Genomic DNA, 144,179 nt, shown 5'->3' with positions numbered 1-144,179 from the left:
ACCGTCCCCGCCATGATCACCAGCTGAAAATAGAGCATGGTGGTTAAAGGTTGGCCTGAGAGCATTTACCGGTCCACAGTGCTGAGGCAGAAGAGTGCGGGCGTGTTCATTCCTGCTCCTGCTCCTGCTCCTCCTCTCTCTGATCTCGGCTCGGTGTTTGCCCGTGTCCGTGCATCAGGCTGGAGTACGGCTGTGAGCTCGGAGCCATTGCACTCCGAGCAATGAGTCGAGCACGCGCTCTGTGCCGGGCTGTGAGCTTCGCTCGCGCTGAGCGGAGGATGACGACGGAGAATGACGTGAGTGCGGCGCCGCGCGTGTGTCTCACGCACTCTGCAACCTGTACGCGCGAGCTGCTCTCTCTCTCTCTCTCTCTCTCTCTTGTGATTAATCATCACACGTCTGCTTCTTATCCCTACAGATCTCAATGACACACCACTAAACCAGCGGTGTCCAGCTGCGTCCAGCTGCGCTCTAGAGGGAAAAATTGTACTTTACTAAACCTTGTGCCCAGCTGAGTGATGTGCTAGAGCACGGGTTCTCAACCCTGACCCTGGAGAACCCCCTGTCCCCCTGCTTTAACACACCCAATTCAACTCAGCATGGGCTAAAATATGCAGGACTCGCGGTACTCCTGGACCAGGGCTGGGAACCTGTGTATTAAAGGCTTGAGAACACCGAACTGTGCAAAAGTCCAGACACTGATGCACTAAACCAGTAGGCATGGGAGACCAAGAACCATGAGAACCAGGACTTGGAACTGGGACACTCAGCACTACATATCAAACATATACTTAGTTAAATCCAAAGGGGCTTTATCTGATAAACTTCTGAGCATTCATTCAGGACCTGAGCTTGCAATCATTAGGTTATGTGTCTGAGGTAGCATTGTGACTGGATCTAATGATGCAGCATGATTGAAAATGATTGCATTGTTCTTTAGATTAATGCAATCATCTTCAGTAGCTGCTTTATCCTGGTCAGGCTGCAGTGGATCTGGAGCCTATCCTGGGAATACTGCGTGTGAGGCAAGGACACGCTGGATAGGACGTCATTCTATTGCACAATGCAATGACTTTGAGTAAATGTTGTAGGTATAGTGACAGTTATGCAGTTGTTGGAGTGAGTATTTCAACAAAGGTCAGTTAATCCCTTGAACGCCTGGTGTATTATTCATTAATCATAAAGCATATTGCTCAGTAATGGCAATGAACTAATCAGTAACTACTAATACTAATACTAATGAGAAATGTATGCGCATGTAGTTAAGCGTGTAGGGTGAATGTAAGTCTGGAGCCAGCTGGGTCCTGTGAGTTTAAGGGGTTAAGTTTGAGTTTAAGTGTGATCTCATTGCTTACCAATCCAGGTGACAGAACGCGCCGCCAAAGATTAAAACGAGTTTGGTGTAGATAGTGTAAAAAAACTTTTAAAAGTATCCATGGTAAGGTAAATAACCCATTGTAAAACTAAAATACACCCACTTGTGTACAGTTAGCTCCAGGGGTGGAAAGTAACAAATTACACGTATTCTAGTTACAGTACTTGAGACAGGACATGGTTCACTGTAACAGTACATTCTTGAGTATATACTTCAGTCATCAAATGCTTTAGTCTGCAGTAGCAATGTCTGAGACAGTGGGGACAGATAATCATCCCTGGCACAAACTATCAGGTATCTTCAGTTTTAAATGCTTCTAAGGAACAGCGTGAATGATTTGCAAATTATGCAAGCCAAAACCCATGGAGATATTGGCATTTCACAGCTCAACATCCAACCTGCGGAAACATTTAGTAGAAAGCCATTACCCACCCGAGGGAGCTGGACTAGCTAGCCAGATCTTTTGATGTTTTAGTATAAAAGCTCTGTATTAAATGTAAAATGTCATTTTGATGTTCAGTGGTGAATGCTTGCTATGTTAAATAGATCTACGTGCTGCTACAGCCTATAGGTAATGCTCAGGATAATATGTAAGGGGTGTCTTTGCTGGATAGCTAAGTGTGTAACTAGAAACATGTATGCATTAACATGAGCTAGTTAGAATCTGTCCAAGTTAGCTAGCCAGTAAGCATTACCTTTATATAATGTTACTCTTTATACAGTTGAGGTCAAAAGTTTACATCCCCCTTTCAGAATCTGCAAAATGTTAATTATTTTACAAGAGAAAATAATAGTTGAATTTATAAAAATGACCCCGTTCAAAAGTTTACATCCACTTGATTCTTAATACTGTGTTGTTACCTGAATGATCCACAGCTGTGTTTTTTTGTTTAGTGATAGTTGTTCATGAGTCCCTTGTTTGTCCTGAAGAAAAATCCTTCAGGTCCCACAAATTCTTTGGTTTTCAAGCATTTTTTGTGTATTTGAACCCTTTCCAACAATGACTGTATGATTTTGAGATCCATCTTTTCACACTGAGGACAACTGAGAGACTCATATGCAACTATTACATAAGGTTCAAACGCTCACTGATGCTCCAGAAGGAAAAAACACGCATTAAGAGCTGGGGGGTGAAAACTTTTGAACAGAATGGAGATGTGTACATTTTTCTTATTTTGCCTAAATATCATATTTTTTTCATTTAGTACTTGCCCTTCAGTACATGTTTCCCAGAACATAAAATATGTTAAATTTACCCTGATCTTCAAATTCTAAAAGTTTTCACCCCCCGGCTCTTAATGCATGTTATATGGTTTGAACGGGGTCATTTTTATAAATTCAACTATTATTTTCTACTGTGGACTATACGTAAACGTCTTTTATGTAAAATATCTTAATCAGGTCAGCACTAAATAAACAATAACATCCATTTTGTATGATCCCTCTTATTTTGGTAAAATAATTAACATTTTGCAGATTCTGAAAGGGGGATGTAAACTTTTGACCTCAACTGTATAATGCTGATAGTTGAGATGGTGTTCACTTCAGCATAGCTTACTTGGTTAGTTCAAAATGTATTACTCTATTACTCAGTTCTGAGTAATGTTACTCAGATCATTACTCAATCATTCAAAAATGTATTTCTCAGATATACTGTAGAACACTTTCAAATTAGTTGCATCAACTGTAGAAATGTGAAAAGTAATTACTCGGGTAGTTTTTCACCAGACAATTTATTTACTCTTACTTAATTTTCTTGATCATTACTACAGTAGCAGTATTTTACTCAGGTCAGTGTGTTTTGTACTCTTTCCTCTACTGGTTAGTTCTATCCCTTTGTATTTTAATAATCTTTCTTTTTAAAATACTGACCAGGTTTAGTTAGTTTGTACTATAAGAGACAAACCTGAATGATCTTTGTTGATTGTTGTGTATACCTATATCCAATATTATAGTATGGCTGTGCTAAAGGTGTTTATAGGGGCGTTTCTCTGCTCAGAATCATTCATAAAGCTAAAAAATACCATGTCCCACGCACTGATGTTCACATTAACCCAGTAGAGAGTCATTAACTGAGCAAGCATAATGTATAATGAAGTGATGATTTAGTGTAGACGAAGTGTACTAAGTGTGGAGGTTCACATCTGCTCTGCTCACAAAGCTAATCATGGTAATTGGGCATCTGTTATTTATATCACTTTGTCTCAGTGTGGGTACAGCAGAGTTGGAATCTGCAACTGTGAAAGTATTTGTGAATTAAATGTGAATTCAGAAAAATACTGTGAATTAAATATGATTTAAAAAAAAAATAATAATAATAAACATAATTGACATTTTCCCCATCACACAAAATGTTGCTGTTTGTGGACCTATACATTTTCAAGATTTTAAGTATTTCATGATTTGAGATGATTTATGTTTTTTACTACTTAGAATCTGGCTTTTGTTGAGAAAAAAACCCTATGTTCTTCCTATGTTATAACCCTATACGGTATATACATAAATAAAAAGTTTACTTTATACTAACAAGTCACGCACATGCAATATGGATGACAACAAAATGCTAAAGTACAGGAACAATCCTAAATTCCACACTATCATCCTAAACTCCACACTATCAAGAGGGAAAACAATAAAAGCCAAAGAGAGAATAGTGCATTTACATTTTCAAACAATCCACTGCTTGGATTTGACTTTTGGTTCCTCTGGCACTAGAACTCTAGTGAAGTTATCACTAGAAGTTATTTTCTACCGATATCACATGGTACTGATTCATTCATTCATTCATTCATTCATTCATTCATATGTCTTCAGTTCCTGGTCTGTGTCACGGTGGATCCAGAGTCTACCCCAATAACACTGCATTCCCACCTTGTGCACAGAGACATTCACACACTCATCTAGGGGCAACTGAGAGTATCCAATCCACCTACATGATTTTGGGAGGTGGAAGGAAAATGGAGAACCGGGAGGAAACTCACATGTGCAGAGGGAGAACATGTGAAACTCCACACAGAGCTCAGGAACAAACTAGATACATCAATACTACATCATGCAATACTCTGTGAGATACTTTTAGATCTGTGGTTCTCAATCTTTTACAACTTATGGCCCAGCAGAGACTGACAGCAGCTCTGCAAAATCTGGGGCTTCATCCAGTTAGAATAAGGATGTTTAAGCTTGGGCATGAAACACACACTAGTTAACCAGCTCTTAACTGAAAACTGGCGGTTTGGTTCATGTTAACTATCCCTAACTAACTTGCTAGCTACATTATTTACAGAAAAACAGGCCCTTTGTTGTCAAAGGCAAGCCTTTGTTATCCAGGCTAAGGTCTGTAAGACTGCAGCTGAATAATACTGGCTCCCAAAGCCCTTTAAAATGCAGTTATAACACAATAATCAACATCTGTAATCAAACGAATTAAAGAAAAGGAGCTACCCAATAAGCTCGTTACAAAAAGAAGCCTTTTCAGTTTCGCCTGATCTCCACACGACTGTGCTAAACAACCAAGCCACGGCTGTAGAGACCTTAAAGACAGGTCTCTTTCTGTATGTGGCATTTCATTTCCATATGTAAATAAAGAGCGCTTATTAAAAGGCAGAACAACAGAGAGAAACTTAAAAGTGGCACACTTCAAGTGTCGATGGCTTTCCATGTGAGCCATACTTCATAAGAAATTTATGCCCTGTCTTCAGAGAGATTTGAAGGGATCCTGTGTATTTTTCTTTAATGAAAATGTTTGTGAAAGTCTGAGAAATACTGAAGCGTAGATGGTAGGCAGAGGAGGAGAGCTGTCCATAATCAGTGCTGCAGCATCAAGCTCAGCTTTCACAGCATGGTGCAAGTCAAGAGAGTCGCAGGATTTTCTGTTCATGTTTTTTTCTTTCGAAAAAACTTTAATGCAAACACTTCACTATATTTACACGCAATGGTTTTTGTCAGTCCCAGCGAATTCATCCGAGCTGTTGATATGCACTCCAAGCGCATCAACCTGTTGAAAATCTCCATTTCCCTGTAGGCTAAATGTATTTAGTGTTTACATTACTATAACAATAAAAGGCTTGTCTCCTATCAGAGTGTAACAAGTTACAAGCATGTTAGCGAATATCATTCTGCTTTGACATATCAGTTGGATGCCCATCCCACCCTGCAACTGACGTTACAATTATTTTTAAAAAGTTGCCCATGTTGGAATCTCAATTCAGATTTTTTTTTTTTTTTTGCTCATATGCAATCTTTCTGCCTCAATAGTTTGTCTCTGTTTTTTAAGCAACTCCTATCTGTCACTAATGTGAACAGACTTTTGCCCTTAAACAATCCTCATGTGCACATTTTTAAGTCTTGTTCGACAACAATTAATGTCATACTTATAAGACAATCCATTATTGCAATGGTGATCAAATGGATGAACCGACAGCAAAAGCCTTCATAACAAAGACGATCTGCTCTGGAGATCAACTGCAGCTCATCACCTCATCAGGTGAGCAGACGAAAAAAGACCCAATGTTTAACTTTTGCAGCTATTGCTGGCACATCTGTGCTGAGAGATGTGTGGGTGATGGTGAGGAGCCAACAGTGATATGTGCCTGCGCAGTGAAGTGTAACGTAAAAAAAACTCTGACTGTTCATATCATGGTGGCATGGCCACGCTTGAAAGCTGCATATATCCAACAAAATCAGGTCTGGGTTACATACTGGCTAAAATAAGAATTGAGACATGTCAACTGTGTAATGTAAATATACCCTAAAAATATTGAGGTAGATATGTTTATGCTAATTAAAACAATATTTATACTACAAAAAATAAGCTTGGTCACTGATTCACCTATGTGAGGCCAGTATATAGACATTGTGCATGATGAATAAGATACTATGAAAATTTGACTGGATTCATTCTATTAATCCCACCTGAGATTCTTTTAAAAGACTCATAGACTTTGTTTAAAACACACACACGACTTTAATTACATACTTTATTTATCTCAATGAGCCATTCACATTACGGTTCATTCTTTTTTGTGGCTAAGTTAACTTAAGTTAATTCAAGATTAATGAAGGCTTCCAAGGCATAAAATAAGGAGAGACTTAAAGTAGCCCTATTGTACTACATGTATTGCCAAGCTGGTCTCTTTAGGATTTTTTTGAGCATTCCACTTTAAGTTCTTCAGTTGTTCTGTATGTCACAACTAAGGACAGAAGCTCACAAAGAGGCCTCATTATCTGAGAACATTCTGGGATTGAAAAACAGACACCTCTTCACTTTACCTGTGAAAGTCTACAGTATTTACCTCTTGCAAGGTCACAGAGAGATGCGAGAAAAGCTGGAGAACTAAATGTGATCATTAAAATCTCCACATTGCATATGTACACTTCCTGCCATCCATAAGACCGCATCTAGTATGCAGTAGCTCAAACTTGTTTTTAATCTATTTCATCAAATCATTTAACAATTTAACTAGAGAAGATGTACCAAAACAAGTGTTATGGGTGGTAATCCATCCTGCTGTCCTTGCAATTTCCTCAGGTTGAATATTGTTGGCTGATCTGTAGAGGCAGGTGAGGCAGATCTCATTCACATCTTCATACATTTTAAGTTACACTGAAGTACTCATTACCTCTTTTGTGTGACCAACAATATTTGAAGAACGTTGCAGTTTGACAGATATTTATCAACGTTCCATTGATTTGCTCATCTTGCTAGATGTTTTGTAATTGTGGGGCACTTAATAACTCAGAGTTATTATTGCCTAGTGGTCAAAAATGGGAAATGCAAGTGCTAACAGAGGCCCACTGGGGCAGGAATCAGGCTGCCCCATGCTCGAAGCAAGAGCAGCAGACAGTTCACTGTAGGTTGCTATGGTCGTAATTTTAAGCCAAAAATATTCGGTGGCCACCAAGATCTTGTTTAACACCAGATAATCTATAAAAGCTAAGTGCTGTAACTGCATACAGTGCATACAATCTGTACATACAGCGTGTCTATGATGTAGAGAACCATTTCTATTGTAGAATAGAAGATGCGTGTAAGTCGCAGTGACTTTGTTTCTCATGCAAAGCATTTTGCTAAACCCCAGCAACCCTGGTTAATGATATTAGCTTTGCTGTGTGCACTTTGACAGGAACACACCTTTTGTATCCAAGATAGCTGGACAACGGTATGTCTAAATTCGAGCTGCTAGACTGTATGCTGGATGAGTGTAGGTTTTTGACCCTCAACTGCCTATTACAGAGTTACTCCAAATATTTACTACATAGTTGCCTATAGCATAAGTCAAGTGTGATAGCCTCTTGACTTAATTTTGTTTAAGGCATTATCACGTCATTATTAACGTCCTGGCCCACTAATATATGGTTTCAAGCTGCTGCTGAACATATTCCAAACTGACATCTTGTTGTTTGGCTTGCTTTGCAGAGAGGACTGTACACCTATACTAATGAATTATTAAATTTCATTAAATTTGGAATCACTGAGTTTTTCTTTAGAGATTTAATCAGGGCTTGTGTGTACATAGTTTGAAAACATAAGAACATGTGCAAAATGTTAATGCAGCCCTCCACTGAATTTTAAATTCTGTCTACAGCCACTAATGAAGGTCTGCCAATTAAAAGCAAGCAGTGAATGTGAGCATGCTCTAAGCACACACACAACTGAGCCTTATATTCATGAGAATACCTAAATGTCACCAAAATTAAATAGGTTTTCAGGTTTTTTTTCCCTGTATGCCCTTGTAATAAGACAACAAAAAATTTGCTCACAGGCACATATTCATAGAAGGCTCACAGAATGCTCATGTTAAATTACATGGTGGTTTTCATCATGTTTGTAATTTACAATGGATAGAAAATGAATATACACACTTGCAAAAATGTTTTACTTTTGTTGTGTAAGGTTCTGTAAATTTGACCCCCCAAGTCAATACTTGCTAGAGGCACCTTTGGCAGCAACTACAGCTACCAGTCTAATTTGAGTAGCTCTCCACAAGGTTTCAGACCTAATTTTTGGAGATCTTCACCCGCTTGTTTCTTCAGACTGGGAGAGGTTAGCTGGTTTTCGCTGATGGGCAGCAACCTTCAAATCATTCCATAGATTTTCAGTTGTATTTAGGGCTTTGACTAGGCAACTCCAGAACATCTACCTTGTTTCTTAACAAGTCACTGAATGGTAGCTTTGGCCTTATGCCATTTTCAGACATTTTACATTTTTCATCAAGTTCTTCCCCAGAATCTCCCTGTCCTTGGCTCCATCCATCCTCCCCTCAATCTTGACAAGTTCCCAGTCCCTGCAGATAAGAAACATTCCCACAACTTTATGCTTCCACCATCATGCTTCACAATCAGGATGGTGTTTTGGTGATGGACCTTGTTGGCATTCATGCCAAAAAGTTCTACTTTAGTTTCATCTCACTACAAAACCTTCAGTTTATTGTAGGATCCTTCCGGTGTGCTTGTGCAAACTTCACATGACACTCCAGATGGACCTTTCTGAGAAACATCTTTCTTCTTGCCACCCTCCTATACAGGCCAGACATGTGCAATGTCTTTGATATTGTTGTGTGATGCACATGTTTTCTTCTGCTGGAGATAAAATCCTATAAGTCTTTCAAAGATGCCATTTGGTTGCCGGTAGCCTCATTGACCAAGTGTCTTCTACTGGGCATCTAGTTTTGATAGATGGCCAGATGTCCATGAATGGCAGCTCAGTACTTGTTTATTGGCACATCTGTAATCCTATATCCTGAGCAAAAACCGCAAAAAATTTAATCATATCCTACTTCTAAGCCACAAGCACAGTGTGTCCTCCCAAAGTTCAAAGCAAACGTCTGCCACTTACCGGCTGGTTAAATAATTAGTCACAGTAATGTATCCTGTCTTCTGTTGATAGAGATTCATTAACCACATTTGGTAAAAATCAGTCTTTATAAACATGCTTTATGCATGAGACAGCAACTACAGCCATGACTCACTTGCCTCAGAGATTCATTCAATTCATTTAGTCACTGTTCAGTAATTGGCCATTTTTTATTCAGTACACGATATGAAATATTTGTTTAGCTGGACTGGACAAGTTTGTTCCCCTTCCCTGCAAGTGGGCAGGCTTGGTTTGTTTTAAAATTCACTCATGGCTTAGTTTTCTAATGTTGTTTTTTCTGTAGACTCAAAGCATACTTCAGGTCATGTGGTTCATTTTTCTTTAATTGAATTGCTTTGAGAAACACCAAGTGTGAGCACAAAGATTTGGGATGACCAAATAACACATCCATAGAGAAGCGCAGATTCAGTATCAGATATGAGCAGCTACATGAGGTTTAGTATTTGAAACATGGGCTTTGTGTCTAAATCATAGTGGAACTGGTGCATTTCTTACTCAAACACCACAATGTTGTGTTGCAACATTCTGACCCAAATTCCACAACTCTAGCCTCACCCAACAACTGGTGAGTGGGGATGCGAACTGTCACAAATACCAACCAAATATATGAATCCAGAGACAGTATCTTATCAGTACTCATCTGGTTTACACACACCTTTTTCAGTATTATAATTGATGTATTGTGCTGTATAATAATCATTGTCAAAATCAAGTGATATATTCTGAGTAAATCAATCCACCTCCTACTGCCAACAGAGGCCAGGCTCAGAGGGCAAAAAGGGAAATTACAGATTTTACGTGCAAATGAAGTGCCACCTGGTGGTCCCTTAGGTGAGAAGCTACCAGGCAAGGTTATTTTAAAAAATGAGATATTAATCACTCATAGAATTAAATATAAAGAAGTGTAATGCTTGACAATATTCAACATATCCTCTTGATATCAGTTTTTAACACTGTGAACAGAGTATATGTAGCATATATGTGTTGCCTCCTGTTCAACAGTGACATTCTTAAAATAAGGGACTGACATTTGTATAAATCTAATTCAATTCGATTTTATTTGAATAGCACTTTTGACCATAGACACTGTAACTACAGCAGGTCTACAGAAATCCAGATTTAGATGCCTAATGATCAAGTCAGAAGCGACAGTGACAACACTGAGGGCAATCATCCGCTTCTGGGTGACAACTGGATTGCGGGATTCTAAATGATTATAGTATACAGTTCGAGAAGAATAAACAGTGCCAAGTGTGTATGAATGAACTTTCACTATGAGCATATTATGAACAGGAGTCCTGGAATGAGCACAGGACAGTCTTTAGGATTACAGCAGCAGTTCTTAGTTACAAGTCTACAGTATCAAGTATACAATGACATTATCCACTGAAGCAAGGGTGAAACTTGGGCACAAACTGTATAGGGAAGAATAAATCTTAAGGATATCCATGTGAGAACATCCACAGCAGCAGGAGGTGAGTCAAAAGTGCAGAAAGCTCTGAGCATAAGTATAAATAACTGCAATTTGAAGGCTATATTCTACAATTACATAACAAATAAAACTGATAAAACATTATATCATGCAGCCAATGTGAGTTTTCTGAGGTATAATTCTGAGTCAGCAGGCCTGGCTGTGCACATTTACTCCAACGTATCCAGCCCAGAGATGATGTATATAAAACAGTCATGCCAGTAGAGCAGACCCAGGCATCTCAGCTAATTGCAAATATTTACAGGGCAGTGTTGTGCTGATTGCTCTGGCATGGCAAACAGCTGTCTCATTCCAGCAGGTCAGTGCCCATCTCAACTCCTTAGATTAATGAGACTGAGCCAATAGGAAGCAATGACCAAGCATTTCATTAGGGTCTAAGGACAAAAGCGTATCCAGCACAGCCATACAGCTTTGTGCCCTCTAGACAAATAAAGACATCCGCATTGCTACAGATTACAGAGGTCTGACGGAGCCTCAACTCTAACAGTTCAGAGGATGGATGGGCGTGCTCTGTTACATTTTAGATACAATTTATGAGTGCACATGAACTATTTATCTAATTAGGAAGGAAGTGTTCCACAAACGTAATGGCAATACATGGAATTTATTGATTAGGAGAATTCTGAATATTAAATACACAGACTGGGGACAAAAATCAGCCCAGGAATTTGTCCAAAATAACAAATGAAAGTGCATCAACTAGGATTAAGGCATAAGGCTATATTAGGTTCAACATATAACATCACATAAATAATGAAAATACAAATCATTTATTCTAAAACACTGAATAGCAAAACACTACTGCACCAATATAAACTATACTGTATTAATTAATTCAGTTTTGCAACACAGAAATAAAACTACACTTATCACTCTTTGGCCTTATTTAGCAAGTAAAGATGTGCAACTGAGTACCTGCTCTCAGAATCATCACAATCATCAGCTGAATTGGAATTAAACAATTTATGGCATTTATTTGTGAAAACTTTGCTGCCTCTGCCAACAAAGGGTTTCTTTTCTTGAGCTTTCTCCACCTTTCTACCTTTTCTCCAGAATCGTCTAGCCTATATGCATCCACAAGCACAGTAAACTCAGCTAAGGTCTCCGAGTGGTAGTGTCATGGAACGATCTGCTGGGAAAATTCGTGAACTTCCCAATAACCAGCCTTGTTATACGTTTTAGGATCAGGGTTCAGTCCACTAAGGACTAACGCGTTCACTGCATGTAAAGAGGTGTATCTGGACCAGTTTCTGATGAAAAAGTCATCAGAAACAATACAAAAAAGTTTGCCCAGTCATTATATAAACCTTAACATTCATAACTATTGACTGGAGCAACAGTGAAGAATAACAACAAAAGGAAGAGAATAAATTAGGCTTCAAGGTAAAGCCCTACAAATCTAGAAAAAGAGTTTTTTAGAGCTCATTGGTTTATCTGCTTAAGGGATGATTATATTGCCCTTTGTGTCAAACTTTGTACCTTGATTTACAAATGACATTCCAGTGTACTAAACAAATGTATAAATCTCAAACAAAAACCTACCTCTGAGATGGACAGGCAGCAAAAGAAAGAATATGTGAACAGTGTGTCCCTCAGCAAAAAGAAAAATGATGCATGATAAGGAATGAGTCGATGGCTCTTACAGGTCATCCACCCCTCTGCGGAGCATTATGAAAGGAATGTGCAGGGTGATTGACTGCACTGAGCGTGGCCGTGGCTCACAGGTGCCTCTGACAGATGGAATGAATATGTTGTATGCAGCAGGAGAGGTCTAAAATCAACGGAGGTGCATATGGTGCACAATGGTGAAAGAAGGCTTCCTTTGGCTGCTTAGCGCAGAATTTTTTCCCTATAGTGATTCAGAGTCCATGGTGATTTCACTTATAAATCTGGCTGTATAAAGCTTTCGCAACTGTGCTATATCATATATAAATAACCTTGGCAGAGCAAAACCTTTGCTTTTTTATGCATCATGAATGTTCTTTAAACGGGCCTCAGGGGGAGAACGGCACTGTGACCTTACTTGCTACTATATACACCAATCAGCCATAACATTAAAACCACTGACAGGTGAAGTGAATAACATTAGTTCGTTATAATAGCACTTGTCAAGAGGTGGGATATATTAGGCAGCAAGCGAACAGTCATATCTCAACGGTGATGTGTTTGGAAGCAGGAAAAATGGGCAAGCGTAAGGATCTGAGTGATTCTGATAAAGGCCAAACTGTGATGGCTACACGACTGGGTCAGGGCATCTCCAAAACAGCAGGTCTTGTGGGGTGTTCCTGGTATGCAGTGGTTAGTACCTTCCAAAAGTGGTCCAAGGAAGGATAACCGGCGACCCAGCGACAGGGTCATGGGCGCCCAAGCTGCAGACCGGTCAGAGTGCCCATGCTGACCCCCGAAAGTGCCTGTGATGGACAGGTGAGCATCAGCACTGGCCCATGGAGCAAAGGAAGAAGGTGGCCTGGTCTGATGAATCACATTTTCTTTTGCATCATGTGGACGGCTGGGTGTCCACATATGTGCCATCTATCCCTATAGGCAATATAATAGAGCTCAATCATGCCAGGAAGGTATTTCTAAGTTCCTATATGTTAGGGCTGATATGAGTGAGCTCAATTCCCAGCTTCACTCACTACTGCGTGGACTTTTCACTACTACAGTCCACTCCACTAAATCAGAATTTATTCACCTCCATCTCCATGCAGATCTGCCCAATTGCATACTTGATTACAGCTATAGAATTAGTATATGATGCAATGTCTTGGGTTTACATGATGCTGTTCTGATTCTACATTACGCCAAATGATTCCTTACATGGAGAAGATTCTGTACCAGAGTGAAAAGCAATCACACCAGGGAAAAACCTGAAATTCAACTAACGAATGCTATTGCTTTTCATTATTGACATGTAGAACATGTACCACACTGAAAAGCAAAACCTTACAAAATGCAGCATTGTTGCAGCCTTATGTTGATTCATCTCTTTAATAAAAAGAAGGGAATAGTTTTTAATGAATTCACTGCTGAAATTGTGGCGAGCCACTTTCCTCAGCATGTATTACATCACACGGAGAAGACTCCATGGCAGATAGAAAAGCAATCAGACCAGTAAAAATTGCAAAGGATGATACACAAACTGTATTGCTTTTCATTAGTGACATGCAGAAAACATTACACACTGAAAAGCAATTTTTTTTAAAGAATTAATTGCTGACTTCGGGCAGAAGTGAATGTAATTTCTGTTGCATTTCATTTCAATTACAGCTCTAAGCCATACTCATGTTGTGATTGTAAATGAAGAAGGGCTGAACAGCCCGAAAGCTTTATTTTTCTGGGACGCATTACTGTTCATACAAAAGAACACCTTTTATAGTTTCTTACTGGCTCAGCGTTCCTTCATTCTGTCTGCACTGACTGTTAAACCCTTAATCATGAAGCTTTTCAGATTTACTCCAGAAACAGGATAAAAGTATTAAAATAATTAATAGTATAATGGAATATTGATATAACAGCATACTTAATATAATGACAGCAAAATATAATCACCCATTCCTCTAATCGTCATCTCCTCAGAATGCCAGAAGTGCTATGGAAATGTTCATATCAACATGACTGTCACAGTTACTGAGTACTAGGTGAACAAGCAAAACCTCTCACCTTCAGCAAAAGCTTGTCTCTCTAGCTAGCAAGCTAATTTTGGCCAGTAAGCTCACTCTGTTGGTTGTCTTCTGATCTGTCAGCCATCTGTTTGCACATCACATACCTGATCTCCGCCTCCCTGGGCTAACTGTGCTTGTTCTTCAGGATCAGAGCACAGTACAAATCCAGCAGAGCAAGCTAAGATGCTTCATATTATCTACCTAGCATAAACACAGCTCTTATTATAGGTGAAAGTGATCTGATCTCTCATAGTATACTCCCTGTCCATAGTATTTCTTGCAAAGTTTGTCAGATAACTTTAGCAAGATAGCTAATATCTAATGTTTGGTCATTTTCTGTGTGTAATCTTTATTATCCAATCTGTGTTCTTCACATTTTTTGCTATCCAAACCAATTTGTGTTTTCTAACCTGTTTTTTTGGAGCTTACGACAGTCAGCTAGCTCACGAACACTGGCTCTGTGATAAGTACAAAGCATCAGTAAGTACACATGATGTACATAAAAGCTTTCATTTGGTATATGCAGTTATGAGACTACTTACTGCCAAGTAAGCAGCGCTAAATAAATAACCTGTGCATGTGGGTGGAGAGGAGAAGGATTGCTTCACACTTATTCCAGAGTGATGAGCCTCACATGTGATATCCTCAGTGATAATGACCTGCTGATTACACAGTCTTCTCAACTTTCAGCTGAAATTCACAGCGTTAACAACTTCTGCCTTTAAAAATCCCAGTTCTTTTCTGTTCAGGAAATGTGTCCAAGCTCTCGAACAGAAGAGTTCAAGTTCAAAATTAATGTTTCATTTGTTGAGCTGTCTCCTGAAAAATTAATAACCAAATAATTTTGCGATGAAATTAAGCTGAGCTTATTGTCCTTGCCAAGGTTGTGAAACTAATTACAGTCATTTCATTAGGGTAAACTGCTGACTGTGATATTATTCTGCCATGTCTTACCTCCAGAGCAAAATAAGCATAGAGTTCACTGTGATGTCCTTCAGGTGGCATTCTCTTTTGAGCTCCTAAAAAAATAGTTTTAAAGAGAAATATATTACCAAGATGAAACACTAGGTGGAGACCATTACCACATTTTTGTAATTTCACTGTATTTTAGAAACACTGCTGTAACTCTTTTACATTTTCTATATTTTCATCACTCTTCCAAATTGTAGTGCTTTTGTATATAATATTTATCACAATATACCATATCCTGTATACAATATCCTGTACATTGTTTTTAATACACACTAAGTGAAGAAAGTGTGCAAGAGTAACACATTTTTGGGCAACTTAAACACTAGGTGGCCATCTTTCTCAGAAATTTAAATACAATATATTCAGAATACACAGATACCCAATGAAATCATCTATTAATCATTCATTTATTCATTCATTATCAGTAGGCACTTGATCATGGTCAGGGTCATGGTGGATCTGGAGCCTATACAGAGAACACATAGCCGAGGGCAAGAGAACACCCTAGATGTAACACCAGTCCATTGCAGGGCACCATGCTCTCTCACTCTCTCTCTCTCTCTCTCTCTCTCTTTCTCACACACACACTCACTCACTCACTCACACACACATTCACAACTAGTGGCAATTAAGAGTAGCCACTCCACCCACCAGCATGTTTTTGGGAGGCGGGAAGAAACTGCACACAGTAAACTTTGCACTCTCAGTATCCTGACTGCAAGATAGAACCGTGGACACTGGATCTGTGAGACACCAACACTACCTGCTGTGCCAATGTGCCACTCAATACCATTAACTACTCTGTAGTCCATTTATAGCAGAAGATACTATTCTTGGAAAAATATGGCAAATTGTTCCATAGGTTACTCATCATTCATTAATGTCAAAACCACACTGGCAACAGAAGCAGCAGGTAAAGTACAATTAACCTTACTACTTTTCTACTTGTGTTAAAAATAAAATATATATTGAGTATTCTTTGAATTAAAATTCTCATTTTAATTGCATATTCTAAAATCATCTCATATATTTTTGCCTTCAGCATCACTTCATGCCCCAAATAAACACAAATTCACTTCACATTTACATTCACAAGGCATGTGACTGTAAACATCCGAGGCCTTTCAGTTAGTTTCAGCAAGATCAAAACTAATTGTTAGACTGTAGTTTACTGTCTAATTTAAAGACATCTATATAGAGAAAAAACAGAATCAAAAGCTTATAAGAAAAAAGCTTTTCTTAAGCTTTGGACTTTAAACATTAAGCCTTAAGACATTAAGCCTTTATAATTTGTGACCTAAACCAAAGCAACGGCTTTGGAATTCTGTGCTTCTTGAGGGATGTCATAATGAAGTCATTTAACTGAATAATAAAATTTTACATGTTAAGCCGCTGAAAATTGGTTTAACTTTAAAGGTCCCTACAGTTTCACCAACCGTATATATAGACCCATGAACATACATTTCCAGGAAATGTCTTTTAATTGTCTACATTTTGTAAAACATATTCAACATTAACTTAAAACTAGTTAGACGGTGGTGCAGCAGGAATCATTGCCACCTCACAACTCCATGGTCCTTTCAATCTTATGCTTGGGTTACTGTCTGGTTTGCATGTTCTCCCTGTATCCACCTGGGTATCCTACAGGTTCTCTACTTTCCTCCCACCTCCCCAAAACAATCTGATAGGTGCACACAATTGCATAAGCTGTCTTTGTATGCTGTAGCATTACAATTTCTCTTTGCTGGAACTAAGTGCCATAGAGAAACCTCTTCCAGCATGACAGTGCCCCTGTGCACAAAGCGAGCTCCATGAAGACATGGTGTGCCAAGGTTGGAGTGGACGAACATTAGTGTCCTGCACAGAGCCCTGACCTCAACCCCACTGAACACCTTTAGGATGAACTGGAACATTGACTGCACCCCAAGCCTCCTCACCTGACATCAGTGCCTGACCTCACTAATGCTCTTGTGGCTGAATGAGCAAATCCCCACAGCCACGCTCCAAAATTTAGCATAAAGTCTTCCCAGAAGAGTGGAGGTTATTATAACAGCAAAAGGGGGACTAAATCTGGAATGGGATGTTGAAAAATATGGGTGTAATGGTCAGGTGTCCACAAACATTTGGCCATATACTGTTTCTAATAACATCCATGTTCCTCTAAGCCACAGAGCAGCCCCTGTTCTGCACAGGTTTGCATGCTTTAACATACACACTTCAACTCAGGAACGATTATTAACTAGCTGATTAGTTGAGCTGAGTTGGGTCAGAGCAGGAAAACCACAGAAAGCAGCTTTTTCTTTGGAAGTACATGAACCAAGACCAAATATCAAATAATATCACGCCCATCAGTTATTACCTGACAAGGTGTGTTAGAAGGTCCTACCTTTGTCACGTTTTAGTGTTGCGACAACATCTCGAGTACCGGAAGCAAGATGAAATCTCCAATCTAACTCTCAGTTATCTGCAGGCTTCACTTAGGCTTCGTGTCTGCTGACGACACATTTGTTTAAGTTTATAACATCGACCAGCTGTATTTTTTTCAGTGCATACTGCGCATGCGCATGATGTGTGAACCGAACGCGACCCATTCCGACTCACTTTACTGATTCGATTCTTTTGAACTTCTGAGATTTTGTTGAATCTTCTGGTTCAGGGATTCGATTCGTTTGATTCACGACTCATTCAGCACTCAGATGTCTTTTCAGTGGACATCCACACCGCGTGTGTAGAGTTTTCCACCTGTGTTCTCACTGTCTCAGTAACACAATCCGTAAAAAGAGCCGCTTTAGGCAAAAAGCAGGAGTAAATGACACAATGCCAAAACTTTAAGCTTAGCTGTTTGTGCTCAGCCAATTAATGTGACGCATAATCTGATAAAATACGCATAAAGGTGACTGCGATGAGTGAGAATGTGAAAAACGAGAACTTAGCATGGGAAGTTAGCATGTGAACAAGGCTGCTGAAGCTGGTTTCTTAATCGCGGTTTCTCATTCCTAATCGCCGTTCCACCTTAAATGATTACAGCTGCGACATTGTTTTGTTTGTTTGTTTGTTTTGTTTTGTTTTGTTTTGTTTTGTTTTTTTAATTGGCGTGGAATAGGAGTCTAACGCAATCTGTGTCTGCATAGTGCTCATGATATTTAGGGGTCTAAATATGAACCCTATTGTTTTGTTTGTTCGTTTGTCTTTTTGTTTGTTTTGTTTTGTTTTGTTAATTGGCGTGGAATAGGAGTCTAACGCAATCTGTGTCTGCATAGTGCTCATGATATTTAGGGGTCTAAATATGAACCCTATTGTTTTGTTTGTTCGTTTGTCTTTTTGTTTGTTTTGTTTTGGGGGGATTTGTAGGGGTCCAAGCACCCAAGGTGCTGGAAGTATAATCTCTAGAATGGAAAAACAAATCAACTTTCTTTTTCCTCATAAACCATTGCTTGAACACATTAAAATTTGTCTTTTGGTCCATTTAGCCACACCCACTCAAATTTATGAAAATGTTCATAAATAAGTATATTTTTGCAAACTACTTCTAGGATCTTTGGCCTATGTTCACAAAATTGGTGTCAAATTACTCAGCAGAGTCTAATATTCAAGAATGATCAAAAACATGTTGAGCAATCCTCACAAAACTTGATTAATATGTTCATCAATGGTGATTTATTTACCGATGATTTATTAATAATGATTTATTGTTCTACGCATCTTGGCAAGAACTGGCTGCTGGGGGCGATATTTGCTGAAGGTGTTTGGACCCCATGATCGTTGCTTGTGGCTATAGTATCTACGTGGTTTTCTATGTAACCTTTATTGGAAAGGTATTGGTAAGTTTCTGGTGTTTAATGGGTAAATACGGGTAAATATCTGGTGTTTAATATCTTCATGTTTACCTGTGTAAACTGCAGATAGTAGCAGGGAGTCCTGTGGGAAGTACCTGGTGTTTATTGGGTAGGTATTGGTAAGTATTTGTTGTTTGATGAGTAGTTATGGGTAAATATCTGGTGTTTAATATTTAAGTTTTTCTTCTGTGTAGACCACAGGTAGTAGCAGGAAAGCTTGCAGTAAGTAGTTTGTGCTTAATCAGTAAGTATCTGGTGTTTAATATTTGCATATATTTGTCTGTAAACCACAGGCAGTAGCAATGAAATGGTTGGCAAGTTGCTTTAGGTTACTCAAGTTGCATTGGTTAGGAATTTGTAAGAATCTGGTATTTAACCACAGCTAATACTTGTAAAGCATGTGGTATGTAGCTGATGCTTAATGGGTGAGTATGGGTAAATATCTGGTGTTTAATATCTACATGCTTTTCTGTGTAAACTGTAGATAGTACCCTGGAAGTGTGTGGTATGTACCTGGTTTTTAACGGATAGTTATGGGTAAGTATCTGGTGTCTACTATCTAAATATTTGTTGTTGTTTTAAAAATAAATGCAGGTAATACACATAAAGCATGTGGAAAGTAGCTGGTGTTTAATGGGTGAGTATGGGTAAATATATGGTGTTTAAATTCTGCATGGTTTTCTTTGTAAACTGCAAGTAGTAGCCAAGAAGCGTGTGTTATGTACATGGTGTTTAATGATTAGGTATGGGTAAGTATACCTATATTTGGTGTTTAATATCTACATGTTTTTCAGTGTAAACTGCATGTATTAGCTGGCAAGCGTGTGGTATGTACCTGGTGTTTAATGGATAGATATGGGCAAGATTCTGGTGTTTACTATCTAAATGTGGGTTTTTGTTTTTAAACCACGGCTAATACTCATACTGATACTCATGCTAATACTGCTGGAAAAGTCTGTTTTCATTCTCAGATTAACATCAAATCGCAATTTGCAAAACATTATACTCTGTGGAACTTTCTGGCAAGCTTTCTATCTTCTATCTAATGTGACTGAGTAAGCAAGCCAACTATGTTTCAAAGCAGTGATGGCTTTCCCAAATTAAGAAACTGATATTTAGTCTACAGTTGACAACAGCCATCTAATAATATTTTATCAGATTTACTTCAGTTTTTGGGTTTCTTACATTCCAGAAAGGTCAGAAAAGTTAGTTGAACACACTATCAGAATCTACTGTAAGGCTGAGATTCACTTATAACACTGCTGAGAGTAAAAATAGGATAATTTAAGCAGCGTTTCATTATAATGACCTTTTGATTTTCTTTTAGTAATGATGGAGAATGATCGTTTAAGAAGGATGAAAAACACATGCAATGAATGTACAATATTCTAAATATCAACTAAATGATTATTTTTTGGAGAGCTCTGCAGATATTGCACACACATACATCTGTGTGAGCTATATTTCTTTTGTTTGTACAGAAATATGGTAGAAATGTGATTTTATTTTGGAGCTCAATAAGGTGTTTAGGTCCGGCTAAGCCCAAACAGTGATCACGTTAATGAACTTAATCTGAGAGCAGGATGTCCAGGTTCCACATATGATGTCTGCATATTGCAGATATATACTGCAATTCAGAGATCCGCACCACTGTTAACTTGTTTTCCTCGAAAAGTATGAGGGGAAAAAAAATTGAAAAATGTGCCTAACTTTTCCTATCCATCAATCTTTCCCCTAAATTATCATGGGTTAGCCTAAGGTTTCCCCACACTCAGCTGCAGGCTAGATGAGGTTTTCCAAAAGTCAACCAAATATTACCCCCATGTAAACAACTTCTATAGCAAACTATATCCATGCCACCTGAGGCCACAAGACTGTTTAGTCAAAAGAGAAATTTTGAATGTATAGCATATGTTTCAGATTTATCCCAGGTCTGTTTAGCCATATTTTGGCAATTGTTCCAAATGAAACCCCAAATGTGCAAGCTATTTGGATAGTATTCCCACAAGAATTCAACACACAAAAGCATGGAAGGCAGCTACATATCATCAAAAATCTATACAAAACTATTACAAGGAACATGAATGGCAGGGGAAGCAAAAATAATTTCCCAGCCTTTAAAACTTTACCTTTACCTTTACCTTAGAAGACATTTCTGTTGTATGAGGTGACATCTAAAATGATTTTTACACTGATGAGAGCATGGCGTAGTCTAAACACTGTCAAATTTCATTTTTTTTTCTTTCAGCAGCTGATAGAGAGAAAAAGCTGGAGAAAGAAAAAGTGAAAGGATATAACGAATTTATGAATGGATGCATGAAAAACCCATAACTATGGTTAAATTATGTACTGATGGATTGTGTTTGCATTATATTATGCTTTTATGAAGCATCTTAATAAGACAGATTGGAAAGTATAGAACATTACTTAGGCCTACTACTTAGTATGCTGTGATATAATTTTAGAGACTGATGTTAATTTTTTTTTTTTTTTTGTAGCATCTATGATGTTACCTTTTACTGAATCTCATTCCTATATTTTAGAAATTATAGGGTTGAAAAGAAATTATTTTCTAAACCCTGTTATTGTTATTGCTGTAATTCACATGTATATAGTCAAAAGGATTTGGATTTCAGAAATGTATCATGTGTTGGAGCTTTGTTGTGGGTTCTCCGGGTTTTTTCCTATCTCCCAAAAACATGCCAGCAGTTGGATTGGCTGCGCTAAATTGCCCCTAGGTGTGTGCACATATGTGTGTATGGTGCTCTGTGATGGACTGAGTCCAGAGTTTATTCCTGCCTCATGCCCACTGTTCCAAAGATTGGTCCAATTGGAGTTCCTGGGGCTCACCAGTGCATCCTTTCTTTTTAAGTGTGTTCTTTCTTTTAAGGCTGTACCAAATAGTTGATGTAGCCATACCTAATGTTTTTGCTCTCTCTCTCTCTCTCTCTCTCTCTCTCTCTAATGGGTTTGTTTTGATTTTTCAGCCTAATGATGGTTTGCTTCTCTAGTAGTGACAGTTCTTTGGACTTCATATTGAGCGTTAACAGCAACAGAATCCAAATGCAAATGCCACACTTGAAATCAACTCTAGACACACACCTCTCCATGGAACAGCTGAGTAGCCAATTGTCCTATTACCTTTGGTCCCTTAAAAAGGACATATAAAAAGTGCTTTAATTTTGACATTGTTTACCCAATTTGGATGTAAATACCCTTGAATTAAAGCTGAAAGTCATAATCATTATTTAATTTAAACTCCCAATATATTGTGGCAGACAGCAAAAATAACAATAACTGTGCCAATGTACAAATATTTATGGACCTGACTGTACATAAAGTTCTCAGGGACAACATTATTATTATTAAACAACACTCCAATTGAAAAAACTACAGTGCCATAGCAAAGAACAAAAACATCCCTGTCAGTACAATTAATATGCAGGTGAAACATTCATGGAACCACAAGTAATTGTCCCCAGAGAGGTTTGCCATGCAAGATTTTACAACATGCTCTCAGACTATTGGTAAGGAATATGAGAGAATCCAGCAGTCAGTCAAAAAGAGTTGTGGAGTGACCTGAAAGCAGCAGGAACAAGAGTTACACAGAGAACAATAAGCAATGACCTGCACCACAATCATCTCCATTCCTACATCTCCCTCAAACCTCATCTGCATGTGTAAAGGCATTTAGACAGATCAGAACTCTTTTGGATCAATATATTCTGGTCAGAGGAAACAAAACTTTTTGGCAATAATATAGCTTGTCATACACCCATCAGCCATAACATTATGACCACCTGCCTAATATTGTGTTGGTCCCCCTTTTGCTGCCACCAAAACAGCCCTGACCTGTTGAGGCATGGACTCCACTAGATCCCTGAAGGTGTGCTGTGGTATCTGGCACAAAGACGTTAACAGCAGATCCTTTAAGTCCTGTAAGTTGCGAAGTGGGGCCTCCATGGATCAGGCTTGTTTGTCCAGCACACCCCACAGATGTTTGATTGGATTTAGATCTGGGGAATTTGGAGGCCAAGTCAACACCTTGAACTCTTTGTCATGTTCCTCGAACCATTTCTGAACAATTTTTACAGTGTGGCAGGGCGCATTGTCCTGCTGAAAGAAGTCACTTCCATTAGGGAATATCGTTGCCATGAAGGGGTGTACCGGGTCTGCAACATTGTTTAGGTATGTGGTACATGTCAAAATAGCATCCACATGAATGCCAGGACCCAAAGTTTCCCAGCAGAACATTGCCCAGAGCATCACACTGCCTCCGCCAGCTTGCGTTCTTCCCATAGTGCATGCTGGTGCCGTCTCTTCCCCAGGTAAACGATGCACATGCACCTGTCCTTCCACATGATGTAAAAGAAAATGTGATTTATCGGACCAGGCCACCTTCTTCCATTGCTCCGTGGTCCAGTTCTGATGCTCACCTGTCCATTGTAGGCACTTTTGGTAGTGGACAGAGGTCAGCATGGGCACTCTGACAGGTCTGTGGCTACACAGCCCCATATGCAGCAAGCTGCAATGCACTGTGTGTTCTGACACCTTTCTATCATAGCCAGCTTTAACCTTTCGGCAATTTGTGCTACAATAGCTCTTCTGTGGGATCAGACCAGACAGACTAGCCTTCGCTCCCCACGCACATCAGTGAGCCTTGGGCGCCCATGACCCTGTCGCTAGTTCACCGGTTGTCCTTCCTTGGACCACTTTTGGTAGGTACTAACCACTGCTTACCGGGAACACCCCACAAGCCCTGCCATTTTAAAGATGCTCTGACCCAGTCATCTAGCCATCACAATTTGGCCGTTGTCAAAGTCTCTCTAATCATTTACATTTATTTACATTTACATTTATGGCATTTGGCAGACGCCCTTATCCAGAGCGACTTACAATAGTGCTTTGAAGTCTATCAAGTACATTCTGATAGATTACATTCTGATAGATTACGCTTGCCCATTTTTCCTGTTTCCAGCACATCAACTTCGAGAACCAACTGGTCACTTGCTGTCTAATATATCTCAACCCTTGACAGGTGCTATTGTAACAAGATAATCAATATTATTCACTTCACCTGTCAGTGGTCATAATGTGCACCTATGATCCCAAGAACATTATACCCAAAGTGAAGTATGGAAGTGGGGATATATGGGGCTGCTTCTCTGTGAACAGTATTGGGGCATTCCACATCATCAAATCATTAAGGATAGATGTACCGGGACATATTAGAGGTGAATTTAATCTCATCAGGGAAGAAAATGAATCTGGGGAGAATATGGACTGTTCAACAAAAAGTCAATGACAATAAAATCACAGCCAAAATAACTCAAGAAGGCCTTGCATGGCCTAGCCAATCTCCTGACATGAATCCCATTGAAAATGTAAGGAGGACTGTGAAATTGTGAGTCTATCAGCGGGACCCTTGTAACCTTCGGGAGAAGAAGAAGATTTGTCAAGATGAATGGGCCAAAATTGAACCATAACACTGTGAAAATCTAGTTAATTCTTAATAAATAAGAATTAATAAATAGTCACATATATACATATGTGGAGGGTGCTGTCTCAGTCCCAGCTGGTACATCGGACACGTTCCAGAGTAATATAGTGAAGAAAATAATAATAATCCATAAGGAATGGGTGGGAGGAGCAGGAGCCTGCCATCTCAGTAATATTAGCTGCCTTGCTAATAAAGTTGCAAAGGGCAATAATATCATGACAGTGGGTTGGAATTGTGTCTGGGAGAGGAAAAATGGTAAACTGTACTGTAATAGGTTTTTGTTCATACAAAAGTCATTGTGTGTGTAAATTTGAAGTGCATATATATCTAAAACTTCCCCTAAATTTATATATATCCATCCATTTTCTATACCACTTATCCTCCACCTATCCCAGGGAACTTGGGGCACAAGGTGGGGGACACCCAGGACACCCAGGGCACAATCATGCACACACACTACAGAAAATTTGGAAACACCAACTAGCCTATAGCGCATGTCTTTGGACTTGGGGGAGGAAACCGGCGTACCCAGAGGAAACCCCTGAAGCACCCACACGCAGGGCAGAGGCGAAATTCGAACCCCCATCCCAGGAGGCGTGAGGCAACAGTGCTAACCACTGAGCTACCATGCCCCTATAATTTATCTATCTATCTATCTATCTATCTTATATGTATAGATAAATAGACAGCTACAAAAATGTGCAAATACAAAAATTTGCCTAATTATAATTTTCATTTAATATTTAGCATTAGGATTTGGGGATGAGTTTGGAAAGAAGTGTGTTCTTTGAATACGAAAGGTCATTTTATTATGTCAGAAACTGATATCAAGGAATGGCTAAGTTAACCTCAAAATGTGTATGTTTTATATAGTAATAGTTACTGTATATGACGTTCTTGTATATTACGTGTTTGGAATATGCTTACTGTATTGCGTATTCAATCAACGGGCTTATATTATTCTTCAAAAAATAATAATAATAATAATAAATAAAATCCGGCATTAAAGATTAGCTCATCTCTGAGGCTTTCTTTCCTCCACCAGCCCTGTGAGATCAGAGGCGCGTGCAGCCTTGTTATTGTGCGCACGCGCATCAGTACACTAGCCATTCCGCCAAATAAATAATGGTGTGGTCTGGCCAGTGAGACTGCACGCGCTATATACTGCACATTCCGCACGAGCTACAGAGCCAGAGCTGCTGCTGCTGCTGCTTAGTTAAAAGACAGGATGTTGTAATAAGACGCTTAGAGCTCCTCCATCCTCGGAGCTAATGGCAGCTTTAGTCGTCTGGAATTGTCGGCTGGTGGTCGTGGTCTGCTGAAAAACGCTACAAGTGAGCCAGCTGTCTTCTTGGCACGGAAAAGCAAAGAACTAGCCATGTCTGCGAGAGAAAGAGCAAAGGCAAAGACGACTAAGGATAGCCTTTCCTTGCTGCCATGCTTCTATTTTGTTGAGGTAGGTCAGTGTTGGATGTTATGCTTAGCCATTATGTAGATGCTTCTTATTTATTAGGACAAGCTTTCACATGTGCAAACATACCCCACGTTTAAATTTGCATTTAAACTAGGTTACAAGCTTTAGGTTCTTTCCACCAGCTGTTTATTGATAACTGGACACATCTGGCTGCTGGAGTCTATAGCAGGTGCATTCAGTGCATTTCCTGTGCATCTAGGCTCTCTGAAGTGTTTGAAAAGTAGGCTTTTCGTACATCAGTGTTCAGCTTGCAAACAGGTTACTAAAGCAAATCATTCCTCCAATGCATTTTTTCTTCCTCCTTTAGAACTGGCTGATTAAATGGCATCAGGGGCAGTGATGCTTCAAGATAGATAAAAATGAGAGAGAGAAAAAAAGCTAGTGCTTTTCCTGTTTCTTGTCTACCTCATGTTTGATTCACTACATTCATGTGTTGTGTGCATGTTTATTTCATAGCAGCACAGCACACACCTAGTCAGGGTGTTTGCACTGATACATTTCCTCAGCATGCATGCTGAGAGGAAAGAAGAGAGTCTAAGAGAGGTAATCTAATGTCATGATGTCATGATGAGACCAAATCTGATTGATACTGTACATGTAATACTGTGTTCCTCATAAGAATATTTGCTGGGGTTATTTATTTATTTATTTTTAGACTTCATCCACACCTTTGGCCTATAGTGAGAAGCTTGAGTATATCTGGGTCAAACACATGAGGTGGATGTGACACCTTGTGACCTGATCCAACCCTTAGCTTTATTATTAAACGCACAAGCCAAGATTCATACATTTTCTTTTCTTATCTTTTCTTTTTGTTTGCGGTTTGTGAGTGGAAGTTTTTTCACCTCTTTATGGGGACCTATAATTTATATTGTAGCTTTTATTTTTTTTTTAAATCTGAGATTAGGGTTTGGTCTAGATGTAAATGTAGCATTGTTTAGGTACAGTAACACTCAACTGAGTAAAAATGCAAAAATAAAATTACAGTTGTGTGTGTGTTTGTGTGTGTATGAGAGAGAGACAGATGATAGACATTCCTTACTAATGTAAAAGGGCAAATACATGTCTGAAAATACTTAAACTCTTAAATAATAATCCAGATTCTAGCTTACATGCTAATAGATAGTGGTAATGATACACACTAGCCAATAACAGGTATATATTTGTAAAAGAAAAAAAAAAAAAATGGGCATCTTGCTTTTTTTTTTTTAGATTGAAGTACCTTGCCTCTTTGCATGAACTTATACAAGTAGCCAGTCATGTGTGAATTATAGAAATATACAAATAAATACATCAAGAGACTATTCACTGTCCGTAGTTGTTGTCATAGGTATTAAGATTTTGTAAAGAATTTTAATCAACTGTTTGAATCTGTCTGATGAAATGCAAGTCATGTTACTTCCAAAAATATATTAATTCAATTCAGTTTTATTTGTTTACCGCTTTTAACAAATCAGCTTTAAAGAAATCCGGATGTAAATTTATAGATTTGTGAATCAGGTGTGTATGTGTGTGTATGTGTGGAGCTGTTGTTTTGCTCAGGGTAAAGAGTGTGTTAATAGGTCCTCCCATCAACTAACTACAGCACAACATGAATCTATGAACAATGTTGGATGTGGGAATCTTTAAATGCTTGCTGTGATATTAACAGTGCCTGAGCCTCTATAAATAAGCAACCAGCCTCTTTTCATATATATTCATTATTTAAATGACTTTCACCTCCTCCTCCAAGGTTTTTGTCGACCATTTGATGAGTGATACACTTGAATAAGCTTTGAAATCTTAGAAGGCCATTTCCAGGTATGAGAGGAATTCTAATCTGTCTGTCTAGATTGGATTTTGTGTTGCTGAAATTGCATCTAGGCTTAACCCTTAAGGTGCGTTTCCTGAAAGTCTGCCACGTTCTAGGACAGAAGGAGTTATCACTTCTTCCATCGTATTACATGACCTGTTCTGGTGTACGATGGTTCTCATGCCTGTTTCATTGCCCTGATCAATTAATGAGGTATCACTTGGAGGTTTTTATTGTGCAGTTGAAAGAGATGCTGCTTGATATGCACAGTGCTATAGCGAGCAGCTGCCTCAGCATGCTGATTCTGCAAAACTTTACTGTAGTCAAGGTGGTTCCACTGACCTATATTTTTTCCTCAACCTCTGCTCAGAGAGTGAGAGGTCCTCAGCATTACTACGCAGTTATAACACATCCCAGTCTTTACATTTTTTTCTTTTGTAGATTTTTTTCAATGCTGTGGAGAATAACTATTCCACACATTTCTCAGTCTTTAGTCATTTCTAGGATTTTTTTTTTAAATAATGAAATGCAGATCTATGGAACATAGGTTTGTTTGATTCTTTGGTGTTTTGTATTTGCGTGTGGTTGAATTCAGCTGAGGATCTGTAAGCACCCCCGAGCTCAGCAGGACTTGTCCTTCTGTTCTGCTAGCACTAAGAGCTCCTGTATTTTCTCTTTTCAAGGTTGCCTGTTAAAGCTGAATTTGGAACACGGCTGCGTTAAGATGCCAATGGCCAAATTTAGACCATGCACCACAGAGAGGACACTTCGCTGTGTTAAGCCTTACAAGTACTCTTCTTAGCAAAAGATCCATTAGAACCCTAGTTCACTTTGTGATGCTCCTTTATTTTGCTTTATGCCACAGCACTGCTGAGTGCTTGATACTGATTGATCAGAAGGTGTTGATTAATTTCTTATGACAGTATGGCTCAAATAGTAGTTCCGGCTACAACATTTATATGCACTCATTTTAATACATTATCAATTCTATAGAAACAACTTACAGTGGATATAAAAAATCTACACACCCCTGTTAAAATGGCAGGTTTTTTCATTTTCACCTTTTTCACCTTTAATGTGAAATTGCAACATCAAGTGACAAACAACCAGAAATGTTTTAGGGGGAAAAAAAGGGAAACAAACTTCCAATATCCAGCTTGCGTAAGTGCGCACACACTTTTATAATTGGGAATGTGGCAGTGTTCAGAATCAATCAATCACATTCAAACTGTTAAATACTAATTAGTATACACCTACCATCAATTAAAGTGACTGATTAACCCCAAATAAAGTACAGCTGTTCCTACAGGATTTTTTTTTGGTACCATCCAACTGGAAAAGCCATGGGTCGCAAAGACCTTACAAAGCAGGTACGAGATCTCATTGTTGAAAAATATCACTCAGGAGAGGGTTAAAAAAAATTCTAAGGCATTGGAGGGAACACTGTAAAGACGTTGGATGGAGGCATGGAACACTGTAAAGACAATAATCAACAAGTGAAGAAAATATGGCACAACAGTGACATTACTAAGAACAGGATGTCCCTCTAAAATTGTTGAGAAGTTGAGGAAAAAACTGGTCAGGGAGGCTACCAAGAGACCTACAGCAACATTAAAAGAACTACAACAATTTCTGGAAAGTACTGGTTGCTCCCTATATGTGACAACAATCTCCTGAATTCTTCATATGTCTGGGCTACAGGGTAAAAGACAGAAGTCTGGCTAAAGTTTGTAAAAAAAAAAAAAAAAAAAAAAAAAAAAAACATTCAATCTCTTAAAACCATGTGGAATAATGTGTTGTGGTCCAAAGACCAAAGTTGAACTTTTTGCTCATAATACCAAAAGATATGTTTGGTGCAGAAAAAATAAAATAAAATAAAATGAAAAAACACCATCCCCACGGTGAAGCATGGTGGTGGCAGCATCGGCTGGAACTGGGCCTTTAATCAGGGCCTTTAATCAACACTTTTGCACCCAGGTTAATTTTTTTATTTTTTTATATCTTTCCCTAGAATTATTCTTATTTTTTTTCACTTTAATTTATAGGTTGCAATTTCACAATAAAGGTAGAAAAGGTAGAAAAAAACAAGATTTATCTTGGTTTCATTTTTTTTTATCACAAAAACCTGCCATTTTAACAGGGATGTGTAGACATTTTATATCCACTGAACATACGGACTTGTGTGGCAGATGTTCCAAATAAAACGTGTAATCTTAGACACAGTGAAGGTTTCTGTGAGGAAAAGTGTATTCAGCATTTGGAAGGAGTCTCCAGTATCAGTGCTTTGCAGTAGTCAGAGGTAAATCTGTTCCTTGAAGTTTTCCAGCACATGAAAGTCTTCAGGATGGAGGACTTTGCAGTTTCTCAATAACATGTCAGCCTGTAAAAAGAGATGCTGGAGAGGGAACGAATGTTTCTGGCAGATATAACGAAAGTGATAACAGGAAATAAGTTGTGTCAAGGACATTCAAGCAATATTAAACATAGCTATAAATGAATAAAAAGTATGTGTCGTTTTTTTTTTTAATTAATAACAAAGTGTAATAGGTGGCAAATTGCTTTGGGATAAGAAGAATAAAACATTTCATGATGTGCTGTTATTAAGGTCAGGCTGCATTATACCACATCACTGTTGATTATTTTCCAATAACAGCATGTCCTATCTTGTTTTATTCCTTACTTACCAGGTGCCTTGTGTCCCCTTATGAGGCTTTAACACTGGATCAAGAATGCTTCACTTTATTTGAGTATAATAAGAGTGATTGTGCAGTTTCATGTCCTGTGAGGAATGAGATTCTAAAGAAAACACACTTCTGTGTTACATCATAATACATTTGACAGAAAATTAAAGAAAAGATTTTTTTTTATATCCCATTATTTTTTCAGGCTTAAAGGCAAATGCTTGTGATTAAAGATGGTGGTGTAGACAGTACTGAAAAATCCCAATTTGAACATCCCTACTCAAGAGAAATCTGGCAAACTAGGAAGCATGACCTACATGCAGGTGATTTGCATAATCTAAATGGCCCATGCAGAAGATCAGCGTAAACATGTGCGTAACATGACACTGAATACAAGGAACTTTCCTAGTCTACTGAGGTCACTCACTCTGAATATGCCCCAAAATGTAAAACAAAAAACAAAATCTTGATGATATGGACTTTTGTTGCCACAGTGTCTCACCATGTTGTTTCTGCTCTTTTATTCCAGCTTCCAATCCTGGTGTCATCTATAGTGAGCCTTTACTTCCTAGAGTGGACAGACATTTTCAAACCAGTGCGCTGGGGCTTCAGCTGCTATGACCGCAGTCTGAGTTTACCATACATCGAGCCAACGCATGAGGTGATCCCCTTCCTCATGCTCCTTATGCTCACCGTCGGTGCACCTGCTATCACGGTCAGTGTAACACACACACACACACACATATACACATGAGTAGTTATTTACTCTTCGTATCAATGTCCTTCCATTGATTTGTGTGCTAATGTAGCCTAATCTCTGTGTATTGTGTATTACCTATTTTTACCTCAACCCTAACCGAACCATAAACGATTGGTTGTTTTAGTTTTTCAAATTAAAGCTGCATTTTTTTAGTAAAAAAAAATCTATTTTGTTTTGTGATGACTAGCCATAGTTGGTATACATTTTATATATTCATAAATACATATAAGACCTTGGAATTATAAGGTTATATAAATGAGTTATAAGCAATGTGTTAACACGTTATATACATGCAGGACACTACACACCAAAATATGCTTTAATAGTGTATAAAAATATTACATTATATATGCATTTCCCTTATTTAAGGTCAGCTTTTATGACTCAATATCTTAAAATTACAGAATTGTAAGATTGATTTTTTTTATTGCAATGTCTCATTATATAGATACAGTATATATGTTTTATATTAGATGTTTATACAGTATGTATCTTCATGCAACACTATCAGATAATCACATCTGTTGTTTTAGTTTGAGATGCAGTCATGATTGGATTAGTGTGTGTGTCAGTTGAGTTGCCCAAAGCTATGCTCATTATAGGTTGCTTAAAACAAGGACAATCGGTGTTGCTTTGTGCATAATAGCTGACGAGAATGGCTCTGTGTACATTTTTGTTTTTTAAATTTGCTGTGGAATATACAGTATTAAAATCAAACTTGTGTGCTGAATCATTGTTACAAGTCAGATTGTGGTAAGATTTCACAGCAGGTTATGATAGTTTTTCTTTTTGTTGAAAGCATATTATAAATCCCGAAAAATAACAACTCTAGGTATTTGTTATTGCAACACAAGTGAATTTAATTTAAAACTACCAGTTTAGATTAAATTTGTATAAGCGCCAAAGAGAATACTGCTGCATGCTCAGTTTTTCCTGAAGACACTTAATATAATTTACAGTTAGAAATGATGTTTGACAGCATTGCCTATAGCTTAGAGAAATGAACTTAGGAGAAGAGTTTAAGTCATTTAACAGGTGACATTATTTGCCTTGTAAGCCATTTTACTTTTAAAAAATGATGTCATGCCTATTGGGAAGGGTTTATTGCAGTTTGGAGGTCAGTTATGTCCAGATAATATGTTTTTTAAAAAAATATATAATCTAGCCCTTCTTGATGAAGTTTACATAACTGTATATTCTAATGACACACTAGAATCCTTATAAAATTTATAACACTCATTTTAGAGCAAGCATTCATTAGCACTTTGGGAGACTAGTGGGACATCAGTGACCATCAGTTACCCTTTACATGGGACTGTGTGTAATTTTTTTTTAATATAATATTTACAGCAGAGGAAGTGCAATTAAAGCACCTAGTCTCAGATCACATCAGTTCTATGAGCTGTGGTACACAGGGTTATTATATTGGATTTATAGTAGTGAGGGTTGCAGGTCACTCATGGCGAGACACGTTGATTATTTCATGCTCGGCTTCATATTGACTTCTTGAAGCTTATTAAAGACAAATGACAAGATGGCTAAATGGGTTTGAAGTATGAACTATGAAAAGACTGTTGTTAATTTGTTGGCAATATTCTTCTGTGTAACTCACCAAGGAAGAGCATTGATGAATACCCTGATTAACCATCCAGTCCTTCTTAACTAACTAAACTAAGAAGGTTATGACAGATGTTTGTCATAACCTTCGTCATAACCGTTATAATGGTGTATAATGATTTCTTTCTAATAGGACAAAAGTACATGTTTTAATTGAACACATCTTAGTCATTTAAATATTTATAAAATTTTTCTAATTATCTTTATCTCATAAACACACACAGTACTGTGCAAAAGTCTTGGGCACCCTATTTTTTAGTAGAAACTTTGTTATAGGTTTTTATTTTATGACTTCTACATTATCAAGTCAGTACAAAAACATTTTATATTTCCGAGCATTAGTTTTTCAGCACAATGTTAAATGTTACAGAAAAAAATGTTTGTATGTCAGTAAAGAAAGCAGCGTATTACATAAGAGACACTTTTCAGACAAAAAATATAATGAAGGCTGCTGGGTTTTGCTGCAAAAAGAAGAAGTGCGACAGTCAAAGTTTGTCAAAGTTTGACAGTCAAAGGCTGCTTCTGCAAGATGCTCAGTAAAAGTTACTAGCTAATTTCCTTATAGTTTTTTGTTTTTTTTTTTAGAAAGGGTCATCACACCAAATATTGACTTTGTTTCATTTATTACTGTTTACTGCTCTTTAGAGTTTTTTAAATGTAGAAATATTTAGTTTCATTATTTTTGAAGGCATCTTTACACTACAGCATTTCTTTGCATGTTCCTAAGACTTTTGCACAGTACTGTACTGTATATCCAAAATTATAGATGAATTAGCTTTGTAGGGAAATCAAGTGAAGCTCTTTCAATTAGTCTGCTTATTGTCTTCATGTGCGGAAGGGGCATATGTGTTGTCATATGATGATACTATGTACAGTCCCCTTCGAAAGTACTGGAATGGCCAGGCCGTGCTATACACTGAAGACGTTTGGGTTTGAGATCAAAAGATGAATCTGAGACGATAGATCAGAATTTTAGCTTTCATTTCCTGGTATGTATGTCTAGATGTGTTAAACAACTTAGAACATGGCACCTTTGGTGTCAGACCACCCAATTTTTAGATGAGCAAAAGCATAGGATAGGCTTAAAGTAAATTAAAGTAAATAACACTTACTATTTGGTTGCATATCCCTTGCTTGCAATATCTGTATCAAGCTGGTGATCCACTGCTCTTGAAGACTTCTGCAAACGGTGGCTTGTGATACCTTCAGCCCTGCTCTATGGAGGTTCTTGGTGATTGCACTGACTGTTGTTTTGGGTTTTTTTTTCTTCACAGCTCTCATGAGTGGTTTCTTTCTTTTTCAGGACATTCCAAATTGTTGTATTGGCTATGCTTTCTGGTCTTCATGTTGGTTTATCCTTTTTTAACAACAAATGCAGGCTTCACAGGTGAAACCCAGGGCTCAAACAAATAGAAGACATTCACTTGAAAAATGGGTGGGTTCAAGCAAACGGTGCCATGTTTTAAGTTTTTTAACACATCTAGATGTAAATATCAGGAAATGGAGGCTGAAATTATGATCCATCATCTTATATTCATCTATAGATTTCAAACTCAAATCTCTTCAGTTTATAGCAAAAACAAAAGAATTGGCCTTCCCCTTTCAAAACCTTCGGAGCGGACTGTATATACAAATATATATTTCTATAAATACTTAATTTGGTTTTAATAACGATGGATAATAAGCCTTCTACTTTCTTTTTTACTCATCTCATTTGCGTCTAAAGTCTGTTTACCTGACAGATTTAGCACCAGGGGCGGAAGTGACTGCAGGCTCTTGGGACTCCTGTGGTTTTGCCAATTGTCACAGTGTAGAGGAGAGACTGTGTGTGTGTGTGTGTGTGTGTGTGTGAGTGAGAGAGAGAGAGAGAGAGAGAGAGAGAGATTGGAGGGCCAGAGTCAGTCACACTGAGAGATGTGTGGTGTGATCTGCATGCTATCTGGGTTCAGATTTAGCTCACTGTGTGGCACTTCATCCAGCCAACCGTCTGTCTATATCCATAACAGCTCACCTGCCACTGCAGTATGTAGAGCACCGCTGACATCAAACACAAAGTCCTGCCGGGATTTAAACTCCTCACCTAGCGCCTAAAGCAGTCTAGTCTTTATGGACAAGGAAGCAGTAGCTACTATGTCTACACTGTCTGTGGAAGACATTCATCATGCATATTACCGGACTTTTAGGATTGAGCATCTCAGTCTTGTGCCATACAGTTTTTATACAGTTTGATAGCAGTTTGAAGCTTTTTGCTTATAAGTTGTCCAAGATAATAGCATAAGCAATAAAAGAACTGGTGTGTACTTCTCCATGATGTCAGTGCGGTTTAGGTTGGAAGACAGGGACAGATTCAGGGCAGTAGGAGAAAAGATGCTATTCTGATACACAGCAGCAGGTCTATGGTGAGGGAACATTAATGCATTAAGTGTGCAAGAATAAAATGCAAGATGTTTTCCCTTACATTTGCAGAATGATAGTCCTCACTGAAAGAAGGTAAACCTTTGAAATAGGTCATATCAGTGGGATTCACGCTTTGTCCGTCAAAAAGTCCTTAATAAGAAACTTGCTCTCATTCTCATTTATGACTTTCCCATCCCACAACGTGTCATGGCTAGAAGTTAGAATTTATATTATAGCATGCTTCATGTATTGAAAGCTCATGAATCCTTGATTTACTAGTGCTTCTGATGTGCAGTATTGAATGAAAGAGCCTCTTTATTATAAAAGTAAGAACCGAAAGAGAGAGAAGCTGAGGGCAGAGATTCACAGAGGCGTATTTGATCTCTGTCTCATCTCAGATGGCTTTTTGGCTTAACCCCTTGACTCTGAGGCTCTTCTGTCTACAGATAATGATTGGAGAAGGCATTCTATTCTGCTGGCTGTCCAAAACTCAGAGTGGCCCTGGAGCCGAGGCCAACATCAATGCAGCTGGCTGCAACTTCAACTCCTACATCCGCCGTGCCATCAGGTTTGTGGGTAAGTTGCACTCAAGGTGACTCAATTATATATGATTCAAGCACTCAGTAAATTAGATTTTTTTTGTAAATAGAAGTAGAATGTATAGACTACATTGTCGTTCAATCACTTGGTAACATCATCCTTGAAATGTATTTAATCATTCACTTTGTATTTTGTTTTTTTTGTTTTTTTTTACAGGGGTTCATGTGTTTGGTCTCTGTGCCACTGCTCTAATAACTGACATCATCCAGCTGTCTACAGGTTACCCAGCACCGTACTTCCTTACTGTTTGCAAACCCAACTACACACACCTGAACTCCTCCTGTGATGAGAACTCTTTCATTCTGGAAGACATCTGCTCTGGGACTGACACCGCCATCATTAATGCTGGCAGGTACGACTAGCGTAGAAGTGGATACCAAAAGATTGAGACATTGTCAAGTAGACAAGCCGCTTTTGTGTGCTTTATTTTTTGGAATATGAAGTAGGGTATGTAGTGCATCAGAAGTTCAGGCAAAGGCTCTGAAAGCAAGCAGACGTTTATCACAAAATGACCTGAATATTTCCTCACTGGAGTGTTTTATCTTTAGAGCTTTCCCCACATGGTATGTTTTATTTTCAGTATTGGTATTTTTTTATACCAAGGAAACGAGAGCCCAATAATGAAACAGTCTAAAATGCATCTATCCTTGGAATGTTAAATATAAGATTTGTACACAGGTTACTTTAACTGTATGTAGCTCTTATTACAATGATTTAGTGGATCACTTTGCAGAATGAATTTGGCAGTTCTTGGAATTGCTCACTAATAACTGTCTAAAGAAATGCACTATTTCCATGTCCTACACAGCAGAAATGGAAAAAAGATACTTCACAGAGTGCTTGCAGGCAGAATTAGTTCATTTGTGGGAGTTGTATTTGTGGCCTCAATGGTGTCTGCTTTTGAAGTACATCCTGAAGGGCCAGCGTATCTTTATTTATCCTTTAATCACTTAGGAAGCTGATCATTAAAATGAGGTCAGCAGCAGAAACACCCAAAGTTTCCAAATTTGAGAAAAAACTGTCCCAAATACAGAACACTGAATAGAATTCTTTTTTTAATTTTTTTTGCCATTTTGACATCAAAAGACATCTAGTCAAAAGACAAAATTAGCATGATTATCTCGATGATGCCACAGTCATCCATGGCTGGGTACCAAGGGAAAAAAAATAAGCCATGCCCTCTGGGTGGAAGGTGTGGCATACCCTCTCTCCTCTGTCACTCACAGTGACACTAGCCAATTGTGGATGTCTGTGAGCTCACGTACGTGAAAGAGGGTGGATAGCGCTTTCCTCTGTGTGTATTAAACTGCCCTGTAACGCAGCATGGGCCACAGTTTGAAAAGATGTTTGTTGGCTAACGTCACGTGTCTCGGAGGAACCATGTGATAAACTTGACCCTCCCCGATTGGTAGCTGTTGTGTGATAGGGGAGAACAGGCACTGAATGGACGGGAATGGGCAGATGATCAAATTGGGGAGAAAGTGCGGGGGTCTAAGAATTTAGCATGACTAAACAATGTGTAGATTTTCATTCCAAATGACCTTTCTTAAGCAAACAGCTTATAAACTATATACCCCGCACTTAAAGTTACCTTTTATTGTAGCTCTGGACAACCTAATGGTAATAAGGTAGATTCCATTTCGAATAGAAGCCCATGCTTTAGTATCTGTCAATCTGAAGGCAGCAGTATTGTGCTTCCTGTGTACAACATGGCAGCAGACACAGCTCGATGATGCATTTTTCTTTGCCGTAGGCAGATTTGCACTCAGAGGGCTGTTTTGTTGTACTTGCGTATTGATTGAGGTTCTTACACCAGAGAAAGCAGGAGAAAAAACAGCAAAATAGCATCATTACTTTTTCAGCCCAACACTGACAGTGATTGTTTTTCACCTTCTTCAGGTTTTCCCTTTCTTCTGACTATATACAGTGGCTGAATATTTGGTAAATGTAGTTTGATAATATTGCTGTGGTAAGTTTTTTAAAGGAAGATGCTCATTGTACCTGGGCTTAATAAAACTACTTTCAGTATACAACAGTCTGTGCTGAGTACAATAGTATTCAGTCTGATTTGGGTTCTCCTCATTTTCCAGAAAATCGTTCCCTTCCCAGCATGCAACCTTGGCATCCTTTGCTGCTGTCTACATCTCTGTGAGTAGCTTGTCACACCCATGCAGTGTATAATGTCTACTCAAGTTAACCTATTTATCATACAAAAGCTTTATAAATTCCATCTGAGACACTGCACAGAGACAGTGCACACAGCTTTGATGTGTTTATGGAATATTTCATCATTCAGCCTCATTGCTGTGTAAACCTCTAACATGATAAATAAATGTTACTGTCACTTAGAGAGTACAATGCATTTAAAATTTACAATATTTTGAAGGTCACTCAAAGCATTTGCTTGACAGTGTAGTTGCTTTAGTGCGTTAGATTCAGTGCTTGGGGAGTAGTAGGGGCGTGCGTGTGTTTACGCTGAGGATATGAGTGACGTAATGCTGATTCACAACTTGGAACAGTCCCAGTTACTGCATAAGGCTGAGATCTGCTCAGTAAAATCAATACAGGACAATGACATTAAATTATAGTAAGTAAAGTAAGTTTTATTTATAAAGCATATTTAAATTCAGCATAACACTGACCAAAGTGCTGAACAAAACCAATACAACAAATTCTAAAATAGAATATAAAAAAAAAAAACAATAATAATAATAAAACAATAATATCAACAACAATGACAACAGTACACAATAAGTTAACAGCCTGGAAAAGCAAGAGAATAAAAAATGTGTCTTAAGTCTAGACTTGAAAATAGAAAGAGAAGAGGCACTCCTAATGTCAGGTGGCACCTGATTCCACAGACGTGGAGCAGTGACTGCAAAGGCTCTGTCCCCTTTTGATTTAAGTCGAGACCGAGGCACATGTAACAGAGCTTTATTAGCCGACCTGAGGGACCTGGGCATTGAATGCAAATGAATAAGATCAGAAACATAAGATGGGGCTTGTCCACTAAGAGCTTTGAAAACAATAAGTAAAATCTTAAACTGAATTCTAAAAAACACAGGAAGCCAATGAAGGGACCCTAAAACTGGTGAAATATGGAAAAATGTGATAAAATGTCCAATGTAATAAATTATATTGGACATTTTACCACACCATTTTATTAATCATATACACAGTTAAGGTTTTCCATCAGTCATGTGTATTGCAAATAATATGAGTATTCTTATATATACACTACAATTATTTATGTGTTCTTACACATACACTACCAATCAAAAATTGGGATACATCTGCTCATTGTACGGTTTACTTATTTTTCTTTTTCTATTTTTACTAGGGGTGCAGCAATACCTTTTTTTTTTTCCAGACAGAGTATATGTATTTTGATATATCACAAGAGTCTCAGGTGTGTTTCCATAATCCCTCGTTACCAATGACCGATAGTGTCTGTTTGGCAAAAACAACAGGGTAATAGCTGTTTTCGCTTACTGTAGGGTTGTTTGCAGCCGTTTTACATTAAGATGGTTTATCAGGTTATATTTATTGCAGGAAGATTCTGTAGTTCCTCCTCTTGACATTTTCAGAGAGCACAGTTTGCAGTCTTTGATTGTCGTCATTAATGTGATAGGGAAGATGTAACTGGGTGCGTGGAATTGGCCAAGACTAAATTAGGGAGGAAAATCAGGGGAAAACAATGATAAAATAAATACATAAATAAAAAATGCATGGTATCAGGCTGATACAAGTATCAGTATTGACACATCCCTGATTTTTACTATATGTAGTAACCAAAAAAAAGTGTGAAACATAAAAAATTCAACATTTATGTTTTAAATTTTAATAGTGATCCTGATGAAGCTTTGGACACTCATAGCATCTTCTCAACCAGCTTCATAAGGGAGTTTCTCCCAGGACGCTTCCTAAATAGGCAGAGCACTTCTTAACTGCTTCAAAAAAGTTCTAAATGAAAGCTGCTTGCTTGGGAAAAATTATTTTAAGCAAAAAGTACTTATTAAAACTGCATTATCTTCACTATTTACATTTGTCATGGAACCGAATCTCTTTAAGACAATGAAAAATGTATATTCAATCTAGTCCAAACTTTTGACTCATAGCGAATGTGTGTACCGCTCCATCTGTGCTTACTGTTAAAGACAGCGTTCCCATAGAATTAACTAAAATAATCTAAAAGTATTTCCCCCAAGGAAGCTGGCGATCAACTGTTTTTTTTTTTGTTTTCTAAATCAGATTTACCTTTTTATAATTCATTTTTACATTTATAACAAGAATAAGCCTTTCTATCTCTCTGCTATAACAGGGAACCTTTCCTCAATATGACTAAGTTACCATTCTTACTTAAGTGAACTTTTTCAAATAAATACTAGATTCATCACGTTAATATACACCGATCAGCCATTACATTATGACCGCCTGCCTAATATTGTGTTGGTCCCCCTTTTGCTGCCAAAACAGCCCTGACCCGTTGAGGCATGGACTCCACTAGATCCCTGAAGGTGTGCTGTGGTATCTGGCACAAAGACATTAACAGCAGGTCCTTTAAGTCCTGTAAGTTGCAAGGTGGGGTCTCCATGGATCAGACTTGATGGCCAGCACACCCCACAGATGTTCGACTGGATTGAGATCTGGGGAATTTGGAGGCCAAGACAACAACTCTTTGTCATGTTCCTCGAACCATTTCTGAACGATTTTTACAGTGTGGCAGGGCGCATTATCCTGCCGAAAGAGTTCACTTCCATTAGGGAATATCGTTGCCATGAAGGGTGTACCTGGTCTGCAACAATGTTTAGGTAGGTGGTACATGTCAAAATAGCATCCACATAAATGCCAGGACCCAAATTTTCCCAGCAGAACATTTCCCTGAGCATCACACTGCCTCCGCCATCTTGCGTTCTTCCCATAGTGCATGCTGGTGCCATCTCTTCCCCAGGTAAACGATGCACACGCACCCGGCCTTCCACATGATGTAAAAGAAAATGTGATTTATCAGATTAGGCCACCTTCTTCCATTGCTCCGTGGTCCAGTTCTGATGCTCACCTGTCCATTGTAGGCACTTTTGTCAGTGGACAGAGGTCAGCATGGGCACTCTGACAGGTCTGTGGCTACACAGCCCCATACGCAGCAAGCTGCGATGCACTGTGTGTTCCGACACCTTTCTATCATAGCCAGCTTTAACTTTTCAGCAATTTGTGCTACAATAGCTTGTAGCTTCTGTGGAATCAGACCAGACTCCCCACGCGCATCAGTTAGCTTTGGGCGCCCATGACCCTGTCGCTAGTTCACCGGTTGTCCTTCCTTGGACCACTTTTGGTAGGTATTAACCACTGCATACCAGGAAAACCCCACAAGGCCTGCCGTTTTAGAGATGCTCTGACCCAGTCATCTAGCCATCACAATTTGGCCCTTGTCAAAGTCTCTCTAATCTAATCTAATCTCTCTAAACCAACTGGTCACTTGCTGCCTAATATATCTCAACCCTTGACAGGTGTTATTATAACGAGATAATCAATATTATTCACTTCACCTCTCAGTGGTCATAATGTTATGGCTGATCGGTGTAGCTAGCCATTGTTTGTGGAGAAGATTGGCTAGCTATCTTAGCTGTCTAACTAACTTCAGGTAACACAAGACAATGCAATCTAACACAGTCTGTGTTGAATAAACTCATCATCCACCTAGGATACAAATAAATAGATTTCTCTAATATGTACAGCTAAGGAAAAATAACATCTTAGTCTCAGGTTGATGCCAGTACTAAGCTCAATATATGTAAAGGTGACGCTTTAATGAGAGTGTATTTGTTTCTGCTTAGATGTATTTCAACAGCACTCTGACAGACTCATCTAAGCTCCTGAAGCCCCTGTTGGTCTTCTCCTTCATCATCAGTGCCATCATATGTGGCCTAACACGGATTATCCAGCACAAGAACCATGCCATTGATGTATACCTGGGATTTCTCCTTGGAGGGGGCATTGCTATTTATTTAGTGAGTTCTTTCTTTCAAGCCCTTTAATGTTAAAATACACTTGGTGCTTCACATTACATTATTACATATAGCATTAGTATTTTTGTGGTGTAATGTGTCATTTTAATACTCAACTCTCTGATCATGGTAGGGTTTGCATGCCGTTGGGAATTTTCAACCTAGTGAGGAGAAGCTGAAGAGTGAACCTCAGGTTCAGGATACTGTTAGGTCCCTGGGTGAGCTAGGTCAACATGTTGGCCACCATCTGCCTGCTAAAAGCTGTAGCAGTAGTGATGGCATTTCCTCCTCACACTCAGATGGCCTCCTTCACCGCAATCTTCAGACCCGGCATACTAGATCCCTTACCAACCTGAAGAGATCGAGCGCAGATGTGGAAGTCTCACAGCCCCATAGCCCCACGGATATGGACAGTATGGTGACCTTTAGTAACACTCTGCCACGGATTCACCCACCAACCATGGATGAGGGCGTAAGGCGCAATGGAACAGTCCATTCATCCATGGACTCCAGCCGTTCCAAGCAGTTGTTATCGCAGTGGAAGAGTAAGAATGACAATCGAAAGCATTCCATGCAGGCTGTGGAAACTGCTCTGGGACAGTGTTCCACCAGCAGCATGGAGACACGCTGTAGCTCAGAACCCTCCACCGCAGGCATTAAAGGGGAACAGCAAGGTCCGGCAGGGTCATGTCTCAAACTGGCCACTGGAAGCAGCACTTTACCCAGCAATCCTTGTGGTATTGCTGGAGGTACAAGAGTGTCTATTCAGTCCAGACCAGGCTCTTCCCAACTGGTGCACATTCCAGAGGAGACTCAGGAAGGCATGAGCACTTCACCTAGAGGTAGCGTCCGGGACAAGTGGCTGAAAAGCATGGAAAAGAATGTCAATGGACAACCACGTGTTGTGCCAGTGATTGGCATGTCCAAGCAGCATGGCCTGTTGCCCACAGGCTCCAGCAGTTCCGAGAGCAGTAGCCACACCAGCTCCACTGCACCTCTGCACCGCCATAAGAGCCTGAGTGAGGAGCCTGGTTCAGGGGTTACCAGCCAGGGTTCCATCGTCCGAGTGGAGGCACACCCAGAGAATGGACGGCCCTTGGTTCATGCCCACTCTACTGATGGCACCACCTTCTGGACCTGGAAGTCTCAGAGCAGCTTAAGACAGTCTTTTGAGCTCAATGACCTCAACCGAGACTCAGAGAATTGTGATTCACTTAGGGACGGCTATGGCTCCACAGACAGGAAGAGGAGCAACTCTGGCGCTCCGATACATGTCACAGTCCCAACAGTTCCTGCTGTCTCCTCTATTTCCACTCTAGCCAACTCAGTAGGTGATCAGCACCCTCATCAAACCGTCTCCACCATCCGGGTCACCCCTATAGAGAGCAGTGAGAGTGGCCCTGAGAGTCGCGACTCAACACTGCGAAGGAAAAGCAATATGATCCTAATCCCTGAAAGAGGGAACAGCCCAGACAACACCAGGACCATTTTCTACAAGGGCACTTCCACCACCCCAGCATTTAATGAGTAGCAAGCATTTAATGCCTTTTCACTGTTTATGTATCGCACATGAGGTCCATATATGAGGTGTTCACTATATTTGTCCACACATGTACAGTTTGCTGGTGTGTTTTGTACTCTGGATGACACCATTTCTTACACTGCATGTAATCACTGGTTTATAAAGTTGTCACAGTGACACAAAAGCACAAACCCAGAACTCTTTCTATGCTGTTGGCTGTTGTCCTAATGAAGAAGTACAGTACATTGTAGCATATAACCTAATTCTTTTATTCTATACACTGTGAAGTTGACCTAGTGCCAAGTCTTAACTTAAACACTGTATAAATGTTTAACAAAGTAATTTTTCAGTGATTACCCTAGCCCGTAATTTTTTGTAATATAAATATTCTCTAAAATGGGTGCTGTCCTATTTAGATATGAAAAAAAAAAGCTTGGATCAGAAAATTGTTTTGTGAGAAGCATTTAATGACCATAAGTGCTTAGAATATTTTCTGTAGTTCGTTGTATATCTTATAATCAGGGCTGGTGCATGCTATTCTGATGCTCTAGGCGAAACAGAATGTACCTATACCTCCAACCAGTCCGTTGTTTAAAAGTTTTACAAATTGACCACTGGTGGTGACTGTCTTCTTAGCCATTTAATGTGCTTACAGAGTGCACTCATAGAGAGCTTGGTAAAATTATATACCTTGCAATGAAATAGGTGGACGATAGTGTTGGTACATTAAACCACCCATGTACAAGTGCCACTCTAGGAAATTGCCTAGGTCACCGTTATGTATGCACCGGCCCTGCTTGAAATACCATGCACTATATTCTCCTATTTGCAATACAAATCTGTGTTTTCACAACTTCATCATGAACTTATTCATTTGTGTTTCTTGCTCTCAACAGCACATATTTTCTTCACTTTGCTATGCACAGTGATTTAATGAATACTCCTAGTCTCACTAAGTTGGAAGTATGTTCAGTAGCAAATCAAGGTGCAAATAGATCACCGTCTTCCTTTGGTGTGCGTGATAGTACCAGGTGCTTGTAGACACACTTTGCTGCTATTGTAAGATCACTCACAGCCCAGACCTCCAGCTGTGCTGTTCACTTCTCATTTTTGCGCTTGAGTGGACAAAGTGAGGCAGAAATTACTTAAGCCTATGCCATTGGTATTTCCTTTATTCCATTCAACAACATGGTCAATTTATGGAACATTATTCATCTAAGCAGGCCCTATATCCACGTAAAGTATATTTATATTTAGTCAGAATATACATGTGGTTACTATAAGAACACACGAGTTACCTATTTTTAGATGTATTTACCAAATGTGGTGCCATATCAACTATCAAAAAAAATAGAATTGAATGTTTATTTTAATAGACATGAAGATTAATAATATTCTTAACTGACTTTTTTATAAAGCATATGTAAATGTGCCAAAGGGTATTTTAAAGGGAACGTTCTGTGTTTTGCTATAGTAATTCTACAGCAGTCTGTATTCTTGTAATCCACATACAGTGTGGCACAGCTAGAGCATTTGCATGCTGATGATTTGATATCAAACATTGTTTTGTTCTCTTTTTGAAAAGGATTAAAACAGTTGCAGAAAGTGTAATTATTCAATTGTTTATTCTGGACATGAAATGTTGGTGGACAGTCTTTATAAATGTGTTATTTTGTTAATTAGAGTAGCAACCTCAACACTACAAAGGAAAGACATCTGAATAGTGTGTGCACATTTGATTTAAGGAATGCATCAAGCATGTTTCTGAGATGACTGTGGGGCACTACCCTAAAATACTGTGTTTGTGTTTAATCAGGAAAGTGGTAATAGGTTTGCTGTGTATGGGAACAGGTCCAGCAGCACCCATTACACTGGCACCAGGCTCTGTTTAAGAGACTAAAAGATATCATCTTTCTCTCAATCGATTGTGCCAGATCCACAAAAGAAAAGGGATCCATAGGAAAAAACTCTGTAGCAGTGTTTAAATAAATGTTTGTTATTTAGTCCACAACAAAGTCTTCATTCCTTTTTTGATTTAGTGTGTCTTTGATTAGCATTTATTCTTTTTAGAGGTTTCAGACAAAAATGGCTGATCGACTGAAGTGCAGTCTGATCCCAGTATTCAGTTTATGGCTCTATTATCTCCATTCATAATGCTTTCTGTCACTAAATTATCCTGGTGAGGCAGTCATTCACATTCCATCAGCTCTGAGAAAACATTTAAGTAAGAAAAGTCTTGCTAGTATTAGCATGGACGAGTGTGCATGTGTTCCAGCCCTTACGTTAGCATTTCTTTTGACTCACCCTTGTATAATTACCATAATAGGGTCTGAGTTAGGGCAGTACATGACCTCAATTGAAATAAAGTGCATGATAAATTGAAAATTTTCAATCAACTAGAAAAAACTTAACTGCATTGGTTCATAATACATAAACACCCATACATACACCATTACAACAGTGAATTACTTTTATGTTTACAATGCTTCATTCTGCTGCTTAGGTTTTCCATGTCATGATACTTAGTAGATAAGCCTTCCTATAAGCATCCTGTGCCAGCTTGGATAGCGTCTTCAGCGTTTGTACAATTGAAAGAGGATCCTGGTGCAAGGTATTGTGTTAGGTTAGCTTGGAACAGGATACATTCCCAACACTACACTACATTACAACAGATAACATTCTATAAGACTACTACATTCTTAATAACATTTAAGGTTCACAAGGAAACTTTTAATAAAATACATGACAAATTAAATAAATTACTAGTGCAAACAAAAAAGTCCAGGGGGTGGAGCTGGACCTGATCAAACTGCTCCTATAAGCCTAACCTATGAGAGACGCTGTGCAACACAGAGCAACAAACGCACTTATCCAGCATGAATCACACTGAGTTGTCTTCACCCTCAGGTCCAACTCCACCTCCTGGACTTTGGTTCTGCAGCTAGGGGTACCTGGTGCAAATACTAGTTACATATATAACAATGGTTCTATAAAAATCTATGGTAGATTTTAGACCATTGTGCTAGACAGCACTCTCCACCACCATTACACTAATTAAGGGAATATATTTTGGAAGAATAGTGCTCTAACATTCCAGTTCAGTTCTAGAGTATCGTAGAATCTCTGCCAAGGAACCTTGTAGCTGTTCTGGTGGATCGTGCTTTACTATGAGTACTTGTGTGGTGTTTTTTTCCCTTTAAATTGTTACCTGTCTGTACATAATTAGCATTCTATTTCACCCCTCCTAACGACCAGGGACAGCTGGATAGCACAGGCCAACAATGTCATGAGGACTCATTCTAGGACTGCCTTATAAGCTGCTTAGAGATGGGTGATGGGATGGGCGATGTTAACCTTTTAAATTGTTTAGAGGGTGCATGGTGGTGTCCAGATAGTGTCAGCTTAGATTTCCTGGAGTGGAGTGGTTGAGCTCCTCGAAGAGTGGCATGTCACAGTAGGGACTCCAGTTCACCTATGGGCTAAGCTGATGTTGACCTCTACTTTCCTGTTGACCCAGGACCATCTCAGGTGTAGTGCTGGGCCCAGGTTATTTTTGTTGCAGGACCCAAGCCTGTGTTTGGTGTGCTCATGGGTATAAACTACAGAACCAAACATAACCAGCATATGAATTGCAGCATAGCAAATTAACATATCTCAAAGCTTCAAACTGCTGTATCTATCTACCAAAATCACACCTCGAATTTGTCAGTGTCATAAGATTTTCTTTTTGGAAATGTCTTATAGTGTCCTTGAAGAAGTAAAAAGAGCACTTGTTTTATTTGTCATCTGGTATTTTTCTGCAAACACTGCATCTTAGATCACTATACGACCTTGATGGAATGTCAAAGGCAAGCGTGTGCACATGTGCAAGGGTGCATTCAGGTGTTATTCACAACCCCGGTAGATAGGAACAGTGAAATAGAACTAACTTTACAAAGTATTAACCTCAGCTGGATGTGCTGGACTACGGTTTACCCTAACCATCAGCAGTTACAGGTATGAGGCAAATCAGTAAATACTGAACTGTGGTTGTAGTAAATTACTCTGCCACAAGCATGACTAATTTATTCCATTTTCCCAAATGTAAAATCACAACCTTTGCAGTGCAACCTTTGCGATGCATCTACTAAATGACCTTTTAAAGCAGTAAACATACCAGTACATTACACACACAGAGAGACAAATGATACATTTGTCATGTCCTGCTGGCTATACAGTGGTTTTCCAGAGCAGGGCCATAGCAGATGTCATCACAGAAAGGTTAAAGCTCCATTTCATTTTGGATAGGGTTGTAGAACTAACTGGAGAACAAGAAAGATCAGTTGTCCAATAGTTCATGGTTGAAGTCTTTTTATATGGCATCTTTACACTTTGGTAGACACGGTAGAAAGACACAAGGTCTTTATCTCTGAATCAGTGCATGGCAATTTCACACCAGGGGTGTTTCTAGAGTTTTAAGGTATGAGGGACTCCAGAGGCATCACTTGATTTGTTTTCAAGCTGTCTAAAATGCCCTAAAATGTTCTCAGATTGGTGTCTTCCTGGTTTAATCATGGCAAACCCTTACCAGTGAATATCAGCATTAGCTGACATCTAAGAACAACAGAGAGGTCACTGGGTTTCTCCTCTCCCTATGCTGGTTTCTGTGAGACTGACATTACTAAAGGTACATTAAGCAATTTATTTTCTATAAGGCTGAAACAGCACAACTGCATACATATTATCTGAAAAATTCTTGTTCTTCTTTCCATAGGCCACATAACAAACATAATCCTAATAATCTGGTTTTAAATGTAGACTACATGTGATGAGCTGCTGTCTTGTCTGACTGCTGCTTACTGCTTGACCTGTCTAAAATTAACAAGAAAACAGAAAGATATAAATAAATAAATACATGTTTACAAAGTAAGGAAAGTTTTATTTGTTTATTTGGCATGAAGAACCTTAAATTTAATTTAGGATTGTATGTATTCATTATATTTTATCTAAACATTGCTAAAATTAATAATAATAATAATGAATAATTCTCTAAGGCATAGGTTCCCAATGTGGGGTCACTTGATTTACAAATGGATAATTGTTTCATTCAATTATTTTACAAACTGATATCAAAGATGGATTCTGTGTGCTAATATTTTGAAATACTGTGGGTCACATTCAGACAAGATACATTTAAATTAATGGATCAATGTTCTGCTTTGTACTTTTACACCTGAATATGTAATTAATACTGTTAAAAATGTTAAATTGGAGTTTCTTCAGGCCTTCTATCCCTAGCTTTCATATGAAATGCCACCCTTCACATTTTCCTCAATGGCTAATCATGGCTAACTACAATGAATGTAAGCTGTTGAACAGAAATGGTATACCTTGGTATACTTCTGAATTTTACAAATGCTAACTAGCCTTGCCTACTTTACACTGACCTACCATACTAGCTGGAAGAGCAATGCTATCAGTCTATGAGGTATGTAGTCTGGTATTTAGTGGATGTGAAATCATACAGCAACAGTACAGTGAGGCTGTGAGGACAGAAAACAGATCAGAACAACACAACATTCCCATAAGACGGTCTGAGAGCACTTCTTTCCACCTCAGTGTGCACATGAATCTGCTCTACTCTACAGTGTCTCATCTCAAAACACAGAGGTTAAAATCTGATCAATGTAATAAACACATTCTCTGGCCTGGGGACTAGGAATAATGAGGAGGTGGTGTCATCTAAAAGCTACTGCAGCTCTTTATAATGGTTATAACATGGTGCGTGAGATCCACAGCTTTCAGACACTTTGTAAGTGCACGCGATTCATTTTGTAACCGTGCAGGCTAGCCAAGAAAGACCATGTGACGCCAGCACATCATCTCTCCCATGGTTCATTGTCATATTACCATTGCTAACATGATAATATGCTTCAATGACATCGGAGGTCTCCTTGATTGTGTTACAGACAGGTAAACCTTAGTGTTCAGATGAGTACAGGAGCAATCATCAGGCCAGAAATCCACACAAAATACACAACATACATTCAGAAGAATCTGAGAGATTGAGAAAAGAGTCTGTTTTCAAAGGAAGATTAAAGATCCACCACTTCACTAAACACTTCAACTTCAACAACTCCAGAAAAATAGCCTCTACTCACTGCTGTACTAGTGTCTTGTTGTACAACAGTGCTTTAACTTAATGATATTCTTAAACCCTTTTTTATCTGACCATCATGGGAATATTTTTATGGTGAATATAAATCACTTCTGTAAGTGACTCTGGATGAGGATGGAAGCTAAATGTTGTAAATGTGAAGGTAAATGATGAACAGGCAGTCATCCAAGCAGAATATGTGGCCATGCTTGGGTCTCCAAGTCCTGTAGTGTTTGGCACCTACTCAGTAGGATAATGACAAAATCAATGCAATAACAGACACTGAAAGACAGAGACAGTTGTACAGTATTTTAATTCCTTTCCTAATAGATGGAAGGCTAGTGCCTCATATAACACACTATCATTTATTTAATACACAAATTATTTGGCTACTGCCTTTGCATGAACCTCTTGCTCTAATTTTAATACCAAAGATAATACGCAAATAGTAAAACTGGATTTAGGGCATTATTCGGATTTACATTATTCATTTACCACTGTATTCCTGTGGTAAATGAAGTATTATAATCCTTTCTTGTTTGGTGAATGCATATGCGAATGAATAAGCATGACCTCAGAATTCACATTGCTAAAATTGTGAAAAGTGTATTCTTTTACTACACAATACAGTCTCATTATCCACTTTTAATTACTGTTTCAATTGCCTTAAATTGAGTTTTCTTAAAAAAAAAAAAAGTGTTACCATGGCAACAGGGGAACTCCACAAGACTTGGATGCTCAGCCTCAGAGAGAAGTAATTTCATTTTCTTTAGCTCTCTTAAATCCTATATTATTAGGCGAAAGCTCTGGGGAATCATAGATGGAGCTAACTTTGCTCCCTGTGTTAGCATACAGTCAAGCTGGATATTACTCATTTACGTTTTGTTTGCAGTTCTTTGGTCTGTAATGTCCTAACATCATAGTTCCCTGATGCAGTTCTTACACTACTGCAAGGTCTGTATAATATGGGATTCAAATAGATGAAATATGGTATGTGATAAAATATAACGTTCCCCAAAACAGGATCATTTCTTACTGAAGATTTTTGTTTATGAGAACTCCAGGTTGGTTTCTCGTTGTTTAGTTCTAATATACTGTGTGTACTGGATGCTTCCAAAGATAGACACATTCAACTATTTGTACATAGACGACATTATAATCAGTTCAGACATGACTTACATATGACAACTTATTGTTCTCTTCTTCTTTTTGCTCCTATGTGCAGACAGAAGAGGTTATAGGAGGAATGCTAACTGGGGAAGTCTGTTTTATGGGGCATGTTTTGCAAGTTGGACCAAGACAGATAGTATCTATTAAATTTTTAATGCAGAATTTACTGTTTTACTTTTATTAAAAATACTTAATTGTTGTAGACAATAATGAGTATATAATAACTCAAATGAGCAAGGTTAATTTTTTCATACATTTTAAGTTTTCTTGCAGTACCAAACACTCTTATTAATATGACCAACCATAAAAAAATAATAAATGCAAAAAAAAAAAAAAAAAATCAAAAGAGCCCAAATACAGCACAAAGAGAATGGTTGCAATAATCTTTCTGTGTGTTCAGACATCAGCTGTACTTTCAGATGTTTTGTGTTTCAGTGCAGAGCAGGAACCAAGGCACAAGTTGCTTCTCCTGTGTAAACACAGCAGGGGAATCAATAAGGTGTTCACCCCCTGCTGATGTCAGAAAAGCCTCCAATATGAAATGGTCTCAGTGCACCCTAGTGGTATAACATACACATTATAATATAATTTACACTTAGGACTGAGGTAGTCATTAACTTAAAACATTAAACCACATCAAACATAAATATTGCTTGAGTGAGTAGTGTAAGTATCATTACACTGTTGCCTATTTTAATTCAGGCAGTAATGACTTACAGAAAACACCACATTCCATTCTTTTGCAGTGACAAGAGCAGGCAGAGTAAGGTACAGGAGGAATGTTGGTTCTAGAGGTGTCTATTACAGGACCTGTTCCTAACACCTTTGAATATTTTATGAATGGCTTCTGGTATGGCATGAGTGCACACGTGGCTTTACTGTTAATGAAATGCAGGCAGTGTTGGTGCACTGAAGCAATCCACATGGACACAGCCCATTACTCACCTACTGCAAAAGTAGGTCACAAACAGAGGAACAGATGCCCATATGGTAGCTGAGATAGCCCTTGACCGCCATTGACGTGTTAATAGTCCGCATGATGAGGTGGATTCACCTGATTTACCCCATGAAGCCAACAGGATTATTGTTTTAAATCTGTGGGGTTCATATTTCATAGTTTGCGTGCTCCTCATATGATTCTGGGAGGAGAAGCAGTTCTCAAGGTTGTCAGGTTCAGTAATCTACTGTTACACCTCAAAGCATCATCAAGACACTTAAGATGCCCATAAAAACACACACAGAGATACACATGGGGGAAAAAATAATTAAGAAAAAGTACCACAGATCTTTCAGTTGATGTACAGTGCCCTTTCACGCACAGTCTTTCTTTATATTCATCCCTGCTGTGTTCCTTACAGCGAGTGACGAATAATTCAGTGACAGGGGCTTCTTTTATGCACGCACTCACTCAAACACAGCACTAAATGTGCAGTTCAGGTGAACAAGTCAAAGACAAATCTCCTCTAACCACTCATCTGGAGTGCAACTGCACATGTAAATATTCACTATGGATTCTGCATAGACTCCCTGTCTCAAGTACACTAATGAGAACTCTGTAGGTATAGGGGCGGAGGAGCTGCTGTTAATGAAGTGTCTCCCTCTATCTTTGCTGAGGTGATATTTAACTGCCTGATGACCTGCCACAGGTAATTATATAACTTGAACAGCATTAAGTGCCCCACAGAATGGGTTAAATAAGGAGACACATCAACAGAAACAGGGAAATTAGACTAATCCATTTTACATAATTCAACAAATGGCCATGAATGAGATTGAGGTCAGTCCTTTGTAGATAATTTAATTCCCACATGTTCCAGTATGCTGTGAATACACAGCGAGAGAGGCAGAGGTTGCTGGGAATTCAGCCTGTAAGTGTTGGTGGAAGCACGGGACAATAAGAGCAAGCCTGTCACTTCGATACATCTTTCACTGCCAGATTCAATGTTTGGTATAGTTAGAGAGGTCTGAAAACCATTTGAGACTTGGATTGACAGCTCTTTGTCTGTTGCTGTCTCCCTCTATTTTAGCTGTCTGTGGGGTTAGTGTTAGCAGGCTGATGATGTGTCTGGAGGTAATAGATTAAGCCAGAGATGAAGAAGGAGGATGGATTCTTGTAAGAGAATGACAGAAGCTGAAATGATCTCAGGTACAAAATACCAGACAAACAGAATTTTAATGCAGTTCGTTGAAAACTGAAAGAACAATATTCTAACTCTTATTCTGCATCCGCGAAGATGCAGATAGAACATCACCAAACTGGAAGCTACACCATCATCTCTTGAGGATGGAAGGATGCCAAAAAAATATGTCAATCAATTGTACTGTTGCATACACCATGGTGTGCAGTATGTAGTGTCAACACCTGACAGTTTCAGAATCCGGAGCCCTTGTGCCCTTAGACAAATGGGTCACTACAAATCAATCAGATCAGTTACTCTGACTTATCACCTTTATAGTATGATGAATCATTTCTATCCTGATGGGAGTGGGATCTTCCACGATAACAGTGCCAAGAAGTCACAAAATTGTCACTCACTGAATGGTTTGATGGGTATGGATAGTCATGGTCACCAGATTTCAGCCTTTTGAACACTTACGGGAGATTTTGGAGCGACATGTTAGCCACCATTATCAAAACACCAGAGGAAATATCTTGAAAAATAGTGTTCATCTCTTCAGTGCTCTTCAGTATTTCCAAAGACTTGTAAAAGATATGCAAAGGTATACTGAAGCTGTTCTGACAACTTGTGGTTGCCAAAAACCTTAATAATACACTTTATGTTGACCTCTGCTTCAATTTGTCATCCGTCTATAGATCTATATCTGGATTTCTGTAAAGCTAATTGTGTCAATTGTGTGTATATTATTAAAAGTGCTATCCAAATGAAATTTAATGGCATCACTACAGGCGAAGCAGCAGGTATATCATGTTACAGTAATGTTTCACATGATCCCTGTTGTATGTTTTGTTTTGTTTTATGATTCATCACTGTGTATACACATTTGTAAACATGCACACAGCATAGTCAGTTACTATTTTCTGCCATCATTTCACTTGGCGTCAACTGCCTCCTCACACATACTTGCTTTTCATCAAAACAGAATCTTATCATTAGTTGGGCTTCAGTGCCATCTTCTGGTAGCAGGGCTTCTGTATATACTCATATTAACAGCACTTTCCATTCAGTCATTAATTAATCAAGAACATTATAATGTAAGTAAATCATGAAAGATTTATCACCAAAGCTAATGACTGATAATCAAAGATGAAACCATTTTTTTTGCTATGCATTATAACATTGGTCTGTGATGAGTAAGACATTAAAGCTTGTCCTTTTTTCACTTTGTTGAGCTCCCTAATTTCATTTAATGAAGCTAAAATCCATAGATGTGGAATCAAACCTGAATAATGGATGTCAGTAAAAGTTCAGTATGTCTATGTAACTATGTAATTTAAGCCAGAGGTAAGATTTTGAAATTTGAATCTGAATTTGACAGGTTGTAATGTTCACACACAGCTGCCAGAGGCTTAACTCCATTCTGTAGTCTCTCTCTCTCACATAGACTCATTGATTAGACAGCAGTAGTGGCTGGGAATGCAGAAGACTCTCGACCTAGTGCAATCCACAAAATCAAAAACGAACCATGCTCAGTTATTAACTCTAAAGAGGGTGTTATACACCTCTAAAGACGAGAATAGCATACATAAAAAATCAGACAATCCAAGCAGTGGGACAGTTCTAGTTCATGCAACACTAAAATTACATTACTCCTGATAGATTTTATGTGTATCCGGTTGAGGGCCCCCTGGTGGCACTTTAGGAAAGAGGAACAACCCCCCCCCCCCACCTCTCTGCTTACTTACTGACAAGGAGTTATCCAGCTACCATGGCAACTGAACCAAAGGCTTTATCTTATAGTTGATGTTTCTCTCTATGCTATGTTCCATCATTTTAAGAGCTCTTAAAGGCATCCCATTATGCTATAATTGTGTGACAGCTATTAACATGCCCTCAGTGTCATCCAACATTGTTGCGGAGGCTTTTAAAGAAGGGCACAGTCAACAAGCTGTCTGTACTTGAGGGAATTCAGGCACCACAAATGTGTTTTCAGTTGGCAGAATATTGCACTAAGAGAGCTGTTTAGTGCTCTGCATAATGATTAAAGCACTGATTTTAAAGTGTCTAGTATGCCTAGGTAGCCAGCTTTAGCGAATGGGTGTAATGTCAACTAAAAAGACTTTTTGTAAGTATGTACACAAAAGTAGGTTGTGAAATATAGGGAAATATGGACTGTCTCATTGTTGTGTTAACATTATAGTCAATGATTTTAACAGTGAAGTAAACAAAAGCTAGAAGTTTTGAAAGTCAAAACATAAAAATACAGCCTCCTTTCAGTATTTACTCTAAAGTCATGACCCCAGGACACATGTGGACACTCTGCCTATGCTAGAACACCTACATGTTAGTGCAGGCTTTCTGAATTGACAGGTAACATGGTTGAGAGATGAGTACACACACTTCATTTTGTCCTAGTTGTAAGGATGTTGCTGGTCATTTGTTATTTCTTCACGTTTACAGAGTCTAAATTGCCACAGACACTAGTTTTTTTTTTTTTTGTTTTGTTTTTTTAACCTCGAAGCAAATATTTTACTATCTGTTGATGGAATGTAAGGCGAATATTATAGAAAGTATTCTGACACAAAAATAATTAATTAAACTCACTTCTAAACCTACTCTTGATACCCACTTAGAATAAATTAATCTCACTTTAAGATGTTCAAGGGCAAATGAGAAAAGCATGATGTCTCATTTTTATACTGACAGAAGGTTTTTCTTGAGATGCTTGGACGAGGTTGAGTTTATATTATGTCCAAGACCTTTGCAAACCTACACTAGAAGGAATCATAACTGTTTATAATAGATCTCTCAAAAAGTGGTAAATGAGTAAGACACAAGTTATTATTATTTTGAGATTAACTTTAGATAAAATACAGAAGAATTAAACCTAATGATTTCTAACAGTTTCAATTTCAAATAGTGCCTACGAGAAGTAAATGAGCATAAGATGAGATTTTTCAGTCACTCACTCAGTCACACCTAGGGACAATTTATCATAGCCATCTACCTATTAGTCCCACAGACACAGGGAGAACATGAAATACTCACAGACAGGAGCCCAAGCTCAGGATCAAACTGGATCCCTAGAGCTGAGGTAACAATGTGTGTCATTGTGCCACCCAGGAGAACTTATTTAGAAAATTTATTTTCCTTGGGTATTGATCAATAGTATTACTTGTATTTTAGGATATTTTGAATGAATTTTCAACTCTGAGAGATATTGGCAGAGGAGTGACAGCACACAGATATTGATTCATGCCCTACAGGAAGTGATTTATATTTCCTATATTCATAGGTCTGGAGGTGTCAAAGCAAAGTATGAGATCAACACTCTGGCCCAAATATTCATGTATGCTTTATGAAAATATACAGTATTTAATGTCTTTATCTGTCTGTTTATACATGTTGGTCATGGAAACATTGTATATTCTGTCTGTGGCTTTATAAAGTAAAAGCTCTCTTTTTACAGGTGAAAGATTGTGAAAAATTTCACAAGCTTCTCTGTTTCACATTATGAAGAAAACAAACAGGGCTACAGAAAGCATTGGAGCTTCCACACTCAGCTCCTCAACCTCACAGCTCTGAGAGCAGTGTGGGGATTTAGAAGAAATGTCAACAAAGTTAGATGCATGGAGTCACAATAAATCCATCGCATAAGTGTTCAAGCAAATGGTGTGTAAGTGTGAGTGTGTGTTAGAGCTGCTACTGCTGTTTTTCTACTGTGCATTACAATTTTATCCACAGCTCAGTCTTCCTGACCCCTTTGCTAAATCTGTCTCTCACATTGCTGCTTAGTCTTTCTCGCATCCTGAGGTTTGCACATGTCTAACATTATATAATTCATTATCAAGGTTTTGTTTTCTTTTTCTTTCTATTCCCCTTTTACATCACTAACTGCATATCAATATTTAACTGCCAGAGAGCATCTGTGTATTCAGACAGTTAAGCACAGCTCAATGGGCATGACCTCAAGCACATTATTCTGGAAGGTGGTTTGCTTTCGTTTGGATCCTGGCTTACCGGAGCTATTTTCGTCAGCTCATGTCAGCGTCAGTGTCCTTGAAGGTGGTATAACAGTACAGTGTTGGGTAAAGTCTTAACCATGAACCCCTTTTATAGGCATCTTAAGAAGCAGCTGCCTGCCAGTCAATTCTTCAGACTGAGACAAAACCTCACTAGCTTGAATCAAAGGCTCAGTGAAATTTATAATAGAATCTTCTAGGGTTTTTTTCTCAGTCTCTTGAGCCTGTTGAAATAGAGAAACAGAAGTCTGATTGATTCAGCTATATCTGCGGTGATTCCGGTGCTCTGAGACAGCCTGTGAGTGGGCAGCAGAGCTGAATGTTCCTCAGTGCGTTTGTAGCTAAGACCTGACTCTGCTGGCACATTTTGCCTGCATTTCCGTTCATTAGAGACTCAGCAGGGAGTGTAGCAGGTTGGTGAGGACGGCATGCAAGGCGCAGCCATCAGGAATGTCCCACACTGGCACTCTCAGGCTGCAAGCTGTTCCTGTTCAAATTGCTGTGAGCGTTTGTGTGTGTGCGTGCGTGTTTGTGTGTGTGTGTCCATGTGCATCCGCCTCTTTGTGCATTCTGTCCCTCTGAGCTCATTCTGCCAGCTGCTCATGACAGTATCATTCCAGTTCATAGTTTTACTCTGTCACTCATCTAGTGTTGCATTTGACAGTCATCACTCATATAGGTAATCCAAGATAGCCATTCTAGCCAGGGAGTACAAATCAATATTCATTCTCATCCTCCTTTCTCCTTTTTAGCAATCCAGTGTCCCACACCATTTGTCTGATCAAGTTAATGGACTCTTCAGCTTTGAACAATACTGTAGAGAACTGAGGAAACATGAGAGCCCTTATTCAGTGCGAATATGTCTGTGTGCTGCATGCTCCTATCTTTAGCTAGCAAAGGACCAGAAAACGTGGTGAGGGTTCAGCCCGTTGCCATGGAGACTTTTGTACCTGCCTGAGGCTGCTGAATGATGGCATGAATGATGGGAAAAAGAGCGGGGGAGTACCCAGCTAAGAGAACACACTGTGAAACATTATATCCACCATAAAAAGGGCATTTTACATATCTATATGCATATACCTATAATAAATAACTGTTAAACGTCAACCAGAAGTAGTGCAATAAGAGTGTATTGTTTTAGGAACCAGATTATACAACATTACTGCATTCTGAACCCACATTTCTTGGAGTCGTTCAGTGTGGTTTGATGAATCTGATCCCTTAGGTAATAAGTAATCTCAAGCAGAGGATGAGGCAATAATATTTTGATGAGTACTGTGCTTTGGATCAGTCATTTTACACATCTAAAATGCTCTTTGGTGAATATAATAAGCTGCATGATATTTTTAATAACTCTGTTTTGAGCTATAGCGCAACTGTGGTTATGAAAATAAGCATAATGCAGCACAGAGGTCTCTGATGCAGCCTCAGTACAACTGTGCAGGCGAAACTAATGAGACATCTCGAATCCAAACCACTGTCCTTTGCGGTTAATTTTAGGAAAGGTTACTTAGATAATTGTGTGACTGTTTATTGGATGATTGACAGTCGATGAACAAGACCTGCATATTGGGAGGTATCAGTGTGTCTGTTTGTCTGTTGTTTGGCAGTATTATACTCACATATGGTCTGGCAGCCCAGTTCTGTCAGGCTCAGGAGGAGCTTGGAGAGCGGGAGAGAGAAAAGAGAGAGAGAAGAGAGAGAGAAGAGAGGGGAGTGAGAGAGAATTAACCAACAGAAGAGAAGAAAGTGGCTGTATGTAAGTGGGGGAGCGTGGGGGCAGTCTGCCAGAGAGTGATAACCCCAGCTTAACTCTCAGCCTACATTACCTGCACTTCTACACACTCATTAGTACACACGCATGCGCACACACTCAGCCAAGATGGACTGTAGTCTGAGCAGAGCAAAGTGACTTCCCTCCAGTTTGTGCTCACCAAAGATCTGATAGCAGCCACAAATTATTGGTAAGTCTATGCTTCTCTTTCCTTGTACTGATATTATCACGTTTAGTGTATATGCTTTATCTTTTTTAACTGTCTGCCTATTAAACTAGTTCTTTCTGATTAAGGTTAATATGTGTTCTATACAGTGTTGGTTGAAAGAAAAAGTATAATTACTGGCAGAGATGGCACTGTTTTGCTCTGAGCATGTTGTCTTTGATTCAGTAATCTTATAATTCCTTTAGGATTGGCGTGTTTCCATGCTTGCCAACTGTCCCTGTGGGGGATCTTTAATGCCTGTATAATAAGATTTAAAAGGGTCTGACTTTTGGTAACACATTACTGTCATCTCTGATAGTCTCAAGAGGCTTACAGAGTCACAGTGACGGCAGCACTGTGTTTGGGGAGATCCCCCTACTCATCCCTCATAACTCATAGCAGCTCCATGTACAAACATATAATTATAAGATTTAATTCTAATATAATGATCAATGAATGGCAATATTAGCCATTTTATACACACACATATATATATATATATATATATATATATATATATATATATATAAATACACACACACATCGATTCATGTCATATATCTATTTTCCACATCCCATATTGAAAAGCAGTTATCATCTGGGATTAGCCTGTTAAACCATTAGCAAAAAAGATTAAGGACTGAAGATTACTGTCTCTTTCTGCACTCACTCTGTTAGCTAGGATAGCTGAGCAGAAACAAATGGAGCTAACTCTTTGCCATGGGAACAGATTGGCTGCTTTGTGTCATACAAGATTGTGCATCTGCCACATTAGGCAAAGTGTAGATACAATCCTGTTTGCTGTGATTACAGAAGGATTAAGATTTAGTCTGAATTGATTGTGTTCTGTGAATATTAAGTGTTTAGTGTATAATTAGAACCGCATACAAAGAGAGAATGTTAGATTGTTCAGACCAGCTACTGACCCTAATCTGTCAACAATGCAGCATGATGTAAATGTTGTTTTAAGTGAGCTTGTAGTGACTTGTAGTGTTTTCTTTGTTCTTTTACATTTTAGTTTAAATAGCAGTGTCACTTGCTGACAGGCATGAGGAGCGCACAGGATAATGGCTATGTTCCATTGCTCAGCACAGCTGGAAGGAAAAGCTATTTTCAGTTGCCGGCAGTTCCACTGACAGCTTAGGCCTTCCTGACATAACCTTCTGTAGCCTGTCCTGACAGTGGCTGTCTTATCCTACACCACCATGTATCTGATAGGGTACTGTTATGGAGTAATGGGAAAAGCCCATAAGGGAGACACTTACTGTTGCCTTATATGTCTGTGTAATGGATCCCCATATCTACTATATGTGCTGTTACTTCTGCTACCTAGAAAGTACAAATAACCTCTATCTGTCAGAGCAGGAAAAAAAAGCATCTGGGGGAAAAAAATATTTTCTGATACAAAGGGTCCAGGCATCCTATAACTGAGATGAGATTTACACTGCTTATATATAGAGAGTATTTGTTGTAGTTAAAAGTCTTGCCCAACTTGCTAAAACAATGGAGTTGCTTCACCTTATAAGACTAAAAATCACAGTCCTGAAATCAAATCTACAGATAATTATGTTTGCTACTGTGGCTTATATGTATTTGGGGGATTTTTTAGTTATTAAACTTAGAGAGAATATAGGCAAAAGGCTCTATTTTTGTGCAGGAACAAGTGTAATTTCTATTGCCATAATTCTATTGGACATAAGCTTTTTGTTTCTGTTTGTGCTCAGGTGCCATTTTGTTGCTCTGAAATTGAAGCATCTGTGCTGATATGGGTGAAGCAGTACAAGTTCAAAATGCAAGTGACCACCTGTCAGTGTCTCATCTAATTGTCCACACAATGTTATATTTTTCATTGTGACTTCCAAACGAAGGCTTTTTGTGGATGTGAGCTATTTATGTCAGCCCACAGCAAACTAAATAGGCTATGTAATCCAAATACTAAATACAAAAGCTAAATACAACTAACTGAATGATTTTATTCATAAAGAACAATAAACACCTTTTTGTTGTTTGCAAATCAGATAGATGAAGCGTAGTTATGGAGAAAACACCATATAATTAATAAACCAATTAAATGTCTAGGAAATTGAATTAACAGCCTAAACAAATTGCTGAAATTAATGTCAGGATGGGGATGAGGAATTAGATCGCCATGTCGTAGGGTTCACAAAAGTTCACAAGAATAAAACATATATGATGCAAGTTACTATGTCAGTCAGCTGGAAAAAATATCAAGATGAAAACTATAAGTGAAATCTAATCATAGATCATTCTGAAAATGTCACTGTGCTGCACTATGTACACTCAGTTCATAAAGACCCCCTCCAGCAGCCTTTTTCCACTGGACACCCAGACATTATCCCTGGTGAGGGAGCTCACCCATAGAAAGACTATTTTTACAGCTTAAATACTCCACAGACAAAACGAGTGAGTCCATTAATTCCTGATTACGGCTTTTACGACTTTGTAAAACTCATTGTGTTCTTTGACAAAACCTGATGGCAGAAAGTCTCATTGTTTTTAAGCAGCGGAGTGCTGAAAAGAAGTTAAAAGTCACTGAAGCATGATAACTTGTGTCTCTTAAAAGCTCATTTAAACCTGACGTGTGGAAAGCCACATCATATATATATATATATTTTTAAAAACTTATACTTAAACATATACAAATTTAACAAAAACACACATTTCACAATTTTTGGTACCCCTAGAAACTCTTGTGCACAAATGTAACTAAGACATGTTCCTGTTTATGTTTTACATTTTTTAGGGACATAGTTTACAACAAAAAAAAATATTTTTTTTTAAGATGGACTGTTTAGAAACACTTAACCAGTCATCCACAACTTCCTGTTCCAGTGGGGTGGAATATGAGGTTACACAGAGGCCAAATATCCTTACTCATCAACATGGGGAAGATTAGGGATACACCAGTGAAATGATGTAAAATATGTTGATCATCATAAATCAGGCAATGACTATTAAAAAACAGCTACACACATAAAAATGCCATATCTACTATTAGGGCATTAATTAAGAAGTTTAAATGACCAGAGCTGTAATGAACCTGACCTGCGTGGAAGAGGATGAAAGTGTATTTTCCCACAGGCACAGTGAGGAGGATGGTTAGAGAGGCAAAAATTTCTCCAAGGACCATGTTTGGAGATTTGCAGAAGATGGTAGCATTATGGGTCCCAGTGCTCCAAATGTACAATTTGACACCACCTCCATGCCAACAAATTGTTTGGAAGCTATGCCAAAAGAAAGTCTTGTCTTTGATCCACACTCAAACATAAGTGTCTGGAGTTCACTAGATGCTCCTGGAACCAGGTTCTATGGTCAGATGAGACTCAAGGTGGGTTTAGTGTAAAAAAAAAAAAAAAAAAAAAAAAAAAGCAGGATGGGTAATACAGAAAAAAAAATCCCCACTGTTTGTATGATAGTGTTGTTGTGGGCCTGTTTTTTCTCCAAGGGGTAACCTTGTTAGGATTTATGATGTCACAGATGTCATTAAGTAGAGATTTAAGAATCTGGCTACACCTGGGTCCTGGTTGGATCTTCTAGCAGGACAAACACCAAAACATATTCATGATCAAATCAACATAAAAATGCTTCAATGACAACAGAATCAAGCTTGTGGAATTGAATAGGCTCCGCTCGGCTGGTTGAGCTAATGTCACGCTCCTCACCTCCCGTCGACACCCAGTGTTTTGTAAACTATGTTAGAAACAGAACATTACTTTTGTTTATAGTCCAGCATTATTACAGTAACATATAATGAGAGGAATTGATTTGATTCGATATCATAGCAGCACACCTAACCACACCTCTTTTTAATGTATACAGGAGAACCCAACCCTTTTTACAACTACGCTGCACTGCATCATGTCACCACCTGCACCAGTCATCATCAAAATACACAGAATACACAATATATTATTTTTGCATTCGCACCATGAATCAAAGATAGGTGTCAGAGAGTTATGTGCTAATTGTGCTCTTATTTATTCTGTTGGTTGTGAATAGTGGAAGCATTTTTGGTTTTAAAAATGCAAAATAATACAAAATAATACAATATAAAAGTCAAGTAAGTGCCTTTGTTAAGTAAAGTAGCTGTTATGAAGTGTAATACAATTCTGGATTGGCCTACATCTGGTTTACTCAAAATCTACTAAAATATCAGTTTTTAGATTTAAAATAATAGGATACCATGTAAGTTATATTACATAAAGGGTGCTCAATATACAAAGTTATATTCAGAAACCTAAGCATTCACATTACCCCAGAAAATGTCCGGAAACCAGCTGCTCTAATATTTTAGGTAGGCTTAATGAAAAAGTGTATGTTATAAAAAAGAGAGAGAGTACATTTTGAAGTGGAATAATTTCTAAAGCTGTTTGTTCATTATATAAATATATGTTCATGTAATGAGCCATCTCTAATTCGAAGGAAATTACTATTGTGTGAGAACTTTAACATTTATTTACACAGTTTTTAACAAGGCTCACTAAGCTAACACTAAACTACTGTATTATGGCAATACAGAATGAACTGGAAGACACACTTACAGTGGTTAAGACAACAGTGCTCCAAATATCTCAACATACAAGTGAAGAAACACAAGTAATTATAAAATTGTCTCTCTTGAGACAGAAATAGCAGAATTAATGTCAGTTAATGCTATTACAGCATATATTGCAGTCAGTACATCAACATAATGTTCTGAGGTAAGTAGCTCTATGGATAGCAGTCTAGCTAGCAAGTGATTGCTCTACATGTAACTTTAACACTTCAAAAGAAAACATTAAAAAAAAGCCACAGTTAAAAACTAATTAAAAAGTCTTTTAAAAAACCATCCAAATTGAAAAATTATATATTAAAATCTGAATTCTGAAGTGCTAGTAAAATTGACTAGAAAACTACAATATTAGCTAGTTGTTTAGCTAGCTAGCTAGTTAACTTTACTTCATCTGAACATTCATACCCCATCAAACATAAATTAAAGTCTTTATTTTGTATTTTATATGTTAAAATAAGACTAACACTATGAATAAGTAGCTTAATTAAATAACTAATAATATGTTCAACCTGTGCTACCTCTCCCCCCTTAGAGACTGTATAGTGTACTACTGTTTTTTTGCTTTAACTGTATTTAACTAAGCAAACCATATTACTTAGTTAGTTCGTGAGGCACAACCATGGGGTCCATGATTTTTAATTTTTTTTTTATTTTGTTACAGTGGTGGAAATCACAACTCACCTTTACCTTATTTTATTTATGACTGAGTTCTTAGTCTTGTAATTATTACCATGTTTTACTGGTCAACTGAATTGAATGAGTTTAATCCAAACCATTATAATTTAAAAAATAACTAAAATTACTAATTAAATTTTTTTTAGTTATTAATAACTTAATAACTAAAAAAAAGTCAGCCTATAAAAATTGTTAACTTGCTCTTAATGTGTTCTGGTGGTGAAACTTTCAGGAATAAAAAGCTCAATGGCTCCAATAAATAAAAAGAATGTTAATGTATGTTTGAATAATGAGCCTAATAGTAGTGGATTATGTTCATGAAATAAATCTCTACTGAGGAGGTATGTGAATTTTATTTTACACTTAAAGGGGTCCCTGGCTCCAAAATGTTGGCCTAACTGACTTTGTGGTGGTGACTTTCACATAATCGGAATGTCACACATACTATATTGCCTTCACCAAAGTACCCTTGGAGAACCATTTTTTTCTTAGTGTACACCACTTACACATATTGTACCTTCCTTCATTTTTTACTTCATGGCGCTACAAAGAGACATGAGACAATTTTCACTTGTTCTTGGTGTGACAAAATATGCTAATGGTAACAGTCTGAGGTGCACTTTCCCTGATGTAATGAACTTTAACTTAAAATAATAATCCCTTGAAAGCATTTTTCACAGGGCCTGGGCAGAAGGATGATTATAAGAATGACTTTTCATTTGAGAATTGTTATATATTATGTATGTTATATATTAATATATATTAAATATACATGTATCCTTGAAACATATGAGTAAATATTATATAAATAATGTTCTGAAAGAAGAGGGAACATACATAAAATTCTATAACCATGGTATGCAAATGTTGGTGTATGCGCTCCTACACATAAAATGCATCAGTCAGATGTATGCAGTGTTTTGAGCCATAGAGATGTGTCATCCACACACTGAATTGTTGCATACTAATCATTCCACCCACCCACCCATCAAAAAAAAAAAAAAAACCCACTCACGTACACATAAACACTGAACACCAACGTAAGTGCAAACTTGTGTATCACTTCATGTAGCCAGTCTCAACAAATTTAGACTCAACTCAGCTGGAGTTCTATAATTCACTGCTGTTACTGAGCACACGTCTGACAGGTGCTTTAAACCAGTTGGAATGCTGGTGTCAAATGGACACTGAACTCAGCCAAGTGGTAGTTTGTTTTCACTACAATGCTGAGAGAGACCCAGACACACGCTTTAACATGCTGTAAATCAACCCTCCTGGTGGAGGATCTAGTATGGATGCTCGACCCTGCTTTTCCTATCCTGTACCTTCAGTAACATTTACAGTAATGTAGTCTGTATGAATGTGTCAACACACAACAGAATATTGTAATTTCAGCATGGGGAACTTATGAGTGCTTATTGGATTCCACTAAAACATGAACGTGTTTGGAAATATTTGATGCAGAAATAACTTTAGGAATCTCTGCTGTATTAATTACCCTGAGGAGTATTGTTTGACATTGAAACCTTATATGACCCTCTTGTACTTGGTGTAAATCAATGTCCTATTTATTTCCCAGTTCTATTATTGACTGGTATTCACAGCATCCATCACTGAGGAGGACTCTTATGCAGGCATGTTTCATAACTGCACATTGTTATTTGAATGCCTTTTTCTGACACTGTAATCATATATCTTGCTTGTCATAGGTTGATCTTTGAGTGACAGAAGTGAGGCTTCACGTCAGCAGACTATTGCTAACATGAACAACATACCCTCTGTCATTCTTCATATCCATCCATCACAAACTGGCCTTGAATACAGCACATGGATGTATATGAGAAATATTTATAGCTCAAATATGTACAGAGCATGTTCTGGAAATGTTACAAAAGGTTAGCAAGGCTTAGAGTATTGGGTTATGTTCTTGGAACAATAATTTCTATGACAGAACTTAAATAAACACGTATTGTACCATGATACAGATTAATGTACTGTATGACATTTTAAGACATTGTTAATGACATTGGCTACTATCTTTACTGATACACTGACATTTATTTGCCTTCTCCTGTTACGGGCATGGAATTTGTTGCCTCTTTATCCCTTATTCATTGGCACCCAGTAAACTGAGATTGACTATGTCACCTCCCAAGTTGAGGTCTTAGTTTTCCAGGCCCTCAGCTCATCAAGCTGGAAAAATCTGACATGTGACATGTCAGAAAAACACCTCATGTCTACTCTTTCAATTTGACAGTGCAATAAATCATCCCTCAGAGAGAGCACTGTTACAGAAAATTCTTGCACCTTTCACCCCCCACCTTTTGCTTCCAAAACCCACAGATTTTCCAGCTTTACCCAAGAAAGTGTGCCCCCCTTTACCAACCATCCACCCACTCATTGTCTAATTTTGGCTTCTTTTCTCTTGCTTTCTGCCTGTACCCCATTCGCTCTCCGGCTATATGCTTCGCTCAGACGTGATTCTTTCTCAGCTCTCTGTCAGTATGGAGGAGGCTGACCTATTGCGGGAGAGACTACAGGCCATCACAGTGAGTATAGTACTAGACTACATTTTCATATTGTTATTGTAAATTTCAATGTATTGTACTGTTACACAATCAGAGTCTAAATTTTTAATATTGTGAAATTTAGGGATACAGGGTTTAATTAGGGTATATCAACTTAACTATTCCATGATTCAAAACTGAAATAAAGGCAAGCCAAATTATGTTTCTGTGGCCAAATTATGTGCAATGTCATACTTGTGATGGCGAAGTGCTTTAATACAATTTGTGTCCTCTGTTTATGTGCAAGATAATGTGTTATGTCAGTCCATATCCCATGAATTCATGGCATAAAATACATCAGTGGATCCTAAATTGCATTAAAATGTGTCAAAATGATACAGATCCCATATTTCAGACCAGTATGTGCCCAAATGATGCTTGGTATTGATTTAGAAAATACTTAGTTTAATTCTTAGCCTTATAGTCCATTTGCTGGATGATATAAATCTAATTGTTCTCGTCATAGCATAAAAATGTCAATTTTTATGGGAGTGGAAAATTAATTTGTGTTTTCTCCATGATTTCTTTCATTTTCTGGAAATTGTGTTCAGGCCAGTGTTCAGGTTATGTTTCATACATTCTTGTTGCTCCAAAATCATCTCATTTCAACAGGATTAGAAAACTTTCTCCATATTTTGCACATCAAAAGTATCATAAAGAAGCAGCTATAGTAAGTCACCATTGAATGAGTCCAGTGGAAGAAATATACAGAACTCACATCAGCTTAATAGAACTGAACATATTGATTGTTTTCAGGATTCTGAAGACTAATATGTTTTTTGTTGGTCTATGTGTTGAAACAGGAGAAAAGAAGAATACAAGAGGATATTGCAAAGAAAAGGAGAGAGATTGAGGAAGAGAAATTGAAACTTCAGTATCTAAAGGTATATAATGTTCTACAGTTTTATGTTCTTGTAGGACTTATTTGAGATTCTGTAGTTTTAGGCCTTGACCTAGGTAAGGTCTATAACAGAGAAATCTCCCTGTTGTCCAAATAGAAAAAAGCCCTGCGGGAGCAGTGGCTCATGGATGGCCTGAGTGGTCACAATGAGCAGGAAGAAGAGGCCATGAGGGCACAGGCTCAAGAGGAGCAGCAGCAGGCCATGCTCTTGCAACAACAAATCTACAGGTACTCCAAGCAATAGGACTGCTTCAGTTTTTGTGTATCTATTTCTGTTATTCTGTTTATGAGTGCATGTGTGGACTTCATCACATGTAGTCTTCAGGCTTTAACACAATTCAATTCAGTTTTATTTATATAGTGCTTTAGCAACAGACACTTCACAAGGCAGCTTTACAGAAATCCAGATGTAGATATAGATCCTACGTGAGAAAGCCAGGGTGACCGTCAGATGAAATGAAGAAGAAACCTTGAGAGGAACCAGACTTAAAAGAGAGCCTTTTCTGGGTGACATGGGATAGTGCCATTATAAATCATTACCGTATAGAGGTGTAAAAATGTAAAGGCAAACAGAAAAGTAAAGGAAAAGTAAAGGAAGTAAAGGCAGTTGTTCAGTGTGAGCATTTTGGAGTCCTGGGATGAGCACAGCTACAGTGGTTTAGATACACAGAATCAAGGGTGTGTCTTGGGCATAAACTGTTTTTGGGAAATCTTTAGAGTGTCCATGTAGGACCATCCACAGTAGCAGAAGGTGATTCACAAGTGCAGAACCTCCAAGTAGATGTAGTATCAGGGTGAATTGGGCAAGTCTGAAGGGTGAGTGGAGCCATAGCAGTAGAAGTGTGTCAGGATCAAGCACCTGCATCATGTCAGGCAGCAGGACTACACATACAGCTCAATAGCGAGAGAGAGAGAGAGAGAGAGAGAGAGAGAGAGAGAGGTTATTAGATGTGCTCTAATCCTAGAGTTTTTTAAAAGGGACTCCAGGAGGTCTAACTATGACAGCATAACTAAAAGGGAATGTGAGAAGGTAACAGAGGCATGTATGCACCCTGGGATACTTCACCATCAACAAACCTGAGAGATGTGTGACAGCATCAGAATATCCCAGTTTACCAGAACTCTCAATACCCATGAACCTCTAGATCTATAGCTTTACTTTTAGCTTTAGAGAAAACTATATAACAAAATATATGATTAAACAAATAAGTTTTTAAACGAGATTTAAGAATGAGGGCTTTGCAGGAAAAAGATCTGCACCCTGCTGAAGTCTTCATTATTCTAGGTAATAATCTCTTTATTCTTGAGAGGAAAGTGATTGAGAGGATTATTTAGGCAGGATTACTCCCAGTTATGACAAATTTGTGTTACTGTGTTACTATGACATTTTCTGTTCTACTGTGTAGAATTACATATTCTGTCTACTTACAACAGTTCCACAATAACTGATGAATGACTGAGAAATAATTATTAAATAACTAATCAAGGAAACTGTATTCAACTACTGAGATCTCAGAATGAGTCACTCCAAAAAAACTGAAGAAAATTGACAGTCAAAGTAAACACATTAACAGCTTCATTTCCACCTATCCATTATATTAGTAAAGACAAGATAATGCAGTCTATAGCCAGGTCACAGTTCATGTCACCACAAATCCGTAATTTCCACAAATGGCTTGATTTCTTGTTTCTTCCCAAACAAAAGAGAATAAATTGAATACTTTAGCCTTGAGAATCTAGCTTAGTGAACTGTCTGGGCTCTGATCACTAAAAGCAAAAGCAATCTGGAGGAAATCTCAGGAGGCAACTCATCTTTATTTTTTTAAATAAATGTTTCTATCACTGAATTTCAAAGTCATGCCCCCAATCACAGCTTTGCAAAACAAGTTTTTTGTTTCCACTCCACTGTTCAACTATCTGTGACCAACAACCTGGAGGGTTAGTTTTAAATAATGGCAAATCATCCTAGGAAAATTATTACAAAAGCTTTCTATTCACATTGAATTTGTGAGTGTTGGTCAGTTGTGCATGCCAGGACTAACTGAGATAGACAGAGTGTTAAGATCAAGTCCAAATGAAAATGAGACTGAGACAACTCTATGTCAGTAAAGAAAAGGTCTCAAGACCGGACTTGGGTCCAAGACCAGGCTTGAGTTCTACAGCCCTAGTGTCTAGGGGCCGGAATCTAATAATTACTGAGGATGCATGCTATGTCACATATAACTATATAATAAATATATATTTATATATATATTTCCAATGCAGTAATTAGTTTCACATGTCTCAGAGGAGGTACATGTTATACCTTGCCTCTCAGATTGGTAATACAGATGCTTTTTTTTTTTAAAATCCCTTCATATATTTTTTATGTATATATTTTTCTTATATTTCATATTTTCTTTATATTTTTCTTTATATATATTTTATGTATATATTTTTCTTTATATTTAATATTTTTCTATATTTTCTTTTTTATGTTGGAACAGTTGTATAAACCATGTCACTGCAAGTCGTACTGTGTATGGTTATGCATGTGACAAATAAAATTTGAATTTGATTTGAAATTTGAATAGATAACAGATTAAAAACTAGCACTAACACTGGGAGAAAGATTAGTAATAATAATGTGTATGGTTGAGGAAAATTTGTTTATTCATGTCATAAAATGATTGTTAATGAAAACGAATTATAATGTAATATTAGCTTTGTAATATTTATTATTATTTGGATGTTACTGCAGGATATAATTTCTGGACTGTACCTTATTCTATTTTTTTCACGTGTTCTGCAGAATAGAGAGTGAGATTGAGGATCTTGAAACAGAGGAGATGAATATCTCAGCAAATGAAGAGCTCATTTTAAAGCGGCTGAAGGAAGTGGAGAGGACGGCTGAGGACATTATAAAGGTATTGCGTGGTTTATTCATTTGCCCATGTTTGAAGGTTCTGAAGACTTACTGCAGCATTCTGGGTTACTTTTGGCCAACAGCTGATGGGTCAATAGTATAAGGTGTGCTTTGGTTTTGTACTGACTGTTACAAAACTATTGTTTGCAATCTCTTGGCTGTCAGAATGGACGGAAGACAGTTTGGCGAAGGGTGGATTAATCATGTTATTTTGCTTGATATCTTCACATCATGTTGTGTTTTTATATCCACCAACTGTATTTCTACACAGGAAGTAAATGGCGATGTGCAAAGAGGTAAAAATCCTTCCTTGTTCTGGTTGTTAGAACTTAGAACATATTGCTATTTTACAATAACATCTGATTAATACAAAAACATCTGATTTATTATAGTAATATCTTATTCATTGTTTTTACAGAGATGATTCAATACATCTACTCCACAATACCTGATATTCCTGAGTCATATACCCCAACCCTTATGAGAAGAATCAACACTCCAGAAAAGGATTCTGATAGTGAAGCACAGAAAGAGGGTATGCTTTAACTTCTCTGCTTTATTTGAATAATAATGATGGCCATTGAGACTATATCAGAACACAAAATAAAGAACTAAATACACTGCAAATCAAGTTTTAGACATCTAGTATTTTTATTACAGTTAATTCTATTAATAAAGGGCAATTATATAATGAAATGCATTAAGTAACTGTTCCACCAAAGACGTAAATCTTTGTATTTACAGACTTGTTAATTGTCTGCTCTTAAATCCTAATGGGACATTTAGGGCTAAATTACCACTTCATTAAAGGCCAGTGCACATGGAGGGTAAAGCAGTTACGCATATAGATAAATGACTTATAGAGAGTGCTAACAGCAATTAGAAGACAAATATACACTCTGTGCTAAAACTATCTAATTAGAGTGTTCCAGGTCTAGACCTTTGTCAATTAGTTCTAGCCTTTCCAATTTAAAAAAGGCACAAACATTTCTTCATTCACTTAGTCATTTAAATTTAAATATAAGTTTGATTTGATTAGTCTTATATATATATATTCCAGTTATTTCTCGTAAATTTCATCAATACATTCTTTTCAATTTTCCAGAATTGGCTTTCACACATTTCAATTCTCTCATGGATAGAATGGCAAAATGCTTCGCCATTGCTGTATTTCTTCTCTTTCTTTGATGTGTGTTGGCTAAATTGAAAGGTGTACATTGGCTGAAACATGCCATCACAACACCCCTATGACTGTCTTTAATATGCAGCTTTCTTATGGCGGTTAGATCCCGAATAAGAGACAGTGGTGGCAAGGAAAACCTCCCTGATACAACATGTGTTAGAAACTTTGAGAGAACCCGGACTTATAAAGGAACGCATCCTATAACAGGATTCTGTTTATTTCAATATAGTCACATAGCAAAAAGGTAAACAGCATTATATGTGTTGGAAGGACACGAAATATTGGGTATGATCATATTGTTAATATGAGTGCTAATATGAGAACAGGGTAGTGTTTATATTAATTAGAAGTATCCAGGTGAAACCCACTGAATCAGAAAGATGAGTCTTAGGTATCAATTGTTTTTTGGGGGTAAGTGCACATCTTTAGGATATCCATGCACTTTTTGGAGGTTTCAGCACTTGTGATGCAGGAGGTGAATCACAAGTGCTGAAACCTCCAGTAGCAGAAAGAACAGAACATAATAAGAGCATCTGAATGAATCATGCACGCTAGGTGGGAGAGAGGGGCCACAGCAGGAAAATGTGTCAGAATCAGGTACCAGCATCACATCAGGAGGCTGTAGAACACATGCAGCTTGGCATATAGAAAGAACACATTATTAGATAGAGCCCTGAAAGGATGTAGACTGTGATCAGAGTTCAAGCAAGTACTCCAGCAGGTCTAGCTATGACACAATGAACAAGATGAGGGTACTGTATAGTGTGAGCATCATGCCAGTCCACCATCAACAAACATGAGTGATTACGTGATAGACAAGGTTGACAACATCAAAACATCCTAGTTTACTAAAACTCTCAATGCCCATGACCCTCCTGAATCTGCATCATTACTTAAAAGAAAAGCTATTTAACAAAGTCCTTGACTAAACAAATAGGATTTCAGCTTAGACTTAAAGATCCCTAACACTATTGGAAGGCTGATCCGTAGCTGGAGGCTTTTTAGGAAAGGCAAGGCAAATTTATTTATATAGCATAATTCACATAAGGCAATTCAGGATGATTTACAAACAAAATAAATATAAAGATGATTGAAAAAATGTTTTCATTATTCTAAGCACTGACAAAAAACCTGCACCTTTTGATAATAAAACTAAAAGTTCACTCAGTATGCTTCACACTGCCACGAAGACGCTTCAGCTGTTTTCCATGGACTACACCAACACACATTGTACACACACACACGCGCGCACTACAGTGTAAACCCGTATGAGGATGGGTTCTCTGTTGAGCCTGGTTCCTCTCAAGGTTTCTTCCTATCACCATCTCAGGGAGTTTTTCCTTGCCACCGTCGCCCTGCTTGCTCATCAGAGACGACACACACACACACACTTCACTTTACTTTTGTTTGTGTAAAGCTGCTTTGAGACAATGACCTTTGTAAAAAAAAAAGCGCTATACAAATAAAAATGAATTGAATTGAATTGAACTCAGGTAGTGTGCAGGGAGACCATTTAGTGCTTTCTAGGGTATCAGTAGTATTATCCAATCTATTTTACCAGGAGCCAGTTTAGTGTGGATAAAGCATTGGGAATATGTCAGACTTTCTGGTTCTAGTGAGAACTCTAGCTGCTGCATGCTGCACTAACTTTAAGCTTGTTTATATACCTACTGGAACATCCAGACAGTATGGCATTACAGTAGTCTAACCTTCAGGTTACTGGAAAAAGGTCATTGATAAGCATCTGCCTGGAATGTTGTTCAAAACCATTTGAATGGCAGTGTATAGAGTAAACCAATTGCTTGACTTAAGCTAACTTAACCTTTTTCTTCCAGCCATTTACGCCATGGAGATCAGTGTGGAAAAAGACCTGCGCACAGGCAAAAGTCAGGTTCTCTCCACTGCCTCAGTCACCCCACAGGAATTCCAAGAGAAAGGTATCAAAGTCTATGATGATGGCAGGAAGTCGGTCTATGCTGTACAGTCAGCTGGGAAGGAGTCTGAGGATGCAATTGATGAGTTGAGCCCTCTAGAAGTGGAGGAGCTTCTAAGAAAAGCCACAGCAAAGAAAGACCCAACTGATGTGGAGTATCATGAGCCTGTTTTCTCCAGCCCTTACAGCAGGTCATCTACTCCTCAAAAAGTGGAGCGAGGGATGGTTAGCCCAGGACCCAATGGGTTCCACATACAGGGCAAGACTCCCAGCCCATTACAGCCTGACAGTCAAATCTCTCAACATCAAGAAGATGCCAAAGCCATGCTTTCTCCTACTCCAGATCATGTGAATTATCACATGTACAAGTATGCTGTAAATAGACAAGGATCTGATGGTGTGCACACAAATAAAGCAGAGCTCATGCAGGAGCTTAAGGAACAGAAAAGGCTCATTCCAGTGTCTGATTCACAACTGGGATTTGAGAGATACTCCCCTTTTAATCCAAGAGAAGACGTTTGCTTCTGTGTAGAGAACTCTTTCCCATCTGAGATGGATTGCAATGAGCCTGTCACTATGATTTTTATGGGTTATCAGAATGCAGAGTCAGATGAGGAAAATGATGCGATCCAAGCTGAACTGGTGGTAATAGGCGATGAGGAAGAAGATGATGAGGAACCATCTCTGTCATACCATCCACAAGGCTACCATAGCAAGGTCTTCCAGCCCAAGAATGATAATCTTCATCGTTCAGAAGTCAGGCACGGTTTTATCAAAAGTCCCAGCTCCGGAGGACACCTTACGAAATATGGGACACAAAACACAGAAACCTCAGGTATAATCAAACGGCAATGTGGCATCTAACAGCATGATGTATCTAACCTTTCTGTAATTGTATATGTGCATTCAAGAGCAATTTCTACATGCCTGCTGAACTAACAATGCATGCCATATTTATGTAGTGACCTAGGAGAACCCTTTGCATAGTGAAAATTTTGACATTTTCGTCTATATATAGTTCTGAAAAATACAGACTTTCCAGAACTGAAATATTTCTCTTTTGCTTGTATCTCAACCAGATACATACAAGAGGAGCATCATGGATATTTTGACAGTTGGTACCTGATTGATTAGGTTTATATCCATTTTGCTCCAACATGTAACTATCCAACAACCTGATCAAAGCATTACATTCATTATGTGAGGAAATATTACTTAGCCAGGAAGGTTTTAGACATCTTTAGGCAGACTGACTAGTTTTTAACCATTTGGTCAGCTGAGAAATATGTTTTGTTAAAAACAACAAACAAAAAATAACCGTTCAAAATATGAACATGGTTTACACAGAACAGATAAAAGTTTGCATTGTTTGTTTCAGTAGGTGTGCTCTTCTAACAGTTATGCTCAAATGCGTAATGGCTCTTGACAAGTAGAGAAGATTTAGCTTCTCTCAGTGGACACAGTTAGTATGTAAATATCTTGTGGAAAAATGCCAGAGCATCACAAAATAAAGCAAATACTTTATCTATAAATGAAGAAATCTTTCTATGTAAAAAAAAAAAAAAAAAAACCTTCTCTGTATGTTTGAATATTCAATGAAATATTTATTGATTTCTTTATTTACTGATTTATTTATTTGCCGGTATTTTTCAATAACATAATAATGATTGTCTTTGTTGTTTTTTCCTAATAAATTCCAATTTTGAAAAATGCCTCACGCATTATTTACCCAGCTATAACTAATAATTTAAAAATGGAAGGACATGGAAATTTACTGATTCAATTCCATTTCATGGTCAATTTTTTTGTCATAATGGTTTTGAACATTTGTCTGTTGTGTCTATTGGTATTTCTGGGTCCAAGCACTCAACCATTTTCTTGAGTCAGGCAATGCGTCTTTTGTTACTTTTCCCCTCCCACAGACATCCACATGGCCAAAGTGGGATTGAACGTCTGTCTGTGTCCTGTGCAAAAGAATAATGCACAGTATTTCACAGTATTTCTATGACCTTTGCTGTCCATCATTCTTAATAGAACAGCTTGTCCTTGGTCACTTTCAAGGCACAGTGGCTGTTCAAGAGACATTTCATAACAGCTGCTTGAGAGTCAGTTACATAACCTATAAAACATATGCATTATATAATCAAGAAGATTACAAAAATGTACAATATTCCATATTAATATATATTTTTCAGCCTGTCCCTTTTCTAACAATAGAAAGACATATGAAAGACTATTTGATGTACTCATTACTCTCCCTTTCTTCCACAGTCTTGAAAATGAAACAGCCTCAGCTAAGAAAATGTGCAGTTCCCGCACAGGGAGATCCCAGGCTTCCATATACGATGAAGACATAATAAGAAAGAATGGACATAAGAATTGGGTGTCCTCTACAACAGAACTGAGAATTAGTGAAATGAATATGAAAAGAAAACTAATATAAAAATCATCCAGAAATGTGAGAGTAGATGGGAATATACGTTTTCTATGACGCTAAAATCATTTCTTTTTGTATCATTATATAGAGTAAACGAATAATATAATGTTAGGACTATTTAAAATCCTCTGTAGCATGTAATTTTTTTTGTTAAGTGCCTTATGCAAGTGAAAAATAATTAATTTTTTGCACTCATATATGATTATAGTTGTTTATTATATAAGCAACTATAATATTGCTTCTGAGAAATTACAGTACCGGTTTTCTTTGTAGAAGTACTAATGTTTGTGTTTGAATGAAATAAAAATGGTATGGTAATGAGCAGACCTATGGTACAGTTAAGCTATTTTATGCACAGTATATCTACACTATTAGGACAGTTTTTGCTATTTGTGAGCTCTGGGGTTAATGCTGAATATTAGACCCTACACAAAGCATAGCACAGTGTTGTTTCTACAGGGATTTGTTAATGACAGATACCAAATTCAGTTTAAAAGTTTAACTTTATTATAGATACTCTGGGTAGTCTAAAAAGGAAAGAATCTTCCACAGACTAAATATGAATTTATTTATTTATTTATTTCAAGGTCATTTTCCAATGCCTACACTGGCACTGTATGTGCAAAACTCATTAACAAAACACAGACACACCAATAAAAACCCAAAAGCAAATTTGGAAACATGAATTTGCTGCCCTGTTTTTGGTTTTGCTGTCATGTTTTTGATTTTATTTTATTTTTTTGCCATGTTTCTGAATTTGGTATTGTGTTTCTGATTTGCTTGTTGTGTTGTCTGATTTGTTAAGGTGTTTTGTGATTTTGGGGCACTGTAAATCCTTATTAACCTTTTTACAGTAACTAGAAATAAAGAAAGCCTTTACCTGAGGTGAATGAGAATGCTTAGAATAGCCTAAAATATTTTTAGACTGTGTGTGATGATGTATGAAGAGGAAACGTATTTCATCATTTCATCATTTTGATTTCATCAGTTCGACTTTTGCTTGGCTAATATTATTTTAGGGAGACTATTTGTGTATCCCAGTTTGAAAGCTACTATGTGTGAAAATACACTACCTGGTTCATTTAGTCATAGGAAAGTTATTATTTCAGCAGTGTCATTCATAATGTATATGGCTGATTATCACTACTTTGGATTTATTATATCAGAGCTTTTATTGATATAATCATTATATTTCTTGAGCGCCTGGAATACTACTAACTGAATGAGGAAAAGTTTGATTGCAGCATTGAATGTCTACTAGCTTTTATTTGCTTTTTAAACCAAAATTCACAAAGGGTTGGAGTGCCTGTGTCTCTGTGGCTAGAGGTTTCCATTCCAGCCTTGAAGACCACTTGATTAAACAAGGGGATACAACATGGGTCCTATTTGACTGGAATGGAAAACTGTAGTAACATCAGTGCTTTGTGAATAAAATCAGAAAACTCCTGATTTAAACTATATTGAATAAGAAATGCTAATTTTGTTTAATCCATTTAGACATTTCCTGTGTCTAACTAACAGTCTCTGTGTTGCTGAGTGTGTGCTACAAACAGGAAGAAATGTGAACTCACAGATCTGATTTTTGCTTGCGAATGTCAGTTGGAGCTAAATATCTGCAGTCCTTGCTGACAGTTTCTGAGACCTCCTGTGAGAGTGTTAGTGTGCATGTATTTGTGTGAGTGTGTGAGCATGTAACGAAGCAGCAGAGACAAACTGCTCAGCTATTGGCTGCTTCTCACACATTCAGTGCGAGTCGCGTCTCTGTGGCTACAGGGAAGAGCATCAGCATAGCACTCTCCACTCTGCTGCTGCCACAGAGCAAGGTAGGACAGAGACAGCCACACTCACAGCCAACTCATTCACTTTACTTTATACCTACAGCTAGTAAATCAAGTCACCTGTGTGTTTTATAGGCAAGGTGATGACCTTTTGAGCTTTGCAGTGCTATTGGTAGGCAACACTGTGGGGAGAGATCACAGTAATAAAGAGATATTGACTTTAAGCTGACAGTTGTTAATGGGGGCAAGTTTATAGAAAGATAACTGCATATGGATTGCATATGTGTCTATGAAATATTTCTTATATTTTTGTGAATGTGATCTCCCCCCTCCCCCCTTTTTGCTGCAGTGTTATCAGGCATGAGAAGCAGATTTTGTGTAATTTTGCCTTTAAATCTTTTGGAGAAATTCATTTTCAAAACATATTTGTAAACATTTGAATGTTTAAACATAGACATACTAGTTAGGAGAAAGAATTTTTTAATGTTACCTTCTAAACACACCAAAGGAGTAACTATTTTTCATTCGGTAATTTCATACAATTGCATCCTAATTTTGGAAAAGCAAAATTTTCTATCTCTATATGTGTAGATATTATCATCTTTTGAATGAATACTACTTCGGATACCAGCTGAGATTTTTCTGCACCCATCAGCATAATTACTAACAGAGTGGTAGATGCAAAGTTGCATATTATGAAAAAAAAAATCTATTCTATTGAAAATCTTGTTAGCAATTTTCTGGTGGATGTCTTAAATATACATATCTGAAAATGCCAAAGTGCGGATTTGAAAATCAGAGAAGTCAGAGTGGATGGGAAGTCATTGGAACTGATTGCAGATGCAAAAGGCAAAGTGCAGGAGTCTCGGCTTTCGAACCTCCACAGGAATGAGAAATATTTTACACTCACAGCACTGGATGTTGGCCATCTCTGTAACAGACGAAGCTGAAATCATAAATCACAGCTAGACTAAAATATGTCCTATCATTTTCCAAATGTGACATAATAATCATAAAATGCTGTATATTGTTACATATAATGGAAAAAGAAACCCTCACAGGGTTCAGTTTGAGCACGTTTATTTGACTGCATTACAGCTATTCTTTTCTGACTGTTCTCTTGTGAAACTTGTGAAACATGTGCCCCTGCTGTGCAGTGACAGATGGAGCCTAATCAAGCTGTCTCTTAAGGCTGTGAGCTTTTCAGAAAAGTGGCTGGCTGGAGGTCTGAATGGCCAGCCCACGCACTGCGAAGTCTCTTTCACTTCAAATCTGCTTATGATTCACAGGTTATTGTGCTTCAGAGAGCAAAATGTCCCTGAAATTAAAAAGCTAATTAACACACCTTCAGTACTCCCAGGGAAGCAGGCAAAGTCTGAAGGTTCCATGTAATCGTCTGAATAGGTGAATGTCTCTATTGGAAGATGCACTGACAGAAAAGACAGTCTGAACAACGTAACCTTCATCTGACCACTGGCCAGAAGTGTGCACATGAGGACTACATTGAAAGAGTGTACAAATCTATACATGTTGCTCAATCAATTATTGACCACATAGCTCATTATGGAAAGTTCGGAGTGAAAGTATTGCCTAAAGCAACAGGCATCACAGACCAAAGCATACATTTAATGACATATCTGCCAATAACTTCATGTTATCCTGAGTTATTCACTTGCCAACACTAGCTCAAAGGTTCATGTATTTATCCTGAAAAGAAATTCAGTGAGCATGCAGATACTGAGGGGAGAATAGTTTACTTAGCAACAGGATAGAGATGATCACCTGCTGGCATTTCTGGCTGGAGATCATGGTAGGTGTTTGGCTTCAATCATACCTCTGTTTCTCTGTGGCTTTCTTCAGTCCTAATGTCACTGAATTATTTATTGCATACTGATTATTATGACACAAGAGCTGAGACTAGGAGGCTGTGAGCATGGACGTTTACTCACCAGCTGAGCTGTTATACCTTCTGGGCTGTTGCCATGGTACTCAACACTTTTCCCTGTCTGTTGTTTTCATTGCGCTTTATGCCTTTTGTAGGGTTTGTTTAGTTGAAAATGTATAGAAAGTGAAGTGGAGACCAGTTGCATCTTTTATTTAATATATTTGAATGTTTGAGCTTATGAGAAGTATTCCTGAGACATACTCTGCTGTGGAGAGGTATTACTTGGGAGCAAAGATTATAGATTATTAAACAGTGTCTGAGCCATAACCTGACTGATTTTAACTATTTATTGGGTAAACCACTTTTTTTGGCTTGTGATGGTGCAACACTGATACGTTAATGAAGCACGTTCTTGAAGAGCCAATGGAATTTGAGTTTATTCTGTAGTAAATCTGGCTTTGTATCCAGTGTCTGTTGTGTGAAAGAGTTTCAGCATTAGGCTGCACATTACATCGAAACTTGGCAAGGGGCACTGGTGAGCTCAGTGTTAACTTTGTCTGCCTGTAATCAAACTAGATTGTCATTATCAAACACCCAATCAGTAGGAGCAAATGTGGTAAAAAAAAAAAAAAAAATCACTGGACATGCAGTTTTTAATTTGTGATTCAAGCCCTCTCAATGTGAATACAGAAAAAATAAATAAATACAGGAAAGGTACTGAGATCTGCAGTGGCTAATCCTGCTTAACTGAGCTCTGTGTAAAGCTCTGTGTGTTAGAACAAGATAGGGACATTTCCTCGTGGGCTTCTGCTCTGCTTCATTCACTTCTTCTCTTCAGCTTAATGGAGGCCAAGGCTAATAAGATGGAGGGACCATGGTGCATCATATGTGGGCGAAAAACCCATTCTGCGGTCTTACATAATGGAAGCATTTAATTCCATCAAGCTTCTGCTTTTCCTTGCTCAAAGCCACTCAATGTGTGAAATGATTCACTACAATAGTACAATTTTTTTTTATTTCCTGTTCTATATTGTCTGAAATCCATTATTTGAAGGGCTTTAGACAAAGTGAAATATTGTTTACAGCTGCAATGAATGATTTTGTGTGAACAACACTTTTTGCACACTTTTAACAGGGAAGGAGGTGAAACTTTGAACCAAATGTATTTGCTTGAAAAGGTTATTTGTGGTTTGTTCAAGAAAAAAAATGCTTTGCGCTATCAAGACATGACCTTTCTGTCATGATATGACATTTGGTCATGACACAAACCAGGTAAGGAATCCATAAATATGCTATAAGCATACGGGGATAAATCAAGCAAATAATCAAGCAAAAAGCATGCTTGCATCTAACACAATTTGTCCCATGATATGTTACTTACATAAATCAAATGCAATTGTTAATGTTAATGTCAATAAGTACATAATGTACCTTAGAACTAGGTTCAGTTATATAAAACAAATAATCTTGACCCTTGTCTGCTACACAACAAAACACTTTCCAAATACTGTGCTAAAATAATTATGTGTGCTTAATGTTCTTCTTCTACCTGTCTGCCTGTTAAAGCCTGAGTAACCACTAAGACTAATGATCACCACATCACTATAATGCCATGCTACTAGATAAAGGCCGTTAATGGGTACTGGCATTTAAAAAAATGTGTGTGTGTGTATATATACATATATATATATCACAAAATTAAATTTTACAGAAAAATGTTTTTATGTCAGTAAAGAAAGCGGCATATTGCGTAACAAAGACCACTTTTCAGACAAAAAACATAATGAAGGCTGCTGGGGTTTGCTGCAAAAATAAGAAGCAATTGTGACAAAGTCTCCAGAAGAACTGTGGCTGGTTCTGCAAGATGCTCGATAAAACTTACCAGCTAATTTCCTTATAAAACTGCACAAATTGTACCTGAGACTAGTAATTTTTTTTTTCTGAAGCAAAGAGTCATCACAACAAATATTGACTTTGTTTCATTTATTACTGTTTACTGCTCTGTAGAAACATTAATGTAGAAACATTTAATTTCATCATATTTAAAGGCATCTTTGCTCTTTGCTTGTGCCTAAGACTTTTGCACAGTATATATATATATATATATATATATATATATATATATATATATATATATATATATATATATATATATACACTCACCAAGCACTTTATTAGGAACACTATACTAATACTGAGTAGGGCCTTCCTTTGCTCTCAAAACAGCCTTTCCATGGCATGGACTCCACAAGATATTGGAAACATTCCTTTGAGATTCTGGTCCATGTTGACATGATTGCATCACACACTTCCTGCAGATTTTTCAGGTGCACTTTCATGCTGCGAATCTCCAGTTCTACTACATCCCAACAGTGTTCTGGATTGGATTCAGATCCAGTGACTGGGAAGACCACTGAAGAACATTGAACTCATTGTCATGTTCATGAAACCATTTGGAGATGACTTTTGCTTTGTGACTTGGTGCATTATCATGGAAGTAACCATTAGAAAATGGGAAAATTGTGGCCATGAAGGGATGCACATGGCCAGAAACAATACTCAAATAGGCTGTGGCATTCAAGCGATGATTGATTGGTATTAAGGGAATAAAAGTGTGCCAAGAAAACATTCCCGACACCATTACATCACCTCCACCAGCGTGGACTGTTGACACAAGGCAGGTTGTATTCATGTTGTTGGCACCAAATTCTGACAATACCATTTGTGCCTCAGCAGACCAGGATACATTTTTCTAGTCTTCAACTGTCCAGTTTTGGTGAGCCTGTACCCACTGCACCCTCAGCTTTCTGTTTTTAGCTGACTGAAGTGGAACCCGACATGATCTTCTCCTGTTGTAGCCCATCCGCCTCAAGGTTCGATGTGTTATGCATTCTGAGATGCTTTTTCTGCTCACCACAACTGTATAGAGTGGTTGTCTGAGTTACTGTAGCCTGTCTGACAGCTCGAACCAGTCTGGCCATTCTTTGTTGACCTCTCTCATCAACAAGGTGTTTCCGTCTGCAGAACTGCCAATCACTGGATGTTTTTTCGTTATTGCACCATTCTGAGTAAACTCTAGAGACTGCAGTGCATGAAAATCGCAGGAGATCAGCAGTTATAGAAATACTCAGACCAGCCTGTCTGACACCAACAATCATGCCATGGTCAAAATCACTGAGATCAAATTTTTTCCCCATTCTGATGGTTGATCTGAACATTAGCTGAATCTGCTGGCCCGTATCTGCATGATTTTATGCACTGAACTGCTGCCACATGATTGGCTGATTAGATAATTGCATGAATGAGTGGGTGTAGAGGTGTTCCTAATAAAGTGTTCGGTGAGAGTATATATATATATATATATATATATATATATATATATATATATATATATATATATATATATGTATATATATATATATATATATATATATATATATATATATATATAAAGTGTTTTTTTTTTTCTTGTAGGGAGCTGCAAGTGGGAATCCAGAATCTTGTGGCAGAGAAGTGAATGAAGGTTTCTTTCCCATTGAGAATCAGGCACAAACAGAACTTAAGACCCTCTCCAAGACAGTCACCATGGAGACAAGTGCGCAATCCAACACAGGAAACATACCGGACTATGAGATAGAAGTCCAGGAGACCAAATTAATTGAGACCAAGGACACAAGTGCTGAAGATGAACAGGTTTGCAATGATGATATTCTGTTTGAATCCCTGAGTGCCAAAGTAGCTGATGCCATTTTAGCAGACTTGCCTCCCACATTCACAAATGGTGATGAATTTGAAGACATGCCCTCCCCTAAAGAAGCTTTAGTATTGGAAGACACAAATGGTGAGCTTAATCGCAATGAATCTATTACCTCATCTGTGTCTGATACACCATCTAGTGCTGAAAGTATGTATGAGAATGAGGCCATGCAAAAAAGACAGGATTCAGTGAAAGAGGAACTGTTGAAAAATATTGTGCCTGTAATAGAGGATGCTGAAGATATAGATATACTAGATCCATTAAAAGCAGAATTCCATGAGGATATCTTAGACGGCTTAGGTTGTGAAGTAGACGAATGCATGTTGGAATCATTCATCCGGGAAGAAGTTATGTCAGACATCTCAAATGAGTCTGGTCAAAATCCTGAAGACTTGGAGGAGTGTCTATTGGTAGAAATTGCTGCAGCATCATCTGACAGTGAGACTGATGAGAAATGGAGAACGATATTTTCTTCCTCCATTAATAAGGAGGATGATGACTCCTATCTTGACAGCCTTCAGCTAAGTGCACAAGAGCTCTTCATTCAAAAGCCTGAAGTGAAAACAGTTGAAAACCGATCAGATGCACAGGAAGAGCCTGAGCAGGATGTGCCTGTGGAGGATGCTGTGTTGGAGCAACCCGAAAGTACTCCAACTTCTGCACAGCCTACACAAGAGATCTCTTATAATCCCTCAACACTATTCCATGGCTTGTCCAAAATATCTGAGGATGAAGAGGAGCTCGGGAAGGGTTCTGTAAACCATAAAGACTTTTCACCTACTTGTGTCAAGTCAGACTCAAACAAGAAAATGCCAAAAGATTACTGTGTGATTCAAGAGATGAAGAGTGAAAATGTCAGTACAGAGCATGTGGATTTCAGAGTTGCACGCAATCAGTGGCTGCAGATGGAGGAACAAACAAAGAATCTCACACACCAGCCAGTCATCAGGACTGGGACCTGCCACGGCAATCACAGCTTTATGTACACACCAGTGCGCAGCATTGACAGGCAGAAGAGGGATGCTGAATTAGAGAATTTGGCACTTGGCAGAGACTACCAATATACCCAGTTTAGCCCCTGCTCCGAAGACTCAGGAGTAGATGACTCTAGTTTCAGGTCACCTTATGATGACCCAGAGACCCCAGTAGAAAAAGAAATTCGCTCTGCCATGGAGAAAGAGGAAATCCTGAAACGTGAAAGGGGAATGTCCAAATCATACTCGAGTGACTGTGTGCCAGGAAAGGGAAAACCAGTCATCTTGAACCCTGGAAAATTATGTCAAGAGGTTGACGAGAAGAGAAAGATGCTTGAGCATCAGGAAGACGACTGTAGATTATCCCCCAGCACCCAGATGCCGTCGTTCATCGTTACATCCTCCCCAACAAAATCACAGAAGCACGAAATGGCTGCCAATAATGTCATTATCCTTGAACCTGAATCTTGCCATCAAAGCCCACGTCATGCTGGAAAGTTGGTGACATCTAAATCTGCTGATTGGAGATCACAGGAAAACCCCAGCGTAATCATACTGGAAACATCAAACCTAATTATTCGAAGTGCATCAGAGTTAAACCTGAACTCTGCCTCTGTGGTACCTGAGGAGAAAACCTTTCTCAACAACCCGTTTTTCAAGCTGCGGTCCCGGAGCACCCTCTCTTTGGTTGATGAAGAGATTAAGATGGTAAAACAACGAGAGGAAGAACTGAAAAGACAAAGAGCAACTATTTACACTAAAGAGAATTTCCTGGCTTCTCCCAATCTCCTGGACAGCCCATATGACAATCAAGGTTTGTGTATCTTCATACTAAGAACTATGATTTATATGAACTATAATTTAATTGAGAAATCCTTAAAGATTCTTGGCCTTGTTGGCAAATATTCATTATGCATTTTTTACATTTAGAAAAATGCATGTTATAAAGTCTTTATTTGCTGATTTTCAGATGATATCCCAATCAAATGTAAATCATCCCCCTCATCCCCTATGAAGACTTATAAGATGGATCGGTCAACTCTATCGTGTGATCAAAGAGTGAGTTCCTATTTGATCTGAATTGTATTAACACATAGCTTATACACTATATGGCCAAAAGTTTGTGGATACCTGACCATCACACCCATCAAGCTGTTGCCACTTGTACAGAATGTCTTTGTATGCTGTAGCATTACAATTTTCCTACACTGGAAATAAGGGGCCCAAACATGTTCCAGCATGGCAATGCCCTTGTGCACAAAGCGAGGTCCATGAAGACATGTCTTTCGAAGGTTGTTGTGGAAGAACTCGAGTTGCCTGCACAGAGCCCTGACCTCAAACCCACTGAACATATCTAGGATGAACTGGAAAGCTGACTGCACTCCAGGCCTCCTCCTCTGCACCTGACATCAGTTTCTGACCTCACTAACGTTCTTGTGGCTGAATGGGCAAATCATCACAGCCACACTCCAAAATCTAGTGGAAAGCCTTCCTAGAAGAGTGGAGGTTATTATAGCAGCAAAGGGGGGACTAAATCTGGAATGGGATGCTTAAAATGCACATATGGGTGTGACAGTCAGGTGGCCATACAGTGTATCCTGAGTGGTTGCTGTTTGCTTATATAAAATGATCATATTGGATCATATTTAGCTTGTCAAGGTTAAACTAAATATACTTTAACTATTTGCCTCCATAGTTTCCTGAGGCCTATTCTGGCGGTCGCCGTAAAAGTGCCATGGCTCTGCGGTGGGAGGCAGGGGAGTTTGCAAATCACTAGAGAGGAACAGACTACATCAATCAGTAATTATCCTTGTTCTTTGTAAGAAACTTCAAGCAGTGCTACAGACTGATACTGATTTCATCATAAGCACATGCCGTTGCTTGTGTGATATTTGCAGCTTTTCATTTATGTTCTCTCAGAGGCAGGAGATTTGAGTGCTTGCCAAGATGTTACCTGAATGTTAGCTGTATCTCTTAATTGTTCAGTCTATGCTTCTTGTCATAAATGTCCAGAGAGATTTTAATCATATTTTATTGTCTTAGTACAGAGTTCAGGAAAATGTGTCCTGTATTTTCATACTGTATTTTCTTGTAAGGCAAGCAAGTAGATTTACCCCTGGGCTATACTAAAATATGTGAAACTAATAGAGATTACATGGGCTATTTCTGCCTTCATTCTGCACTGCAATAAAGCCAACCTAAGATATTCCATTAGGACACTGAAATCTGCCACCTGTTTGTAACTGAAAGTTAGTTTTTTGGATCAATACAGGTACTCCACATATGGATCTTGTCCTTTTATGACGAGATCTTTACCTTTTAATATAGTTACTATATAGATCCCAAATGAGGGAGAGAAACTGGAATATTGAACAGTGACATTTAACTGCTTTACTGTGTAAATGGAAAATCATAATGTAATGCTTTCCTATTTGTCTAAAACATATTTGTATGCTCATGTGACTCTGTTTAGGTCTATAAGTATTATGGCTTTAAGTATTGCTAGGATGTATTCTTGTACGCCATCATCAAGTGCACATATGCATTGCTTTCTATCTGAGAAATGAGTGGGGGAAAAAAACAATACTTGAGTTGTTGAAATTAAATGCATTGAAACACTGAATTTAAATGAGCATTGAAACAATAAAAATCAACAAGAAAGAAAATGACTTCTTTCTTATATGGATAGTATTTTTTATAAGGGAAAGACATAAAAAGGATCTGCCTAATAACCTTTATTATAATGTGACTGCCAATACATTCATATTAATAAAAAACACATCGAATTGATGCATAATAGCTCCATCAGAGAAGAGCTTAAGGAAGTAGTAGCAGAGCAGTAAACAAGACATTCATCAAAGCCAAAGCCATTAGGCAGGTGGGTCCTTTTAATTTGTACATACATTTACATCATCTGTGCATACACAAAATGCATCACGTTATATATGATTTGTATACAAAATTAAAAAGACAGTCACAGTGTCCAGTTCATCTTTCATATAAACTTAAGCCAGGTGTTCTCAACCTTTTTTTTTTTTTGGCTTCTGTATATGATCACAAAGTTTGTTAATCCAGTGGATTTTTGGTTCTACGCTCAGTAGCAGTTAGAATGTTCACAAACTTTCAGTTTTGACCCACACACAGCTGCAGTAGGCTACAAACTGAAATATCGCCCATGTGCTGTTTAGATTATGGGCATACCCTGAAAAATACAGCATGAATATTGCATTTTGTAGTGTTTCTAGCTAGAAATCATTATCATGTGACACAATAATATGCTTATTTTGATTTTAAATAGCTGCCCTGCACACTGCCAGTTTCTGGTGTAAAAGGCTAGTTTGACTAAAATGACATCATGGTGGACAAGACAATTAATAGGAGCTCCAAACTGAATGAAGGCTAACGAAGATTTAATAATAATAATCTGACAGTTTTCAATATTTTTTATTAAATATTCCATAAATCAATTTTATATGCATTGAACTGCATTACAAAATCACATGTATTTTGTGTCACAGGTCAGATGAGCCAAAGATCGAGAACCTGTGACTTAAGATATATATTATGCATGAGTTATATGCAACACAGTTTTAATTTCTGATACATCACACTAATATTGAACATATGCCTTTTTGATTTGATGCACTCATATGTCAAATCAGAATGATAATCTGTTTTATTCTGCCATGTACTTCAAACAAAAGATTTGTCTTGGTAAAGCAGCATGAAACATGGTACATAGTAAAATCATAGTCATGGTAATCATGGTACAGAAATCATTCAAGCAAAAACATTTATATTTTGAAAATACAGATTCAAGCACTAAAACTAAACAAATAATGTGACATCGTGTACCTTTTCCTCATGACAATATCAGTTCAAACTCCTTTGTCAATTTTTTTGGCACATAAACATCCAGTTTTTCTGGAAAATAGACTTCTTGAAACTATCTATTGGAATGTTGCTTTAAGTATTAAGTGTTGCTCAAGTTATCCAGTGTGAATTATTGTAAGAACAACCTTAAATAAGGCCTCTTCAGCTTCTCAAATAGTAGCTGAATACAACAGCAGACATTAGTAAGGCACATGGTTTGTTGTCCTTTTACATCATACCTTACTGATGGTAGCCAGAAGAAGAGCCAGAAATCCAAGGTTTCCACAGAGGTAGACTGCCAAAACAATCTTTTTAAAAGAAGACCCCTGAAAAAAGATAAAGAAAGGTAAAGTCAGCTCCAGAACTATTGGCACACCCCGTAAAGTTGGGTAAAGATTAAAAAAAAAAAAAAAAAGTATGTCTATGGTTAATTGTGGTAAAGAAAAATTCTTAACAAAACTATGTATCTAAACCAACAAACTATTTAGAAGGCAATGCAGAAGAAAGCTTTTTCTTTCATCTAACCACAAATGTAAATGCCTTGAATCTCTCTACATTACTGGAACTTTGACTGTTGTGAGATAAGACAATAGTAGATAGTAGCTTTTCGGCAACAAATACTCAAGGTGGGTTCGGTGGAAAAAGAAGGATGGTTATATACAAAAAAACAAAACAATCCCCACTGTTAGTATGGTGAAGGATCTGTGAGCTTTTTCCTCCCAAGGCACTGGGAATCTTGTTAGGATACATAATGCACCACATGATGTACCAGGAGATTTTAAATGAAAATCTGTCTGCTTCTGCCAAGAAGCTACAACTAGGTTATGACTGGATCTTCCAGCAGGACAGTGATCCACGATCGGTTAGTGCTGCTATGTTTGACGGTGGAGAGAGTAATGCCATCCCTCCCACCCAGAGGGAAGGTTATTATCAGGATTTAAACCTGAGATCTCTCAAAGACGGGGCTTAGAGTAAAAAGTGCTTTTCTACGGTTTACTTTTTTCAGTTTACAATACATATGAACAGTTCATTTGGGATCTGCAATCATCAGAATGAATTCATTCAAGTGAAAATTATATTATATATATATATATATATATATATATATATCACATTTTAAAAATATCTTAAAGTAAATGTCTTTCAATTAAAGTTTAGATTCCTCTCATATTTTCAGTGAGATTACATTACAATAATTAACCACAAAGACATTGTCGTAACTTTTTTTTTTTTTTTTTTTAAATCAATCTTTACCAAGGATGCCAATTCAGGAGCTGACAGTACATCAAATTTATCCATAAAATAAAACAAAACAAACAAACAACCAAAAAAACAATGTATGTGTTTCCATCATCAAACCTTGCTCTCATTCTGGGACTGAACAAACAGAATCCCCTCTTTATCTTCTGTTTGGAGATTTTCTGTGTAGACCTCAAAGTTTCTGAAAAATTGTCCTAAAATAAAAGAACATTATGTGAGATTTATAAAGAGGGAGATTACAAAAGAGACTGTACAGCACTTTGATGAGACATGTTACATCATTTGTTATATCCTGTATAATAATTTGCATTATAATTTGCCAACACAAAACATGTTCTGACCAGCTTTAGTTGGGCATTAGTCATTAGTATTCAGAGCAACACAGCAACTTCTAACAACATACCCAAAAAGCTTTTTACAATTTAATGCAATCTGGCAGTTCAATTGATTTTCTTCCCACAAGCATAATAGCTTTAATCACCTCCATGGCCCAAATTATTGCTCTGTATGGCAAGTAAGGTCATTCATGAGGAAGGAGAGTGCAAAAGGCTATAGCCCAGAGAGAACATTTTGTAAATTGTATATTTATTGTAAAAAGATGTGTTAAGTGCACTGACCAATGGGGAAAAGACCCCTCCTGTGCACCTCTAGTGCCACGTCTGCCAACACAAACCAGACCACACAGGCAGCCAGGAGACCTGTGGTCCAAGGGGCAGGGAGCAGCAGAGCCTGCTGATGGATCCCCAAGAAGATCGCCACAACTAAAATCAAGAGGTAAAAGGCATGTTAATATGAAGGTTTATTGCCTGTATGCCTTTTATACATTACTACATTCCTGGAAAGTGCAAGAAAAATGTGTACAAGAACTAAATAGTGAGAGTTCTTTTAGAGCAGTAGTAATGAGTGCATGATAAAGTCAAGCAGCTAGTGTTCTCCAGTGCCCAAATTATGTAAAGAGTTTTCATTTGATGTCTTCACTTACATAATTACTACTTATCACTTAATTTATGTGATAATCACTTAATTTTTTTTTTATCTACACCATAGTAGCAGAGATGTTGCTTACCAGCGAACACCTGGGCTATAGTGCCTGTGCCCAGATGGACCCAGTTAAAAATATATCTCCTGAAAATAGGAAAACAAATATAAAGGAAACAGTAAATGAAGAACATATAATAACAGCACATTCTGAATATGTATTTATATCTAAAATGTACACAGAGTTGACACTTTTGGGTATACCTCCCTTGCTGTACAATCACTGGCCATTTATTACCCCAAATGTTTCAATGCTCAAAGTCTGCCCTCGGTCCTGTCCATTGATGGACAGGGACCACTACTATAGATCCCCTGCTGACCAGATGGTAGCTCTATGGCCAAAATCTTCCATAGGTGTTCAGTTAGGTTGAGATCTGGTGACTATAAAGGCATACATTTACAACATTTTCATACTCATTAAATCATTCAGTAAACCCTCTTGCCTTATGGATGGGGAAGAGAGCACTCCCATCAGGATAGAAATGTTCCATCATAGGATAAAGGTGATCAGTCAGAATAATTTGACTGATCACCTTTATCCTATGATGAAAGGATTTATCCTATAACACTGGTCTACAAGGAGAAAACCTCGGAAATGAAAGTAGCTAAATTTTACCAGAATTGGGTCACTAATAAGGGAAAATTAAGTCCTGAGTGTTAATTGGCTCCAGTTTCCAAGATACAGCTTCAGGTCAAAATTGCATTAAATTAATCCAAAATTAGAAGGGGGGGTGTGTGATTATGCTCCATAACTTTTCTGCAAAATGTGATATTGCAATGAGAATGGTGCCACACCAATCATTATAAATTTATCTTTTTACTGATACCAATAAATAACTTTCCATTCATTTATTGTTTTTTTTCCAGGATCATCCCTGGAGAGCACGGAAGGACTCAATTTCCCTTGGTATCTTTTCTCCATGCCTGCAATATCCTGGTGGAATCTCTCCCCATGCTCATCACTCACTGCCCCACAGTTACAGTTACAATTACAATTAGGTAATAATCTTTAGTCTCAAAGTGAAGATAAATTTATAAACTTTCATATGGTACCATTTTCATTGTTCTACCGTACTTTGTCGAGAAGTTACGAGACATCATGATCATCAGACACCCCCCTCCCTTGTAGGCAAATATACTTGCCTGTGTATAGATAATTAGAAATCTTTATCATGAAATATCTTGAAAACTTTAGCCAACCAGCACCTTTATCACCTGTTTTCTAATTCATCTAATCAAAATATGTAAGAGTTAGCACATTTTATCTCAGAGGTCAATAATTTCCCAAAATTTGTAGACCAGTGTAACGACTGCAGAGGGTCACTGCAGTGACACCAAAATGTCACCCATATCAGTGGTTTTTCCCCTTCACCTGTCTGTACAAAATAACCTATAGGTGTACTTGAGAAAATGGCCAGTGGTTGTAGCTACATGATAAATTGGCAACTGACTGTATACAGTATGCACATATATTCAGATACCCAGAATTTGGTATCAGGTATCGGATTGGGATTCAAAAATAATATGAAGGTTACTCTAAAGAACACCTTTACTGGCCTTGGCAAAATACAGGCTTTAGTAAGGGATAGCCATGTTTTACCTGGAGGAGTCTGGAGCAGGTCTGAACAAAGCCATGATGGGTTGGATAACAGCCAGAGCCATGACAGTACAGCCGAAGTAAGGGTGTGAGCCTGCACGCTTAGGAAAACACATACAAAGTGTTACCTTGGAGGATATGATTATTGCTAACCTTTTTACTCCCACGCCTCTGTCACCACGCAGTGGAGCTGGCACAGCTTTTAATGAATCACACACTAGACACACAATTGTGTAGTGTTGCCAGGTGAATTCGAAAAGGATAGTTCATCATTACATGTTCATCATTACAGTGGTGAAAGAATGACCTCTATTGGTGACACTGCAGCCATGGCAGTTGCTACTGAAATGCCCTACCTTAGTTTTCAGATATTTACCATTTACACACATACGCACACCTATGGGCAATTTATAGTGGCCAACCTGCCTACCAGTATGTTTGTGCAAGGTGGGAGGAAACCGGAGAACCCAGAGGGAACCTGGGTTCCTGGGGAGAACACGTGAAACTCTGTACAGACATTAAATCAGCTCAAGCTCAAACCGGGGACCCTGAAACTGTGAAGCATCAACACTACCTGCTACAACACTGTGCCAGCTATTTTTTTTCTTTTATTTGTGTTTTTATGTTCTACTAAGTAAATTCATTAGTTTGAAAAATATGATTCTATCTGAATATGTCTAAAAGCATTGAAGAAAAAAAATTGGAAAATTCCACTACTACTAATAAATAAGGCTTACTGTTCCAGCTTTTTCATTTTTTCCCCTAAATGTATTCTGTATGGACAGACATGTGAGAGTGTGACACATTTTGACATAATGAGCAGTCATATGGGTATACATTTGGTGGCGGGGGCTGAGAGAAAACGTGACACACAGATGAGCATTAGTCACACAAACAGTGTGTGTGTGTGTGTGTGTGCGTGTGTGTTACCTTGCTCCAGCCTCTCCTGTATACAAAAGGCAATATGAAGCCAATGAATGTCAGCAGGACTGTGAGCAACATAAGACCTCTGTGAAACTGTAGAGACAAAATGCCTTATTGTCAACATCTGTTATGAATAGCAATAATTATCATGTCTTCATTTCAAATTTTTCTACCTGAAACCACACTCTCTGTCCACAAACAGTTGTTTCAGGCCAGTCAGGCTTAAAGTATCTGGCTAAAATTACTCCAGTGCTGACGGTCGTCATCCAGCCAATGAGCATGAACGCAGCTATAAACACAGAGAAACATGATCAGATCTAATAATTTAGTAGTATTGATGGTTTGTATAAGATGCATTCAAGGTTCCACACATTCTATTCACTCTTACCATGAAATTTAATGAGTAAGGGAGCACGAGAGCCACTCAGATCCTCTGGAGGCCCAGTAATAACTACTTGCTTTGTTGAAATAAGGGGTTGTCGATCATGTCTATGGGTTCTCCCTACAGTGGACAGATGAAAGGAGAATCATTAAACAAGCACAATGAAACATTACCTGTGTACAACATACTGTTTTGAGAGGACTGTAAGGAAAATAACAGTTGAGGTTTACCATTCTCTGCCCGACCATGAGCCAAGAACAGGTAGTACATCTGATCCAGGTCAAATCTGTCTTGATTAGGTGTGGGGATGTGTATGTTTCTGTGAAAGCTGCACTGGATGACCCCATCAGCCAGCCTCCATGCTGTCTCTCTCAAAACATTCTAAAGCAGCAAGAGGGCGAAGACCAGATAGAAGGCATTCTGATAGGATATCAGAAATATTGCTTAAAGACTACTGTATTAACAGCTGATTCAAAGACTGAATCATAACACAGTGTTGCAGTTTTTAAAGGAACACTTCAGGGGAAAAAACATACACATTTTTCTTCTTCAAATGACTCAGTATTTCTTCTCTATATATAAACTGGAGCTACCATTATTTTGTTTTAGGTAAGTAATGAAATGTATGAGCATAAGGCAACATATGAACACTTAGAATTAGGGATGGGCAATATGACAATATGTTATTGATTTCACAATACATCAATGTCATGATTCACAAAAGTGTATCATGACATTAATGTATTGTGAAATCAATAACATACTGTCATATTTTATTTACTGTAAGTAAATAACATACTGCCATTGTTATTTACTGTAAGTGACTGGACATTAAAAGCTTTTTGTTCCTAATTAAATGCTTTAACTTTTTGTAAATGTTAAATTTTCACATATTCATTTTAAACTGCATCTAAATAGACTTGCCTATATCTCTGCCACTCTATAAAAAAAATTCTTATTTATTGTACTATTAATATATAATAGAATATAAGTAAAATGCTGTTTGACACAAGTACATACTGATTTTGGCATACAGTGTGCACAATTTTATTCATCTTCACTAGTTAGCACTGCTAGACTTTCAGGTAAGCAGAAAGCTCATGTAAATACTTTCTATCTCAATCATTCCTTTAATCAGGTGTGCTATTCATGTGCAGCTGCCAATCTGACTGAACTGAGGTAGATGAGTACCTCTGAAGCGGTCACTGGATGTGTCCTTCCCTCAACATAAGCAGCGCTGATGCTGACGCGGTTTGTGTCACTAATACACAGGTAGACATCATCATTCCCCTAAAAACAGACATGCATACATTTATAGAACACATTTTCACAACAAATAACAAATTTTGCTATACACAAGAACACGTTACACTACCATCCATTTATCTGTTGATAAGGCGAAGGAGACGTAACCCGAAGCTGGTCCACTGAGCTCAAACTTTACACCTTGCTCTACTTTTCTGAAGGACAGGAAGTAACAGAGTGTATCGTTCTCAGGATTGCAGCCTTCTGGATCTCTCAGGCAAGTCTTTCTAATTCCACAGCCTTCTGAAGTGAACTGTGAGGGAGTCAGATGAGGAGCAAAGAAAAAGTTACTCTCCACAGACATCTACCTTTAGCACATTCTTCATTATGATTATGACTTACAGTCAAGTTTGCAACCATTGTTTTTTAATGGAAAAGAGGAAATCTATTTTACTATTTATCAACAAAGGCTGATGCAGTCTTTTAAACTGATTTAGCTTTTTTTTTTCAGCTTCATAATTTAAACATGCATGTTTTGACCACTGACATGTGTAAAAACCCAACATATTAAACGTCATGTGCTAAATTAGATCTGACTCCATTTTCTCTGTGAGTTCACTCCAAAAAGAATGCTATCTATCCTAAATATGCAGAAATTTCCTTGAGGGAATCCAGTTAAAGAACACAATTAAAATGTGCCTAATAAACACATGCATGCTGGAAAAAAACATCATATTGTGAAGCTTAGGCTGGGCCACTTGGAGAAAGCTTTAAGAGAGATGACACATCATACTGTTAATGACGTGCCTCACGAGGTGTGTCTGGTGTAGGGTTTCCCACATCGGCTCAAGGCAGCTTAAGTGGAAAAATGTGCAGTTCCCAAACACATAATTTGTTTGGATTTGTTTGTGTATAACCCCAACACTAATAACTTTAATTTCAGCTTTGTTAGCAAACCGATGCATGCTCAAACATGTTCAGGACAGAACAGACGATCATGGATATGCATTTATTAAAAATGAGAGCATGCCATTATTTAAAACCTGCTTTATTACAAAAAAAAAGGTTTTCACAATCCTATAAACATTACAGAAATCATGATAAACTCGTGGTGTAGCAGAACTCACCGGGTGGGGCAGAGGCGTGGGAGCTGTGGTTGTCTGAGGAGATAAGGATGTTGGTGGAGATATACCATTTAGAGACAATACAGGACCTGGAACCTTCACCCAGAACAACTCAAATTTCTGAAGCACAGTTACTCTGAAATTCACAGAACATATCCGTCAACTCCTCGCTCAGTAAACCGGTTAGGAATAGACACACACTGTGACGAGGATACTCACAGAAACTGGACACTAGGTGGGGAATCCTTTGGTGCAGTCCAGATCACCTGGACTTCTGTCTTATGGTGATCACTGGTGTGACTCACAGCAGAGCCCTTACAAAATAGTTCAACATTATCATACATTTTTTAACACGATCATACATACGTCAGCGTAGCATAACATCAACACCAGAACAGTTTCTTATTTCCTTATCATCCTTATAGTCTCACACCCTAACAGTCTTGAGCTGCTAACCTCTCTGTGGTGACATGTAAGAAGCTGTGAGACGGTGGAGTCAAGCAGAGTAAAAGTTCCAACAGATCCACCTTCAAGATTTGCAGCATCTCGGGCTTCTATAAGAAAGCCTGCAAAGTATGCATTGCTCTCCGCGGATAAAGTCACTGTGAATAGAAAAGAGAGATCTCTATGTTTCAAATAATTTAACTGCATTTACATGCGTTTAAATGCTGTACAGAATTCTAAACAACGGTAAATATGTTCTCAAGCCTCCGTTAGCAAATCAAAAAGAAATCATGTTAATGCTATGAAATATGAAAGAATTTCTAAAGTAAAAAAAAAAAATGAAGCCCAAAAATTGCTATGAGTTTTTGTTAAATTTTGCTAAATGTGCAATTATTTCTGACAGGCTAATAAATGAACAGGTAGTACATCTGATCCAAGTCAACTCGTTGACCAAGTCAACTCGTCAAGCCTTGATTACGTGTGGGGATGTGTATGTTTCTGTGAAAGCTGCACCGGATGACCCCGTCATCCAGCTGCCATGCTGTCTCTCTCAAAACATTCTCAAAGCAAGACGGCAAAGACCAGAGAGAAGGCATTCTGATAGCATATCAGGAATATTACTTAAAGAAAAGTGTTTTAACAGCTGATTCGAAGACTGAAACATAACACAGTGTTGAGTGTTGCAATTTTAAGGGGAAAAAATGTACACAAAACCTAAACTCTGCCCTGATACATAAAATCCAAGTGAGCAAAAAGATCAGCATGGGGGGAATCATAAGATGAGGGAATCATAAGAATAAAATTCTGTAGAGTTTCACGTAAAAGCTTCATATAAGTTTCCAATAGGTTTCATATAACACCGGAAGTGCTCTTACTTGACTGGAATCAAGGCAAAGTCTGAACAATATAGCCGCCGTAACATGATATCCAGGTACCTTTAATTTGATCTCCAGGACTGAATATAGACTTATCCGCAGTGATACTGTACGGTGGAGATGTAGGGCTGGGGCTGTGATGATGATGGCCAGGCATCATGTCCTGACAAGCTTCTTTGACCTTTCCATTGCTGTAGCTAGCGACAGACTTTATACACACAACAAACAGGAACAACAGCACCTTCATCTTCACAGAGACCTGGAGAAAAAATAAATAAATAAATAAACAGGGGGACAAAATCAGAGAGAAACTTGTGCTTTTGTTAACTGTGAGTACCACGAACAAGCAAGCATTAACTACATATCTGTTTGTGTGGATTTTGTAGAAATGAATAACGAATGAACTCAGACGTGCAGAACACCACGCTGAGGATCACTTAAGACATGTAGATGTAGGTCACAAGTTTTACTGCTGAATAAGCAGCTCATGATAAACAAGCTGCATGTAAAGATAACAGCGGATGTGCAGCAGGCTGTCAGGTCACGGAGGTGAACTATTTTATTTCACAAATCTCAGAAGTCAATTGCACCATTAAATACATACCGTTTCCAAGAAAAAATTATTAAGTATGTTTAATATTAATATTTAGATATGTAGCTTAAATATTAGTATTAAAATATGTATTTAAATATGTATAGTCTTTTAAGAAAACATTTGTATGTCTGTCGAAACTCTCTGTATTTATCATTGAAGAAAACTGCAGCTGTATATAACAGATACAGTATTCTACAGTTATATACATTATTGTACGGTTATATACATTATTTTACAGTTATATACAGTACACAGTATTGTACAGTTATATACATTATTTTACGGTTATATACACAGTATTGTTTGGTTATATACAGTATTGTACGGTTATATACAGTACATAGTATTGTACTATTGTACGGTTATATACAGTATTTAACAGTTATATACAGTACATGGTATTGTACGGTTATATACAGTACACAGTATTGTATGGTTATATACGGTATTGTACAGTTATATACAGTACATAGTATTGTATGGTTATATACGGTATTGTATGGTTATATAAAGTACACAGTATTTTACGGTTATATACAGCATTTTACACTGTACACAGTATTTTACGGTTATTGTACGGTTATATACGGTACACGGTATTGTACGGTTATATACAGTACTGTATGGTTATATACAGTATTTTACACTGTACACAGTATTGTATGGTTATATACAGTATTTTACACTGTACACAGTATTGTATGGTTATATACAGTATTTTACACTGTACACAGTATTGTATGGTTATATACATTATTTTACGGTTATATACAGCATTTTACACTGTACACAGTATTTTACGGTTATTGTACGGTTATATACAGTACTGTATGGTTATATACAGTATTTTACACTGTACACAGTATTGTATGGTTATATACAGTATTTTACACTGTACACAGTATTGTATGGTTATATACAGTATTTTACACTGTACACAGTATTGTATGGTTATATACAGTATTTTACGGTTATATACAGCATTTTACACTGTACACAGTATTTTACGGTTATTGTACGGTTATATACAGTACTGTATGGTTATATACAGTATTTTACAATGTACACAGTATTGTATGGTTATATACAGTATTTTACGGTTATATACAGTATTGTATGGTTATATACAGTATTGTACGGTTATATACAGCATTGTAGGGTTATATACAGTATTTTACGGTTATATACAGTATTGTATGGTTATATACAGTATTGTACGGTTATATACAGCATTGTAGGGTTATATACAGTATTTTACGGTTATATACAGTATTTTACGGTTATATACAGTATTGTAGGGTTATATACATTATTGTACGGTTATATACAGTATTTTACGGTTATATACAGTATTGTAGGGTTATATACATTATTGTACGGTTATATACAGTATTTTACGGTTATATACAGTACACAGTATTGTAGTGATCTACTCAGATATTTAGCATGTAAAGGTGACAGGCTGCTGTGGCTGCACTGTCTATCTGCTGTGAAATGAAGTTTCTGAAATAATAAAAATATCTCTCTAAATACAGCCTTCAAGGTCAGCCAGTGCAGCAGAACTCAGAGTCCATACAGCCTATGTGTGTGTGTGTGTGTGTGTGTGCACTCTGCTCAAGTGCTGATCCACTTTAAAGTAATGCTTTACGGATTATTGTGAGGAAATAAAAGCAGTCTCATTTATTAATAATGTAAACAACAACTCAAGCAGCACGAGGACCCCAATTATTCACTTCCGCACACAGTCACAACTCCCTGGCTATTTTACACGAAAGGAAAAGGCAAAGAAATGAAATAACTCCGAAGTTCGCCTAAACACAAAGAAAAGTGCGCTATTTATTAGCAGGTGAATGTAAAGAGTAAAAGGACGTACCTCCATTACGCCACACTGCTGAGTGGAGTTGTGTACACCGAGCCGTTTCCCATGAGTTGTAGAGTTGTAAGAAGGAGAGCTCGGATTGGCTCAGAGCAGCCCGATGAGGCGGGGCACGACAAGGAAGTACAAGAGTCTGATCTACAAATCATTTCTACTGCTGCCGCTTTCACAGAATATGATGTTGATCGGGAGCTCGGACTGCGCAGACTCATTATTCGAGCACACCCTGATAAGCCTATCAGACATGAGGCTCAGTGCAGAATGGCTTCATTCAGAGTAGTGCAATGTAGCCAAAGCATATCTCTGTGTTGACCTTCCCTGTCATGTAGTGAGCACACTGTCTCCTCTCTGGGCTACCAGCTGTTCTTCTGCCTTTCTTTTTTTAAATGTTGAGACTGTATTTCAATGGCCCTGAGCCTGTACCTGGTCTGATCTGTCTCTGCTTTGTATCTCAAGTACTGAGGAGATACTCAACCAAGTGATATTCTCTGATTAAGGCCCAATAACATCAAGCTACTGTAAAAAGCTACTGTAAAAATGTTAGTGTCAAAAGTATGTAATAACATGAGACCATTTACAACCCTGAAAGAACTATATAGCAAAGTACACTGGAATTAGAGGCAGCATACCTATCAGCTATTACAATAAAGTTTACTCACTGATGTAACATTTCCTCTGATTACGACCTTCAAGGTCGAGTTATACACAACTCACCTCACCGTTTCCGCTGCACACTTTGATAAAGAGTCATTCCTGTTTTATATTCGCTTTAATTGTGTGCCTTATAGAATATTGTTTATGTGAATGATAGTCATGATTACAACCTTATCTTCACCATCTCCGCAGTGCAGTGTAGTAAAAGGCTGTTCTAAGAATTGAGGCTAATATTTTAACCTAAATTAGTAATTAAACTGGTTAATAGTTAAACTGGTTGATTTACGTTCCTTTAATATACATAATATCTATTTAGTTACACAAAATGAAAAGGAAAAAATTTAAGTCTATGCACAGACAAATATAAAACATATTTTAGATTTGATAATACTTGATTATTCAGAGATGTCCTGATATCATTTTTTTCCATTTTTGATACAATATCAGAGCATTAGTCAATACGCAATATTGTGTGTGTCAGTGTCTTTCAAATTGATTGTAATACCCAGGAAAAGATTACAGACTGAGTGTGTGTTTCCAGGGGCCCGGGCCACTAGGGGATCCGAGATAAGCATACACTGGCCATCCACCTTATTAGGACACCTGTACGCAGTAACGTGAGGCTACAGTGGGCACAGGTTCATATAAAATGGACAGTTGAAGATTGAAAAAACGTCACCTGCTCACCTTTTTACCTGTCTAGTTTAGTGAGCCTGTGGCCACTGTAGTCTCAGATTCCTGTTCTTAGGTGACAGGAGTGAAACTTAATGTGGTCTGTTGTAGCTCATCTGCCTCAACGTTTAACATGTTGTGTATTCAAAGAGGTGTTTTTCTGCTCACCACAGTTGTAAATAGTGGTTATTTGACTTACCATAGCCTCTCAGCTTGAAACAGTATACCCATTTTCCTCTAACCTCTCTCATCAGCATCTCTTCCGCCCGCAGAACTGCCACTCACTGGATATTTTCATTTTTTGAACCATTCTGTGGAAACTCTAGAGACTGTTATGCGTTAAAATCTCAGAAGAGCAACAGTTTCTGAAATACTCAAACCAGCCTCTCTGGCACTAACAACCATGCCACAAACGAAGTCAATAAATCACAGTTTTCCCCATTCTGATGTTTTTCATGTCAACATTAACTGAAGCTCACCTGTATCTCCATGATTTTCTGCATTGTGCTGCTCCCACATGATTGATTGAATGTGCAGATATACAGGTGTTTCTATTAAAGTGGCCAGTGAGTGTAGATTTGAAGTGAATTTTTAAGCCATTATGCTGTCATACACAACTTAAACATGATACGTAGAACACAAGCCAAATTATGTAAAGAATGTAAGAACTTCTTTTAACAGGAATTAGATAAGTGGATCAAAAAACCATGAGAACCATAAACCCACACTATGTGCACTAATGAAAAGAAAACAAAAAGAAAAGAGAAGCCAAAGTCATTTTTCCCAAATGGGTCAGAATAATTACAAACTCCAAACTAAAAAGGGCCAAAGAAGACTCAACATGCTGTCGCTGCTGGCCATTGAGTCAGAACTTGTTAAAGAGCTGTACTGTGACGATTTGGTGGATGAGTTTGCAAAGAGCAAGACAAAAGCCATTTACCAAAGGAAACACTGCCTTCTGCATAAACTACTCAAATACTCCTGATGGATGTATAATGTAGCAATGTATATGTTTTATTTTGCATAGTTTTGGATGTGGGGCAGCTCATAATCTGTCCCTGGTCCTAAAAGTCTTCTCTGGATATATTCAGTAACTCTAAAATCTCTCCTACAAAGTCTCATGTATATAAAATAAAACTTCCTTCAGTTTGTCCAGTTCCTTGTTCCTTGTTAACTCTGGTGTGCTACAGTATGTTGCTCTATAGACTGCACTTCAATTAGTTTCCATACGTATGGTAAAAGTACCCTTAGTAATGAAGTTAGAGTGTGCTAAGTAAGTAAGGTGGAAAAGTGCACGTGTGCTAAGCAGGATAAAGCTTCAGTGATTTACTGTGGGGTTGAATGCCTTTGGGAGGTTGTAAGGTGTAAGACTTGAATTTTTCAGAAGAACTGGTTTGAATGAAAAGCCTTGCCTGTCTTCTCACAGTGCAAAGGAAACTGCTTTTGAAGACGCAATTCTTTGCTGACGTGTGGTTTGAGGAACCTGTTCGGCCTCAATGCAGGGCAGTTGGTGCAGTAATGATTGCAATTGATTTTAACTTTTCTCCACTGTGTAGTGTTATTGAGGAAGTAATTACCCAGTTCTTAGTCTTAATTTTGGGAACTGTGGTGAACATTATATGTTATATGCTGAAAGCATGTAGCAAAACTCTCGGATGTTATCACCATTATAGCTCTTTGCTATAATTCAGCAGGAACAATTGCATATCAAGTTCCACCGTTAAACATAATGTGTTCAGCCACGTATTGATTATTGTAGCACAATGTGAAATTGAATTACAGCATGTCAGACCTTCTCCAGTGTGGAAGAGTAATGCATATCTTCTGGACTTCATTGTGTGTGTGTGTGTGTGTGTGTGTGTGTGTGTTAATATTCATGAATTTAATACTTTCTGTTAAACTAAGAAGCTTACAAGTCGAGTTAATTTGTTTTTTAATTATTATTATCATATTCTGTTTTTAATTAAGGTTACCCAATAGAGGTTTTGTCCATAGAGGGGTGCTAGTGAGCCACTGGAGCTCACACTTGACTAAGCTTCCAGTTAATGGTATGAAGTGTACATTAAGTGCATGAGTACAGCGTGAGCAATGTCTAATGAGTCACATTGTTAACAAGCCTTGCAGTATACTAATTTCAAGCTGATAAATATATGAACCATAGGCTATAAGAAACCTATTATTCAGTAGGCTCTTATTTCCCAAAGATACCAAAAGAGAAATTGTTCAACTTCAAAATTAAATACCAGTCTCTTTAATTGTAAATATAACATGATCTTTCGCTTAGAACATCAAGTACTGAGGTCAGTAAAAGCAGCAGAGGAAAATAAGACACAAGACAACGCTCAGGGCTTCTGGACTGAAAACCAACACAAGATCAAAGGTCTTTCTACCAGACAAAATCATATCTGTCTGCATGCAACTGTTTCCAAATTGGGTGGCCAAGACAGACTTGTTGTAGTTCCACTATACTGCAGATCTGGCTTTATAATGTACAACTGCTAGTTGTATGTGGCTGATGATTGAAGCCAGGAGACATCAGAACAAAGAACAGTGATATTTGGCTAAAACTGTAAAACACTTGAGAACAACTCCCCAATTGTGCATAATTGATGTCAGTCTTCAAGCATGAAGAAAAAGGGCATGATTTGAAAAGGAAAAGCCCTTTGGCTACTCCGTCTAAAATGCTTCCCCCATTTTGACTTCACTCCCTCTTTCCATTGATTCTCCAGAGTTCTTAATAGAACTCCATGAATGAGCTGTTTGTATGATATTTGTTTATATAGTGCATTATCATTTTCTAATATTGCAAGACAGTTTTGGTCCACAATACTTTTAGTGACTTCATAATGTTCCAGTGGGATCCATTTCCTACCATCTTCTTCTGTTCAGCACTTAATTGATCAGAGGAAATGTGTTTTGAGTAATCTTGGAGTACGCATCAAACAAGACAGAACCAACATGAAGGGTTGAGTTTTTGGCTGACTGGGTGAATTCATTTAGACCCCAGGAGACTTAGGAATCCATTATCTCATTGACTGCTCTATTAGGTTTAATTTACTCTTTATTGGAATATTATGGATGTCAAAATGGACTCCCTTTCTGCGGTTTGTAATGGCAGAGCCCTTAGTGCTGATTGTCCACAGAGCATGACAGCGTCCACTGATACACATTTGATTCCATGCATAGTTTTTTTATCATCTAAATCTTACAAAGTAGCCAAACTAATACCCACAAGGAACAATTGTGATTATTCTGATTATTCTGATTTTCCTGAGTTAGGGTTTATTATAATAATAATTAAGTTATTAAATGGCTGTTATAAAACAGGAATACAATGTGAAGACATGGGTTGTGTATTTTTATGAAACTTACTTGTAATAACCACGTACTTGTAATGCATGTTATTATTTATAGGCCCAAGGTTCATGTGCACAGTAGTGAAGTCAAAGGCTGCAATCCTTTTCAGAAGCCTGTGAGAGCTAATGGGGCGGCTTCCCACTCACATAACTCTACCAATCTAATAGTGAGGGACTAACTTTCCGGCTCCCACTCACTAATGTGGTATCAAATCTCTCTCTCTCATCTAAAAATATGCCTGTTGTACCAGCGTGTGCTGAGGAGAACAGCTTAATCCACTTTCATTGTCTTTCCTCTGGTCAGTCTCCATGCATGCTGGCTCGACGTCAGGTGTTTTAACACAGTGTTAAGGATGATTCATATCTGATGTGTTGAAGCTTTCTACACTTGATATATCAGATTTATATATTGATATAGTCTTCTTATTATTATTATTGTTGTTGTTGTTGTCGGCCTACTACTACTACTAGTAGTAGTAGTAGTAGTAGGAGGAGGAGGAGGAGGAGGAGTTTTGCAAATTTGTTTTGCACATGTATGGCATTTTTTGCGGTCTGAACTGTAGGTCACCACAGACTTTATTTCTTCCTTCTTACATTAACATAAAGTGCCTCTTTAAAAGCTGCCGTCTACATTTTCAGTTCCCTTCAAAGCAAAAACTACCCACTGCTACAAATGCTGTTAATGCACTTTTATTTACAGGCAAAAGACATCCTGTTTTTTTTCCACACAGATACAGGCGGCTTGTTACATGTTTTATGATGTTGCATACAGAGATGATGGTTTGAGCTCCACAAACTGAAAGCCATTTCCGGTGGTTTCGATTCGCTAGCTTATCATCTGGCTATCAGCTCTTACAGCATGGCACATGGAGACATAAATACAGGATCACAAAGAATATCACCAATTAGCAATAAAAAATTTTATTAGTAAATTTATCCACAGAGGCATAATAAAAATGAATAGGACGATGTGCATAGTAGCATTTAGGTCTATGCATTTAGGGGGAAAATGTGAGCCAAAGAAGAGCCCATAGCCAAAAGAACAACTCTTTTAGTTGAATGAATCAAAAAAAGTGTTAGCTGCAAGGGCCTAGGAGGGCTGGACTTTCCTGAGTAGGAGGGGTTTATTAGAAACTGTATTGCTCCTACTTACAGTGAGAAATTCCCAACCCCTCCTATTCAAGTGCTTTTTCACACATGCACACACACAGCACAGAATCAGTCTCACAGCCACCCATACGCACACTTGGCTGGACAGGATGGTCAAGAGGGAATCACAATCGTCTGATCACCTCACTGGAGGTTCTCACAGAAGGGTAGGCAAAGATGTCCATTCATTTCTTTTCATGTTTATCAGGGTGGGTGGAACCAGCAGTGACAAACTGCTCATTGGACAAATCGTATTTCCAATTAGTGACAGTTGCAGGACTGAACTTGCTTTGAATGGTCGCTTCAAGTAACATCACTGCTTGTGTCATTCCCTAACATTTGCATTATGTCTATTATAAGTTTTGTCTCTATGTATATTTGTACATTATAGTTTTTTTTTGTTTATTTCATCACATATAATTTTCTATAAATAGTACTTTAGCATGACTTGCCATTAAAAAAACCAAAATGATGATTGAGATAATAGTAAACCACTTAATACCTACGTATGAGTTTGTAAAGACATGGACTTTCAACCTAAGGTATCAGGTTTAATCTCCAGCATCACCGTTGATTAGATTGTAAAGAAAAAATGTGACATCTGTGTATCTCACTAGAACGCCAAATTAAAATGTAGTAGATACAAATACTGTATGGTGTAAAATGTAATAGATTAGTTAAACATATTTATGGTGTCAAATTGCAATCATTAGCTACTGAATGTACAAAATATTAGTGGTACATTTCTGTGATCATGCTGCTAAACCTTTTGGGTTCATTATCGTTATTATTTGTGTCTTATTTAGTTAATCATTTCTAGTTGTTTTGAAAAACCATGGAAGCATTGTATTTCTTGACACACTGTAATTCCTGTATCTGGCTTCAACTGTCATACCCTTTTCAAAAGCACTTCAGTCTTATTTTCTTGCATTTTCTTGCATTTGTTTTATTTGTCTCAAGCCTTGAAAACCCCAGGGTAACATGAAATAAGCTAGGTGTTATAGTGTTAACTGCTAAATGTGTGTACTGCAAGAGTTTACTTAGTTCTATGCCACTTGTCTTTTTCTACATTCACAGATAATGACAACTAAACTGGCAACGGCCATAGCTGCTTTCTTTCTCTTGGCCAGTATAGCCGTCATTATAGCAATAGCTACAGTTCAGGTGAAACAGAGGACTTACCTTTCTCCTGGACTTAAGGTAAGACTGTTCATATGTGGATTATTAAATTCACATATAATCCACTGTGCATTAGCGTGACATAACTATATTACACTGCTAACACTGTTAATTGCAAGTAAGCCTGGAATTATAGGAGCGAAACTGACCAAGTACATGAGACAAAACTTGGAAATGCTGAGTGTGCAAGAGCTCCTGCAAACCTGGGATCTGACAGCTGCAATTATTTCATTCTAGAAATATTCCTTGTTATTATATGTTTGAGTGAAACTGCAAGCTGAGTATGCTTAAAAGAGTTGGATAATTAAGCACTCTAAAATCGAAACCCAAGGGAAACACTCTGTAAAGCTTTTCATAGAACATTTAAGGGTTCTCACAGAGGAATAACCAAAGAACCATTAAGGATTATACATTTTCTAAGCGCGTAGGTGTGGATTTCACACTGCAGAGAGTTCATTGATTTGCTAGATATTTATAGCTTTAACTTTGTATAACTTCTAAACAGCCACATAATGTTTAACATAAAATGTATCAGATTATGAATCAGTGTGGGTTTTCCTCTTAATCTGAGTCTGGGACACCACCACCCATGGTCTGCTTTGTCAAGTCATTTTCTGTGTTGTGAAGCTATTTTTTAGAAGTAGAGTATGCGTTTTCCGTTAGAGCGTCTCATGTCAGAACACGTAATGTAAAGGACCTCGGGCAAGAAGGCATGGCTCTTGACAATAGAGAGGTATATTATCGTCAAAAGGCAAGAATGTTAATGCATGGACATAGATTTCTGTTAGTCTTCTACAAAAATATGCACATTGATTTGCTTTGCTGTAAAGTACACTATATGGCCAAAAGTTTATGGACATCTGACCATCACATCCACATGTGATTTTTTGAACATCCCATTCTAGATGTAGTCCCATTTTGCTGTTACAATAACCTCCACTCTTCTGGGAAGGCTTTCCACTAGACTTTGGAATGTGGTTGTGAGGATTTGTTCATTCAGCCACGAGAGCATTAGTGCGGTCAGACATTGATGTCGGGCGAGGAGGTCTGGGGTGCAGTCAGCGTTCCAGTTCATCCCAGTGGTGTTCAGTGATATTGAGGTCGGGACACTCAAGTTCTTCCACTCCAGCCTTAACAAACCATGTCTTTGTGGAGCTCACTTTGTCCACCGGGGCATTGTCATGCTGGAACATGTTTGGGCTAAGCTCCTTAGTTCCAGTGAGAAGAAATTTTAATGCTATAGCATACAAAGCCATTCTAGACAATTGTGCTTCCAACTTTCTAGCAACAGTTCGGAGAAGGCCCACACATAGGTGTGATGGTCAGGTATCCTCAAACCTTTGGCCATATAGTGCATGAATTCTGAACCCTGCTCATAAACCTTTTGTGCTCAGGCATTCATAAATCATTCTCTAAATGGATCTCAGGTTTTCAACACTGCCAAACATCATAAATCAATCAGAATGGGTTATGAGTTTCACTAGAATTGTTACAATTCTCCTACATTCTCATTGGTACCCATACCCCTCCCACTCAAAGCCACACAAGTGATGCTGATCCATTACAAGCAAGACTCTCACTAAAAAAGGAGAATTTTTTTATATTACAGGATCTGTGTGCATTTGCTTTTCATACACATGTAAGAGTTAAACATTATCAGCATGTTTATTCTTTCAGATAGTTGTTTAATCTGTCAGAAAGTAGCTGCCAAAACACACTGAACAGCTGTTTTATGTTACAAAATCTTGTCCACATGCTACATATGACCCTAATTATGTCTGCAAAGAAGTATTAACAATTTTGTTGGTTGAAAACCATAAGCCATTCTGATTAGTTGATGACTTTTGGCAGTGATTAAAATCTAGTTTGAGAGAGTGTTAAAAAGTGACAGTATGATTTTGATATACCTGCACATTTTCCAAACACTATTAGAGAAAATGGAAAAAAAATTCCAAGTGCTAGCAGAATAGACTGAAGTATTATTTTTGTTTTGTTTTTTTAAAGAGAGAGAGAGAGCAGAATGAATCTGTGTGAGGGCAGAAGAAATCATGTTTGTGCGTTAAGCTATTGTGTGTAAAATAACACCAAAAATGAGTGTTCAGTGAGCAAAAAATTTCAGCTGGCAAATTGATAGCACTCTAATTGCTGCACACAACTGTGGCTTTTTATGACTGTGAATATTCCAGTGTCTCTGTCTCTCTCTCTCTCTCTCTCTCTCTTTGCACAGTATGGTATTGTGTTGGATGCCGGCTCCTCCAGAACCACTGTATATCTGTATGAGTGGCCAGCCGAGAAAGAGAACAACACCGGGGTTGTGACCCAGACTACAAAATGTCCAGTTAAAGGTGTGGAACCAACATTCATCCCCATAATGCACAGTCTGAACATACAGTGTGAAGTGTGAAGCAAAGCACTCCTTTCTGTGGGTTTTCACCCAACACTAAAACTCTAAACCTGGTCTAGGATTTCCTGAGCTGGATATGAGGCAATGGAATGGAACAGCAATCTCATTTATTGATTGCTTTAACTAATAATCAATGATTAAATTCTCTTTGAACAAAGAAACCAGGAGTGTTTCAGCCCATATTGACATTTATAGTCAATTTCATGAAGGCAAAAAGAACAAGAACAATGTCTTGTTTTCGGACTCTACATATATCTCACTAGAGTGCTTGATACAACAGAGATTTGGACTGAGCATCATCTGCAACTTCAAGTGAATACAATATTATATTGTATTCCTACAAAGGTGTGGCCGATACCTATTAAAAAATGCATTCTCATATGAATACTGCATGGCCATGCTATTTCTCATTACAATTTTTCCCAATTATGATACAACACTTTGTGAGGGGCAACATGTATTATGTGCTGGATACTAGGCTATTAAATAAAATGACTATGATCATGTTCATTGACAGGCCCTGGTATCTCAGAAATGAATGCAGAAGCCTGGAACAGCCTTAAAAAGTGTATGGAAGACATAACGAATGTCATCCCTCCACATCAACACAAATCAACACCCATCTTTCTTGGCGCAACTGCTGGAATGAGACTGCTCCAGTAAGCTTTTTATCATTATTATTGTTACAGCTGTTTGTCTTCAACTGTGTGATCAAGTCTAATGTTTTCCACATTTAGCAAAATGATCACAACTCCCTTACTATTAAAACCTCATTATTCATGAACAAGTAGTACAACCTATGTCACCATTTATAATCCCACTATCTGGTGTCCCCCAGAAGAGGATGGGGTCCCGATCAAGGTTTCTTTCTCATGTTATCTCAGGGATTTTTCTTGCCACTGTCACCTCTTGCTCTTTAGGGATCTAACTCTACATCTGGGTTTCTGTAAAGCTGCTTTGTGGACATGTCTATTCTTAGAAGCTGCGTACAAATAAAACTTCATTTAATATCATTGGATAAAACGTAATTTTTATTTCATATGAATTAACTATCACCTGCTGTTCCTGCAAAATCTCATGTTGGAATATTTTGTACAGCCAGAAGAGCGAAGAGCTGTCCAATGCTGTCCTGCTTGCCATACAGGAGTATCTTCGTTCTCTGCCATTCGATTTCCACAATGCCTCCATCATCTCAGGTCAGGAAGAGGGGCTGTATGGGTGGATCACCGTCAACTACCTGATGGGAAACTTCTTGGAGGTCAGGTCAAGAGGGATCGTTCAATTCACATACATCACTCTTTATTATTGAAACGGGGGGGGGGGGTTATGTGTCTATTAAATATTAGATATTTTTGGGGAACTCTGTCTAACAAAGGTTTATAGGATAATTTTATGTCTCTGGCTAGTATGTTGATGGTTTTGAATATCACAAACATAAATTACAGTACATTTGTATCATTCTCCAGATCATTAGTATTTTATTAAGCTGTGCTTTGTTCACTTTGATCTGTACAGAAAAATATATGGAATGCTTGGGTTCATCCTCATGGTGCACGGACCGTGGGATCACTAGACCTGGGCGGAGCCTCCACTCAGATCGCCTTCACAGCCCCGCCTGATGCCAGAGGAACGGATCTCATCAAAGTTTCACTCTATGGCTACGAATACAATGTTTACACACACAGCTTCCTGTGCTATGGCAAAAATGAGGCTGAAAAAAGAGTTTTGGCAGAACTTGCACAGGTAACATTTTCTGATCCTGTAATAACTTTGCACTTAAGTGTTAAATTGTTGGAGAAAAAGCGCAAAAGTTTGAATAATCATAGGACAAAATAAAAGAAGACAAAGACATTACGTTATAGTTAGACATTTAGTGTGTTAGGTTTCACAGATGTTCCTTTATCAAAGATTTTCAAATACAGTAGAATATGTTAATATAATGATAATAGTGAAAAAGATTGCATGTCCCTTTATGAATGTGATACGAAATATTATTTACCAACTTATATGTTCATCGTTTGCCTTTACAACTGTCTTTTACACATTTTTCTTGATATATCTGTTTTGCAATTCTATTTTTTGTAGATAAATTGTAAAATAAAGGTATATTTTCTTTTCTCAGATCAAAAAAGCTGTATGTGCTGTAATGAACCTTTCACTACTACTCCCTGGCTTTCTGTATTATCATTATTATTATTAAATATGTGAATTTTAAAATATTGATTCATTCTTGCATTATAGGATTACTGTATTGATCAGTTAACCCATCTGACTTGTTTTAATCCTCACACTAATTACACAAAGCAGACTGCAGCAAAGCAGAATGCACTATCCCTGTAAATCCTTTCTTGTACTAATACAATAATGTTCATACACAGTCCATTTAAAGCAATGGAGCGAGCTTAATCCTAGCTATATTAATGCTTTCCCAGACTACTCTGACATTAGCAACGTCCTGTTGAGAAGTGGCAGATAAAATTACATTAGCCTTCATTATCCTTCCTCCTTTCTATTTTGCACTTCTTGGCTAGAAATGATACCACATACTGCATACCATGGATATAGCTAATGTGTCTTTTCCTAAAGTGCTAATGAGATGTGTTTTTCTTTTTTATGGTATAATAACTGACCTTAGCATCTCTTCCCCATCTCAGCAGTCCTCTGATTGGTCACATATAAATCACCCATGCTACCCTCTTGACTACAACATCGCCATACCTGGAGATGACATCTTTGGCAGTGAGTGTACAAAGCGTAATACTCCAACTCACTATACCCCCGAGAAGACCTTCACTTTCTTTGGACAGAGCGATCCAGCCAAGTGCAAAACTTTGGTCAAGAGTATTTTTGACCTGAAGTCCTGTCAGGGGAAAGAGAGCTGCTCATTTAATGGAGTATACCAACCACCTGTCACAGGTGACTTCATGGTAGGCATTGTTTAGCTAATGATTACAATTATGATAATGTATCACCAAGCAGATTTCCGTTTCAGTCTTTATGGATTGCTAAACAAAACAAGGAAATGAAATCCAACATACTGAAACCAACATTTAATTGTGTTACGTTTGAAGTGAAGCTCATTTCTTTAAGAAGATTTAATGAGGAGTTTGCCATCTGATCTTATAATTCATTCAAGAGCAAGTTTAATATCAGTTTAGTCTGTAGGTATAGTATGTTTAAAGCACATATCCATCATCACAATGACTGCTTTAGTACTGCACTGTTGGTGTTAATGTGTTTATTGCTGTTAAGGCCTATGCAGGATTTTACTACACAGCTGGGGCTCTGGATATAAAGGGCTCTAACAGTCTGGAGAAGTTTAACTCCACCATGTGGTCATTCTGCTCTATGGACTGGAAAACAGTGAGTACCTCTCACAGACTGTCAAAGAGAATGTATACGGTATCAATTAAAAAAATGGTCTCTGTTCTATCTGAATTATGCTGAATAATTAAAATGACTGCTGACAGAGCCAAATCTGGATTTTTCTTCTTGTTTCAGCTCAAGAAAATCTACAACATCACAGAGAAACACTTGAAATCGTATTGTTACTCTGCAAACTACGTTCATACAATTCTCGCAGATGGATACAAGTTTAATGCTGACAACTGGGAAAAACTTAATTTTCAAAAGGAGGTACAATATTACACATAAAACACAATCACCCAATTTCAGTAACCGCTTCCTCCTGATCAGGGTCATGGTGGATCTTATGCCCGGGAACACTGGGTTTGGCAGCCTGATGCTAATGATCAATAATCAATTTAACTCAGATCCCAAGGTGTAAATATTAGAAAGAAAAGATTACATATTATATTTGGCAAATAACCATCACAAGCAGATTAATTAAGGCATCATATTTATGGTCACCTTGCACCTGACCAGGGTAAAGCAGTTAGTGATGGATGGATGAATGAATGAATGAATGAATGAATGAATGAATGAATGAATGAATGAATGAAATTGATTGCTGTGAACTTCTAAAGATTAAATAATCATTGGTGTAATTATTTGGTTCATTACTGAAAACTGATTTATTGAAAAATCAATTATTAATTAATAATTAACATTCATTAACAGCACATATGATTTTGTTACTGCTCAGTTAATACTGTAAATAATGTTGGTTAACAAGGTCTTTACTGTAACAAACACTCTTTCCAGCCTTTGACATGTTCAGTCCATTCATTACACATTCTTTTTTTTTCTTCGCTCTGATTTTTAAAAATCTTTCCTTTTTGAAAAAGACTCAAACTGGTAGATACAATATTTCACATCACATTCTTTTGTCACTGGACCTCATGTATGTCATACCCGCAATTCTAGAGTTAACAATTTAAAGAGGTAATAGTAAAGCCACCTTTAAAATGTAACTGCTGGTGTTTTGCAGGTAAATAAGACCAGTATAGCCTGGTCCCTGGGCTACATGCTAGCTCAGAGTAACATGATCCCTGCAGAGGCAAAGCTCCTGAAGCTACCCATTTCCAACAGTGTGTTCGCTACTCTGCTCTTCCTGTTCTCTGCTCTCACCATCATCACCCTCATGTTCCTCATCATCACACTGGTGCGGATGTTTTACTGATGTCCCTGAAAGCCCTACTCAGGAACCTAGCTTTGTCCTTTAAGCAGCAGCACTAGAAAAAAAAGCACAATGAAATGCAGGGAAAATGTATGTTTACCATGCTGTCTGTGCCACTGGTTCAGCTATTCCTGACAGGGCCTAGAAACAGGCTCACACCACAATATTCACTGCCTGAAGTCTCGACATCTCAACCAAAGTGATGCACAATAGCACGTGTAACCTCTGATATATTATTGCAGCTAAATGAGGGATTTGTCTTTATTGCCGGAATGCAAAATAAAATATAGCTTTTATGATGGTCTGATACTGGGAAAGAGGTCAGGGGACTTTGCAAAGAAGCTGTTTCTACATTTTCTGACTGTGTTTAGATTTCATTAATTCAGTGTCAAGTGTGTAGTTAAGACACTTAAAAGGAAACAAAGTGAAGGTATTTAAATTGAATGAGCGTCAACAAACTATAACCACTGACCAATCACACATTTTATATCGCACATGTCACATATGTTCATGTAACTCAAATGAATCTACATGAATAATACTGTAACTAAACTCAAAAACAAGTTATTTCTTGCTGACAGTTGTTCAGTTTAAACATGCTTCTAGTATGCTTCAATATGTGAATCACTGCTTAAGACACAAAACTGTGTGTGTGTGCTAGATGTTTCACAATGGTGACAGATCTTAAAGCTCTATTTAAATCTATTTAAATTCATACTGGAATATTACTGTAACAAGAGACAATAGCAATACTGTAGAATTGTGACAGTATGTCTAGTATTGTTCCACATACATTTTAGAAAGAGTTGAAGCAGTTAAAAGGATTGATTATATTTAGAAAGTGAAGAATTAGTATTTACTAGGTGAGTGTATTTGCCAGTGCTACTACTAAAACTACTCATCTGTAACCACTCCATCTTCATCTTCACCATTTGGACAGTTTTACTTGATGTTACTTAATGTGTTTTCTATATTGAATGTGTTAGAGTTGCAACAGAAAGGCTCTAATTTGTGGTTTTATTACGCAGCAATATAACAAGCCAAGCCAAAGTTATAAATAGCAACTTGTAAAACATCTACATGTAGCCTTTCAGAATTTTCAGGGTAATATTGTTCTGTACATAAAATGCACTAAACCTGCCTTATAACATATAATACTCATGCCTAAACCTAAAATAATACTATGCCATTACAGGAAAAAGAGGAAACAATCCTTGTTCTCACCAACATTTACAAACTTTTGGAAAAGCACAGGTTTACAGATTTGTACAGGTTATTGGTTAATCAGGTCCATAGGTCCTAGTGGGAGATTATATTGTTCAGGTCACTGATTTCTCCTATCGGAATTAAGAAAGCATACTTAAAGCATCCAACGTTTTTGTTGTGCGTTTTATGTCTCATTGTCTTGCATTATGTATTTTAAATAGGTTTGAATGCATGTGATATTTCAGCGCACATTTTAGTGAAATGATAATAAACGCCATGAATGTTAACAAACAAAATTATTGGGATGATGTTTATATTGGTTCCTGTTTTCTCATAGATAAAATCAGATAAGATAAGATAAGATAAGATCAAATTTTATTGATCCCAAGGGGAAATTAGAGGGATAGATAGATAGATAGATAGATAGATAGATAGATAGATAGATAGGTACATACATGCATACATACATACATACACAGACAGATAGATAGATAGATAGATAGATAGATAGATAGATACATACATACATACATTCATACATACATACATATACAGATAGATAGATACATACATACATACATACATACATGCATACATACATACATTCATACATACATACATATACAGATAGATAGATACATACATACATACATACATACAGACATACATTCATTCATTCATACATATACAGACAGACAGACAGACAGACACATACATACATACATACATACATACATACATAGATAGATAGATAGATAGATAGATGTATGCATGCATAGACAGACAGACAGACAGACAGATAGATAGATAGATAGATAGATAGATAGATAGATAGATACATGTATGCATGCATGCATAGACAGACAGAAAGACAGACAGATAGATAGATAGATAGATAGATAGATAGATAGATAGATAGATAGATAGATGACTGATGGCAGATCTTCGTCTGAAACATCCTTTACTCTGGACACATTGTGAGCTGTGTGTACTATGATTAATTTTTACTACATCTAGGAAACAGATAGATAGATAGATAGATAGATAGATAGATGGATAGATAGATAGATAGATAGATAGATAGATAGATAGAGCTTTACACATCTGCAACTTCATAAACTTGCCAGTAGAGGGCAGTATTGTCCTAGGCTCTCTGCAGTTATGGCGGGTAAAAATGACGTTAGACTGATTAAGTTTATATTGAAAATAGGTAATGTCTGGGTTTTCTATGATTATGATTATACATGATTGTGTTTGTCCTCCCTCTGTAGGCTACTTCCTGTGCACGTGTATGATGTGTAGGCGCGCGTGGGCGCGTTTAAAAGCGCGTGCGTGTGCGTTCCATTGCAGATTAATAACTCAATTATAGAGAAGTGCAGTGTGTAGGCTGGACCTTCAAATCATATAATGCAGCTCTGTAGAAGTTTCAGGTTAGTGCATGGCGCCGGTACACATCCAAGTCTCCAGGTTTAAAAAGTTGTGTTCAAAAGGCTGCTTGAGTGTTCAGAAGCCCACACTGATAGGTCTGAGGGAACAATACAAGCGTTAATTCACTACTTCTAATGAGTAGGTGCTTCCTCCTGGCCTTCCCCCTGCCCCTGCAGCCGCTCTTCCAGGCGTTTTCAGCTTTCCCTATGGATTAAAGTCGGCGCATTCTGCAGCTCTCAGGTTTCACTCTACACTACGAATCCGGAGGGATTGTCCTGCCCAAGCAGTCTAGCCCCACTCCTGAGGTTTCCGTCCTTGGAGAAGAATGTGAACTTGTTAAGTTTTGCAGCTTTTGCAGCCTCGAAGTTGAAGGTGCACGGTACGAAAGCGCAACACAGGGGTCTGCAACATTTCCCCACACACACACACACACACACACACACATCTGCACACGCACACACACGCAGCCTGCGGATGTAAATAAGATATGAAGAGTGTGAGGACAAAAAGAGAGAGTGGAATAATGAAGCGTGAGTGCGGCTTCTGCAGCCTGCTGCTGTTTCATGCCATAGGAATGAGGATGATGATGTGGCGATGAAGGAGGAATGGTCGCAACCAAGGACAGTCCTGTGTGAGCACTAAACAGCTGGAACCGCTGGAACCGCTTTTGTGATGGTAAGAGGACATAAGTAATGGTCTGTTAATTGCTGTGGGGTTTCAGTGATTTTTTTTATTCTCTTGCAGTTTATAAGGAATGCCTCTGTTCCCACAACTCTCTCTTCATTACCAAAAGCAGAAGAATATTAGTGTGTAGCTTTGCAGCTTTGCAAGCTTGTGCTACTCGGACGGAATTGTGTCTCTCCATGCAGTTACAGTTGCTCCTTCATGCATACTACCATGCATACCTTCATCTGAATTATGCACATACTCTATATGTATAGCCGACTAGACAGCGCCACCTAGAGCTTAGCCTTAAGGAAGCCTTAATGGATTCCTTTCAAACAATATCAAGCCACGTTTTACGGACCTTCTGTAGAATAACTACTTATAGAAGCTTGTAGGAAAGTTACTTCTAGCCCACTTTCCTTAAAGTAGTCTCAAGAGATTCTCTTGTATTTGTTCTGATAGTTTTATGCTGCAGTGCTTTTGGGAAATTCATCTATATTCACATTTACTTAGTATTATTATGAGGACTATTCATTGGCATAATTATTCATTCATTCACTTAATTCATCTTCAGTACCCACTTATGGCTCTGGGTGACTGTGAATCTGGAGCCTATCCCAAGAACAGTAAGTGCAAGGCGGGAGAATTCACCCCAAATGGGACACCAATCAACTGCAGGACGCTATGCACAAAATATTACGCTTACAGGCAGGTTAGCGTGGCCAGTTCGCCTACCTGCATGTTTTTGTGAGGTGGAAGGAAACCGGAGAACCTGGAGTAAACCCACAGGAGCATAGACAGTAAGCCACTCCACACAGACAGTAAGCCAAGGTCAGGATAGAACATTATATATATATATATATATATATATATATATATATATATATATATATATACACACACACATGAATTTCTCATCACTCCCCTTGACTTGATTCTCCGGAGAAAAAGCTCAGCAGTGAAGGGTTGATCAGGTCTATATTTAATGCCTGAAATAGGTCTGCTTTTGTGTGTGGTCTCAATCTGCCCCCACAGTCATTCATCACGAGTTCTGTACTCCCATCTTTACTGAATACATTTTTCATTTTTGTTGCACATTTGAGTTCACCAGATTAGATGCATAGAACACAGGGAAGTAGGCATGTCCTGTTAAATCCTGTTAAATGAAATTAATTAATTAATTATTGATTAAGAAAATGAATTGGAGGCTAAGTCTTGTGTGTGTGTGTGTGTGTGTGTTCATATCGTCTAGCTGTGCATTTACACTTTTGCCATAGAAGCTTGATTCTGGTTGCATGTAGATCCTTGAGTGACACAGTCCAAACAAGCCCAGGCTCTACTTCACTGTATTGTCTTGCATTATGGATGATGCATGTATTGCTAACTGGCTTAACATAAATCTGTTACTCACAGGTCCTAGGAGGAAGCTGATTTATCAGTAAAGTATTTGCTACGTGGAGAGTGATTGCGTTCCGTAATATGAGTCATGCCACTTTTACTGGTGTGTTGTAACTAAGCACTAAGTGAGTGCAGCTCGAATAAGACAAGGTAATTCAGCCTGAGAAAGAATCCATATTTACTTGAAGGAGTCGTGATCATTTAAGAATGCATGATTTTTGGAGACTTTGCTTTTTTAGTGCACAGAATGCAGCCAGTGTGTGATGTGTCAGTTTGTTCTGCAAAGGACAGCAGTTTTACATCTTTAATATGTGGCTGACTGTGCAGCATCTTGGATTCATTTTAAATAAAGGAATATGATTGAAAATGCATCCTGCCCTTTGCTTGTAGAGCCCAGTTTGCCAGGGCATATTGGCAGTTGAATTTATTGTCAAATAAATTCTGAAGAAACAAAGTGTGTACTGACAGCCTGGTGATATTAAATAGTACATGCTTCAAGTATAGCATAAGTGTGCCCAAATTCAGTCCTGGACAGGAAGAATCTAGTACAATTTCTGGCCCCTGGTGTAGGATATATCTTTAACAGATTAATAATTTATGATAAAACAAACAGCTTACAATGCATCCATAATGAATATAACTCCTTAATAAATTATTCACAAACATCATAAGTGCGTGTTAATTCTGAATCATTGCTTGCTTCTGTATGACTTCCAAGCAGTCAACTTACATTACTCATTCCCATTCCCAGTCATGGATAATGGCACCTCATGAACCCCATACTCTGTCACATGACCAATCACCAGACTCATCATTAACCAGTCCACACTGGACATCTGATAACACACACTTGATTGTAGTCAGTAAGTCTTAGGAAGTCTCTCTCCAGCACCTTGTTCTAGTTCTCTGCCCATTTGAATTTCTCTAGTTTCCTCAACTTCCTATCCTTGTGCTTGATTTCACCATCCACTTGCATCCCTTCATCTGCAAATCATGATAGTACACAGTATGCTTAGTTTAAGAAAATCTGGTGCATTACATAGACATCCCTAATTAGGCAGTTTTATTAAGGCACTTAAAAATACACTCAGGGAACACTTTATTAGGAACAACTGTATACCTACTCATTCATGCAAGTATCTAATAAGCCATGTGGCAACAGTGCAATGCATAAAATCATGCACATACAGGCCAACAGCTTCGGGTTATGTTTGCATCAACCATCAGAATGGGGGAAAATGTGATCTCAGTGATTTTGACCGTGACATGATTGTTGGTGCCAGACAGGCTGGTTTGAGTATTTCTATAACTGCTGATCTCCTGCGATTTTCACACATAACAGTTTCTAAAGTTTACTCAGAATGGTGCAGTAAAGAATGGCAAGACTGGTTCAAGCTGACAGAAAGGCTACAGTAACTCGGATAGATATCAGAAACCTGTACAATTGTGGTGAGCAGAAAAGCATCTCAGAATGCACAACACGACGAACCTTGAGGCGGATGGGCAGCAGAAGACCACATCATGTTCCACTTCAGTCAGCCAAGAACAGAAAGCTGAGGCTGCAGTGGGCACAGGCTCACCAAAACAGGACAGTCGAAGACTGGAAAGACATAGCCTGTTCTGATGAATCTCAATTTCTGCTGAGGCACACAGATGGTAGGGTCAGAATTTGGCGTCAACAGCATGAATCTATGGACCCAACCTGCCATGTGTCAACAGTCCAGGCTGGTGGAGGTGGTGTAATGGTGTGGGGAATGTTTTCTTGGCACATTTTGGGCCCATTAGTACCAATTAATCATCACTTGACTGCCACAGCCTATCTGAGTATTGTTGCTGACCATGTGCATCCCTTCATGGCCACAATTTACTCATCTTCTAATGGCTACTTCCAGCATGATAATGCACCATGTCACAAAGCAAAAGTCATCTCAAACTGGTTTCATGAACGTGACAATGAGTTCAGTGTTCTTCAGTGGTCTTCCCAGTCACTGTATCTGAATAAAATAGAACACCTTTGGGATGTGGTAGAACAGGAGATTCGCAGCATGAAAGTGCACCTGAAAAATCTGCAGGAATTGCGTGATGCAATCATGTCAACATGGACCAGAATCTCAAAGGAATGTTTCCAATATCTTGTGGAATCCATGCCATGAAGGATTGAGGCTGTTTTTAGAACAAATTGTGGCCCTACGCAGTATTAGTATAGTGTTTAGTGTTCCTAATAAAGTGCTCGGTGAGTGTAGGTGCCCCTCATTAGGCAGTGTATAAAAAAAATATATGTGCACAAATTTCTTCAAGGCCCAGGCACAAAGAACATATAAGGTTTGTGTTCTCTGTAGTGTATCACACTCTAGAGCTCCTTTGATTACTGGCCCTTCGATTTCTGCAGGCTCTGTCTGTGTTTTCACGGTTACTATAAAATGTTTGTTTGGGTATGTATGAGAGATGAACCACTGTCTGACACAATGTACATGACAAATTCAAATCGTATCAGGAAAACAAAATAATATTCCACATGACTTCCACACAATATTTTCCATTTTTATTGTCTCATAAAACTCACTGGCTCAATGATTGACTGGCTCATTGAGCCACGAACTGACACTGTATTATGAGAGGAACTTGTGCTATATTATTATTTCCTCCATTTCATATTCTGTAGGAAAATATGTCGACCCCAGAATATCTCACGCTCAATATCAAAGATATCATGAAACGTTGTGTGTTTTGCAGGATGTGGTATGAATGGAATCCTGTGTATATTATAAATATATCCATGGAAAATAATCCATGGAAACCTCAGGAAAAGTGTAAGGACCTGGAATTATTTTTTACTGTATTGCTCCAATGTTCAAAGTTTGGACAAACTATAGAAGAGCATCTTGGGTAATGTCTTCTTCCTTCTAAATGTCACAAGCTAGCAGAACCAGTTTGATACTCTTAGAGCTCTTTAATTCCAAATACGAAGTCAAACCAGGTAGATTGCAAAACATGCAGCCAAATAGGACAATGCAGTCAAATTCAAAAAATGGGAATGGGATAAAACACAGAAACAAATGCTTAGAAATACACAACAGGCTGGCAAAACCTGCCAACATGTATGTGGAGTGGCATGGTATATAGAGTGACTCCAGTGATGGTCAATGAGGAACAAGTGTAGGAAGTTAAAGTTATTATTTAGTTAAATTATTGTCTGTTTTCGTCCCCCGTACACCACAGTTGCTGGGCATAGAGACTAGGTTTAAAAACACTAGAGTATTCCTTTAATTCATGAATAGAGTAAATAATCTTCTGTTCATTAAATACAAGTTTAGTTTAAGAATCTTTTATATTCATTTTTAATAATTCTGAAAAAATGTTTTCCAAACAGGCACTTAATGCAGTTATAATAGCAGAAACAACCACACACACAAGTCTTGGACAAGAGCAGATGGTTCAGCTCTCTTTCATGCACACACCAACTTGAACATGAACACACATACTTTCGCTTTGTCTCTGCTGCTCTATTTTGCTTTTCTCCTTCATTCATCTCATCCTTTATCAGACATACTTGTCCCTTGTTTTTGATATCTCACCAGAAAATGAGCATCATTGAGTCATACTTCACTAGGAGACTAAATGTCCCCATAATGATATGAATATGTGACAGTTCAGACCTTATAGGGACATTAGGCAGGCCCTAGAGGTAAATTATAAAAATAAATAAATAAATAAAATAATACTAATAATACTACTAATAATAATCACTTTAATTTTGAAATAATCAATCAATCAATAAGCACCAAAGATTTCCTGATGCAGATCTCTTAAACTTAAGAGCCCCTCCAATGTGTTTCGTAAATCCTAAATGTTCAATAATGCAAATAACGTTCAGTAGTGTCTTCCAGACCAGAAATCCCGTGTAGACTGGCATGGAGTAGAGATGCACTGTGAGCACAGAGCACAGAGAAACTCATGCTTTCAAACCAATGCCATATTGTCTTAAACATAAAATCAGCATGAGGAATACATTGCGAGCAGCACATGACAGCAACCAGCACTGCAGCACAATGCTGGATAGGTGAGAAAAATATCTACACACAACCCTAGATGAGTGAAAATAACAGCGCTTACCCAGTATATTGTTCTTGACGATTGGCTGCTATTTGTCCTGACAACAGGGGATTGATATGCAGTGAAGGCACTGAAACATACTTTACCTATAGCTGTACAGAAGCACTTATTCGAATTGAGACAATATTCTCTCTTCTCCACTGCAACCCTACCCTATTCAATCTAAGGTAACTACTGTAGCTAGCTTATGCACTCATTTAAAATCAGCTAACATTATAAAGAACAATCCTAGTAGCCTAATTATATGAACATGCACATGTGTGTTTTTCTTGGCCAATATTTAAAATGGGCAAATATAAACAGAATTAAATCAAATGTTTGGAATATTCATACTATAATACTCATTCCAATATCAGTATCATTACTGACAGCTATCAAAAGACATGTCTTCGTATCAGTCAGAAAAATGATATTGATGCATCCCTAGTTCAAGGTCACATAATGCTGTGATAAAAATACCAGAGCTATCCTCTCTCACTCTCTCTTTCTCTCTCTCTCTCTCTCTCTCTCTAACACTTAAACAATCTGCATGTCTCTTCTGAACAGACATTACTTTCCTGACAGCTCTAATGGTCTCAAGGTGCATTTTTGTTCAATTACTGCCAAACACTGAGCAAGGCTTTTTTTCCCCCTCTGTTCTGACCTTTCCCTTCATCACAAACAAGCCTTTTGTGCAAGCTATTTCTTTATTTTCTTTCTTCCTCCTGAGTGAGATGACTTGCTGTATGGGCCATTGACATGTCTCTAACTTGCAGTTAAAGCTAGAGGCAATGTAATTATGCAGCACTGGCAGCTCGCAAGAAAGGCCTGATCATTATCATTGAAATTGGCTCTGACCTTATCTTAATCATCTCCTTGGTGGGTTTTGCATTAACCTGTCCCTGCTGTGTCTTTATTATCCTCCATGTTTAATGAGATCAGCCTCTTTAAGACCTTCTCTCACTCACAACCTGTTTGCCTGGTAAAAGACTAAATGACCTCACTTGCCTGTACCTGTGCTGGAATTAGTTGAAGGGATAGTACAACATTCTCCATTTCCATAAGAAAAGTAGTTGAGAAATACAAACACACGAACAAAAAAAATGCTATTTGGATGTTGGAAGATTATTTGTTTTTCAGTATAACCAAATCTCATATGTTTGAGGCATGTCCAAGCTTTTATTTTTTTTTTAGATAAAATCTTTCTTTCCAAGAACAACCAGTTGACAAAACACAGATTCTCAATGATCTTCTGTTTTATTATGCAGATTTTTAACTATCTGCACTACTCTGTTTATGGTTAAATTAAGGTTGAATTAAGGGTTAGGGACAGAGTGAATGTTCACATCATTTCTTACAGCTTCGTATTTGAGTTGGTCTTGGATTTGTATTGAGTACTTTGAGGATCTAAATACAAATCTGTTTTGATGGATATGTAATAGAGTAACAGTAAAGTAGAGCTATCACCTGAACAGAATGTGAACTAAAATGTTCCATTAAGATGTGTGCTTTTACATAGTACATATTGTTGTTCTTTAAGCTGCTCCTGTTAGGGGTCACCATTGCAGATCATCGGTCCACATGTTTGATTTGGCACAGTTTTTACGCCGGATGCCCTTCCTGACCCAACCCTCCCATTTTATCCGGGCTTGGGACCGACACTAAGAGTACACTCCCAGTGGCTGGGTTGGTTCCCAGGAATCAAACCCAGGCCACCGTGGTGAGAATGCAGGATCCTTAACCGTTAGAGCACCAGGGACCTTTTACATAGCACATGCTTTTGGCCATATAGTGTACATCTGGGGCTGAGACATTATCAAGGATACATTGAATAAAAACAAGTCTTTACTATCTGCTCTTCAGGCTTAGTTTGTCTGGGTGTTGTGCTTGGAGCACTGCCTTGTTGAAAAGTATGACACCTTTGCCTTGCTCTTTGGAACTGTTTTTATTGGAGATTGTTGAAGTAGTTTAAGGCAGCAAGCTTAGCATGCAAGTATACTGACATGCTGACAGGAATGGCATGTGCTAAATGCTTGACTGCTTAATTAGAGAGGTGTCATCCAAAATGTGAAAAAAAACTAGACACTTGTATGAGGTGGTCTCAATATTCATTACATCTGAGTCCAATTTGGTGAAAATCTTCTCATGTGGCCCCTGTTAACAGTCTTAGGTAAAAAGAATTGTGATATTTAAATGTCTTTGTTTACACTTAAGAGGTATAACCATATTTCTACCTTAACCATATAGCCATATTTCAACAATATTCCAATTAAATATGGATCTGTGTTGCACTACACTATGTCTGATCAGTTATATTTTTGTACCTGTATCTGCATGTTTGATTCCTCTGTGAACCACTTTCAAATAAATCTTTAATATCAAAGCTAATATATAAATACAAATATAGAGACCTTTGAGCTGTTCTATAGGTAATTCTTTTTTCTGTATGTCATCACTGCCACTTCAGTGTTTGGTCTAAGCTAACACATGTCATTAATGCAGCTCTCGGTTTGTTTTGTTAGCATGGTTAGCCACAAACCCAAACCCATACCCCCATTATAAATCAGTTGCTTCTACTTACTCACCATAATATTACTTCCATACCCATCTCCCTCTACAGCACACCATCTCTAAACATGCCAGTGAGATGATGTGCATGTCCCTGCAGAAGGTAGGCCTGTGTATTAGTTTCCTCAGAGGCAAGGAAAACTAATCCATAAGAACTTCAGCCCTTTGGTGCTACAGGCATGACATTCTTCAACCTGCCAAATAATGGGAGCCTTTCATAAGCACTATCTGGAAAAGTCATAAAAACATTCAGCCACTGTGAGAGATCCTACAGAGCCTAGACATTCCTCTCCCCTCAGGTTTCCCTCTTCACTATACAGATACAGAGACAGACATCGGTACAGCAGATGTACCTTCTCAGTAGAAAGGAAAATGTTCTAGGAAAAAGACAACATGTGACATAAAAATGCAGTTTAGTGAGAAAACAAAACCACAAAGCAACATTGACCAAAATGCTAGCTTTTATGAAAAAAAAACTTAAAACAGCGTTTGCCTTCCTTTATTTTTAGATATATATTGGTAGACAATTGCTACCATATGCAACCTAAAATTACAGCTTACTCTTCAAGAAAATGGTATATTGGGGCCAAGATAATTAAAGAAGTCCACTGAAAGAAAGGCTAAATACATGTTTGGGATCATTCCACTCAGATTTCTGTGATGTCTAAAGCAGTTTTCAGGTCAGTTTCAGTTTGGTTCAAAAACATGATGCCATTTTGGGAATAATGTAGAACCAAGTATACTTCTCAAAAATCTAAAATAGAGAGAGAGAGAGAGAGAGAGAAACAGAATATATATGCATCATGAATGGAAAATCCAACTAATGTTGATCTTTTCCACACATAGCCAAGTCTGACTGCTGTACATATAGCACCATCCCCTGAATGGAATTTCTTTTGACTCATGCTGATATTTATTGTCTCTTCCTGAGATCTGAGATGCTTTTCTCTGCCTAGTTTTGGAAAAAATAGCTAGTTTGTGATTTGCTGACATTGGCACCCAAGTAGTTATTGATGTATTATTTGTCTTAATCAGCACTGTTTCTTTGCTCTGTCCGGCAGGCTCTGGGAGCAGGGATGAAGCTGAAAGTGAAGCGGCGCCACATTGTGGTCTTTCTGTCTCTCCTCACCCTGTCAGTAGTGATGATAAACACATATTCACCTTTGCCCTGTGAACAGAAATGTTTGCTATCACAAGGGCCTCACCAACCCTCTGAGGCAGAAGCAAGGATCTCTAAACATCTACGTCCAAACATACATAGGGGATCTTGGAAGCTTTCTAAAATGAAAGCTTCAGAAAAGCACACACTAGTAATTGACCAGCACCAACGTAGAGGCAATAAACTACAGGAAAATGTCAATTTTTCAACCAGAAGTAATGCAAAAATATTTGTGAAACTAAAACAAGGGTTTTATCAAGGCAGAAACAAGCACTCCTCCAAGACATATATGGCCAATACAAAGGAAAGGTTGTCCAACCAACCAGGCAATGGCAATGACTCCAAATATGCCAGCCACCTTGTTCCCAGACATGACCAAACCATACCTCAGTCTGCCAGCATGCATTCCCTCCACCCAGACATTAAGCCATGCAGTCACAAATGCACTCCAGATGGGCGCAAACCAGAGGGGCTGAAGTGGAAAGCCAGTTTAGGGCTGTCTGCAGAACTTGAATGGGCCTCAAAAGGAACCAAAACATATGAAAGACAAGCAAAGTTTTCTGGGAAGAAGCGGCACTACTCTATGGTTGAAAACAACAGTGTCTCTGGAGAAGGGGCTGAGGGGAGGGACTTCAAGACTAGTTGGTGTGAGACTTTGCATGATCAGCATTTCAGTGAAGATTGGGCTCAAACTAGAGCTGAATCTTTGCCCTGGTTTAGTGAGGATGATGTGAAGAAGATGAATCTCCTTGCCAGAGGCACTGTGTTGAGTAAAGCCAGAATTCCAGGCCATGGCCAAGTGCTTCAAGTGGGACTTGGTGGTTGCAATGAAAACACCGCTCCACTTACGGGGGACCATAACAGACTCTGCCACACAGAACAGTGTGCCCTGATCAAGCGCCCGAGTGATTGGTTTGAGGTTCTTGCATTCCATTTGGATAGGATCTTGGGTTTGAATCGCAGTCTTCCAGCAGTGCTAAGGACTTTTCATAGTGATCTATTACCATATAAGTATACCAGTGGTTCTGGCAGACCTGTGGTGTGGTGGGACCCAGATATTCAGCATCTAGCTGATGATGATAATGACCAGAACTCTTTTTCCCTCACCTGGCCCCAGTATCAGGATCTGCTAAAAGCAAGATGTGGGATGCAAGTGCCTCTGAACTCATCAGTGTGTGTAGGTGTACACCATTCAGAATGGGGAAGACTGGCACTGTTTGACTTCCTGCTACAGGTGAGAGGTTAGGTAGAGTCTCATAACGATCATCTATATACAATACAGTTTTATTTTGAACATTACGTGAAACCTGTAATGAGAAATAAGCCATTGCTTATTTTGGCCAAGAAATCTTAATTACCTAATGAACTCTTAAAGAACCCTGTTTCCTAAGCATGTAGGCATAAATGATTTTTGGGAAGTCTCTGGGGTATAATGATAAGATTACCACAGCAGCATGAGGTGAGTCATACTGTAAGTGCAGAAGCTCCAAGCTGAAAATGCAGCAGGGACAGAGCAGTATCAGGATCAATCAGGCAAGTCCAGAGGGTGAGAGGAGCCACAGAAGGAGAAGAGTTTCAGGATCTGGCACGAATCCAACTAAACAAAAATGTACGGTTATTATAGTATTATTTTAACAGCATCAGTATTGAAATTACTTTTTATAATGATTCACTGAGTGAAATGGAGGACTCTGCCAAGTAAACAATGACTTGCCTGCCAAAAGCAGTACTGCACAAAATCCTGATGAGCTTTCTCATCAGCAGCATTCATTTCCCTCTCAGACAGTGGCCCATCTCAGACAGCCTTTTGCAATGAGCCTGTTTTTTTCCTTCTTATTTTGTTAATGATTGCATTTTCTATTCTCATAAATGGGTTCTCTGATACACTTCTAATTAGAAGAACCTGAGTGCATAACTCTGTCTGCAGTGTGGTTGACGGTTGAGTTCACTCTTCTGTGGATCACACAGGGGTTCAATTTCCATACTGTAGGGCTGTGTTTTATTAAATGTATACCTTAATAATGTAATTACAATGGTGATATGTCTGCTTAGTTTACTTACCCTTCCCATAAGGTAATGTCTTGGATAGGTTTAGTGTTTGCGTTGAAGCAAGAGCATCACAATAGGAAAAATATTCCTAAAAACAGCAGTTCCAGAATCAAAACAATGGATTTTACAGGCAAACAATAACAAATGGGATTTGTCTGAGGACAGAGCAGAGAAAAATAATAGGTCAAGGTCAACAAATCAGTGAAGTATAAATCGGTTAATATACAGTAACATTTGACTAATTAATTTTAAACTTAAAAGTCAGTACTCTGGTAAGTGTGATGGCTAGGTGGGTGGTGGGTGATAGGAGGGGACCAGATAATACTTTTTCAGGTTTTAAAGAAATGGTCGCAGGGTCAGCTAGGAGGACATGATAAAGTGAGTGTGATCTCTCCAGTACAGGATATGCAAAATGGCATTTTAATCTTGATAAACAAGAGATTGATAGTGACAATCCAAACAACTTCTTCGGATGACATTTTCTTTAATAATTTCTGTCTTTATGAACCATTATGGGTTACATAGTAGAGCAGAACCATTATACTGTATGTCCTTATAAAGGGTTATAGGCCAAAGCACTTGATTGTTTGAGGTAGCAAACAATGAAATTAAATTAATGTAGTTGCATAAACAGTGCTGATATAGAGTGAAAACACTGTGTATAAGAGTGTGTGTATGTATTTGATTGTAAGATGAGATAGCTATGATAGGCCATGAAAAAAAATGGAGAAAAAATTCAATAAGTGTAACCTGGCCAACAGCTAATAGCATGGTATTGATTTGGTGTGATTTGCAGAGCAGAATCCCTGAACACTTGTTCTAAGATACTTGCTGAACAGTCCTGCTGGCTCTGAGGTGCAAGTTAACACCCATCAGTGTGAAGGACACATTCACTGTCACTACAGGAACAGAAGACTTTCTGTGCACTGTGGATAAGACCTTTATTCCTTGTGCTCTTCTTCTTTTTTATGAACTTATGAACTGATTCTTTTTCTTTCTAAGTTTTGATGTTTTGAGGCCATGACTGAAAGCATAATGTAGAATATTGAGTGTGCTTACAAATTCACACAAGTATATACCTTATGTACAGTATACCTTATATACCTTATACCTTAAAGTATATACCTTAGGGTACAGTACACCCAAAATGGACTTGTAGGGAATAAGCATGATCTGCATTTGGTGTGGGGTGGCTGAACATGCCCATTTGCCTATGAGGCCTATGCATATATATTGTATCTAGAGATAAGATCGTTATTATACATGTACACGTGTACAATTTTTTTTCCCTTCATGTATCCCTCATCCTCCTTCTGTCTTGGAAGGGTATTCAGGTCAGAGCTCAGAGTCAGCCATGGCACAGCACCCCTGAGGCAGTCTAGGGCTCAGTAGTGTCAGTGTGGCCTCACTACTCACAGCCTTCCCATCAGTAGCACAGAACTTTAACCTCAGAACGATCCAAAATAGGACAGAACTATTAGAATGAAGAATAAAAATATTCATATATTTATTTGTAATCTACAGTGCAAAATCATTGAGTATGGTTCACTGGAGCAAGATTGCACAAGATTATATAACTAAGTAATAAGGTTATGTAAGTTAAAACTGAGGTTATCTCTGTGGCTGTCATGAAGAAGAACACACTGTGTACAGAATACAGTTCACTGTGGTGTTGGAACAGAACATGCAGGCAAAAAAATGATAAATACTGTCCAACTGTGGAATATTTGCTTATATGATTACGTGACTCATTATTTGGGTAGTTCATATTAGGACACCCCAGCTGCATTATCTCTGTATTACATTGCCCTTATCAAAATGAACCTTTCAGTGTAAGGTTAATTTCCTCTCACTGGCTGTTCTGAATGTGCAAAATATATGCTCTTCCAAACTGTGATCACTCAAATGCCAACCTGTTGGATTGAAACTGGTTTCTTGTCCACTTTTGCGGTATGCTTTTCACAGCCGTGTGCAATGTAACAGGGATGTGTGAAAGCCTCAGCCCTGGGAAATAGTGCTATAGTGCCGTCCACCGTACAGTGTGATGGTAATTATTACCCACAATCCTCCATGTTGCCAAATGAACTGTGCTGTAACTATCAACCCATGATCTATTTACCTTTTTTTACCCAGGTACCATGTGATCTGAGCTGGGACATATGGGTGGGGCTAAGAATAGTGCAGACCATTGGTTGATACAGTCATCACAGCATTGTCCTGATTATCTCTGGAACTTCTTCTCTACTGGCACAAAAATCTTCAGTAGTAGGCTAGTGTAGTGACTGCCAAATCCTCCTGCATATGGTTGCTCAAACATCTCCTGAGTCCTGTGCATTACAGTTCTCAAGGATAGCTGAAAGTAGCAGATGATCATAACATGATGCCTTACTAACATCTTCCCAATTAGCACACAAGGTCACTGCAACACTGATGAGATGTATGTGTGCTATCTAAAACCACTTATTTAGTGCCCTCACGAATAGTGTAGAAAGACTTTTGAAATTCAGCCCCAGAAAATGCACTGTGTGTCTGTGTGTGTGTGTATATGTGTGTGTGTGTCTTTTAATGACCTCCGGTATGGTTTGCACTCTACTCTTTATTTTCAGTAAAGATTAAAATATTGGTACACTTGGTTGTGTGTGGGTGCGTGGGCAGCCATTTCTTGCCGAGCCGTGGCAAACCGCACTGTTCGCTGGAGAAGCACTATTATAAAACCTATTATAGGCCTGATAAAACACACAGAGGACCACATCTCTGCATAGTTCAACCTGCAAAATATGAACCACAAAGGAACAAACAAGAATGTGGTGGATGGTTGGATGGATAGATAGATAGACATTGCATATTTGTAAATAGGCTATTTAACATGATAGCATTACTTAATCTAATCTCATATCATAATAATAACATTACTTTTGTTTCTATGTCATTTGGCTGTAATAATATTGCTGTAAATGTGACAATATGCTTCTTTCTCTGAAGTGTGTATGTGTGTGTGTGTGTGTGTTGATCTCCCGCAGGTGAATGACAGACTTGACCGATACTGCTGTGGGTTCCAGCCCGACCCTGCTGATATGTGTGTGGAGAACCTTCTCAATGTTAAATGTGCAAACCCTAAAGATTTAATGCTGGTGCATATTCTGGTAATGTCATTTTCTGCTAGGAGTTTTTATTCTAAACCTATATTCAAAAGTGGTTTAAAGTGGCATTTCTACACTGAGGAATCAGCCATGTCCTTGAGCAGTTTAGGACTTTAACACTCTCTTTGACATCCTTGCATGCATAAATGATGACATGGTGGCTTCAGTGAAATATAATACCATTGCACTTTTTAGCTCCTAATGCATGCAGTTCTATTGACTTACCAGAAGACAAGAAGCTGGCAGGATCTGTTGCAATCACTACGAAACAACACATTTTGTACCTGTGCAGAATATGAGAGGATAGTTTATTTGTTTTTATATTTTACTCATGGACAGCTGCTAAAATTAACATCCTGGATCATTTTAAATTCACTCTACAGTATACACTATACAGTATACAGAGCTTTAGTTCCCTCTTGAAGCCTGAGATACAACTAAATATAAAACTATTCATTTTTTACACTGTCTTACTGTCTCTAATTCTTCACACTGACACATCAAAAATAAATACATGTGCTTATTTGTAGTGTGTTACATTTTATGGTACACAAATGACTGACGCTCAGTATTGGATTTGATATCTAGCACCCCCATAAGATTAGGAAATCCTTTCATAAATATTTCATTTACACACTTTTTGAGGATGTTAAATATAATGTGCAGAATGAAATTCTTATTATATCAGAATTGACAGAAATGCTCTAAGGGCCAAAAACTGTCATCTGTGTGTCAGCTGCATTTTCTTTCTTGTTATATGATTTGACAAATGTGTCAGCTTACTTTTTGTTCATTTTCAAAAAGCTTTAAGATGACTAATATGTTTATAGCAGTTTATTTAACATAATTAAGTTCCAGTGTATTTGTGTATTCAAGGGCACTTGCATTTCTAATGAAATTATATCAGTGGGTGCTGACTATATGAACTAGCTCTCTCTCTCTTTCTCTCTCCAGGTTCGGAGGACAGATCCCTCCAGACTGGTCTTTATAGATAATGCAGGCAGGCCTCATCACCCACAAGACAACCTCAACTTCAGACTGATTGAGGGCATTGATGAGTAAGTGCTGACATTTATTCATCATGAAAGCTAGAGCATGTAAGGAATTTTACATATGCGTTTATGTATCTACTTTACATAAAGGCATTTATTCAGCCACACCATTTGAAACGGTGAGTAGATAATAAGCCAGAGAGGGCACTTATCTACTTATAATGTTGTCCTGGTGAGGAAAGGACAATTCCAAAATATGTTCAAGACAATAAATTATTATATTAAGTTTATATTTAGTCATCTTCTTTTATTACTATTGCATGTGTGTATTGAAGAAAAGGTTTGCGCTTACAGATTATCCACATGTGCGCACTAGATTGCAGATATTAAATCAAGTACCTAATTAAATTTGAAATTTGATCAAACATAACTATTATGCAGTGGCAATTTCAGTAATTACCTTTGCTGAGTTCAGCACATTGAAGAATAAAATGAAACAAACACATTAGGTTAAAGAGGGAATCAGTGATTTTAAGGCTCATTCCAGCAGCTTTGCATATTGATATAATGTTCATGTTACTACATTAAATTAAGTTCTCAAAGGTATGCAAGTGGAAATTTATGAAGAAATTTTGCCCTTAATTTTAAATACATTGATCTAAGCATTATTTGTTTTCAGTTTGGTACAGTAGGTTTAGGTTTTATTACCTTATCCTTAACTTGACCTAAGTCCTTAGTGGCTGCTCTTTATATTTTACGTGATGTGTGTAAAATATAAATATAAGTAAGATTATTTTGCGGATTTGCGACTGAGCATTATTTGGTTTGACGTAACATCTGATAGCTAAGGTCAGCTTGAGGCCATGTCTGTGACATTACGTGTTACTTGATCAACCTGCAAAGGTATTTTTACATAATCATACATTAAACATGTATGTAATTTAATAGTAAATAGTAATCCTGTTTAATAGTAATGAGTAAGTAATAAGTCCTGTAGTAGATTTAAATGATATATCAAAATATCAATAGCAATAAAATGCTTTATTATCATTTCTGTCAACATGTAGCCTGTAGTAACTCATCCTATACTTACTGGCAGTTTCCAGAAATTTGGCTCAACCAGAATAACGATGGTGTATGTACATTTATATCATCTCCAATATGGCATCTGTGACAAAGCAAATTTTCTGAAAATCAGTGGGACATGAAGTGAGTTACAGCATTGACGTATCGCCATAACTAGCAACAGCGGCTAATATGGCATCTGCTCTTTTCCTATAACTATGACATGGACCACGAGCATCCAAGCAATCAGACAAGGAGGCACTTCTACCTGCCTGTCAATCATTTCATCTGTCAATTTAGAAAACTCCACATCTTGCACTAGCACTTCTATGTGTAGTGCATGTATTCTGGGGTGTGGATTTGAAGGGAACACCGAAGGACCGGTTGTATTTATTTGGATTCTGAGCCTTATATCAGCTGTTCTATCAGTTAACCTGTACCAAAATAACCTGAGTGCAGAGCATGTTTTTGTTTGGCAGGTTTCCGGAGAGAGCTTTGTCAGTGCTGCGGTCTGGCTGTCTAGAGCCGCTGCTCCTGCGCTCGCTGTCTGTGGATAAGGAGCTGTGGGATAGTCAAGGAGGAGCAGCAGGCCTCAGAGCCACCATCCACAATCTCCAGCGCAGAGCTCAAATCCTGCTGCAGCACATCCAGAACAAGAGAGTAAACACTGATCTGTGAAACTATACCTATTCAAAAGAACTTATACTGACTACAAGCAGGCAAGGTAAAAGTTTACAAGTTGTGATTTTTTAAATTAATAATAGGTTGTGATATCTGTAGCTGTTGCTGCATCTTGTGCATAATAATAATAAGAAGAATAAGATACTAAATGTTGTGCTACAGTTATTTGGCAATGTGAAACAACGGCTTGGTGCAGTGCACTTATAAGAAAGTACTTCATCTAATATTGATGGTGACCATTCTCAAGAATGAATTTGGGATGTTTTTATTGATTTTTTTTTTTCTTACTGGTACTCTAACCTAAAAGTAAGCTAGTTAAGTTAGTTAGCTAGTTAAGGCATCTGTGTCTCCTGTAGTCCTATGTTTGATTTAGCAAATGTGGGAAGCAAAGTTAAACTTTAAAAAAAAAATGCATCATACAATACACTTTTGATTTGTGAGGCTGTTTTACAGAAATGAATTTGGTCTGTTGTGCATTGCACATTGTTGTGTGCTCAAAATTCTTACAAAAATCCCATTATGCAGTAGAAATGTCCAAAGATTCAATATAATCAACAGGGTTGATTTTATCAGTTCTGAAAATCTAGATTACATCATCTTTTACTAATTAAAGCTATTCTTCACAAAAAAAAATTATGTTATTATTTACTGGAAGCAGCGATCACAATAATGCATGACACATAAAAGACTGACTGACTTGTTTCCAGGTTATTAAGAGATTACAATTAACGTTACAATTAACCTTAACTATGTTAAGATAACAGCTTTGCAATGAAATGATCTTTCTTTGTTTTGTTTTGTTTTTAAAGGGAGAAAATGGTGTCTAAATTTCAGTTGTATATAAGGTCGTCGAACTGCTATAAAATTGTCTGTTTTACATAATATATTCTTGATAAGCATCATGTGAATACTAGTTGTACTAGTTTTTGATACATGATCAAATAACAGTTATTTGTAGTGTACTCAGACTTTTGGACCGTACTGGGGCCAAATCTGCCAGTCATCTGCTGCAGTGTGAACAGGAGAACACACTGAATGTGGCCTGCTGTAGACAGCTGAAGAGATGCTGCTAGGTGGAAAGGCATGTCTAAGAAAGGAAATACTGTGTCAGCATTTCTTTTGCTACAAAGAGAGTTAACTCTTTCAGTTGTACAGCTTTGCTCGGTTGACCAACTTGCACACACATTTTGGTGCTAAATAGCTAAACAATTCTTCAGTGTTTTAGCTGAGGTATGAGGATTTAGGTATGAGGTGTGAGACTTAATAAAGTTTTCTTTTCCCAGAATGTTGTAATGTGTATGTTGTTTGTACTTATGTTTTTTTTTTTTTTATGCCTGCCATAATAATTCTTTTTGGAATTATTCAGGAGAATTAAATTGAATTGAATTTGGTCAAAGGTCAAGCTTCTCTATATTATTTGTTTGGGGGTTTCAAACCTCCGAGCAGAAATACACTGCTGTCAGAACATCTGGATAACGTTGATGTAACTATGAACAAACTACGAACTTCAGCATTATGACAACGTAAATAATATTACCAAATTAACACTTGTATAATTGATCTTTTTTTTTTTAATAATAATCCAAATCAGCCAAATAATCAACACTTGCATTAGACAATGTTCATACAATCACTGAGTAAAACTAAGCCCATGATGAGCAATAACACCTTAATGAACATGTTTTCGGTTGTTAACTGGCAACATTCAGAACTGAGGCTGGAAAGCAAGTTCAGATATTTATACCTGGAGGTCAGTATTTTATCAACATGTAGGAATTTTAAATTTTTGCTAATTTGTGTGGATTATTTTTAGTAATGCATTGAATAAATGTTAGTTAATACATATGTATTAGTTATCATTTAAAGAGACATCAGCTAATATACAAGTGCTAACTTGCTGTTCTAAATTTGGCTTTATTTATGCTGAAATTTATGGTTTTTAAATGTTAACTAACACAGTAGATGTTGATAGTTAAGTGAACCTTAATGTAAATCATTAATTATTGATTATATGCATTCATCTTCAGTAAGAGCTTTATCCTGGTCAGAGTCATGATGGACCCAGAGCCTATCCTGGGATCACTGGCTGAAAAGCTGGAATACACCCTAGATGGTTTTGTCACTGTTTACATAGTGATAATACTTTAGGGTAAGATTTCTCTTATGCACAAAATTGTCTCTTTTATCCAGCCTTTTATCCATTCCAATCTTTCACATGTGCAACGTGCATTTGTACGCCAAAAACTCTAGTGTATGTTCTGCTTCTAATCGCACTTGAATGCAATTCAACTACATCCCTTTTATCCTCATGTCAAGAGTTCATCAGAGTATACAGCTGTTAAACACCTGGAAATACTAGGTTTGGATTGAAAACTATAAAATATACTATACCCACATCTTAAAAGAGGCTCTATATTTTCTATAAAACACTGTTATTGATTTAAATATGTGAATAATGTTAAAAAGCTACATGAGGAAAGGGTAAAAACATCCATTAAACTTTTCAGTCAAAGTTTATCACAGTGTGATGTAATTATGATTTATTACCTCATTATTGAAGAAGTTGAGAAATGATCATTTCATTAAAAAAAAAACTTAGTGGAGTCATTTGTACTTGTAAGCATACAGCTTCAGACATTTGAATGTTCCAACAAAAGTTTTAGTAAAATCTGGCATCATGCCGTGACTTGCTGTTGTAGATTTTCTTTTTTGTTGTTACAGCATATTACAGTGTTGCTTCTCCACTGCAGTCTGATTAAACAGCACAATACAACTGATTTCATACAGGCTCAGGATTTTTCTACATAAAACATCAAAATATCTACGCATCAAGTATGTGATCAGCCCTGACAGGTAAAAACTTCTCAGTTGTTCACAGCTGAATGAATAATCGTAATTGTGTGTGTGTGAGTGAGAGAGAGACAGACAGACCTAATTTACTGCAAATAATATAAGCAGTAATACTGTAAGAGATCCTGTTTAGAGTTATAATGCTTTATGTGTAAAGCAGGTATACATTTTTTTTGCCAATAGTGTTGGAAAATGCATAGAGATAGCTTGATGGTGTTGTTGCTATCACTATACACCTATTTCCTTGTATCTATAATTAATTTAAAATATTAAATTTACAGTATAGATATACAGACAAATTAAAGGAAAAACAACATAAAATATCTTAGGAAAGGAGTTAATTGGCATGTATATGTATACATCCACACAAGATAATCAATAATATTGATGTAGTAGGCGGGAACAATATAGTTAGCAAATTTATGCACAAACAATTTAAATCTGTGATTGCATAAGTATTCAACCCTCTTGTTGTATACTAATGCAAGCCACGGTATGTCATACAATGTGTCTGCTAAATGGTTTAGCATACATTAAAGGGTAAAACAGGCTAAATATATCCATATAATCCATTTTATTTACTTAAATCCTATGAAGTACATTTTCATTGTTGTGGTGATACAATATAAAAGGAAAAAAACTAAAAGAAAGAATACATACACATGAATAAGGTATACACATTAAGTGAAAAAAGTTATAACTAGACTTGGGAGTAATTATTTAAAATGGTCCAGTGTAATAAGTGTGTGTTCTGGTGGAAAATTCTGGGGAACTGTATTTAAATCCAGGCTTTCCCGGGTCAAAATGAACCTAAGGAACATCACAAGCACAAGCGATGACAGCGCTCTGGTGTGAATACAAGCTCCCCAAACAAGCTGGACAAATGTAATTTAGCACCTGTTTGTCAGTTGTTTGTGAGATTCTGAGGTTGTCTTTTCTCAACACAGACACATGTTCCAGGATGACAAGTGTAGGCTGTATACAGCCAAACCTGTTGTGATTGCAGTGGCCATGATGTAATGCTGGACGACGCTGACTGGCCTGCAAAACCACTGTGCCTCAATCCCACAGAAAACCTGTGTTCCTAAATAAAACACAGTGATCAGAAGCACATTTGGGAGCTGGATAATAAACAGAATCAAGAGGTTTAAAAGGCACAAGGACTGCATTACTACCAAACACTGCAACTCCTAAAACCTTAACATCAAAGCTTTAAGAACACAAATATCAATAAAGCTGATATCGAACATAACTTCCATTGGCCTGTATTTAGGCCACACCATTTCTTTTTGGAAATTAGCAGACTACCTTCAGTAGGTGTCCAAGACCCTGCATGACTCCTGTTTAATGGCATTAATTAAGTGTTAATTTTTAATTAAGCATGACATTCAATTAATCTGCAGTCCTCAAAGAGCCAGAGATAAAATCCTTCAGAACTGGTTCATTTTCTGCCCTCACATCTGGCCATCAGACCTGAACACCGTATGAAGTTCTGAACTTTGGCATCGCAGAACAGCTACATACCTTCACAGCCAAGCTCCTCAGTCAGTGGAGTGAATCCAAGGGCTCTGCCCTCCGGTGTTGCTACTGCAGAGACGTGCGGTAATAATTGAGTCCTTAAGGTCCTCACCCGGGAGTGTTGCCATGACAATGCACAGTGTGCTGAAGGCTGGCTCTCAGCTCTGGTGTGATGATGTGATTAACGGCTCCCACTCGAGGCCTCAGTCTCAGGTGAGGTGCTGATGCAGAGGCAGGAAAGGCTGAGCTCTGCTCCACTGGGGCCTTAATGACAATCTGTTCTGTGAGCACCCCTCTGTCACAGGCTATGTTCGCATCTGGAACTTTCCCCTTGATAACTCGACAATACGCATCAGCACCAAGCTGGATACAAGAAAGCTGACTTCTCCCCTGTACGCATCTGCTAAATTAGTTTTGCATTAGTCACACAGTCAAATGAAGTGTTACCCACCCGCTCAAATGAACAGTGCCAACACATTTTAAAGCCAATTATAAGACATTGGGTTGTGAAATGTTTCATGTTTTCAGAAGAGTAAAATTACAATAATTACTGGAATTTAGTGCAATTCACAAGAGCCCCAGGACTATTATCCACAGCCCCAAATCAGATACAACACCATATTTTCCAAACATGTAGATGGTGTGCAGAAAGTTCAACTACGGTCTTAACTGACTGCCCCACCCAATTTCAAATGTAGTTTAAATGACACAAGTTCAGGCACTGCATGACAAATATGACAGCTCCAAGAAATCAAACTGTAATCTGTGGGGTGTTCTTTGCCTCCTTAATGTTTGGGTGGTACCAGTATTACTGTTACTATTGGAATTTTTTAATTATTATGGCCCTGATTATGATTACCTTTTTTTTAATATATTATTTTATATTATGTGATTTGTACATGGTAATGGATGACAGGAATTAAGCATACATACAACTTTATATTTATAACTCAGAGAAACAGGGCATTTTCAAAAGCAAAAACAGGGTTATGCGAGTACTTTTGTTGGAGAAACTACGACCATTCCTCTAAGTGTTTGAGTGGAAATTTTAAATCATTGTGTATTTCTATTATACACTTTGCCTTGTTCTCTTGGAGGGTGCCAATAATTCTGGATTTGATGTTATTTAACAGTCATGGGTGATAATACAGTAGTGAATTGAATTAAAGAAAAGTCAGTTTCAGTGTGTCTTCTGTACTGAAAGTAGAAGGTCAGAAGTGTAAATGTGTAAAAGAAGCCTGACAGAAATAGTCAATGAGACAAAAGCCTAACTTCAAATGAAGGAAGCTTAACCTTGTTCCTTTCTTCTCACCATCAGGGTTATTTTTGCAAACATAAAGGCCAATTAGTGGCTCACAGTTCCCTCTGGAGAAAAAGAATACGGCTGTCAATGTGCTGTATGAATCCCAAAGATCTCTGAATGCTAGCTCAAGGCAATAGACTCCATTATCAATTGTAATGGCAAGACAAATTATTGAGGGTTTTGGTATTATCTTAATTATCTTAAAGTAGTTAAAGTAAAGTAGTTATATTATCTTAAAAGTAGTTTATACATGATAATGCCATCAGTATTGGATATACCCAATGTTTAATACACCTATATAAATTATATAAATATGTCATGTTTTCATTTCCAACGTTACATTTTCCAATGTTTCACTTGATTTGGTTTAACTTTACTAGTGTATGTTGTTCAAAGAGTGAAAATGTAAGGTCATGACAAACTATTTCCATAAATCAGCTCTAAAAGTGTAAAGGAAAGTCCCTAGCTCTCTGGCAAACAGAAGCAGCAGACATAAGAAAGGAAACCGTTTTATAATTCTCTACATTATTCAAAATTTCATAGAAGTCTAAGGTTATTGGATAAGTTAAATGAATAGTAAGGTTTATTGAAATAAAACCATTAAAGCCTAAACAGACTATATACTTCTTGACATGAAGCCTCAAGTACATTTTTTGAGGTTTAAAGTTTAACTTCTGTTATGCCATTCTGCTTTTGTAATAGCGTAGCTACTGATTAATTGTAATCGGTACTATACCTATGCAGTAGATCTGGGTTAGATATCAATGCAACTTTAGCAGCTATGACACTGAGTTAGATATCAATGCAACTTCAGACACAGCCAGTAAAAATAAAGTAAAATTGCACTATATGGCCAAAAGTTTGTGGACACCTGACCACCACATACATATATGGTTCTTCCCCAAACTGTTGCCACAAAGTTGGAAGCACACAATTGTCTAGAATGTCTTTGTATGCTGTAGCATTAAGATTTCCCTTCACTGGAACTGAGGGGCTCAAACCTCTTCCAGCATGACAATGCCCCTGTGCACAAAGCGAGGTCCATGAAGACATGGTGTGCCAAGGTGTCTCACTAATGCTCTTGTGGCTGAATGAGCACAAATCCCCACAGCTCCACTCAAAAATCTAGTGGAAATCCTTCCCAGAAGAGTGGAGGTTATTATGACAGCAAAGGGGGACTAAATCTGGAATGGGATGTTCAACAAGCACATATGAGTCTGATGGTCAGGTGTCCACAAACTTTTGACTTTTTTATAGTGTATTATTATATCAGAATTACAATACAAAGCACAGAAACAACGGTTTCTATTTAAGGGCTCTGTTAGGTAAGCAGTTACGTGAGTTACTACTTCTGGGTCATGTCAAATCCTAAGCCAGCAGGAGCTAGCACACAGAAAAAAGCAGACGTGACATGAGGGCATTCAGTCAGATCACTCGCCTGACATATACTGGGCCATGTTCCTCCAGTGTCTAAAAACATCTTCCCTGGTTTTTTTTTTTTTTTTAAAGCAAAACTCATACTACCATATTTTTAATGCTGTTGTGCTTCTGCACATCCACTCCAACCAAATGATATGGCAGTTGTTTGTTTGTAGTAGACAAGTCATTAATCTGTAATGGTGACTCCAGTCTATTACAGAAATTACTAACTTAAGGTGAAATTACTACCTTAACCTCCAAACATCAGAAATGTCCAACCAAAAAAAAAATACAACTAAGCAATCATAAATATAAATGAATATGAAATGCACAACAAGATTTTTAAATAATTGAATGAACAATTTATATATATATTATATATATATAAAATGTTCATTCAAAGCCTTAAAAGATGGCAGTAGTTGACAAGACAATAGTCAATTCCTCTTCTTGCATTCAACTTGAGCATAATATTCTCTAAAATAATGCTTTTTCATGATGAAATTGAACCCAGGAGTTAGTGGTTCTAATCTGGTGTAATGTATGACATGCAAATGGCCTGATTACCAAGCCTTATTTATATCCTCAGAGTCAAGCGTAGGTTTTGGTGTTATGGAATTAGATCCCCTCTTTCTGTGATTACCGGCATCAGACATCACACCGATTTCATATTAGACTCAGCATGGATTAATTATCCTTATCTTATACATGAATTTGATTAGCACTTGATTATGTCAATCAAAACACTGAATATGGTAATACAGAGTACAGCTGTGGTCTCTAAATGAGAAAACATTCCCCAAAATAAGTATGTTCTGTTCGGGTCAAAATGAACCCTTCTTTTTTTTTAAACCTAAGCTAGAACCATTCTAAAAATGATTTTTTAAGAACATGAACAATGACAATTTTACATTTGGTACATCTGCTATACTCCCCTTCATATTTAGCCTTTATTACATATGTTATGTTTGGGTCATTTTGACCTGAGGATAAAGCAGATAACAAAAGTGGTGAAATATCAATTGACACCAACTGTTTGTTTTTTTGTTGTTGTTGTTGTTTTTTAACAAAATAAAGCAGATAAGTAAATTCACTCTATTACATCCATGTATTACTTGTACTCACATGGGGATGATTGTAGGAGCATCCCCAGGCATAAGAAGTGGCTTTGTGTGCCTTTACTCTTCCCCAAAAACACAGATGTATTCAAGGTTGGTCATTTCAAATATTCTCTTCTATCTCTGCTCCCTAAGCCTTTGTGGCCCATGAACAGTACATCAACTGCTAAGTAGCGAACAGAACACTTTGGTTAAATACTGATACTGAAGTATGGGACTACAGTCAAGGAGAGCCAATATGTTAAAGAATTAAATAATTTATAGTGAGAAATGTAATAACTGATACTACAGGTTATATTCAACTCTTAGTTTTGATAAACCAAACAGCAGTGTCCTATCTTTATTTCCATTTGATCATGCCAGACCACACTTAAAAGACTCAACCATCCCATTCCATGTGCCCAGTACAGTAAGTCTCAATATCAAAATAAGCAAGCATGAAATGTCTTCTAGAATAAAAAGGAAAAACACCAGCACTGGAAAAAAAGTACAAGTCATCGCACATACAAGGAATAAATGGGGGGAAAAAAAAAACATTTTTTAAGACCACTTTGTTTTTATGCTAATTTGGCTCAATATTTTATCTAATATTCAGCTAACTAATGAGAGTCTAATGACTGCAAGAAACATTTGCTCAAGTCACAAAGTCACCTAAAAGGATTGCAAAATTTTAACAAAATCACTTGTACCAAAAAAGTAAGAAACTTTAAAATATCTATCAGCGCAGTCAGATAATCACACCCACAGACACAATAAATTTCAACACCAGACATCTTAAACTAATAAATAAAAATAAATTACCTTATAGAGTTTTATAAATACAATTTGAAAATCGAAAATCTTTCAAACTCATGATAAAGTTGAAGAATTCTTTACAAAGAGTCAGATTTGGCAGTCCAGAGTTCTGTATTATTTTTAGTCCTCAGCACAAATGTTCCTCTCATTTACTGTGGTAATGAGCTACAGATTCTGTCAAAAAATCTTTTTTTTTTTTTTTTTTCCACAGAACAATCCAGCTTCACAGTATTTGTCATCAGCATTTCCCTGACTCTGGTCATGATACTGTGAGCTCAACAGAGTTAGGTTTTACATATAAGAACGTCTGCAAATGGTCCCAAAAGGTTCTTGTTAAAGATACAGCGCACCCATACTAAATATGTGGTAAAGGGCTTAATGTTCTCTGAAAAGGTATAGTTTTGCTGGGGGAGAATGTAAGGCATGTATGTGTTCTCCCCCTGCTCCTGGATCCACACTTCATATTTTACCTCTCTTACCTTCAGGTACTTGAGGTTCCAAGGTATCTGCCAGGACACAGAGAGCTTTGCTTCATGGGCAGCCTGCACAGACGTCTGGCACTTGGGTTGCCTGACTCGACCAGGATGTACTACACTGGCAGGTTTGCTCTTTTTCAGATTAGGCTTAACTTTTAGACCTTCTCTAAGGACTTCCAGGAAGGAAGGAATGTCCACAATGGTGTCTTGATAAATCCGGAAAAGCCACTCTGGGTTGCGACAACAGAGGTGTCTCGGCACCTCCTTGTTAGCTAGAATACGTTCCTGTTCCTCTTTCTCCAAGTGAGCAATACCACCTTGGTCCCAGGGCCGGTCAGGATAGGCCACAGAATTTTCTTCAATGGTGTTTCTCCATGATATATACTGCAGGTCCATTCCTGGTAAGGAGGCCAGAGTTTTATATGGCGTATACTGTTCTGGGTTGACTGCGTATGGGAAAAGCTCGATGACAGC

General features: G+C 37.9%; 7 protein-coding genes across 20 annotated transcripts in view; 4 read left to right on the top strand and 3 right to left on the bottom strand.

Annotated features, from left to right (window-relative positions):
* The window catches only part of plppr5b (phospholipid phosphatase related 5b), a 57,151-nt gene extending 39,230 nt beyond the window's left edge, over window positions 1-17,921 (bottom strand). For 5 of the 9 annotated variants that reach the window (XM_034308516.2, XM_026925966.3, XM_034308507.2 and 2 more), the window contains exons 1-3: window positions 17,764-17,921; window positions 15,360-15,424; window positions 1-23 (exon numbers count right to left, since the gene is read on the bottom strand). The exon at window positions 1-23 is cut by the window's left edge and continues 166 nt beyond it. In XM_034308516.2, coding sequence (XP_034164407.1) covers window positions 1-23; window positions 15,360-15,410 — 74 coding nt within the window. In that variant the 5' untranslated portion in view covers window positions 15,411-15,424; window positions 17,764-17,921. Of the gene's footprint in view, window positions 406-15,359; window positions 15,425-17,332; window positions 17,448-17,763 lie in introns of those variants that run through there. The other 4 variants (XM_053232790.1, XM_053232814.1, XM_034308533.2 and 1 more) reach the window with 4 other exon arrangements.
* A 7,895-nt stretch (window positions 17,922-25,816) lies between these two features.
* On the top strand, window positions 25,817-46,832 carry LOC113534223 (phospholipid phosphatase-related protein type 4). The gene is made up of 7 exons (XM_026926881.3): window positions 25,817-26,169; window positions 31,190-31,375; window positions 35,881-36,010; window positions 36,191-36,386; window positions 38,125-38,182; window positions 41,869-42,042; window positions 42,173-46,832. Exons 1-7 carry the CDS (start codon window positions 26,092-26,094, stop codon window positions 43,568-43,570), a joined length of 2,220 nt encoding a protein of 739 aa, XP_026782682.1. The 5' UTR covers window positions 25,817-26,091; the 3' UTR covers window positions 43,571-46,832.
* Window positions 46,833-58,613: 11,781 nt separating this feature from the next.
* Window positions 58,614-87,222, top strand: palmdb (palmdelphin b). Of its 4 annotated transcripts, XM_026926282.3 has the most exons (9): window positions 58,614-58,973; window positions 66,712-66,785; window positions 67,607-67,687; window positions 67,802-67,932; window positions 70,496-70,610; window positions 70,881-70,905; window positions 71,028-71,144; window positions 73,628-74,560; window positions 75,997-81,904. In XM_026926282.3, exons 2-9 carry the CDS (start codon window positions 66,741-66,743, stop codon window positions 76,080-76,082), a joined length of 1,533 nt encoding a protein of 510 aa, XP_026782083.3. In that variant the 5' UTR covers window positions 58,614-58,973; window positions 66,712-66,740; the 3' UTR covers window positions 76,083-81,904. The 4 variants fall into 4 exon arrangements, with proteins under 4 accessions (XP_026782083.3, XP_026782081.3, XP_053090223.1 ...); XM_026926280.3 differs by lacking the exons at window positions 70,881-70,905; window positions 71,028-71,144; window positions 73,628-74,560; window positions 75,997-81,904 and adding exons at window positions 83,300-85,370; window positions 85,527-85,615; window positions 86,253-87,222 and having other exon boundaries at window positions 58,626-58,973; XM_053234248.1 differs by lacking the exons at window positions 58,614-58,973; window positions 66,712-66,785; window positions 67,607-67,687; window positions 67,802-67,932 and having other exon boundaries at window positions 70,775-70,905.
* Window positions 87,223-87,411: 189 nt separating this feature from the next.
* Window positions 87,412-99,907, bottom strand: frrs1b (ferric-chelate reductase 1b). Its single transcript, XM_026926284.3, has 16 exons — window positions 99,787-99,907; window positions 97,379-97,577; window positions 96,456-96,601; window positions 96,219-96,313; window positions 96,003-96,135; window positions 95,006-95,188; window positions 94,822-94,920; window positions 93,861-94,011; window positions 93,637-93,750; window positions 93,422-93,537; window positions 93,255-93,341; window positions 92,328-92,425; window positions 90,756-90,814; window positions 90,307-90,450; window positions 89,789-89,883; window positions 87,412-88,755 (listed from the first exon to the last, which is right to left on the bottom strand). Exons 1-16 carry the CDS (start codon window positions 99,790-99,792, stop codon window positions 88,663-88,665), a joined length of 1,818 nt encoding a protein of 605 aa, XP_026782085.3. The 5' UTR covers window positions 99,793-99,907; the 3' UTR covers window positions 87,412-88,662.
* A 5,735-nt stretch (window positions 99,908-105,642) lies between these two features.
* Window positions 105,643-115,284, top strand: entpd3 (ectonucleoside triphosphate diphosphohydrolase 3). Its single transcript, XM_026926065.3, has 10 exons — window positions 105,643-105,787; window positions 106,698-106,820; window positions 109,027-109,144; window positions 109,721-109,862; window positions 110,302-110,461; window positions 110,719-110,946; window positions 111,858-112,130; window positions 112,456-112,566; window positions 112,705-112,839; window positions 113,594-115,284. The coding sequence occupies exons 1-10, from the start codon at window positions 105,731-105,733 to the stop codon at window positions 113,783-113,785; spliced, it is 1,539 nt and encodes a 512-aa protein (XP_026781866.2). The 5' UTR covers window positions 105,643-105,730; the 3' UTR covers window positions 113,786-115,284.
* A 1,292-nt stretch (window positions 115,285-116,576) lies between these two features.
* On the top strand, window positions 116,577-135,987 carry gask1a (golgi associated kinase 1A). Its single transcript, XM_026926046.3, has 5 exons — window positions 116,577-117,091; window positions 126,202-127,533; window positions 131,369-131,491; window positions 132,443-132,546; window positions 134,025-135,987. Exons 1-5 carry the CDS (start codon window positions 117,089-117,091, stop codon window positions 134,221-134,223), a joined length of 1,761 nt encoding a protein of 586 aa, XP_026781847.3. The 5' UTR covers window positions 116,577-117,088; the 3' UTR covers window positions 134,224-135,987.
* Window positions 135,988-137,059: 1,072 nt separating this feature from the next.
* The window catches only part of pomgnt2 (protein O-linked mannose N-acetylglucosaminyltransferase 2 (beta 1,4-)), a 15,602-nt gene continuing 8,482 nt past the window's right edge, over window positions 137,060-144,179 (bottom strand). For 2 of the 3 annotated variants that reach the window (XM_053235508.1, XM_026926038.3), the window contains one exon: window positions 140,463-144,179. This exon is cut by the window's right edge and continues 1,130 nt beyond it. In XM_053235508.1, the coding sequence (XP_053091483.1) occupies window positions 143,514-144,179 (666 nt within the window). In that variant the 3' untranslated portion in view covers window positions 140,463-143,513. Of the gene's footprint in view, window positions 138,995-140,462 lie in introns of those variants that run through there. The other variant, XR_008302018.1, reaches the window with a different exon arrangement.

Source organism: Pangasianodon hypophthalmus, chromosome 1 (assembly GCF_027358585.1).
Source record: "Pangasianodon hypophthalmus isolate fPanHyp1 chromosome 1, fPanHyp1.pri, whole genome shotgun sequence".
NCBI lineage: Eukaryota > Metazoa > Chordata > Actinopteri > Siluriformes > Pangasiidae > Pangasianodon > Pangasianodon hypophthalmus.
Note: the sequence above shows the minus strand (reverse complement) of the source record. Positions and strands in the feature narration are given on the sequence as shown.

Coding starts and splice junctions, on each gene's coding strand:
- LOC113534223 (XM_026926881.3), top strand. CDS start 26,092: ATGTCTGCGAGAGAAAGAGCAAAGGCAAAGACGACTAAGGATAGCCTT. Junction 26,170..31,189: donor CATGCTTCTATTTTGTTGAG/GTAGGTCAGTGT, acceptor CTTTTATTCCAG/CTTCCAATCCTGGTGTCATC. Junction 36,011..36,190: donor CCGTGCCATCAGGTTTGTGG/GTAAGTTGCACT, acceptor TTTTTTTTACAG/GGGTTCATGTGTTTGGTCTC.
- palmdb (XM_026926280.3), top strand. CDS start 66,741: ATGGAGGAGGCTGACCTATTGCGGGAGAGACTACAGGCCATCACA. Junction 67,688..67,801: donor TGAAACTTCAGTATCTAAAG/GTATATAATGTT, acceptor TTGTCCAAATAG/AAAAAAGCCCTGCGGGAGCA. Junction 85,371..85,526: donor CAGCCCATATGACAATCAAG/GTTTGTGTATCT, acceptor GCTGATTTTCAG/ATGATATCCCAATCAAATGT.
- frrs1b (XM_026926284.3), bottom strand. Junction 96,602..97,378: donor TCCTGGAGATCAAATTAAAG/GTACCTGGATAT, acceptor TTCTATTCACAG/TGACTTTATCCGCGGAGAGC. Junction 90,451..90,755: donor TATAGCCCAGGTGTTCGCTG/GTAAGCAACATC, acceptor TCTTGATTTTAG/TTGTGGCGATCTTCTTGGGG.
- entpd3 (XM_026926065.3), top strand. CDS start 105,731: ATGGTCAAGAGGGAATCACAATCGTCTGATCACCTCACTGGAGGTTCT. Junction 110,462..110,718: donor TGATGGGAAACTTCTTGGAG/GTCAGGTCAAGA, acceptor TGATCTGTACAG/AAAAATATATGGAATGCTTG. Junction 112,131..112,455: donor CTGTCACAGGTGACTTCATG/GTAGGCATTGTT, acceptor ATTGCTGTTAAG/GCCTATGCAGGATTTTACTA.
- gask1a (XM_026926046.3), top strand. Junction 127,534..131,368: donor TGTTTGACTTCCTGCTACAG/GTGAGAGGTTAG, acceptor GATCTCCCGCAG/GTGAATGACAGACTTGACCG. Junction 131,492..132,442: donor TAATGCTGGTGCATATTCTG/GTAATGTCATTT, acceptor TTCTCTCTCCAG/GTTCGGAGGACAGATCCCTC.